The sequence below is a fragment of the Chelmon rostratus genome, chromosome 18, assembly GCF_017976325.1.
Source record: "Chelmon rostratus isolate fCheRos1 chromosome 18, fCheRos1.pri, whole genome shotgun sequence".
NCBI classification, from domain to species: domain Eukaryota; kingdom Metazoa; phylum Chordata; class Actinopteri; order Chaetodontiformes; family Chaetodontidae; genus Chelmon; species Chelmon rostratus.
Window position 1 is genome coordinate 17,094,961 of NC_055675.1, and position 142,902 is coordinate 17,237,862.

The 142,902-nt window shown below is 42.8% G+C and overlaps 7 protein-coding genes across 8 annotated transcripts; 3 read left to right on the plus strand and 4 right to left on the minus strand.

The window, feature by feature from the left end:
• Nucleotides 1-5,958: 5,958 nt before the first annotated feature.
• slc24a4b (solute carrier family 24 member 4b) lies at nt 5,959-37,620 on the minus strand. Its single transcript, XM_041958821.1, has 17 exons — nt 37,458-37,620; nt 31,615-31,722; nt 20,794-20,870; nt 17,873-17,947; nt 17,685-17,769; nt 17,470-17,573; nt 17,052-17,126; nt 16,923-16,948; nt 16,469-16,522; nt 14,093-14,184; nt 9,781-9,950; nt 9,427-9,568; nt 8,728-8,894; nt 7,832-7,946; nt 7,031-7,143; nt 6,805-6,870; nt 5,959-6,108 (listed from the first exon to the last, which is right to left on the minus strand). Exons 1-17 carry the CDS (start codon nt 37,618-37,620, stop codon nt 5,959-5,961), a joined length of 1,782 nt encoding a protein of 593 aa, XP_041814755.1.
• Nucleotides 37,621-52,662: 15,042 nt separating this feature from the next.
• Nucleotides 52,663-61,234, minus strand: cpsf2 (cleavage and polyadenylation specific factor 2). Of its 2 annotated transcripts, none has more exons than XM_041958794.1 (15): nt 61,200-61,234; nt 60,474-60,640; nt 60,229-60,388; nt 60,006-60,111; nt 59,789-59,918; nt 59,542-59,657; nt 58,816-59,003; nt 58,291-58,581; nt 58,007-58,107; nt 57,480-57,683; nt 57,225-57,377; nt 56,724-56,946; nt 56,175-56,492; nt 54,876-55,010; nt 52,663-53,322 (listed from the first exon to the last, which is right to left on the minus strand). In XM_041958794.1, the coding sequence occupies exons 2-15, from the start codon at nt 60,620-60,622 to the stop codon at nt 53,230-53,232; spliced, it is 2,367 nt and encodes a 788-aa protein (XP_041814728.1). In that variant the 5' UTR covers nt 60,623-60,640; nt 61,200-61,234; the 3' UTR covers nt 52,663-53,229. The 2 variants fall into 2 exon arrangements, with proteins under 2 accessions (XP_041814728.1, XP_041814726.1); XM_041958792.1 differs by having other exon boundaries at nt 61,089-61,227.
• Nucleotides 61,235-61,455: 221 nt separating this feature from the next.
• On the plus strand, nt 61,456-63,310 carry LOC121621994 (NADH dehydrogenase [ubiquinone] 1 beta subcomplex subunit 1-like). The gene is made up of 3 exons (XM_041958757.1): nt 61,456-61,520; nt 62,517-62,661; nt 63,109-63,310. The coding sequence occupies exons 2-3, from the start codon at nt 62,522-62,524 to the stop codon at nt 63,143-63,145; spliced, it is 177 nt and encodes a 58-aa protein (XP_041814691.1). The 5' UTR covers nt 61,456-61,520; nt 62,517-62,521; the 3' UTR covers nt 63,146-63,310.
• riox1 (ribosomal oxygenase 1) lies at nt 62,674-69,314 on the minus strand. Its single transcript, XM_041958755.1, has 15 exons — nt 69,198-69,314; nt 68,840-68,992; nt 68,533-68,678; nt 68,240-68,339; nt 67,604-67,717; nt 66,684-66,790; nt 66,484-66,591; nt 66,286-66,320; nt 65,861-66,039; nt 64,637-64,741; nt 64,387-64,528; nt 64,154-64,274; nt 63,917-64,016; nt 63,747-63,833; nt 62,674-63,589 (listed from the first exon to the last, which is right to left on the minus strand). The coding sequence occupies exons 1-15, from the start codon at nt 69,282-69,284 to the stop codon at nt 63,530-63,532; spliced, it is 1,644 nt and encodes a 547-aa protein (XP_041814689.1). The 5' UTR covers nt 69,285-69,314; the 3' UTR covers nt 62,674-63,529.
• Nucleotides 69,315-70,566: 1,252 nt separating this feature from the next.
• On the plus strand, nt 70,567-100,573 carry extl3 (exostosin-like glycosyltransferase 3). Its single transcript, XM_041959450.1, has 6 exons — nt 70,567-70,749; nt 92,609-95,243; nt 96,393-96,520; nt 97,844-97,988; nt 98,115-98,243; nt 99,762-100,573. The coding sequence occupies exons 2-6, from the start codon at nt 93,108-93,110 to the stop codon at nt 99,969-99,971; spliced, it is 2,748 nt and encodes a 915-aa protein (XP_041815384.1). The 5' UTR covers nt 70,567-70,749; nt 92,609-93,107; the 3' UTR covers nt 99,972-100,573.
• A 4,935-nt stretch (nt 100,574-105,508) lies between these two features.
• Nucleotides 105,509-117,120, minus strand: syt14b (synaptotagmin XIVb). Its single transcript, XM_041959392.1, has 8 exons — nt 117,003-117,120; nt 112,795-112,941; nt 110,369-110,506; nt 109,147-109,406; nt 107,703-108,140; nt 106,946-107,126; nt 106,533-106,589; nt 105,509-105,825 (listed from the first exon to the last, which is right to left on the minus strand). Exons 1-8 carry the CDS (start codon nt 117,118-117,120, stop codon nt 105,509-105,511), a joined length of 1,656 nt encoding a protein of 551 aa, XP_041815326.1.
• A 5,260-nt stretch (nt 117,121-122,380) lies between these two features.
• Nucleotides 122,381-128,690, plus strand: LOC121621888 (cytosolic 5'-nucleotidase 1A-like). The gene is made up of 6 exons (XM_041958591.1): nt 122,381-122,570; nt 122,731-122,898; nt 124,748-124,877; nt 125,078-125,200; nt 126,315-126,499; nt 127,129-128,690. Exons 1-6 carry the CDS (start codon nt 122,457-122,459, stop codon nt 127,492-127,494), a joined length of 1,086 nt encoding a protein of 361 aa, XP_041814525.1. The 5' UTR covers nt 122,381-122,456; the 3' UTR covers nt 127,495-128,690.
• Nucleotides 128,691-142,902: the final 14,212 nt, after the last annotated feature.

The following is a 142,902-nucleotide window of genomic DNA, read 5'->3' on the forward strand; positions in this document are numbered from 1 at the left end:
ACTAGCTGACATTGTGATGTCACACACCGTTACACACAGCAACAGCAAGCATGGACAAAAGTGAAAGTAACACTGCTGCAGGCTCCACGGTGGAGCAGGTCGTTCAGTGTCGGGGAGCGACATCGGTAGCATGGAAGTGGCTTGGTTATAAAAGATCAAGAGGTGCAAGAAGATGCTGACAAACGAAAGGCGCAATGCAACAAACTTATTTCAACATCTAAAGCAGAAGCACCAAGTGTATTTTGTTTTTTGTCTCATCATCAAGAATACCATTATTGCTGAAATACCCTGAAATATCATTTAAGGGCCACCCCTATACTAGAGGCAAGTTGGAAAATCCTTTTGTTTTTGAACGTTTTAAACACATATGCACAGTCAAAGTTCACCAGCTTATGTCAGAATGCTGCAGAGGAAGCCAAACCGAACCAGTAGTTAAGGACTCCGGGGCGACCCGCAACACCTTGTGTTCAGCAGCGCAGGGTGCCCTTCTGAGGGACTGCAGCAAGCAGCAGCAACCCAGTTTGCTCACCATCCATCACTGCGGCACCTAAAACAGCAGAGCGGAGTCAAAAGTACTGGCAAGGCACAAACAAGGAAAGAAAATGTCCCAAACTGTAACTGTGGGGGCGGCAGGGTGAGCAGATAAACAACTTTTCAAAGCAGGATTACGGTGCTGTATATGTCAAGGCCAGGATGCGTGGGCCCTGTCTCTAAATGTGGCACAACAAATAGCGGGGGGGAAGCTAAGCCGGCGTTCACGGGAGACACGCAGTAGCTGCCCAAATGGGCTTGTTAGGGGGCAGGGAAGGAACTCATCAGTGCACAAGATCACGGCTGACAGAGAAGCTTGTTAACTGCTGCGCGGTAGCCAAGAGGGTGGCTCATTAGGGAGAAGCACCAGTAGCCTGCACGGGCCGTGCTGGTCTCACCAGATGGCTCGCTGTCTGCTGGCTGATGAAGGATATGGGCATCCATCATTAGCAGATAATGTGCAGTGTGTTTTTTTTGTGTGTGTGTGCAGGAAATCATATAGGAAGCATTAATTCCACTCATGGTTTGAATATGTCACAGTTTGATATTTGAAACTTCACATCATAGACCGCCAGAGTCTTATTCACTTGGGGGAAAGAGCTCCATTTTCATTTCATCTTAGCTGTAACAAAGTTTGTCCATGACACTGGGATGTGAATCCTTTTGCAACATTGCCCCCTACTGGCGCTAATGGCTACAAATCCAGATTTATGGAGGCAGGACGCAATCAAAACATGAATTTTCCAATCACTCGCCCCTCAATGGACTCTTCACATGTTGCCAGCTGTCACTATAAATAACATATTGTTTGCAATCACCCTGTCTGTCTAAGTGCAGCGCTCTTCAGCCTGATTATCACACAAGACAAGCTTCCAGTAAGGACCAATAAATCATTATTCATCATTCACTCATGGGGAAACACACGCAGTTGCAGCAACATCTCAATCATAAGTGAGACTCGTTCGTTCAGATATTCTTTTCAACCAAATAGCAATGATTTATTTTCATGTGTGATCTAATCTCACACATATCCCAAAAATTAAAAGTATTGTTGCATGGTATTACTTTGAGCGCTGGCTGGGTGTGAATTAATCCACGGCTGATGTGATCGGAAGATGCTGGAACTTTAATTAAAAAATCTGTGAATTTTGTGCTGGAGAAGAGCACGGCCGGCAGAACGAAGAAAGAAAGGATGCAATCAAGCCGGGGTGATATGGCAAGAATATATTAAAGAGTTTTTGAGGGGACATAAACTGCTTTTCTTAAAAAGTGATTTAATCACTTCTGGTGCAGCAGAGTAGCCATAAGGAGTACATCAAACTCATTAACTTTACCTTACGGGTCATTTCGCCAAGAAAGATTTCTTACATATCTTAAACTGCTCAAATCAAAAGTGTGAAAGCTGCACTGTGTCGTTTGGCTTCTGTTTTAAAGAAGAAAAAAAGTCCAGTCAGCAAGTTTTAAGTTGTCCTCCAGTGTTGTCACCTTCTGTTAATTAGATCTTACAGTAAAGAATTACAAGAAATTACAGAAAGGCCCATTTTTAGGACAATATATAGTTGAAAGATATTGCTTTAAATGAACATTTAAAGCAATAATTTAAACAAATAACAGAAAATGCTCAATTTCAAGAAGCCCTGCAACTCAGAAGGGACCCGCTACGAATTGTACACCTGAATTTCAGGTTATCCGTTACGTGGATTGTACACTGTCCACATTACTGTTTGGTGTCTTCTGTGGCTCTGGATGGAAACGTTGCAACGTGGGAGACGTAGGATCAAGTATTTGTGGAGCTTCCCTTGTACTTGGGGCTAAAAATTTGGGTATTGCAGCCACTGCTGCTTCAATTTTGACTATATTTATAATGCATTTCCCTTAAGCCCCACAATTTTGAGGTGCAATGTTAAATTATTAGTATTATCTGGAGAATGTACTTTAAGTATCAAAAGTAGTCAGTCATCCTGCAGATAAATCAAACATTTTTTGATGCAAATTCTGCAAAAAGCACATTATTGTCCCCTGAAATGTACTGCATCAGAATGGAAATACATGGAAATTGTACATTAGAGTACTTCTACCATTGATTTTATCCAAAATATGGAGTAAAAAGAGTCAAAGTGCCTTCAAATCATTTGAGAATATCACTACATGCTGTGAAAAACAAAACAGCACAACAGATACATGTACAAATGGCTTCATTTAATTTATGTTTTTCACAAACAATCCAAGAACTTATGAGACAAATGTACAGGAATTATTTTGCCATTTTATTTTTTTTTTTCTTCACATTATTGCTTTACAGTAAAATGCATTGGTTGGATATGTCCAGTATAGCAAGACAATACATTCATATAAGTTATACAGATGTCCTCAGTAATGTTTTATAGTAACTAACTTTACATTAAATATATTTTTTAATCATTTATTATTCTTGACAAACAACTCCCACGTCACATTGAGCTCACAGTGCATCAGGTCGCATTCAGTCAAACACATACCGGTCTTCTCTTGTGTTCAATCGTCATTTTTAACGTGTGTTTTCTAACGTGTGTGCGCTTAGTTTGTACACAGGATTTCCATACAATCTGGATTTACGCGGAGCTACAACAAATATGGCATCTGAATTCTACTTTTCTCTCTCTCTCTCTCTCTCTCCTCTTCCAAAAAAAGTGACTTGGTAACAAAGATGCGAGTCGGACAACCGGTGAGAACGTACGCTGTGTGTCGAGGTGAGGACAAAACGAGGAGCAGTGTTCTTTCCCCTGCTGCGGTGCAACCACTCAAACCTGGCAACCCGGGACATGACCACACAGAGCAGCGACAAAACATACACACACACACACACACATAAATGAAAAAACCTTAACACTGCACATTCTGAATCAACTCAAGTACAGTACAGACGTGCCTTCCCCACAAATAGCATCAAAAAATTAGGTCCTGTATGTACAGAAGACCCACTGAGAAGGTTGACGGGGAGGGGGTGGAGGTGTACAAGGATATCAGTGGGTGTGTGGAGGAGTCTGTAGGCCCTGTGTGGTCACCTCCGTCCAGTAAACACAGCTGTTTGAACCCCAATAGAGTAGCAGCTTAAGGGGGTCCAGCTTTTTTTTTTTTTTTTTAATTCCTTAAACTGCTCACATCCAGGACCTTTGAAAAGTCCCGAGGGCGGTGGAGGAAAGCCATCCATCCATACGTTCCCGCTGCCCCTCTCCTCCTTCAGCTAGGGTCGGTTGAGAGTTAATGCCCTTGTGCAAGAGGGGACAAGAGTGGAGAAAGAGGGAGGGAAAGGAGTGGGCGTAAGAGGGCGGGGGACTAGACTTTCCCCTCAAAGCCGCTGATCCAGAAAGGTTCAGTCGTTCGGGTTCAGTTCCTCAGCTGTCACACACACCTGTGAGCTCACACATCAAGTACTACTAGACAAACTGACGTCACATCTCCACGGGAACCCCCGTCTTTTTATGGCAATCTTGCGGGGGCCTTCAGTCACATAGAATTCTTTAAATTGAGATTGCATATACAAGTGCCTGCTGCCGACAGCATGGCAGAGGATTATTTTCAACACTTAAAACACTCCCCACACAGTTTTTAGTCTCTGCGCCTCGCTTGTGGACTCCTCACAGGCATTTTTGCATGATGTCAAATGTCTGGATTGCAGTGTAGCTCGTAGCTGCCGATTTTTGTAAAGTGGGTCGGGCTGTTTCCATGGAGATGCCCGGAAGCCCTCAGCCTTTTGCTGTGCTGTGGCGGAGCTGCGGTTTAATGTCCCAGCATGCACTGCAGACAGAGGTGGGTGTGCTCATGGTGTTAACAAGGTCCCGGTCTGTTCAAGAGTCGAGAGCCCGGTGTGAGAAAGGTGGCGTGGGCCCATACTGAGCACACACACATACACAATGTTCTCTCTCTCACGCACATACACACACACACACATACACTGAAAATACACACGCACAGAAGGAAGCACTAGTTGATTCAGAATGAGAGGACGGCTGTTAAAGTGCAATATCTACATGTAACTCAAAATCAAGAGACCATCACCATCGACACCTCCTGGAGTTGTCCTTCTCCGAGTTTCCCTGATAACCAACGGCTGTGGTTGGCACCCTGTCCTGGGTAGAGGGGCTGCAGTACCCCCTACTGGTCAGAGGGTGTTATAGCAGACAGTCAGTGTTGAGAACCGTCTGGATTCTTTGCATTTTTTGAAAACAACGACCTCCATCCTGCTGCCGTCTCGTCACCTGATGATGACAAAAATCAGATGCATCCCACAGATCTGGAGCCAGTTCTTGTTTCTGAAGTTGTGCAGAGGGAAAAGTGGACTGACCCATCACTGAATGAAAATAACGCCGCCACCACCAGCCGGACGCCCCTCTGAGTGGTCAAATCTCCTTACAGCACAAAGCAAGAAAAGCATTTCCATGTGCAATTTGTTTCAGTGAAAAACAGGCAATGTCCTATATTTGCAACAAGCTCTCCTCCATACTTCATACTAGACAAAACCTTGTTTTGAAAAAATAATAATACAAAAAAAAAAAAAAACAACCAAAAAAAGTGTTTACAAGTTTACATTGTGCCGTGCTGCATATGCATAACACCCTCACAGTCAACTGACCTGGGCTGTGATACATCTTGACACCGAGTGTCTTGACAAAATGTCTTTTTTTCCTTTTTTTTTTTTTTTTTTGAAAGAAAAAGCAGATTTGATCAAGCAGATGAGGGTGGAGAAGAGTTGCGGTGCGGAGGGCGAGTGAAGCGCTAACAGTATCTGCTCCCTGATGCCAGAGGCCATGCCAGGGCAGTTGGGTCCAGGCCGGAGGAGGGGAGCTGCCAAGGACAAAGCCCTCCTCCAGGGGGGGCGAGAGGGGAAAAGGGAGTGTACTTTTTCTTTGGATGCGAGGGCAATTCTGTTATTCTTTTAGGAATGACTTCAAGGAGAGTTATCTCTTGGAGACCTAGGATTCTTTTTTCTTCTTCATAGACTAGTTTGGTTTGTGGAAAAGCTTTGGAAACGTGGAAATCTACAATGTGAAAACGGTGAAAACACATACCAACAATCAACAGGGGCACTTATGATTCTGGAGGTCCCCGACATCTAAAGGCATGCTAGATGGGTAGAAAGTTAACAGGCGCACAGAGAAACTAAAGACTTTACTGCAATAACAGGCAATGCCCGAAATAATGGGCATTAAGGACTGGCACTGTGTGACAAGAGGACAAATTAGAGACATAGATTGGAGTCCACTCTTACAGCGTGTGCTGCCTCTTGAGGAAATGAGACTCATATTTGGGGTTGAAAGTATCACAAGGGAGAGAGCGCAAGGAAGGAGAACGAGTCTGCAGATAGGTCCAGTATTATTGAAAAAAAAAAAAATTGGGGGTTGCTATGGGAACGTTGAGGTTTTGGTATCCGAGGCATGCTGCTGTGCTCTACTCCTCCATGCACATGGGCAGGTTGACAAAGGTGAAGACGTTGTACTCGATCATGACGGAGAAGCAGAGGAAGATGGCGTACAAGACCAGGACGTACAGGCCCAGCTTCACGTCCAGCCTCCATTTGTTCAGGTGGATCCCCAGCACCTGCGCATGCACAAATACATCAGGATGGCTTGTGCTGTGTGTTTGAGCTCAAGGCTGCTCCCGCTGAGTTATTCACTGCAAAATACACTACATCACTTTCCTGGACTGAATATCCCTTAACTTAGCACATAACTGCGCAGCCAACACACATATGATTAGTGGTTACTGTGCCGCAGAGTCCGTGTTTTCTGCTGATGAAGTTTCTGTAGCTGACACACTACTGATGTGTGTTTCAGACACGGAGGTCAGAGAAACACGTGCAGTGCTTGTTTAGCTGCTAAGCTCCAGAAACCCAACTGAATGCATTTAACAAACTGAAAATACTGCAGCGATTGATTTAAAAACACCCCATCTTAAAAAAAATAAAATCTATTATAAGATAATTGCAATATTTGATCATTTATTTTCTCCAGTAAGAGTTTCACTTACAATTTACTATTGAATTCAGTATAACTACCAAAATCTGTTCTGTTTATCCCAAAAAGAAAAATGCATCACTTCCTCAGCACTCCGAGTGTTCTTAATACTGAATTTGAACATTAGGAGCCAATTACACAACATGGTTCAGTCTCGATTGCATAACAGTGTATCAGTCATGAGAGTAGCCAAGCAGTGATTAAAGTACTAGGTTGTCTTCCTGGAAGTGGTCTACATGTGGCACCAGTGTGGCATAAAACAACATTAAGTATTGCTCACCGTGAGGGCCACAGAGCCCAGCAGAAGCACCACAGAGTACACCAGACCCCGACTGTTAATCATCACCTGCAGCAAACGAGACGGAGAGAAGAGTTCATCTGCAGCTCTTCAATCTTAACGTTCAGTATCAGAGACGAGGAGCGTCTGGATTTTGGTTGTTTCTCACTCACACAGTCATACAGAACTGACGAGGTCTGAGTTCTTGTAAAGTAAATAAGCTCCTTACCACTGATCCATAGCTGACACACATGGTCTGTATCGCCCAGGGGACCCCCAGTCCCACCAGAATGTCAAACACATTGCTCCCAATAGTGTTGGATACCGCCATGTCTCCCAAACCTGCACAGAACCAAGTTATGCGTCTGTCACCAGTTATTTAAGTTATATAAGTGCAACTTTAAGCAATGATATGAAGCTTTTCATCTTGACTCTCCGGTCAAATAAAGCACTTTATTTCAGACTACTACTTTCTGATATTCACAAGGGCTCCAACCTTCTTCAGCTGGGGAGGCAGTGACACAGGGCTGCACTGTGATGTCTATAAACAGCCCAGCGCTATTTCTTCTTGTTCCTGTTCTCTGTCATGCTCTTCACTTTCCTACATGTCCAATTATTTTCTATGCACGTAGGAGACAACACATTTCTGGACACTATTATCTAAGTACCAGCCTTGAAAACGCTAACAAACTGCATCTCTTCGTATATCTGGATATCTGTAAGTTTATAGCTAAAATGCACACATGCATGTTAAAACGCCATCGCCATGTGCATTGCTTACGCCTTGGAAGAACAAGGATAGAGAAATTAGATATTATGATATCGGCCTCTGCGCTCAACAAAAGGAGAAAATGCTTTCACCACAAACAAGACTTGTATTGTTTGTGTATTTCAATCACCAAAGAAAATGAGGATGTCCTGGTGGACGAGTGGTATCGAAATGTGTGCTACGTAAACACAGCATCCATTTGGCTCTCCACTGTGTAATAATAAAGTCCAATCTAAACATGCTGCAGAGGGAAAGGTATACCTTGCCGGGCCACAATGAGACTGGCTATGCAGTCTGGGACGCTGGTGCCTGCCGCCAGGAAAGTGATGCCCATGATGACATCAGGGATTCCCAGAGTGTAGCCAATTATAGTCACCTGAGAGAAATATACACAGTGTGAGAGCTCAGCAGTTAATATTAATAATAGTAATTCCAGCATTCTCAAACTTGGGCTCTGTTTTTGTATATTTTGGTGTCTAAGTGACTAATAGGTACAAAAAGTATTGGAAGTGCTCCAGTAGAACACTTCAGCCGGCAGCTGGGATACAGGCTGCAGTGTAATCTGTGGGGGAAAATGCACCGTCAAAGTGCATCCGCTAAAAGTGCTTGTTTTCGTCACTGACAGACTCAAACTGTTGTTCTAAGTGTCTGACAACATTTTGGAAAGAATCCCTGCAGAGGCAGAGCTTTTCGTTCGGAGTAAGATCTTTTTGTTTAATCACAAACAGCTGTTACATCGCTCTGCTCAAAGCCACCAGACTCCACTGACAAAGACAGTAATTTTACCTTGCAGAACATGGGAGCTACTGATCTACTGCTGCTGCTTGTTTCTGTTGTCCAGATGTCTGTCCTTCCCTGTAAGGATCCTTTCCACAATGTTAATGGCTCACAATAAGCCTGATAGTGGCAAAAACAAGCACTTTTAGTGGCCATACTTTGACAGGCACATTTGCCCTTGAGGATTAAGTTGCAGCCATTGCAGCCTGATTCGCAGCTGCTCTGATGATCAGATTGATTTTCCAGGCCTCTCCTGGTTTTGGATCGTTTTAGAATGAACCTGATGGATAAAACCACGGATTCATAGGAGTATGTTAGGAACACCAGGCGCTACATTATAGTCTAGAAGTTCACGCTTCCCACACAAGCCATACACTCACCATCCAGACCATGACGTAGGAGAAGACAGCGATCCAGACAGTGGACAGGATGAAGGAGAGCATGAAGTATCTCTCCCAGCGAGGCTTGGCGCAGTTGGGGATGGTAAAGAACAGCAACAGGAGCAGAGGCCATGAGAGCAGCCACTTCACCTTGCTGCCAATGCCCTCTGCAGCAGAAATGCACATTACACAAGAGATCAGACCTTTTTTTCAGGTTTTTGATCCAACGTTTAATTACAGTAAACAAATATTACCATGATCAAAATGCCCTGTACCCTCCTCCTGTCAGTGGCACTGCTCAGACCACACTTTCCACAAATCTTTTCACCTTAAAGCTATTGTCAAATCTAATTTCCCCCTCATTGATTAATCTATTCTTTCCAGCAGCTGGACAGCTAATGTCACCCTCGAGCAGACATATTGTGTTATCTCTGTCTATTACAAGTGCCAACAATACTTTTCTTACATTTTATTTTATAAGAAGCCGTTGACTAATTTTAGGAAGGACGTCACTAGAAGCAGAAGGTTGAATATTATTTATTTCAAGTTCTTAAAATCAGCTACACAGGATGACTTAAAATAGACGAAGACAGATGAATATGTCTGAAATGTCAAAGACGTTTCAGAATTATATCATTCTTGTATAATTTTTACCCCCTAAAGTAGGCTATCAATCAAGTAAATACATGAATCACATACTTGGAATATGAAACGGCGAGATGGTGTCATTTTCCTCCGCTTCGGTCGGCTTGTCCTCTGGCACGTTTCCATTCTCGATTTCTACCTTCCCGTCAATCACTTGTGTCTCCACTCCATTGGCAGCTTGGACCAACTTCTGGCGCTTTCAGGAAAAAGAAACTAAGTCAAAGAGCACATGAGCAGACACGCTGCGACTCTGACTGCCGCCATATTTCTAATGTTTCTGCAGTGGTAAATGAAAAACGCAGATGTATACTGTGCGGGTGAGATAAGGAGGAAAAAATGAAAACGGTATCCACTCAATACATCAGGAGCAGCTAATCCTTTTATTGGAGCAACCACGCGCAGCTGTACCTCTGTAATGATGAGGCGACTCGCCATGCGCAGACGGGTCTTGGGTCCAAAATGGCTGGTGACCATGACACGGAGGCCAGCTTCTGGAAACCTGAACTTCGAGGGGCTGGCGTGCATGATCTCGTCCACCATCACCACCGATCCACGGCTGTAAGCCTTACTGGGCTTGACTGAGGGGGTTGGAGGGATATGATACAAATATAAAAGACAAATCGAATGAATGAACCAACTGTGCACCAATATACCACATCAGTCAAGCACAGAACTGTATTTTAATTCATGTCCAACCTTTCAAGTGCATGTATTTATAGTTGCAGCCCACGGTCCTAAAGTGCAAATTAAAACTAAACAAGACTACAAAGAGTAAGCTCTTAAAGATGGGGTCAGCGATTCTAATCCAGTACACTTTGTCAAATTCAGCCAATATCTCTTCACAGTCCGCTAGCTGTTCCTTCCAGTGTTTGTACCCTGGATCTGCAAATTGGAAACCGAGCCACGCAAAACTATTCCAGCCAATCAGCAGCAGGGGAACCACTTGCACTCCATCTTCTGATTCTGCTTGCTGTTCTCGAACCCTGTTTACACCTAATTAACACGGGTGATCCAATCATAAGTGGACAGCTGAGGCATATCATCATTCACACCTGCGTCTGTCATGCGTCAAGCTGACCACTTGTGTTCAGATTTCATTACGGTCTACGTCACTTTTGCTAGAAGGTCAAAGGTCCCCGCGGACAGGTGTTACATGTCGGCAGATTTTTTGGCTAACAGCTAGCAAAGAAATCAGAAATGTTACTATGACTAACATACATGTACGGACTTACTCTAGCTGTTAAGACTGGCAGGACTAAGTTATCTGTGACTTGCAGATGAGTGCAGGACAAGATGGAAAAAAAGGAACTCCACCCACATCAATGCTCCTCTCCATTTTTTCAAGCATTGGCGCAAAACAACCACCATGTCCATCTAGATGAGGTGTGTTCCTGCTATTAGTGGCTATTAGTACTAGTTAAAATAATCTTTCTGCAGAATCGCTTACTCCACCTTTAAAGACGGGGATCGCCATCAAGCGTTTGTAGTGTAATTTTCTAGTCTGCGGCACTACAGTGTCCCGGGCCAAGTTACTAAGGAATATTAATGGACGCTGTGCCAGAGTCATTTTGTCACCATGTCAGAGTTAAAGCTGCACCAGGCAGGATTTTTATGTCAGCGCACACAATTCGCATTACCCCAAATCACACGGTGGGCTCGGTGTGGACAGTTCAGTGCCTACACAAATCAAAATATCCCCTGAACAACAGCGTCTAGACGAGGCGAGGTGTTTTCCAAAGCTCTGAGAATCATTCCTCCTTTCACGCCACTCCATCACTTCCTACGTGACCTGGAAATTGATGTTGGTGGATTAATTCTGCTTATTGTCTAAACAGACATGAGGGAAGTGATTCTTGGCAGTATTGTCGTGATGGAGGACACACAATTGTTGTATTTCCAGGAAACAAGCTGTAAGGCGTCATTGTAAACAATACAGGTTCGGACCATTTTAATTCTGGTATTTAATAAAATAGCGTGTTCAGTCAAATGTGCTCCAAATTTGCCAACTAAGAGCATTTAAAATCAATGCATCTCCAAAACAGCAGCTTTTCATGAGTGAAGATGTAATTTTCAGATTGTCAAATTGGCTTTTAAATAGTTTAGTTAATGAAGGTGAGGAATAATTTTTTTCAACCCATAAACAGACAATTAATCATTCGAATAATCTAAAAAAAACCCCAACAAATTCGGAGATACGTGGTTTCCGTTGGACAGTGACAATGTAGGAAAAGACAAGCCAGTGAACAGCCCAGGTACATATAGAAACTATGAATGAAAGGGTGTAAAATCTTAAAGGGGATTTACAGGGATGAGCCCACACCCTCATCCCTCTGGTATATAAAACATACACACCGTCTAGGTGAACGCAAGTATGTTGTGTGCTGTTACATCACATTGATTTCTGGGTACTGAACTTCAAATAGCTTCTCCAAATTGCCTGGTGCAGCTTTGATGTTTGCCTACCAGTTGTGAATATTTATGGGTGGACCAAGATTGATTTCAAAAATCTGTGACATGAAAGATGTAACCTCTGGCATCTTTGAACCGACAGTCTCAAACTGTTATGCAGGTGGCTGAGACATTAAACATATGGTGAAATCAAATCACGAAAATTTGTGCTCTGACAATAACACACACCTTAAAATGTTTTATTGGCATCCTATAACTCTTCATTTGCTCCATGCTTACAATATAAGATGCAGCGTACGGGGAATATAAAAGTTCTACAGTGCGCTTATTAGTTTAACTCAGCCTTAATTTGACTTATTATGCATGCAAGAATGCACATAAATTAACTGTGTAAACAGAGCAGGCATAAACATTTCCCCTTGTGAAATTCATTACCACTTCAGGAGTGAGTGGGTCTACGCCCCAGAGACCAGCAGGAGAAAAGTAGTATGCAAGCAGAAAGAATTGGCACACAGCAGCACAACACTGTTGACAATAAGCAAGAGTAGATTTAGTAAGGCTAAACAGACAGGCGTGTTAAAACTAATGCAGCCAAAGTGGGAAGGGTTAAATCTCTCAGAGGGGTTAAACGTCACTTATTAGACTTTTTTTTTTTTTTTTGATAGGTCAAAGGCAGGAAAGGAAGAAGCAGAGAACTGTGGCTACGAGGAAATCTAGCCCAAACACGACATTGAAGATTTTACTTAGAAAAGGCATATTTTTTTAAGTTTTACAGCATTTGAAACCCATGACAACAAAGTGCCCCGACATTAAACTGCATTACCGAAGGAAGATTAAAGAATATCTTCATTATGCTGTTCCCCTTTTAAACAAGAGCCTTTCATTTCGTGCCCCCATATGCTCAGATAAGCTTCTGTTGCTTATCGCCCAGAAAGGGACTTAACAGGTAGACAAAATGAATGGAGGAATATACATATTTAATGTTTAAAAACACAAAGAAAAAGGGAGAAATCTGACAAACCGTCTCTTCAGGTAGTGCAGTTCAGTTTTCCTGATCTTTGGAAAATTTAGCAAAATGTGGTTCTGTAGAATCATATTAAAATGGATTGTTAAACATTTTAGGAAATGTCATTATTTGCTTTCTTGCTCAGATTTGAGAAAAATCATACCTCATGTATACCTAGTATAGTAAAACTACAGCTAGCAACCAGTTAGCTTAGCATTAGGGAGAAACAGCTAGCCTGGCTCAATCCGAAAGTGGGAAAATCCTTCTACAAAAACCTCTAAAACCCACTAATTAGCAAGTTGTCCCATGTTTATTAAATGCATACAAAATCTGATACCGCTCTCATGTTTGTGCAGTGAATATGAAGCTACAGCCAGCAACCAGTTAGCTCAACATAGCATTAAAACTGGAAACAGTGAGAAAAAGCTAGCATAAATCTGTCGAAGGTAACAAAAGCCATCTACCAGCACCTTTAAAGTTCACTCATTAACAAGTTATCTCAAGTTTGTAAAATGAATACAAAAACTCATACCACTCATGTCTGTACACTGAACATGAAGCTACAGCCAGCAACCAGTTTGCTTAACATAGCACTAAAGCAGCGCAGAAAAGCCAGCATAAATCTGTCCAAAGGTAGCAAAAGTTAACAATCTACCAGCATCTCTAAACTTCACTAATTAACACTTTTGTTTGTTAAATTCATACAAAAACTGATATCACTCATGTCTATAATTTGCAATGCAAATTTCATTGACACGTCATGCCCAATGACAATAAAGAATCTTGAATCTATACACTGAATAAAGCCACAGCCAGCATCCAGTTAGCTTAGCATAGCATCAAGACTGAAAAAACTGCGAAAAAACTAGTGCAAGCCTGCCCCCTGTTTTCAGTGCATTTGCTAGTCCAGCTGCTAGCTTAATTTTTAGTGGGCAGATATGCAAGAGGTATCGACCTTCTCATCTAACTGTCAGCAAGAAAGCAAATTAGCGCTTTTACTGTTTTAATGTTGAACCGTTGCGTTCAGAAAAAGTTAGCAGATTGCAGTGTAAGGTGAAGAAATTAGAGTTAGTTCATCAGAAAAGAGCAAAGCCACAGACTCTCTAACCGAAGGGAAACGACCACAGCCTTCCGGACAATCAAAGTCAAATAATTTAATACATTTAAATTTCATATCCACATACATCTGATTAACTTCCTGGCAGAAAATACGCTTGGGTACCCAGCCTGTCTGATTAACCTTACCTGCTGAGAGTAAAGGCGATGACGGGTCGTCATCCCAAACATAGTCATAACTAGTATTACCGTCCTCCATCTCACTGCTGGCCGCAGCGTTACCATTGGCCACGTTCTTCTTTGACTTGCCCATGAAAAACTTCTGCATGCTGGAGTTGAATCTGGTAAACAGATGGAACATAATCCCTAAATTAGAGACACTGAAGTAGTTGAGCCCAGAGCCCAAAAGGGAAAGAAATAAACAAGATAGGATGTTCAGTGTCAAGTGGATTTATGAGCTTTAGATGAAAGGCTCACCCGTTGTTTGAAATATAGATATTAGTATGCATTAATTAGCCAAAATAACCAATTACTCTCCACACTTCTATAGAATGAATTTAAAGTTAAGGTGGCCTACTTTCTAAAAACATCTTCAGCATTACACTATGCCAAAAATGGCTGAATTATGCTGCTCTGCATCAGAAGAGAGAAGAAAGTAAAAAAGTGTTCCCAGACGCCAATCACAGGCTTTCATCAGCCACACAGGCCTTCAAATACGACCATTGAGTGCCATTACATAAAAATGGATCACGAATGCTGAACACCCTGCTGCCGCCTTTGAACAAAATGTGCGGAGATCTAACACTGGCTCAATCCCTTTCAGAGGTTATACGCCTTCACATTAACACTAAAAATGTCTCTCTCTTTTTTCCAGTGCTAAAATAATTCACTTCCATCAGGTCAGTTCCACATCTTGCTTTACTTTGTGTTAAGTTTTTCCCTATCTGAATTGAGGGATTTAAGGATGCAGATTGTTTCATTTTGTCAGGCCCAAAACTGTCACAAGGCTGTAAAAGATTATCACAAGTCAAAAATATAACAGTAGGATAAATAATGTTAGTTAAATAAGTTAAATTGAGTGTGAAAACAAGTACATAGCTTTATATTTTTCCTTCAACCTCCAATTAGGTGAAAAAGCCAGCTAGCTGGACTGAAAACACTGGTAGCTAAGCACATTAGCCATGTTAGCTACCTAGCTGAAGCTATAACTTTCATTACAAAACTACATCATCCAGAACATATAATGTTAATCCTTATTAACAGCAGTATAAAATGCAAGCTATAGCATTTTAGCTGTCAAGCAAATACTAACATAATTAGCTAGCTAATGCTTAGAAGCTTTTAGTTTAGTTTGACATTAGAGAAACATCTACAAAATGTCACTTTATAGATGATATACAGATAGAAACAAGGTGTCTAATTACATTTTGAACACTACTTTTGGTCAGTTTTCAGTATCAAAAACAAATTCATATGATTTAACATTCCAGAGTGATTGAGTGCATTTTTCCCTATGCGGTTATTAGTTTTACAATTGGCAGCATGCAAGCTATTTGAGAAGGGAAAAACAAAACCGCAGCCGAGCCCTGGAAGGTCACCTCAGAGCACTGATTGCACTATATAAAACCCACTCTACTCCATTTTGGCTGGAACAGCCCAAAAATGGTCAGTGGATATTTTTGGGAGAGGGGAGACATATGACAGCATATCCTACAGTAAGCACTTCTTTCCTCCAAATGAGAAAGGAGAGGAGTGATCCGGTTAAGCCTGTGCTCTTAGCCATTGCAGAGGGAGAAAGATTAAACTCTTATGGCAGGGAGAGAGCAGGCTGCTGCTGAGTGAAACACAGATTACCAGCTGGACAGAGACAGCGGCACAGGACGACGTGGTTGGCATTATGCAGCTTGGACTATAAAGACACAAAATATGGCGTAATAGATGGGGGCTGTATTTTCTGCATCAGGACAAGAAGTTATCAGGGCAGACTGTACACCAGAATAGTGATCAGATGATGCATAGCCCAGACAGTTAACTAAAAAGACAGATCCGATCCGCTGAAAAGAAAGCCTAAAATATGACGTTGATGATCTCATAAGACAACAGTTTTATGACCTTGTCAAAGACTCACAATTGAGAAACTGTGTCCCAACTGTGTGAAACTGCATCATAAAAAAACTGCACTTGATTCATTAGAGGAGCGGTCTTTTCCACCAGAAGGCTCCTGAGCTGAATCTTCAGCTGACATCTGTGTAGGCGACATGAATGAGACACTCCCCTCCAGCTGGAGGCCCGCTCCTCTCTTTTGAAACTACTGAGTGCACAGTTGGTCATACTCGTCAGCACACAGGTATTAGTGAGTTTAAGCATCTGTCCCCATACGCACACACTCAGGTTGTCGTGGTGGAAATGTGTACTTGTACCTGAATATACAAATTTCATGCTAAGTGTGTGTGAAGTAGCTAAATCTATCTCCACTTTGAGCAGCTGCAACAATAAAACGCTGCTTACACACCACTGCATCAGCATCAACAATCTAATGCTGACATATATAATAACATATCAGTCATCTTTTTATGTTATAAGTACTTTTACTTTAAGTGCATTTAGATGATGTGCAGAACTCACTTCATGACCAGTATGTATCCAGCATACATGACCACCAAAAACAAACTCTCCCACCTGATAAAAGAGAAAAAAATGCAGGATGAGGTTTAGAAATCACAACAAATTCAGGTTTCAACACATGTCAAAAAATAAAAAGTACAGGATCTTTTAGGTTGAATGAATATTTCTAGGTCTTCCATCTGCCTGCTACTGCAAATCTAATTTTCCCCTCACATGAACTCTAAAAACTTAAATATGAGTGTTTGTAAGCCGAGACCACTTGTCTGTCTAAGGTTTGCTAACATTAGCCACCACAAGCTAATGCTCCCATCAGACCAAGTGAGGCTGTGGCAGCAACATTTTACCGCTTAATTTAGCTTTTCAATCATAGCAAAAGGTGTTATTTCCTCTTTCAAAAGCTACGTAGTCTCTAAAATATGGACACGTGTACAGCTCAAGTGAACGATCAACTTACCAAACTATCTTCTCATCGTAGATGAACTGAAAAATGAAGGGAGACATTTCTGTTAGATTTGAATAAATAACGATCAGGTCAGGTCTGACGCTCATTAATAAATACATGTGGCGAATTTGTCCAACTTACTGCAATCAAAGCCACGACAGACAGGATGTAGTAGAAGGAGTCCCTGAAAACTGCCCACCAGGTCAATATCACCACCTGAGATTTCACAGGGAAACATGCAAATCATTTTTTTTTTAACTGCATCTATTTGTGATAGAGTTCTGTGGAGTGCATCATCAAACGCACTTCATATGTAAATTGTACTTGACAGAAAGAGCTTAAAGAGGAAACACAGATTTATGATGCGTTTACGCCTCCAGAGTTTCCTCCATTTCCACTTAAACCAGTTGTGAGGAAGCTAACTGAAGCAGATGGTTTTGTTTCCCCTCAGCAAAAAACTTATGCCACACATGTGCTGCTCTGCAGTCTATAAATAAACAGAGTGACGCAGCTGCAGCAGGAAGTCCCGCCCTCTAACTTGAACGTGTATAAAACACACCTGTCCAGCAAAGATCCCGCAGACGCCAATGATACAAAGGATGTTGAAGACAGCTGAGCCGACGATGGTCCCCACCCCCACATCACCGTGGGTGATGAAGACGCCTGCACACAGGGAGGCAGCCAATCACAATCAGCAGTGACTCCAACCATCTGGGAATGTTTGAGTGTATGCACATACTGTGTGTGTGTGTGTGTGTGTGTGTGTGTGTGTACCGATGACAGATGCAAAAAGCTCTGGTGCAGAGCTGCCAGCTGCCATGAAGGTGGCTCCTGCAACATCTTCACTCAGATCTAATTTCTGCAAAAATAAAGCAAAGATTAGCGGTTTGTACAGTTTACGGAGGCACACCATTACTGTGTGACTGCAACACTAACGGTAAAAGACAAAAACTCCCAAGTACCTCACAGATCTTCTCCAGCGATGTCACAAAGTATTCATCGCAGGTGATGGCGAGGGCTAGAAACATGTAGAGCGCCTGCGGACAGAACCAGCAGAGTTAAGTTTGAACTGCGTGTGTGACAGGGACAAGATATCCCTGAGTGAGAATACAAGTGTGTGTCCATGTATAGATACGTCCTTTATCAGCAGAAATTAGCAGAGTTAATAGAGCCTGGACGGAGTGAGATATTCTCCCGCTAAAGGACGGGTGAAGGGGAATCCTTAAGCACAGCACCCAATTAAAATAAGACCTGCATTAAATTCAAACATCAATTTCGAGACAAGCTGCTTTCCATTAAAATTTGAGAAATGGAGCTTATTTCAGTAGCTGAGGAGAGATCTATAAATTATAGATCAGCTGTGACATCACCATGGCCCAGACAGCTCCGGCAGCCATGCTCTCTTCTATCCACAGGGGGCAGTGCAGGACTGCAGGAAGATCAGACCCCCCACACACATCCTTATCTGTCTCTCAGCAGTGAGGCCAACACAATATCAAGTCATCTTATGGCTTTGTAATATTTAATGAAGTGCAAGCGTAATACACTGGATTGCAGCTCACTATGTGTCACTAACAGTCATCTTGATGTTTAGTGGTGGAATGCACCTAAACTCATCTGTTCAAGGAGCATATTTAAATACAAAGTTGAGGAACTTATTTCAGAGAGCAATATTGTACTGTGTACTCTATGTTTTATCTCATAGTTTTACAAATTAAGATTTTTTTTTGCATATATAAGATGCATTTTGTCATAAATTCAACGATCCAACAGAACATACATAAGTAGAGCTGAGAGTAGCTGATTCATCGATGGGTTGACTTTAATATTTCATGGTTCCAGCTTCATAAACTTGAGGACTGGCTGCTGTTCATTTTTCTATTTTCTTCAAAACCACACTTTGGTTTCACAAACCAAAGAATTCATTGATCAACAGGGAATCACATTAATCAATAATTAATATGATCAGTAGTTGCAGTGCTATACAAAACCTTTTTAGCTAATTAGCTGCATCTCATCCAGCTACAGCAGGACAATACTGCTTACACATGAATGCATGAGTGATAATAATCCAATACTTTATATGGTAATAAATTAGTCACAGCAGCCCTTTACATTTAAGGCTTGAAGTATATTTTACTGATTATACATAAACACTTGTAAGATTTTTAATGCAAAGTACTACAGCTCCTACACCTCTTCTCACACTGCCTCCCATTTATCATACCTGTAAACATGTCATGTCTATAAACAAAGTCAGAAGACACAGGGTGTGTTCATGCCACTGATGAGTGGAGGATTTTCAGGTGCCCATATGAACATTGGGACAGTTTCAGCTTGCTGTAATCATTCCTCCTGTTCATACTGGCTATTAAGAGATCCACTCCTAATGAGCTTCCAGTGTAAAAGATGGAGAACAAAATCCTCAGAAAGCCCTCGCTCTGTGCAAAAATATATTCAAAATTTCATGTTAAGCCAATTTGAGGCCTCAGCAGTCTGAATAAGACAAATCAAGTGGGTATCCCCCAAAGTTCAGTCTTTTAGTGTAAAATTCCCTGTGTTCCCTTGCTGAGCTGCAGTGGAGGCATATAGTAACGAAAAAGAGTGAATTTTTTACTAACTTACAGACAGACTTGAAAAATTGTGAACCTATTTTAGAATCCAACAAAATAATATATTAAGAGACTTTTTTTTCTGTTAATATAATATCCTGGCTACAGCCCTGGGTTGCCCCAGACAAAAAGAAACCTCGGAAAGTCGGTTTAATCTAGCATGAAGAGCAATACTTGCTGAACAATGCTGAATAACTCCACAGGTGCCTCGCGTTTTTATGTCCAGTCAGTGGAGCTTAGCGTGACTGAACGTCGACAATCACGGTTCTTCGTGTGGGGAAGCAGCTCATACAATATAAATAAAGGGCATTTGCCCGTCTTTACTTTCTGCCATGGGCATGTATTTATCAAGCCTCTCAGTACTGTTCTAATGAATCATGCTTAACTTTGAACTGTGACTAAAAGTACTCTCATATTAATGAAGATTTCTACGCACACGTCTGAGATAAAGCTCCCCTTTGAGGGACGTCATCACTTTCTGACACAGAGATACAGAAAATGAATTTATTGGCGTCTTGTGGTTCCCAGACATGAAGATGTGCATTCATTACATTCAAAAGACTGTAAGGCTGATCTTTAGACAACTATCAATATAATCCGAATGACGTTATGTTTACAGGTCTCTGTCAGCTGGTTTCTAGGGCTGCATCTTGTGCTGATTTGTTTGTAGGCCTTTGTGAAGAAGGAGAGGAAGCAGACAGAAGAGAAGAAGCAGCGGAGGAGGCAGAAGCAGAAGACGAAGCCGAAGAATCATCATCATCATCCTCAGCTATTCTCAGCGCTTTCGGCCATCTCTCACAGCCTTCCTCGGCAACGACACGTGTTACCGAGGACGAGAATTATCCTCCGTGCTCAAATTTAGAAGCTGCTTTTGCACAACTCATGGCCTCCAGTCTCAAGTGTAACTGCAGATATTTTACCACTGACCTTATCCACCCCCGTGCATCTTCCTGAGTGAATGCATGTTGATCAGTGTGTGAGTGTACGTCTATATAGAGTTGGCTGCATGCTGATTTTAATATGATCATAAGTGTATAATCATTAGAGCATTAAAAACCTCTTTACGATATGGCTATGCAAAAACTGCCTCCTTAACCCCACTTTGCTTGTTTTTGGCTTTTAAAGCCTGGCAGGTAGGGAGGCTGCTGCGTGAAAAGCCTCTAAATGCACCAGGTGAGCTCCACGCACACTGTTGACTGGGGACAGATGTGATGGGAGATGCAGGTGCGGCGTCTTAAAAAAAAAAACAAAACAAAAGCAAGGCCTCTTACCGCCACGATGTGCAGCAGAACGGCCCCACTCTTTCGTTCTTGGATGGTGAAGAGGTCTTCGGGGAACTCGTGTATTGCTGAGGAGAGATGAAATGTCACAGTCACCACACGTCAGCGGCATGACAGCAAGAAAACATGCCCCCCCCCCCCCCCCCCCCCCGGAGGAGCCTGGGATGCCCTGTTGGTTCAGAAGGCTTACACTGAATTCATCTGGTTACGGCACCTATGGGAGTGTTGTTCCTTCTCTTCTTGTTCCGTCTCTTTTCACTGGATTATCTAATAGAGCAAAAATGTGTTGTATACCTAAAATTCAGGGCACCGCAGCCAGAAGGGGTCAAACGCAAGTGAAATAACAGCCTGTGATCATCAGCCAAAAACAGCTGGAAACTCAGAGAACATCAAGGGCTTTGAATTTTCAAAGCGCTGAAATGGCTCTAAACACTTTTTGAAAATCATCACCAGCCTGCAGTATGTCACACCACTCGGCAACCAATGACTTCATAACTATTCATGGAAGAAGTGGGAAAAAAAAGAAGAAGAACGAGAACAGTCAACCATGACATCTCCTCAAAAACTGATGTAAAAGCCTGGGCTATATTAAGAGCCTGAAGTCATACAGAATTAAAGCAAGCAGGCAGAAAAACCTCCCATGCTGAGGACTCGTCATCCATCATCCAGAGCTCCAGCTGGAACACGGCGTGGTCATGGTACCGCCATACGGCTCGGATCTCTGGGAGCACAACCGCACCACAGTGCACCTAGCTGGAGGCAGAAGCGGGCCGCCGACCTGAAGGGACCCGGCATCTGTGGCGGGCGGCCTCTGTCCGACCTGTCCCTGTCACACAAGCTAGGGCTATCTCTAAGCTACAGCTAGCCTTATTATACAGCATGATGATGATGACGAATGATGATTTCAGCAATGGAGAGTTTATATAGTTGTTTTTACAGTATATAAACATGTATACATACATATTACACATTTTGTCACTGTGAATCATATTGCTTGATTTTTTTGCTGCTCACCATCTTACTGCAGTCGCATGCTAACATTTTCTAATTAACACTAAACACAAACTAAAGCTGAGGAGCTGAGGCTGATCGTCATTAGTTTTGCAGGTACCAGACAAATTAAAATTTTGACCTGATGATGGTCTTATTTTGGTCTTATTGATGCGGCAGGATTTTAATGAGCATTTTTTGTTGTTTTAATGAACGTCCAAAGAAGACGAGCGACCACTTTATGGAAGCTACTGGGGATCCGCTAAAGAATAAAGAATGATGATGCTAGATTAAAAGTCAGGAGATCGCCAAAGTTAATACAATTCATCCTGAGGGGGAAGTGACTACAAATGTCATGACAATCAGTAGTTGTTGAGACATTTCAACCAGATTCCAGATGAAATGTCAACCTCTTGGTGGCACTAGATGGGAAGTTAAAGGATCACTAAAGTCAGTAGGATTCATCCTCTGGGAGCCATGAATGTCCTTTCCTTCCCTTTGAGCTATGCTGCTAGCATAGCTACAAAATAATAATCATCCAGATGGGAATTGCAGTGGTGCTATTTATGAAGAGCACTCTAAAACATTCAACTACACAGATGATATGAGAACAAAATGTTATGGTCTGAGCCAGCAGAACAATGCTGTTTACAACAGAAAATACGGACGAGATATGAGCTCTTGTCACATATGGACTCGTGAAGTGGAACAGCGCTCACCTGAGACTTCTCACTGCATCTGTCCCAACCTCACCACTGCCTGTTTTTATGATATTCGACGGTGTGCACACATGACTGCATCAGCGCAGCGTTTGGAACACTGCACAGGCAAATCGCTCCACAGTGTACGTGGTCCAGGCCCACTTAATCAGCTGCATGCATCCTGGGTTTCACTCAATTACATCACATATATGAAAACGTGGTACATTTTGTATCTCCACATGTCATCTAACACGTTATCTTTGCAACAGAACAAAGAGCCACGACACAACAGAAACTGCAATGCTATTTCTGGCAGCGGGGCATGAATTAATCCGACCTTGATTTGTAGGAGTTTCTCATGGCTCATGTGCAACTCTGCAGCACACAGTGAATGCAACTGATTAGAAGACAGGATAATACAGTTGAATGCATGAATAATGTGGGTTACGACCTTAAAATATAATGAGAAACTGTGGAACATCTTGCGCAACCCCTCCTGCGTAGCTGCCCTGCCTGTTCTCCTCCACTGTCAGGAAGAAGCCAGGCAGAGAGGAGGTTCACCTGGCCTGGGGAGCCTTCAAAGCTGGCCTGGTCAGTCTCTCGCTCTCAGCTCCTGCATGGTCCCCGTTGTTTATCTGGCTTGTTTTCAGAATGCATCCATCACTAGTCTGTGCGCACACCTACGTCACTGAATTCCCCATATTATTGCTTTAGTTGGGTCAAACCTCTCATGCATTCTTCCTCCTTTTTCTCCTGAACTATGAGCCAGTTCATGACAAAATGGCTCATCCCCGACAAACCCCACTTGTCACAAACATGCTCAATGCATGTGACAAAGAGGAGAGACAAGTCAGGGTAAAGCGCCTATTGAGTATTTTTATTGGAAATAACTATTGACAGAAAAGCATAGGGCGTGGAGATGCATCAGTACTGAGTAGTGTGTATGTAAGAGTGTCGAATTCGTTTGTTAAAGGCAGCAAAATATAATGAGATGCAGAGCCTAGAGTCACATCTAGAGACATAATATCCTGATTTTTGCCTTAAAATAGACAAATATTCCCACTAAGCTGTTTACATGACTAATGAGAATGAATAGTCCACTCATATTCCCGTTTAGATGCAGCCGTGCATGCCTTGATGAATGAAAACTCCCCCTTTCATTCATTCAATCATCATCTTGAAAGGGTTGGCGTTGCGACAACCTGTTGATATCCAAGCGTTTCTTAATGTTTAAAACCGGAAATGTGGGCTTTCAGCCTCGCAAACTGTTGCAAACTCTGAATGTGCTGTATACATGTCCGAAGTATGCTCCCAGAACCTGAATAATATCTGCATATCCCACATTTGTTCATCAGAAAATGCGCCTTTCGGAATAAGGCCTTATTCGGAAAATGACCCGTATAACATTTGGAATATTGTCATATCCTGAATATTAGTATGCCTATAACCTTAACCTCCTCCAACAGCCTTGGTTGAGGCTTACACAGGTGCCAGCACATTACCCTAACAACCCTCCCTGATTGCAAGCTCCTGCAGGAAGAGGCCAGCTAAAGCGCCGCAGGCAGAAAGGGAGGGGTCGTAACAACCTGGGTGACATTGGAATCTCACAGCAGCATTGACTGTGGCAAGCCGCTTTAGCTCATTTAATTTCTGACAGGTTTATGTGCTGAATGAAACGTGTTGGAAAGCCGACGGCCACAAGCAAAGGTGCAATCAATTACGGGATTTGTCGGCTGTGCCGTCAGAGGTGACTGAAAACAAACCGATGCCAATACAGAAAGCTAAACTCCTACTGATACCTCATGCACAAACAGCTCCACAACCGTGCATTTATTCTAGCTGCTGAAGGTCGGAAAAACATGAAAACTGAAATCTATGTGAAAAGTATGGGGTTTGAATTTCCTGCTGTCTGAGCCTTTTCATGCCCTGCGCCCATGTTCGGCTACCAAACCTGCAGGTCTGCCATTAATCAATAATTAAATGCCTTTGCCATCATGTCCTTTGGCTACGTGTTCATCCCTTTGCCGCTGCATACAATCAGGGCGGGCTGGGAGTGTGTTAAAAATAGGTGATGGCAAAAGGTGTTTAAAAGGCGCCAGCACTGGGACAGCAGAGGGATGACGGGCAGGCAGGGGTCACCTCCCCCGTCCCTGTAAACATCCAACCAGACAGCGTCTACAGGGTTTGTCCTTGTCTCCTCGCTGCAGAGGTCAAACAGGACATGTACACGGCTCCCACAGCCGTTTCCCACACAAGGGCAGGACAGGATGTCTACGGAGGAGCCGGAAAAACAGACAGATTGCTTAAGTGATGCATCTCAAATGATGCCCATAAATAGAATCATAAATAATATGTAGTAGCTCAGTTGAATTTTTCATTTGATAGTGTCCTTTTTACAGAAATTGTATAAATTGTAGAAGGCGCTCTGAGGATGTACTGCAGAAAATGACTTCTAGTATTAACATTGGTTAACCAAACATTTGTAGGTTACAGCATTTCATTGTTTTTAATGAGCGGATTAAATAAAAAATTCCTTGTTTTGCCTGACCAATAGTGCAAAACCAAAATATGATCAGCTTACTATCATATAAGATGAAGAATGGCAGCAAATCTTCACAAGTGAGAAGCTAGAATTAGGAAATGGTTGTGTTTTCCTGGAAGAATTCGAGATTAATGAATCGGTCAACTGTTTCAGCTCTTAAAAGGCTTTGCCTGCTTTTAAACATTATACATCAATCACATCTTGAATGACACGTTCCAGCTTGTCATTAATTACAGCAGAAATTCAAAATCTCCAGGTTGATATGTTGAAGTGGCGCCGAGCAAGCTGCTCCTGTTCTGATGAACAAAGGTTTTGTGATCGTACAAATCTGGAAAAAACAACCACAACTTTTATGTATCCTGCTGCTCTCGTGTTTGAATGTGACTGTTGGCACGGCGGCCAGGAGGCAAGAAACAACTCCTCTTCAGAAGCTAAGCTACAAATCTATAAATAAACCCCGGATTCTCTGTTTGGACACCTGACTGTGGTGCTTATGCAAGAAATTACTGGCAACACTTTTGTTCATCTGTCTCCCAAACCCCCCTCCTCCTCCTCTTCGTCTCCTCAACCTCAGAAGTCCACGCAGGCAGTGTTGGGAGGATTTTATGAGATGCGGCGCTGCCATCGCTGCTGAAACTGCGGTCAGTTAGGGACAGTATGAAAACTGGGGGGAAAGGAGGGTCTGGCTGTTTTTGGGCAACCAGACGAGGTCACTTCCTTTTGTTTTCTCACTACAGATTTAGATGTAATTTCTGCCTTCCCTCGCAAGATGGTAAAATAGGTCACATAGTTAATAGAGGATCATGAAGCTTTGGCACATGCACAGACAGCAATTTGTCACAAAAAAAGAAAAAAAAGTTAAACATGTCACATGTTGGTGCCAGTCCACTCAGCCAGTGGCAGAAATAACTGCTTAACAGCTAAATATTATAATATTGAGTACAATAGTCACTGTTTTCTAATGTTTGGCATAAATTTGGCTATTGCTTATTCAATTTTTTAAATCTGATCATTGGCTGTATGAAAAATATTCCATTAAAACATTTAAAAACATAAATTCAATACCATGTTGATGTTTTGAGATATTTGAGTCAGGGTGTTGCAGGTTTCTTTCTAAGTCAGAAAGGGGGTTTTGAAGTGAAACATAATGTTCAACCCTCCTCTCCAACCTAATCATTTTGCACAGTCCCTAAAACTCAGTTTCACCAGATTCCTGCTTTTATTCCCGATACTATAAACAAGCATATACTCCTACTCAACTTGGATTTGTTGTGACGCTGCTCCACACTGAGTAAAATAAAAATCTAATTCTAAGTTTTATGATTCAAAGCACTGAATTTAAAAGAAATCCTCCTCTTTCCACAGTTTCAACATTTAAAAAATACCCTCAGATAACCTAATTTATTGACGTATTAAAGCCAGAGCGTGCCACCCATTCTTTACATTTGTGCAATTATTATGCCATAATCTGATAATATTCCAGATATTATGGTGCCGTTACATAATGGAGCTCAGTATCGAGTGCCGTCTGTCGTCCCAACAGATAGTACAGTTATGGCCAGAGCAGGCCAGTCTTCTCCCAGCACTTCTACTATGGTGGCCTGAGCAAAAAACCCATTTATTATTAGGTACACAGACAAAGATGGAGCCACGCTATGAACACATTTATACTAGCCAATGTCGACTAAATCTTAAAACAGCTTGTCCCAACGGAGGAAAACATAATGCCACCATATATTGAATAATATTATGGCAAGCAAGATGTTCTGGCAGAGAGCCTGGCGCTACCTTCTGTCACGACCCGCTCTCCGCCCCGCAGACCAGCCAGGTCATTAACAGAAGACAGTTGACACTCCAGTACAGTAGTCAAGAGGCTCTTCAGAGGAGAATGATTCCTCTGGGTCATTATTAGTCCATTAGATAATTAGCTTGCTCCAGCAGACATCGATGAGCAGCATGACTCGACATCAGCTTCTTGTAAACACGACAACAGCATCACGAATCGCCCTATTGGAAAAGCTCTGGGTCGCGCAAAGTTCATCAAAAGAGCCATGGCTCGGTTTACCCCAAACACGCGATTATCCTCTTGTTAGGTCAATACTTTCACATGCTCATACGTCACATGTACAAATGCTCTCACACGCTCCTGTAAGCGCTTCAACACATGCGATTTCACCTGCATGAGCACACTCATGCCTACTACACGTCTGTTTTTAGCATGAATTCCCTTCTGCCTCGATGTGATTTTACGTGTATGACGGAGAGCATTGAGAGAGGCCAAGCTGGTGGACCAGAAGACTCCTGGTTCAATAACCTAAAGGGGACACCGCTGTGAAGCGTATGCATTCAGCTGTGCGCAGAAGAAATAGGTAAACAACTCCCTCAGGGCGAGGTATGGATCTGCAACAACAAAGCCAGAACAGAGCTACCTTGATGCTGTGACTGTACCTGTGCGTCTTTAAACCCGCCGACATGTCCTTTCTAGCCTCAGATTTAATAAAAGCGACTCCTGCTCGCCAAAGGCAGGACACAATGAGTTTACGAGTAACAAAAAAAAAGGGCTGCAAATCTGAAACAGAACAGAATGTGAATGAATAAATACATAAAGAGGTCAGGCGTGTTTGAACTGCGCAGCGCGCAGAGTGCTCTGTGCAGGTGCTCGTGCTTCCCCTCGCTGCTGCATTGTTCCACCGTTGGCATGCAAGCGGGAAGCAAAGCGAGGTCAGTTTCCATTATGCACAGCAGCATAATCCCTGCTTGTGTAATTCCCTTTTAAAAAGCCTCCTTCTGGTGTTTCCCTGGAGTTGACGAACCCGCATTCCAGCGTGGACTGGCTGCTACTCGCTGGCATATTTCCCCCTCGTGTTGCCGCCAAATTTGTCTCCCGGTTTGTCTCCAATCCCGCCTTTTGTTTCCACCAACAGCAGAAGTCACACTCGACAAACAAATATTTACACCAAATGAAAAATGCTGCATTTGTGGGTCGATGGCGCTTTCGCTTTGGGCCCGGGTTACCAACGGTTCCTCCTCACCCAGGCCACTTCTCATGCCGAACAGGCAACATGTGCAGCCCCTGCCCAGGAGCAGATTACCGCCATATCTAAAACCACTATAATCAAATCCCGTCGGATTAATTCATAGTACAAACCAAGCCACACTGAAACCTTTCCTTTGTTGTTCACTTCTGCTTTCCACGCTGTCGTCTGCTTCTACCGGGCCAATTACGCCACTCAAGAGGGAGTTTTCAATATACGGAATTAGCAGCATCTTTATTAAAAGCAAATTATTCCTCCTACACAACATTAGCCACGGTGCTCTGCCCCCTCTCCAGTTTTACTGTGCACCACAGTTGGCACCACTAAATTCCACATTGGGGGGGTGGGGGTGTATATGAGTATAATCTAAGCAAGCAAACCTCAAGTCTCGGATCAGACCCCTCACACAGTCTGACAGAGCCCATAAATAGTCTGAATTCTGAAATAAAACAGCCATTGCTTTTGTTCCAGAGTTATAGCGACGTTACAGATTTAGGTGAAACAGTAAGTATGTTTGTTCCATTCGTCATGAGATTGCTACGCGGCATCTCAGGGGGTGGCATTACTCAAGGTCTGCATGTGACTCGGGTATTCAGAGGTTGTATCAGCCCCATGCAGTGTGATTTAGTACTTTGTGGATCACAAGCACGCGCAGTAATCAAGCAGGGGCATAAAAAACAGTCCGGACAGCACCTTGTGCTTTCCAGGAGTTATAATGGCCAATAAAAGAGGCACTTATGATGAATGGCTGCCTTAGCGGCACAAGGCTCAGGACAAGCAACACATTAACACCCCGTGAACCCAGGAAAGGGCTCCCTCGCCGATCACAGAAATAATGACGAGGAACAGGCAGAGAGACCGAAGACAGCCGAGCATGATCTACGCAGCCCACAAACAGGTTTATTAAAACACAGCTTCAGACGTTGCACACACTCAGCATAAAGCCCCAAAAAATAATTCTCATCGGGCGCTGCTCCGTCCGGGGTGCACACCCGCTGCCATCACCAATCCACTGCTGGATTCATAGTTCATAGCACAGAGCTTCATGAGCCCTGTGGTGGATTCATGGGAGAGATTAGACCGTTCGCCATGAACCAGTCCTCGGGAAACGTATCAGTAGTAAACAAGTTTGTCATCCTCGAAAGATTTGACTTTTCCACAGACCATCAGCAGCCATTCTGATTCAAGCCTCCTTGTGTCCCTGATTGGATTTTGTTTCATTAGTAAAAATTCCCCTAATTCCTTTAACATGATTACAGTTCCGCCCAACAAACACCACAACTTTTTTGTTCACCAAGGCACATTTGCTTGCTTTGATTGTAAGGTCTGAAGTCATTTTAAGTTTTTCTGGATGTTAGATAGGGATGTTGACAAGTGATCCCTGTGGCGTTAGCAACAACAGCTAATCCAAGTGGGTATTTCTGTGTTTGTCAGTCACACTCAGAGACAAGGATTTCAAATTATTTATGCAAGATCACATTTTTTTTCTTATAACGTTTATACTTGACCAGCGATTTGACTTATTCTGTCTCTTTTCAACATACTGAGCCTCATTTCTACATCACATTTCTCCACTGAGAACAAGTCTGTCTTTACCCATTGGCTGATTTTTTTTCCCCATTTTAGGAGAATTTGTCCTTTAAGTGACTTGTTGAAGAGCCATTTTTGCAGTATTACATGTTATAAAGGCAAACAAAAATACTTTACATCCATATACCGATGCTGCACAGGTACAATCAGAGCCACTCACACCGCCCACAACTGGCCGAAACAGAGCAACCTGTCAGCTGAGGTGCCTGAGATCTGCAACTATGACAGGATTATTCACGAGACCAAGAACAAAGAGTCATATGATCAGCTCACTGTGACGAGGCTGAACACCGGTGGGATAAGAGGGCGGAGGACCAGAGCCGGTGAGAAATGTGTGGAATCTGAAGTACAGTCTGGTGCCTCCGGTGTGTGGAAGACATGTGAATGGAAAAAAAAAAAAAGGTAATCCGGGAGGATTAGCAGGAAAACTTGCAGCACATAATCTTGTCATTTCAATGGGTCCCCACTGTGAAAAAGTCCACAATGAAACAGTCACAATACTGAATAGTTCAAAGTCAGTGGCGTAAAAGTGTTTGTTTTACTTGTTTATATATGAAATAGCAGGTTACAGCACCAGACTCACTAATCCCCTGAGGGATTCTGCCTGCTGTGACCAGTAATGAAGTAATAGCCAGTTAGCCTTTACTGGGTCACTTGTGATGCTGCAAAAAAAAAAAAAAAAAAAAAAGGTACATTTTGAAAATTACTTCCTAAATTGTCTGCGCTCTGGTGTCATCCCCTGTGTGCTCGTCAAATACAAACAGAAATAGTCCCTGTATTGAGTTTCACCCCATTTGAGCTAAATAATTATTCCCTGGTCTTAAAATCCTCCTTCAACAGGTCTCCTTTCTTTCTACATTTCCACTTTATGACTTTAGATTTAGAGGTTTGTCTAATAGTTTTCCACCCTAGCTTTTTCTATTCTAATAATTTATCTATTGTTAATTTTATTTAGCGCCTTGTTATCATCTATTTGTTCTACTTGTTCTGTTTTTCTACCTCTTCTTTTTACTCTGAAGTTGTAACAAGTGAATTTACCTGGTGTCGGATCAGTTAAGTCTTATCTTAATGGTAAAAGCAGGTCATCCAGAAGTACATACAGTATAATTATTATGAAATGGCCTGAAGGGACTAAACCTCTAACCCTGGCAGCTTTAACGCCATCATGGTCACAGGAAGCTCAAGTGAACCAGGGGTGGCGAAACAAAAGTCAGGACTGAGGCAATTCAAATGACACGCAAACGACAAAGACAAACCCATGACACGTCCCACGCGAACCACTTCAATCAATCGCTGCATGCAAAACGTAGCTTTAATGTCTTCAGCCTGACGCAGACATCAGCAGAGTCCCTGGAACTGTCAGCACGCAGTACGACTAATTATAGAGAATGCTGCTTCCTTTAAGGGTACCAGATGCTGTAACATAATCAATATCTGACCATTTTAATGGTCCTTTCAGGGCTTATTACAGCATGAAAGTGAAACAGAATAGACAAGGAGGTGGAATAAAGCATCAACTCATATCATATCAACTCAAAAAGTCCACAACTATTTGGTGTTACTTGGAGTTTTTGCTACAGTTTTATTGATTTAAAGCAGTTTTGGTAGATTTTGTGCCAACCTGGAGCTTTTTAACCTCATAAAGTTAGCAAACATTTCCTTTTTTATACATCCAGCATTAGCATTTATCCGCAGTCATGTTTCTGTCCACCTGAGGAATGGGAACACTCTGCTGTTTGCTTGTTTTGCTCTCTAAAACAGAGCTCCTGGAGGAAATATCTGCATCTTTAGCCTCTAAAAATCCACTGTGTTCACCCGCTATATGGTGATTGACAGGAAGTGCACGCTGTTTTTTTGGTCCATCACTATGAGGGACCACTTTCACATTACGGTCATTTAAACCCCTGTTAATAATAAACCAAAGGACGTGTTTCTCTCTCGTAGAACAGCATACCTGGTTCTGAACAGTTCTTCTGCTCCGTTTCGTTGTCTGGTGCTGAAGCCATTAGCCGCCGTCCCCAGTGGTCAGCGTTCGGATGCGCCTCCACCACCATCCCATGGCCTGCAACGGAAAACAAAACAGCTTCACTCATCATGCATTCAACATAAATAAAATATCCAAACTTGTCACCAAGAAAGATCGCAGAGCACAGCACGTTGGAAGTTCACGCTAAAAGAGCGATTCTGGAGGCCTTGTCTTTGGCTGCAGAGGGACCTCGGCGCTCCATTTTGCACGTCTTTATAACCAGCAATCAGAACTAACATGGCCGCTTTTGTGCGAGTATGTCTCATGAGCCAAAACATCCATGACCACGGCCATTAATCCAAACAAGGTTGCCTTTCTTTAATCCCTTAAAAGTTTTCGCTTATGTAGATATGACATTTTCATCTGGCGGCAGCAATAACGCATCAACATGCAGCTGCTGCGCCATTATGTTTTGGGGGGGGTGAGAGAGTGGGAGGAGGAGCATACACGTTTCATTTTTCATTAAACTGCTTTTAAGCCTCTGTAATGAGGACATAGAAAGACTGCAGTCCAAAATCTATTATGTAAAATCATGCAGACGAGCTGAGCAGCGCCTTCAATGTGAGATTTTTTTTTTTTTAATTTCACCACATAAACAAAGCTAAAGACGTAGCTTCTGCGGTTAACAGCAGATCCGCTGGGGGACACCCTGAGGACTGATAAGTTGAACAGACTGCCTCTTTCCGGCTTTTGGTTGTCGGCTACAGGCTGGCTGTGAAAGACTCTCTGTGCAGTGGAGGACTCACATGATCTCAGTGCGTGTAAGTGTCTCCCTGACCATGTGAACGTCTCCGTATGATCAGCCTCAGGAGACTAATTCCTCTTCTGGAAATCATTTTGAGGAAGTAATGATTGTGACAAACTAGATTAAGGGTAACAAACTGATGAATACTGACCTAATTTTAAGTCTAACATATATGTGAAGACATTGGGGAACATTGTACTGCTTAAAACACACATTTGATGTAGAATATAGTAGAGCTGGACCAATAAATAGATAATTTCAAGTCGGGCTACGACTAACTTGCTGATTGTTTTCTTGATTCACTGATTAATCCTGGGGTCTATAAAAATCACTAAATACTGTCAGAAAATATTTTAAAGTGCTCAATTTACAAAGGCAACATCATCAAACTGTTTGTTTTGGCAGACCAACAGTCCAAAATCCGAGATATTCGGTTTAATATCACAGAAAACAACGACAGAAAACCTTCACATTTTAGAAGTGAAAGCTAGGGAATGAGTGGCATCCAAAAAAAACTAGATTTACATAAGTGTGGATGGATTTTCTGTCAACTGACACAATCAGTTAATCGGCAATTGTTTCAGCCCTGGTTCGAAGTAAATTAAAACTGCATATTGTGCCCCGCAGTGCATATTTTGTCCAAATTCAGGCAGTAATAGATTTTTTGGGTTGCTTGAGGGCAGCAAACAAGCTGCGTAACCACTGATTTAACATGTTATCTTTAAAAGTTGTTTTGGTGAATCTTTTATCAAGCAGCTGCCTATTCTGCCCACTCATCACACATAACTCAGTCTCTGTTCTTTTAGCTCGGTTTTGCTCTCCACCACCTCCAGAGGAAACAAATCTGTTTCTTTACAGTCTAAATCCGCCATTATGGTGCTAGTTGCCAACTCTGTCTGCCGTCTGGTGGTGATCAGGTAGTGTACAACGGGTCTGTCAGAGGATTTTTCTCAGATGACGGCTGCATGGTGAGGAAGTCAATCAAAACAGTAAATTCAGGAACCAAAAATTAGCTTAAAGATGCTAAAACACTTCGTAGAGGTGAAAAACGGCAGAGTATGTTCATGAAAAGCAATAAACAATCATTGGATTGGTTGCTAATATGAAAATATTGGTTGCTGCAGCTTTAAGGGATTCTTTTCAAAAATGCTTTGTCTAAAAAAATAATATAAAAGTCAGCAATCTGGTATCGATCTGGTAAATAAAAAGAACCCCAGGGCTTTTCCACATCAGAGATCTTGAAATCTTAATTTTTTTTTTTGCCACTGTTACTCATTTTCTACTCTCCCACCTTACAGTCTGTGTTTTTCTGTGGTAATCTACCAAGGTCTAAGGGTAATTTTATTGCACTGACACAGGAAAGTCTTCATTAAACGGCTTTCAATCCAGTATAGTTAGACAGCCTGACGATCAGCAGGCACTGGACAAACAGACTGTACACAAGGCGACCGCAGCTGCTTCCCACAGCTCTCCAATCCAAAAGACCAAACCCTCCAGACATCGCGCCAACCTGTTCCTCCTCACTAACCAGCTCACTTTCACTCCTCCACTGCCTCCGGTCTCCCCCCTTTTTTCTCTCTCTTCTACAAGAAAACACTGTCCAATTTAATGCCAGTGGGAAAGACACGGACGCCAATTTGCAAACGCAACAAGCATGTGGAGCACCGTGCCAAGAGATAATCACCAAAATAAAAAAAAGAGTCATGTGTGGAGCACATGAGCCGATCTTTCACATTTACACCACAAATTGGCTTGCACGTAGTGTATTATTTCAAACTTTTGGGGGAAAATTATGCGTGACCATTCGTCCAAATGCGATTTCTCCACGCGGTCAAGTGATTATGTGTAGAATCACTTGACTGCAACTGTGAAATCTTCTTTTTTTAAAACACAATCTAGGACGTTTCCTGGAAGATTAAACAAGGCAGTGCAAGAGAGAGAAAGAGTGAGAGAGAGAACATGGGCTGTTCGGTGTGCTGTGTTCTCCTGCCAAGCATCTGAAAGGAGAAACAATGAAGACGCGATTCTGGCAGTACTTGCAGGCGAGCTCGGGGTAAAAGAAGGCCGGTCTGCTGGTCTTCTTCATGTTCAGTGACCAGTGTTTCAGCATTGTGAGGAACTTGGAGGTTTTGCTTTATTCTCGTTAGTTTGTCAGCAGGAAACCTCAAAAACCTGAACCATTTCAATTTGTTGGCCAGGGAAGTTGAGATAAGTATCACTTGATTTGCCTTTGGGATTTGGATCTGGACCTTTTAAGATGCCCCCCTCCTCCATTTCAGCCAGTGTACTTTGGGGTGCAACAGTAGAGCAGCAAGAAATCAGCAGAAAATTCATCAACTATTTTGTTAGCTGATTGTTTTTCAGCCATTTTTACAAGCAAAAACGGCAAATATCGCCTTGTTCTAGCCTCTTTAAGGTGAATATTTATTTTTCTTAGTCTTCCCTAATCAACCACCTTTTACTGTTTTGATGTTTTATGGACCAAACAATAAAGCTAGCACATTAATCAATCATTAAAATAATCATTGGTGCAGCCCTATGTTAGATAAGCACATCTCATGTGTGTTGCACTGTTTCTAGATACATTGCACTATAGTGCAAAGAGACACTGGGATTAAAAACGGCCCTGACTACACCTCTGAGACTATACTGAGTAACAGAGGGAGACAAGAGTGTGCAAGCAACAGTAGCACAGTGGTAATGTCATCTTCCAGGGCTGTTCAGTCAGCTCAGCAGCAGGGAGATGAACCACAACCATCCATCAATCTGTGTGCGGTGAGCATGCCCTCCCTACATTCACTTCCTGTTACCAAAAACATCTCCAGCACGTCGCCGCCAGACTTCTGCAGCTACCTGTCAGAGCCGAGTCCTGCCCTGCTCCTCCAAAAACACCTGTTCCAGTCCCCCCCCCCCCACCCCCGTGCGGCGCTCCGTCGCACACGCGCAGCCCTGATCAGCATGCACGACAGCATGTTGCGCCCCACCCCTCTTTATGGAGATGTAGCCCAGGAGTGGTACATCAAATCCCATCCATCTGGACCGTTCAGCACATCAACACTCCTGCACGCTGCCATCAATCAAGTGGGTGGCAAGCACAGGGCACAGGTTTTTACAGTGACATGACAAAGAGACGAGAAGGCCGCAGCTATTCAATTAGATCTGATTATGGTGGGCTCTGGTTCTCGTGGGTTCAGAGGGGATTTCTGGTCCTCTCACATCTCGTGCATGTCACCTTGAAATCCCACCACCGGCGCCGCCACAGCTGCTGCTGCTGCTGCTGGTCAAACGGGCTGAACGTTCACGAGAAACGCCTTCTGTCAAGTGCTCCCACATGACAATCACTGTGTAGGTCAGGCAAACTTGATTAAATGAAAAAAAAAAAAAAAGAGGCAAGCCATTAGTGACCAAGGGGGGCTTTACTTTGGCTCCCAGTGCCTGCCTTTGGATATAAGAGATTTGCACTCGTCTGTATGATATCATTCCAGAATAATCTTTTAAGCCTCTTGTTGTTTTTAATGTAATTAATAAAACTCCCGATACATCCGAGATCTACAGCGAGGCAGTAGTTGTGGGGAATTCACAACCGCTTTCAGTCCCGGGGCCTAAGTGGTTGCAGATGGACAGATCCCAGGGCAGGGTCTGGGGCTGAGGCTTAGGGTTAGAAGCACTTTGAGGGAGGGGGGGCAGAGGGGAAACAGATCTCATGCAAAAAAAAAAAAAAATGATTTAAATGCATGCAGCAGTTAAGTCTCCCCCACACTGTTCGCAAATGTTTGCAAAATTCATGTTGGCACTGAGCACGCTCTCACTGCCCCCCCACTCATATGAACAGCATTGTCCTGGGGGTGTGTTTTGTCTCGTTAACCTCTGATCCCGGCGGTGTGTCAGATATCATTCTTCACCAGCAAAATGTCAAGGTTGCTCGTTAGATTACATAACTGTGTGCGAGGCTGTGTGGGATGCTCTGCGTGGCAGTGTTCGCACGGGCCTGAGGTAAGAGTTTTGACATGTGCGCATGGGAGGCTGTTTGGAGTGTGTGCGTGCGCGCGCGCGCATGTGGGCATCACACGCATCACGCATGATCAGCCATCTGAGTCGTCGGCTAAGCGCACACTTCGGGCACCAGCTATGAATATTGCAACATGCAAGCGAAAGCAACCCCAGTGTTTAACACCCCCACCACCGCCACCACCAAAATGATGGTCGCTGGCCTCTGCGTAAAATCAGCCTCCCTCGATGGCCATGCGGAACCTGGAAGCGCGATGCTGATGCTCGAGAGTGATCCAGTGTGTGCAGTGGTGTGTGAAGCCCCGGGCCACACGCGATGATGCCAGCATTAACCACGACCCTGAGCTCCGGTGTAGTGTGACCGACGATGCGTCTGGCGCCGGAAAAAAAGGCAGATTCGGGGAGAAAAGGGCAACGCGCAAACAAACCAGAACCTAATTGCGTTCCGTCTGGGTTCGGCGGCTTGATCGCTGCGTGCATGTGGAGCGCGAAGTGTGCGTGCGCCGTGATTATGAGCCTGAAAATTAAAAAACGTGCCGCTGCCACGGCGCGCACACTGCGGCATATACGGACAAACAGACGCATGTATACTCCAACATTGAGATTAAAAAAAAAAAACACGCTGCGACCTGACAATAACATGTGCAGCTGACTTTTGCTGCTGAGTGTGATGGGCCAGAAACACCGAACGCATCCGCGCATTTGCTGCATTTCAAATGCAAACTACACACTTCATCTACATGGAGATGAAAACCACAATCAGCGGCGACGCATACGCATTTTGGACAGGAAGACGGACCTGCTCCTGTTAGAAACCCCAAACGAATATAACGCTTTGATCCCATGCCCTTGACATTAAAGCTTATTGGTTTGTCTCTGATCGATGAGAGGTGCCTCTATGATCACAATGAACTGGTGTGCGTGTGGGTGCGTGATTTCACTGCAGATTTCCGAGCGTTTCTGCTCCGTCCCCGGCTCCCCGTGCCCCGGTGCATCTCGGCGGTCTCTCCCCACTCACCTGTCTTGGTCAGCAGCGCCGACATGCTCCACGCCACGAAGAGGACGCTGCAGATGAAGCACACCTGGACGAAAAGCATCTCCCTCCTCTTGCGAACTTTAAATATCTTCGCGATTATTGTCTTTTTGGACGCGCTCGCGGTGTCGGTGTCGTCCCGCTCCATGCCTCGCAGCTCGGCCGGCGGCCACTTTTTTTTTCTTGCGTCCTTGAGAGCCGAAGAAACTGCCGCCCCGCTTACCTCTTCACACGCAACACAGCCGGGATGTGGTCCTCATTTCAAGCCGTCCAGGGCGCAGATGAAGAGTAGTGAAGCGGACAGCTTTCCCCCCTCCTCTTCTCGTCTACTGCCGCTAAGAAGCTGCTGGGACTGGCGGACTGGGCAATGACACGGCGGTCAAATTCCGATATAGGTCTCCAAATCAATTCTGCGATGCTCCTAAATTCGGATTCTGCAAGAGGATGAGTATCGGACCGGCTTCCATTGCAACACGCATCCTGTCCCGTGGAAAAAAAAATAAAACATCCGCTGCAATATCCTCTATCCGTGTAGTTTCTGTGTTTGGCATAAAATGCGTCAGTGTCCGGTCACAAACACGGATTTGCTCCGCTCCGCGCACCTGCGCCTGTTCGTTGAAACCAATCTGTGCTCATCAAGGTTAATTGTTAAATTCGGGGCAGCAGTCGGCTCGCGCGGGCGCCTCCCCCTTCACGCGAAGCCCTCTCAGTGCGGAGAAAGCCGAGCTTCATGAGAGAGGACCATCAGATGCCCTCCTACCGCGCGCTCTGCGTCCACCCCAACGAGACCGGGCCCCTTTAACTTTCCCGAGGGCTGCATGTGCAAACAGCCAGCAAGGAGAAAATCACGCCTCTCCTTCCTCTGCCTCTGCTCCATGCACCTTGAAACCTCCGGGCAGCTGCTCATTCAATCATCATCATCATCAAACGTGCAGGGTTGGATTTGTGCGACGAGGCAAGCCCTATCATGCCGCTCAAAACAAGCCCAACACACCAAACACCGGCGCGTTATGGCACCAAATCCAATATCTTTCTGGATCCCGAGCACAGCCCCTTTAACAACTGGCCTACAAGTCACCTGCCATCCTCATTTGATATCACGCTGAATAATTGAGGTTATAGATCTTCGGGCACAAATCTTCTGCCATAAAATAATTCTCATTGCCTGAAGGTTGTTTTTTTTTTTTTTCTTGGTCAAGATTGTAATGGTTTATGCATCAAGCCCTTCAGAAAATTGCTTCACGCAAACAGACCTGTACATACCAGAGCTGAGTAATGTAATGGGGACCTTTATGTCACTGTGGCTGTGGTAAATTAAATGTGGGTGATATAAGTCCTGCCGTCAGTGCATCCAGAGCCAAACAATTACCATTAAGATGAAAAAAAAATCAATCGTTCTGTATATTCAGAAAAGCATTAATGTGAAAGAGCCTCTCGTCACTACTTTCATGTGTCAAATGAATTTTCCACAAGTGAATACGTCAGCTTATAATGCTGAGACGAGCTGGATTTAGCCTCCGCTACCCCCCTAATTATTGTTTGATAGTTGGCAGTCCTGCAAATGTGTCGCCCACGCAGGCCGACCGCGGCTCCGAAGAGTTCCTGAGGCTCCATAACACGTGAGGCCTGAAGGTCAGGTGTCATTGCTCACCTATTATTTGGTGTTAGCTGTTGTCACCTGGAGGTGTCGCTTTTTTAATGATTGTGGCTGTGTCACAGGGTTTCATTCCTCGGACTCTCAGGCGTACCTTGTGTGGAAAGATCAATATGTGAATGGATGCAACACTTTGATACAAGAAGCCACTTTTTATGATAGCCGATTTAAGTGTAATTTAATGTTGTGGTTTGGAAACAGGCTGGATATTTCCAAGACATTATCCCTCTCATCTATTTTTCTTGAACTGCTTCCTCCCACAACACAGAGAGAGATTCAGAGCTGTTTGTTTGATAGCTCTCGCTAATAGATGATACTTTACAGCAGTGTTGGTAAGAAAGGCCCTGCAACCCTGCTGTTTTCTCTAATGCCTCTAATGCAGATTTCCTCTATTATTACCCAGCTGTATTTATAGACTCCAAGAATCATTAAGTCACCTCCCATTGTTGAGCTTTTAATACAGTAGTTTGGCCCATTCAGTTGAGAGAACGCGATAAATCCACTTACAAAAACTTTAACTTTATCTTCTTCGCTTTCTTAGAGAGTTCCCGAGAGTGAGATGAGAGGATTAATACCACTCTCATGTCTGTCACCTTAAATACAAAGCTGCAGTCAGGAGTCAGTTAGCTTAGCTTAGCATAAAGACTGGAAACAGGGGGAAGCAGCTAGCCTGGCTCGCAAAATCTGCCTACCAGCACCTCGAAAGCTTATTTGTTTAATCCGCGCAAAATCCTGATTGTAAAAACAATTTGCCATATTACAGGAGTTAATGTGCTGGATTATTTCTTGGCCAGGTGTGCTCACATCTTGTCCGCAACAAATGTTATATAATATGCTAATTAGTGAGCTTTAGAGCTGCTGGCAGGATTTTATTACGTTCTGACAGAGCCAAGATAGCTGTCTCCCCATTTCTGGTCTTTGCGCTAAGCTAACAAACAAACTCCTGTAGCTTCTTATTTAGTAGACAGGCTTGAGAGTGAGATCGATCTTTTCATCCAATGCTCTGCAAGAACAAGAACAAGCATCTTCCACAAAATGTCAAACTATTCTTTTCACACTTGGACGCTATCCTGAAATTACAGACAACACGGCCAACTGTTGGGGGACTGGCGAGGCTGCAGAGCAGAGGCTGCTCTTGCTGCCTCCAGGTCCGCTGCAGGTCACCTTAGCTGCCAACGTAACAGACAGCAAAGCTGCCTTGACCTCGTAGTCATCTACACACACACAGGTTGACAAGGCTGAAGCAGCATGTCAACTTTTACGGCCGCCGCTGCTGCCCACTTAAGCAAAAACCGAGCAGCATGTAAAGGTCAAAGGCCTCACACTCCGACACAATCTCCTGCAGGCCAAGGTTATGTAAGACCAGGACTGTCCCTGTCGGTACAGTGCGGGGCAGACCTCCAAAAACGCTACCCGTCATCTCTAAGGAACAGCCAAGATTCTGGGTGAAGGCTGCTAGTTAAGCATGAAAGGCGTTGCAGGTTATTAGTCAGGGCTTTCGGACTCTGTCGCCAGGTCTTGTCTTTATCCTGCAACTCGGGTCTTCTGCATGAACACGCACACACACGTCAACATGTGTGACCCGCGCCCATGCCAAGGGATTAGTCCCCTCCAGGCCCCTGCCCACACAGCAGGCAGGCAATTGGGGAGCAATGCCAGGGCCTGCTTACAGAGATTTAGCCACTGCTTTACACTCCGTGGCTTGGTCAAACATACACACATGGCCTCCTTTGGCGTCTGCAGGACCCAGAGGACGGCCGCTGATCTGCAGCAGAGATAACAACGTGTGCGAACTGTGGTTTCAGCTGCAGGGAGACGGTGAGAGATTTGCTTTGTAGGAGGTTTTTTTTAATGTGGGCAGATGTCAAAAGGAGCAGTCGTTGCAAAGTAGATGTGTTGTTTGAGACAAATGCCAAGCATGTGTCATGTCCTTGCACTGCAGATCACTAATGAGCTGATGTCAAACGTGTTAACGACGATCTGTGTGAGCGTTGCACAACAATTGCCGTTTGACTCAGCGCTGCTCATTTCGGCTTCCAACTCCATTATTGCTGCGATGATTCATGTGGTTTATTCATTTCATAAAGTGCTTAAGATCCAGTCTTTAAGGGCCATACAAGTTGACATTGTGTTTTTGTAATTGTGGAGATATTTGACTGTAAGCTTTTGAATGTACTGACAGTACATGCCAGTTAAACAAAGCACTGTATATTCTTCATGCTGTCAGAGGCTTGTATGAAATGGTTATGTACAGAATCAAGCTGAATAACTGCTCTTTGTATCTCAATTGTGAATGATTATCAGCTGCTTCTGTTTTCCATGATAACACATAACTACAGCATGGCGAGGTATAAAATCTGAAACAGTGAAGGACTGAAAGTACCCAAACAGCCACATTAAGTTAGTCCTGCATGCTTGCAGGAACAGTCTTATTTTTTTAGGTACATTGTTCATTCTTGACAGTCTTGGCACATGGTCGATTTTGTTGCGGTTCTGGAAATTTTGTTCATATGACTTAATCATCCATCAGCAAGTGGATTCTGCCCAGTTGTCATGAAATTGTTCATGTTTAGGTTTCATCTTTTTCCCCAGCAGACAATCTTCCTATCGCTGTCCTATCCTGCCTGGTATGACCAGTAGCTGCTGGTTGCTAATGCTAGCTGATGCTAGCGAACTACAAACATTACTGTCATCACAACTGACACCACTTCTCCATCTGTGTTACTGTTACACTGTGTTATTTGTTCATCCTTTTTGACGTACACTCAATTGGTAACAGTACAAAGACAGTATATTAATGTTTTACCTCATCAACATCATTAATTTTTGTGATTATGCGCTCGCTATGCATGCTTCAAACAAGTTGGGACAGGAGCAGCAAAAGACTGGGACAGTTGTGGAACGCTCCAAAAACACCTGTTTGGAACATTCCACAGGTAAACAGGTTGATTGGTAACAGGTGACAGTATCATTATTGGGTATGAAAGGGGCATCCTGGAAAGGCTCAGTCGTTCACAAGCGAGAATGGCATTCTGTTTTTATTTACGTTCCACACAGCGTCCAAACTCTTTTGGAATCAGTGTTGTGCAGTACACCGCCACTTGTGGCCACAAGGGGTTCTGTTCTGCAAAAGTTACAAAGTGCTTTAAGGATTAAAATGGAAATTTTGAACATCTGCAATTCCATGACAGCTGAGCAAACTCCATCTGTTCTCTGTTCTCCCAAGAGAAACTGCAGCATCGGTCGCAGCAGTGGTGACATAAGTTTATGATCAAGCGACAGAGCCCTCTGACAAGGATGGGAGCACAGGAGGAAGTCACTTGATGTTATCATAGGGTGTCTAAAGCCTTGTACAATGGACGGACGGGTCAATACATTGTCTGACTTTAACACAGGAGACTACTTTTTCATTTCCTGTTTTCCTACGTGTTCAAAACTCTGATATAACTCTGAGTATAGCTTTAAATTCTCTGTGTTTAGGTGATTCAGAGGGAGAAAAGGGCAGTGGGAATACAGTATGTCCTTTTGGAGTGTTTGCATAATAGCTACACAGTGCTGGGATATCCCATGTACAGTATAAGTAGGGCTGATTCTGCTGAGGTATGTTTGTGGTGGACAGAGACGACAAGGTGACACTGAGCCAAAGACAGAAGCACGGCACTGTCTTTTAATCACTGCTGGCATTGTAACTAATACAGTATTTTACTAATTATCTGAAGCAAGTAAACAGATGGAGGAGAAATATCTCCAGCTCTGCACCCTTTTTTTTTTCTTAACCTGCCAACTATTGCCGAGCCCACTTTCGCCAACGGCTGTTACTGACAGTACAGTACAAGCTCGGTCTACATGCACGCACACAGGAAACGTCTCTGGAGACCTGCTGATTTTGCTCCTTGCATAAGCTCCTCGGTGAGCTGCAGGAAAAATAAAATATTAATCATGAGTGTTGAGCATTCTGTGGAAGCACTGCAGGTTTATTTGTATGCCTGCTCAGGTGTGAAGAGTAAACAGGGCAGAGAGGAGCAACAGAGAGTCTAATCTGTGTGTTCTGGAGGCAGAAATCACCTCCTGCACTGCTGTCTTCATCTTCCAGGACATAAAAATGCCCATACACCCATACAGCTGTCAACAACATAAGTCAACTCACTCAACCCCAGACAGTACCGAACATTAGGATTCATACAGCGTTTGTATACTGTAACAGCATGAAATGTTGGTTTTTATGCTCCAGAAAACAGTATATTTCTGTGTCCACTCCTGCTGGCTCTGATTTATTTCTTTATCTCTCAAAAACCTCAGTTTCATAACACATAATGAGTGCCAGGGTGGTGCACAGTAGGCGGCTTCTGACTGCCTTTACTTACATGTTGGGCGTATTAATTCAGTAGCTACATGGGGCGGACAAAATGTGATGCACGTGTATGCAGTATATTACGCAATCCAATACAGCAGAACTACGCTACATTTGTTTAGCTTATGATGTCAGAAATTGGTCATCTCTGTGGTAACATTTGAGGAAGCTGAAGAAGACCGTGATTTTGCCACAAACTCCAGCACAACTTGATGCTGGAGTTTGTGGCGTTCCATTGGAGTGCTTTATATTGCGAGGTGTTCATACTATTTTGTCCACCTCTTGGCATGACAAATGTTAACGTGGGCCTGCTTACAGGTAAATATGCGTGTGGCACTATAGAATAAACACTTGTGATGAAACATCTCATCATGCCATTTATTACTTTACTTCTATGTTAACTGCTTCCAAACCTTCTTTATTATTCTGGTGATTAACTCAGTGAACAGGTCTACTAGATCTTTTTATTTGTCACTTTTCTTACTTCCCTCCTCCAAGCTGCAGCTCACCTATCAAATCATCCCCCACATCCCCTGGGCCCAACTCACCAATTAGACTTTTTGGAATGGTTTTAGCCATTTGAACATCAGGACGGTGTGAAATTGGATGAAGGTCTCGTCGTCTTGGGTGCTCTGCTGCCTCACGACGGACAGTCGCTGGAGGAAAGAGACTGAGGGAGACTTAGCCTTTTGTAATGAGCTGCGCATAAATAACTTCATTATTCTTTTGTCTGCAGAGATGAAAAGGAAGGGTAGCCGGGCAAAGAGCAACCTTTTTCCCCTCGCAAAGAACAGTGGAGAGTCCCATTCAGACTGACCACAGAGGTTATGCCAGCAGAAACATGCAGCCATTCATTCTGGGAAGATAGCATCAGAGTTGCAGAGACAGGCTACAAAGTCTATATTACCACAGCCCGCAGCACCCTGAAGCAGAGGGCAAGCGAGGGTGAGTTCTTTCACTTCATTCACTTGGAGCATTGGGGGTGGAGGGGTGTGCAATAAAGTCAATGAGCCACTAGATTTCCCTGCTGTGTGATTTCATCACCCCGCACACCTCCATATTGGACACAAAAGTTATAGGCACTGTGCAGTGGGAGGATGAGTAGGAGTTGTTAATGTCATAGTGTTGTTTTTCATAAGCAGGCACGAGGACTGGAACGTGCTTTTTGATGGAAAAGTTATCAGAAACGTTTTGAAAGCAGCACTCCACCAATTTAACACACAAAGATGAGTTAACTTGTCATGACCATCACTGCTCAGCCTGTGAAAACAGTTGTATAATTTCTTCTGTGGTTCTGGAGGGAGCTTTTTGAGTCTGTAAAAATAACCCCGATGCTTAAGACATCAAAATTTTAAGAGAAAGCCTCAGTTATAAACGCGGGGGTAGAATCAGGAAAATGTGGGTATTTAGAGGGTAAACGAAAGATGTTATCGCATTGTGGGAAATGTAGAATCAAGTGATTTTGAACACTGCTGCATCAATTTTGATCATTCATTTCTAATCTGTCTCTTGTAAGCCCCCCAACTCAATGAAAGTGCAAATCAATGGGGTGTCCTTTTAAGACTCAATCAAGGTCACAAGTCTTCATGAGATAAGTACAGGGTAAATTTATTTAGCATTTTTCAACACAGGGTTGTATAACAAAATGCCAGTTGCACTCCCTTAATGCTACACAGAAAACAAAAATTATATAAACAGATGAATAAATAATAAGTCATATTTAGTTTTTATGCCGGAGGATGGGGGATGAGTTGAGGAGTCTCACAGCCTGAGGAAAGAAGCTGCTCTGCAGTCTGGTGGTGCAGCAGTGGATACTTCTGTATCGCTTGCCAGAAGACAGCAGGGTGAAGATGCCATGGCTGGGGTTGCCTCCTTTCTTCTAAAAATCAATAACAGCTCCTTGGTTCTGTTGACATTGAGCAGCAGGTTGTTCTCTGTGCACTATGTGCTCTGCCACATTGTTTTTTCCTAATTTCTTAGCGGTATGATCTCTCAGAGTTGCTTGAAATCCTGCTGATGATGATGGTGCTGTCTGCAGACTTCACAGCAGGGTTCTCTCCATGTGTGGGATTGCAATCATGGGCGTACAGCAGGAACAGGAGGCGGCTGTGTGCACAGTCCTGGGGGGCTCTGGTATTAAGCACTAGAGTGGAGGACTGAGTGGACTGAGAGGAGACCAGTGGAGATGCCATCTTCTGTGGATGTGTTGGTTTTCGATTGGAAACTGGTGAGGGTCCAGCCTGGCTGAGATGTCACAAATGATGGGGGCTCTCCTGCTTTTGTTGTCTGGTCTTGACGGTGCTGTATGCTCCCCTGTCACTTGACCAAAAGGTAGCCTTTTTGGCTCTGGATAGAGCCCTCAATTCTACATTCATGCAGGCTTTCTAGTTGGGGAATAGTTTTATCGTCTTTGTGATCATCAGCACATTTGCTGGTGTGTGATATGGTCTGATACACCAAAGTGAGACCTGGGTAGGGCTTTGTAGCTTCCAGGAATGTTTGTGTGAACCTGGCCCAGGGTATTGCTTTCCCTGGTGGGGATGTGTACGTGCTGGTGGAATTTAGGTAAAACAGCTCTAAGATCTGTTTGATTTAAATCATCAGCTACAATAACAATACCATCTGGCTGTTTTCTCATGTGACAGCTGATGACCTCATACAGCTCCTGTCGTGCATCTTTTGAATTTCCATCTGGAGAAATGTAAACAGCAGCGACAAACACTCTGGTGAATTCTCTGGGCGGATAATATGGTCGACAACTGAAAATTGAAAGGCAGTCACAAGTCTTTCAGGTCACTGAATAATTACCACTGATATGATACAGCATTTGAACTTTCCTTCAGGGCTTAGCGTGTGTGACAAGGTCATCTCAACTCAAAGGTCCACTTACTTCCCTTTTCTTCATATTTCTTCATAATCTTATGGCCTTGAAAGGTGAATGGGGCTGGCTCAGGTTTCATTTAGAGACGTCAGGGAGAAGAAAGGCTGAATTACAAACCAGGCCAAGTGGGCAACTGCCCTGGGGCCGAAAAAACTCAGGGGTCTGAAGGATCCAGGATCACCACGTGGTGTTCGTGGTAGTTTGCTAATTGCAAATTTGTTTGGTTATAATGTGTGCACCGCTACAAGCACATAACAAGCTGTAGACGCATGGGTTTAAAGGTGACATCTGCATATTACATAATCTAGAGGTCAGTCTTGTAGAGGGGGTAGTAAATTAAAATCTACTTTTAAATACATTAATTCAGATGGTCTCACATGACGTATATTCATTACACATGTCTAAGTGAGAAAAATAGAGGTCAGCAGCTAATTGCCCTGGGGCACCCTCGATGGAACCCTGAGTATGACCTTGGTCATGTGACAACAAGTGGTCCTTTTCCTGATGAAGACTGTGACATGTGGTTCTAAAGGAAGTTAACAGATGGACCATTAAGTTGATATTATTTTATCACGCATGCTGTTCATGTTTTTACAGTGTTTGTTTTGTTTGTTTGCTTTTAACATATTTGAGTTCTTTCAATGCAGAAGTCTGTATCTCTTTTATAGCATCAGGTCTTACCAGGTAAAAACTTGATGCTATAAAGCCCCCCTCCTCTCAAAAGTATGTTTCTGTTCTTGTTCCTACTGACAAATGTTTGAGCTTTACTGTGCAGAATGGTGTATGTGCAGTTTGACACTAGAAGGCTATTTTCACATTCATTTGCCGAGGGGGGGGGGCTACGAGTAAGATTTGTATCATCCCAGTGTGATGTGGAAACTTGAAGCCTCCAATGCACCAACACTAAGAATAGGCTTTTCAGGAGACATCTCCTGTGAAGTAGTCAAACTTTGTATGAATGGCTGCCTGATCAGTGAGATGTGGGACATTAGTTCAAACTGTTTGATGAGCATTTTTGAATGTGCATTGCTTTCTTTTCAATTTAGTCTGCTTTTTGAGCTACACTTTACTTTTGAGGACTTGAATAAAGTGTGGAAGTTTGATATTATATTCATAGGGTGTCGCTCAAGATACTGTAATATTAGTAATTCACACAGATATGAGATATGGTAAATTAATGCTAGTCCATTGCCATTGTCCCACCCCAGTCAAAACAGTCTGGACACGCCACTGCCATCAAGTTTAAAGTCACCATTTTTGTGACTTTAATCTGGCTCAAGTCTGCAGCTCTGGAATCATGCTTATCATTTGGCAGGAGATGAATGTTGAATGTGAATAACAGAAAGCATTAGGGCACCCGGGAAATGTAGCATTCCGTCCTGACACTATCTAAATTTGTCTGATGCAGCAAAACCTCATTTATGTTGTGCTACAAGTTAAAGCAAGCAGGCTGATTTGGACATCCGAGGCCACCACTCAGAGTGCTGGCATCTAAACTGAACTGCACGAAGAGAAACAGTTGTAGTGCTGAGTCACTTCGCTGGATTCACACTCCTCGGTCTGGCCTCTGCTCGTTTTCACATCAACATTGTTCACTGCGGATGATTCAGCCTTATTACACGGCCCTGTGTCATGCCAGAGAGGCATCCTGAGTTTAGGAGAGACGTCTGCAGGGGTAAACACAGAGAGCTAATCCTCATCATGTTTTCCGAGCTTGAATTAATCATCGGCAGGGCCTCCTCACAGCTCTCAAGGCGGTGTCAGCCGTGTCACATCAGATAGGGCCGGTTACCTCTGATGTGCTGAGCAGAAAGAGCAGGCCAGCCAGGTTGCATTCTGCTGACTGGCTGGAACCACATGTCAGCCAGAATGCAGTTTGCTAAGAGGCTGATACTGCCCTCATCCAAGAGCGTGTTTCCTGATCCTATTCCTTGCATCGCCTCAAGTTACGGACAACCAACTGGTCAGGTTTGTTTTGCTCTGTGAGGAGAAGAATGTGCTGTTTGTACACAAGCCAAGCAAAACAATCTCATGTGATCTGGCCTAAATATCCAGTCACATACGAATGATCGCTAAGTCATCCGCATGTGTCTGCCAGAGAGCCAGCCAGGATCAGTCACAGCCGCGAAATGTGTCCGACAAAACGCATTGTTTCATCAAAAAGGAAAAATGGCAGCTGCAGTATTGTGGACTGCGGATAATCTGGCAGCGAGCGCCTTCGTGGATTTGTGCTCGTGAGCATTCCCGCTTTGTGGACGGGTGTGAAGAGCAGGTTGCATAAGAGGATCACCTCCGTAATGTTGTAATTCAGGATCCCTGCTCAACACTGCCTTTCAATGTATATCTTAAAGAGCGGGTGGGCAAAAGTGGTTGCTTTACTGAAGGACCATTACCAAAGGAAGATGCTGGCACATAGGGATTACCCACAGGGACAGGAATTAGGGAAGAGATGGAGGAAAAAGCAAGCAAAGGCCTAGAGGGGAATTAAGATGTGTCGAGTGGAAAAGCCTGAGGGAGAAAACCAAAAGACTAAAAACAGGAAGTGGAGCAAACATTTTCAACTTACTTCCAAAAAACGACTTTTAGATTCTAAATATTGTTTAAAAGACAACTTCACAAAAACAGATTATTAAACAGTAGAGCTCACAGACATTTTTGTGAAAATACACAATTACCTTTGTGGGTTTTAGATTTAGATGAAAGCTCCGTATCATTCTCATGTGTGCTAACTATCACGGAGCTACAGTCAGGAGCTTAGCTTAGCATTAAAACTGGAAGCAGGGGGAGACAGCTAACCTGGCTCACTAATTAACATGTTGTATTATAATGCTTTACAGTCCAAAAAATGATAAATTATAGTTTTATGGACAGCTACGTGCTATAATTATTTATTAGCAACTAGCAGCTGGGAGCTGCAACTTCTTAAGGTGTGTTCAGACAGCAGTTTAAGTCAATTTATTGGCGTGAACTGGACCATTTGTGTTCATACAGCCAACATACCAAGTGTGCAGATGCTGTAAGCTAGCAAGCAACGGACACACAAATTGTGTGTGTGTGGGAGAGTGGCTATGTTTTAACAGCTCAACTAAAACTGATCTCTGAACTCACCGGAAACTCCAGCTCTTTCTGTTGTTTCCCTCCAGCTGCTCTCCTTTCTCCTCTTGTCCCAACTGGCGCCGACGTGTCATCACATCTTCCAAAATCCACTTGTTTTACGTCTTTACACACAGTTATACATCCACTCACAACACGACCTGTGAAACCATAATTCGACATATTGTCGGTAGATTTAACAAATGAGATACAGCAATGTTGGTAGCAATTTTTTTTTTTAACTTTGGGCAGAGTTAGGCTAGCTGGCCCTGATTTTTGATGCTAAGCTAAGCTAATAAACTCTAGTTTTATTTCAACTTGGGAGTGTTCACACATTAATTCAAGATGCTTACTTCAACCGCTAACATTGTTGTCGCACCAATAAATAGGCTAAATTAGCTATTTTTGCCGTGTTATTTGGAGTGATTCACTCTTCAATCAGTATTAATGTTAATGGATTTTACTTCAATGTAGGTGAAGGTGTGAATGAGAAGACGTGAACGAAAGATAGAGGAAGGAAAGCGGCATTGTTCTTCTGTTAGCAAGAAAGCTAATGTTTTACTACTTCGCTGTTAATTTGAGTGTTAAAATGTTGAATAGTCTCATGATTTCATTATTTTCACATTTTGAGAAGAAATTGTTAACGTTCAGGAAATGTATGGAGGCATGATGATACACATTTTAAGTATCTAGCAACTGACTTTCTATTTATTACCAACCTGTGCTTAAGCTTGTAAAACAACAGTAATAAAGCTCCACAAATTTCAACGTGATGTCCATTTGGGCAGACTGACAAGACCAAGTTCCATTTTTAGAGCTCGGTATCATGGGATTTTTCTGCCTTATGTTATGTTTGAATATTGTGAGGTTTCATAGAAATCCATCCCCTTTTCACATTATTACATTGATGTCATTGGCATTAAGTGGTCTGCTTAGTGAGTAGACCGGGAATTCAAAAGGGATTAAGCTCATTCATCCTCCAATCCACACAGATGAATGGCTACACACGAGCAAGATGCTCCGATTTGAGTACAGCTTCCTGCCAATGAGTACAGTGTGAAAGGCAGAGGGGTGGTCAGCCTGGAGCCAGGTGATGGATTAATGATTTGATTTTCTGTTCTGACAGATTGGCGGGGCACTTGTTGAGTAGAGAGCAGATCTCTCGCCGGCCTCCAGGGGGCAGAGCGGCCTCAGTGCCCCAGGGCGACTCTGTCCTGTGCTCCGGGCTTAGCTGCTCGTTACATTAAAACAGGGGCTTCTGTGACAGAGTCAGCATTATGAAAGCTAAGAGGATTAGCTGATGGACATTTCTGGCGTTCCCGGTCAATTATCAAAATGAAAAGCAGTGACTGGGCAGGGTTGGCATGCTCTGTGGCACAGAAGAGCTCCTCTCTCTCCTCCTCATCTCCACTCTCACTCTCCATCTCTCACTCAGCTTCTGTCTGCCACAGGTTACTGAGGGGGGAAAAAAGAAATAAATAAAGGCATCATTGATGTGTTTCTGGACATGAAAGTTTGTGTGTGTGTGTCTGTGTGTGAGCCACGGATTAAAAAAGAGCATTTAAAATTTAATGTTTCTAAAGTGCACAACTGTATGTTATGCAACTGTATAAAAACAGGCCTGCACGTCAGCCAGCCATCCGTGCTCAAGTCTAACTCCTCCAACCATGTGCATGATCACCCCCGACTCCACACACACACACTCTCTCTCTCTGTAACACTGCTTGCTTTCACTGTCCTGCATGACATAAATCTGCTTACAGGGACTTGCCATCCTTATGGGGACAAAACAGAAGTCCCCATAAGGTATATCATTACATTTTAGGATGTAGCAATGGATTAAGGTTAGGCTTAAGCAAGTCGTGGTTATGGTTATGGTTAGGGAAGTGGTGGAAAGGTGGCTGTGCGTGTGCGTGTGTGTGTGTGTACCCCCTGTGGTTGCTTAACAGGCTATCAGTGTAGGAGGAGTCTCCACCACTATGATGCACATGTGATGTTGAGAGTTGGGGATGCTGAAGAGGAATTGCGGGGAGGCAGGGAGGTGTGTGTGTGTGTGTGTGTGTGGAGGGAGGGGCGGTTGTTTTGGTATATCCATAAAAGTGGCATTCCGCAGCTGCCTGTGTTAAGGATCTCCCCCAGGGATTCACACAACGCTGCAAACGTAATCAGCCGAGTCAATGTGCCACCACGGCTGCAGCGGACACATCTCTCCGGCTATGACACCCTGCCTCCCCTCCATCCTCAACATTCCCTCTTATCACCCAACTTTCTAATACACCGGTTAGACCTCACTGGAGCACAGCAGAGGTGAGGCTGTATATCCATGTGTGCCTGAAAAAGATAAGAAAACAAACTGCTGAACCATTTCATTATTTTTTTAGCCTGTCAAACAGCCAGGGAGGTAAACAGAATTTTTTTTTTTGCTGCGGGAGACAGTTGTCTAAAATATAAAGTGAAGAACGGTAATTCTAGCTCACTACATAGCAGGCTGAATTATACTCAATCCCAGTTATCGCTTCAGGGACAATGTCATCTCAACCCCTGTATTCCAGATGGTCCTGCTGCATGGGCAGATTTGATATGGGTATTCAGAGGCCAGGTGGATGCGGCTGAAAAATGTCTCCATTACTGCAGTAACTAGTTGACCTAGTGGGCAGTAAATCTTGTGTGGTGATAAACAAACAGCACATGCAAACAACAAAAACATCACATTGAATATGGTTAGGTATCATTTGAAATGTTTTGGTTCAGAGTTAATGTGCTTTCGTTGGAGGAATATTAACTCTGTCATTTAACAAAAAACACCAAACTCAATGCATCAGCATTTAAGAGGACTAGGAAATACATAATACAGCTTTTTTTTTTTTTTCTTTTCTCAAACTTGGCCTCCAGTAGGAGTTTAAACTCTGGAAACCTTGACCTCTTACACAGCTCCTAACATTATAAAAGTGTGATAATAAATCACTGCACTACCTCTTTGATGCTATCTTGGCACAAGAAGTCATACACGAACTAAGGTTTCACTATAGAGGGCAACATATCTATCCTTTGCCACCAGATTTGAGTGTGCAAATTGTCTAATAATGTGAAACATATCCATGAGATATCTAAAAAATTCCAACAATGGAACAAAAAAGTAGGGTCCATGGCATGTACACTACTTTACAGATCGATGGGATAATTGCATTTGTCCTATATGTCAATTTACAGCTCAGTATAGGGTAAACCAAGGTGTCTATTATACAGGGAGTATTGAATGAGTGAATTTGGACAGAGCTTAAGAATTGGGCCGAGAATGTGAAGCCAGCTTTTGATGCTTCGATCACATTTTGGTCAGGACTCGTAAAATGCTGAGATTCAATATGTCTGAGACAAACCTTCAACAGTGATGCGTATTAGAAAAAGACTGGTTTTAATGACAGAATCGGAGGGGAAATGCATCCTTTAGTCCATCCAGTGCATTAGGATGTTATTGTACAGTAGGAGGAGTTGTAGGAGTCTGTCCACACAGAGAGGTCAGTCCAGGGGAAAGCACCTGCCTCTCGCTTTGTGGAGGTAAACTAACAATAAAAAAAAAGTTATCTGGAAAAAAAATATAAAAGGGAAAATGTACAACAAGGTTTGCAGTGAAACAGCTGGAGCCGCCCCTGAGGCAGAGGTAGCCCGAGTGTGGTACACTCTGCTCCTCTGGGTAAAGTCCTCGTAAAGGATTGTCTCTGTATTGCCGTGGTATGCTCTTCTGCAGCACGTCCTCCTCCTCCTCCTCCTCCTGCTGCTGCTATACCACAGCGTACTGCTGATACAGCAGCTCCCGGATCTTGTAGTAGTCGTCACACAGGCAGCCTTCCAGGCCAATGCGTCCGGCCTCCGTCTGGACAAAGAGCACAAAGATGCACAGGTCATGTGGGTCCACGCGTAGAATTCATTAACACTTTGTACAACACGGTTTCACTTTTAAACACTGATGTACAAGCTCTGCGCAGCACACTGCCGACCTCTAAAAATAAACGTGTTTCCAGTTCGTTCCCACAGACGTTCACAGACTTGGGATTTAAATGTCTAATGAAGCAATTCACTTCCAGTTTTCCCATTTAAATAGCGTGCACACACACGCACACAAGCAAACACACTCCTTTAACAGTCTCAGTTCTCTTTGATTTCAGTTTCTGGGTTGCGTCTATTTTAAGTTCTTGTCAATTATGCATTTTGTTGTTGGTATCTTGGCTCGCTCCTACTTTTCCTTTTACTTTAGTTGTTAAGTTCTGCCTGTGATTCTTTTTTGTGTGTGTTTGTTCTGAGGTGAGATGTTTTCAGATGTTTTCATGCCGCTGGGTTTTTTTTTTTATCCTACTTAGCCAGGCTGTATTTGTTTCTCTTTGTGTTTAATGTTCCAGTTTGTGTTAAGCACTTGTATTTTATAGTGTGTAAATAAATAAAGCTTAACCCCTGAACCATCGAGAACCTCACTTGTTTTTTTTGTCATTTTCAGCTTAACATACAAAAAAGTCTTTTACACTTAAAGTCTTTGTGAATTTCTGAACAATTAGATTTCTAGACTAAATTTAATAATTAGGTTATATTATCTGAGCTGTGCCTGTAAATACTTCTCAACAATACTTTTAATCCAGTCAAACCACAGCAACTACACTATATCACATTGTAAATGACACCACCTAACTACAATGCAAACAATTATATTTTGGTTCACTGCCAGCACCAAGTTAACATAGGCTTTTTTCACATAGGAAGACATTCATATACAGTATCTACAGCCTACTGCCTCTGTGCTTCTCTAGACTGCACTTGTATTTCTTACGGCCTCTGAAACAACTTGCCCAGTGCTCTGAAAAGCGCTGATTGCTCGGGATGCACGATCCATCATCAAACAAAAGGAGAAGCTGAATGTGTCATACTGCTTCATGATGGTATTAGTATGTCTTATGGGGACAGTTTTCAGCTGTGCATCGCCACTTCTGATGACTCAGACAACAGAATCTAAGGCAATAAATACTCATGCCATTGGAAATGTATTCACTCTGTGTCTATTTGTTGCAGTGATAAATTATTCTCTGCCAATTGTTTCAAAGGCTTTCAAGGGTACAGCAGAAGTTTCTGGAAGCGGCAGACAGGAGATGTGAAATAATGTTTTTTTTGTCAAATGCCAAACGCATTCATACAGATCCTTTAATTCTACATTGTTAAAACACTAGCTATACATATGTCAAGTGAACAACTCCTTTGCACATAGACCTAAATGTGATTAATCAATATGGAATCAAACCAGAAGCTCAGCATTTTGACTGCGTGGTTTTGGTTCCATATGTCTCCTGCGCTGGCTGCTTTCCCTGTCGAGGGCTATTGGTGACTAGTGCTGCAGGGAGCTGAAGATCGCTCGCCCGCTGAGCCAGCAGGAAGGACGCTTACCCTGCGGACGGCCACCATGTTGTTGCATACCAGCACTCCTCCCACAAACTCGGCCTGGATGCCCTCTCTCAGCAGGACCTGCTTGAAGTCAGACAGGCGGGGCTCGTTGATGAACACCGACTGATGCCCTGGAATCTGGAGGGAGAAATGAAGAGAGCGCTGGTTAGACTCAGGGATGTCTGAGTTGCTTACACGCCCTTGTGGACACTTACTGGCAGAAAAATCCCATTTCAATGCCTTCTCAATCAGAGTCCCATGGCTATCTGTTCTGCGATAAACTCTTCTCTGGGACTCACCTTTGGTAAACTTATTTTCTGACAACATGGAGTCCTAGGACATGGGAATAAGAGTTTGTGTCCATGGGGTGCAGCAGCTGCTGGGACCTAAATGTCATCCGTTGCTTGCACTACTTCATTAGCCGTTAGTAATTTGCATGACTGCAAAGGCTCTTGAAATGAGGTTACCTGCCAAAATGGAAGAGGCAGAGGGGACAAACCTTCCAGATGTAGACAAAGATCTCTCTTAAGAGGAATTAAAGCAAGGTACCTCAATTAGGCTTTCCACTTTTGATGATGCAGTCAGTCAAAGGTGGGACACTTCACTGTTGTGACACTAGTACTATTGATAATTTGGTACAGTTTTTAGCACTTTGAAAAACATATTTCACACATCATGTTTGATATTCTTTTAAGGAAAACCTGGCAGTTGAATAACACAATGTAAAGCTTGTTTAAGTATCTAAAAGTTCTTCTCGAGTCACAAGTTTATTGTTGCTTCATTTGGATGTTTGAGCTTCGCTCTGCAGGATGATGTATGTGCAGAGTTTGACACGAAAAGGCTGTTTTCACATCTGCTGACCTCAAATCTGAGTTTAAGGCGTGTTCTTACAAGCATTAATTTGGGACATCTCTACTAATTTGGAAGCCAATCACGGCCCAATGTGAAACTTATACAAGTGTGATGGAGGAACCCTAACCCTACAGTGTGCGAATGCTAATGCATGCACACGCTGCGAATGTGCTTCTTGGTGAAGTGGGAGACATCTTGTGACCAGCACTTAAACTCTTGAAATGAGAATCTTTGCATATTCATAGATCCTTTTTTTCAAGGGAGAAGAAGTTGATGTACATTTTTAACGAGGTAACTGCATTTTTCAGTGGAAGAAAAAACATATCGGACACAGTTATTATTCCAAGCAGGGTGAAGCTGATCTTTTAACTCCCTAGCAACAAATAGTCATATTCAGAAATAATGATACGTCACTGCAACGACTTGGCTATAAAGTGTTCTCCGCCTAACCTCATGTGGAGGCAGTGGCTCCAGCGTGGGAATGACATCGCTCTCTTCAGACAGCTCCTTCTCATCCTCCCCAAACAGATTCTTCATGGCACGCTGTGTCGCCACCGCCGTGGCGTTGTGGTCGACGCCAAGATCGGGGGCGACGTCCATGGCCAGCTCCTGGCCGTCCTCAGCCTCCTCTTTCACGCCCTCCTCCAGCATCACACCGGTGTCCACCTTCACCACGCGCATGTCCAGCACGCCATCGATCCAGGCCAGCTCCGTGTCTTTGGCCTTGCAGAACTGCAGAGAGCTCACCAAGGAGTCTTTCAACCGCACCTTTACCGCGAAAAGAGGAGACACAATGAAGACATTAGCCGTCATGTAAGGCTGCTTTTATGCTTTAGTTAATTTAAAGCTGTAATCATTGCTAAAGAAATCAACCTTGTCGCAGTTAACCTCTTGGCTCCAATCCCATTATGGGATAAACTTGATAGAATGATAATACATTTGCGTAGAACAATTCTATCTAATGAAAAATAAGCCAAGCAGGCCTTTATCGAAGATGACCTGGTAGATGTGCGTTTCGCTGGTGGCGTCTATAGTCTCTTGCAGTTTGGGTGTGTAGACTTTGATGTCCTTGCTGAAAGCCTTGCAGAACTCAGCCAGGTCGAGGCTGGCTTCTGGCGGCCCGTGAACAATCACCAGCTGTCTCGGCTTCATCTGAGTAATAATTTTCTTGATGGAGTCGCCATCTGAGCGACCTTCGTAATCTATGTACGTCACCCTCGCTCTGCAGAAGGAGGAAGGCGGGATAAAGCTTTTTAATACTGCTGATTTGTCAAACATTGTTTAACACCACCACAGACAAGATTTCTTGATAAGACTTGTAATTCATGCAGAAGAGATTTACTGAGCAGACATTCAAACGGTTACACTCATTCACACCTGAAGGCCATCCAACGCACCACAGCACTGTACTGATGGCCTCTGATCAGCTCTAGTGGCAACTTATGAGGGAACTTAAACCTGCGGTGCTCTTGTCACAGACAGATTTAAAGGATCACTGACCTAATCTCAAGATTTTCTACACTGCAGATGCATTTGGTGGGAACAACAGAGAGATCCTGGTCCATGGGCTCATCGCCGTTGGTCAACCCAGATTCCAATTTGCTTTTCTCCTCCTCAGTGGCTTGCAGTTCAGGAACCAGAAACTCTTCTAGCCTGTGAAAGGACAACGATGGCTTATAGGTGTTGGCAGAAAACACAGATGAGTGTACTATCTCTGTATCCACCTGATGTTCACATGTTTTAATATTGTAGCACCTGATGATTTCCCCGTACTCGTCCCATTTGATTCTCTCTTCGTGTGTGGGGAACATTGGATACGATTTTTTGGCTTGTTTGAAGAAACTGCCTTTGCGGCTGCCCTCGGCCTTCATCATCAGGTCGTGGTGTTTCGTTTTCACTGCAGCTGGCTGGTCCAGATCATCATCCATATCGCTCTCGTCACTGGAGTCAACATCCACCCTGCAAGTGCACGAAATTAACATTCAATGTTTCAAAGGACAGGCAACAGATTTTTGCTCAGCTGCAGAGTGTAAATGTAAATGATGTCTTTAAGTATCATGACTCATCTCCCATTTGCAGATTTCTATTTAAAAAGCCTGTTTTAGATTTGCAATCTAGACCACCATTTGCATTTCTGATGGCTTTTTATGTAATTTTCTGTTTTTAGCTGTGAACAGACAAATCATATGAATCAAATGTTTTGTAACACCAACAGGCATAAAGCATCATCAGAAAGAGACAGCTAACCCAGTCGACCCGTGTCTATTTCTACTGAGACTTACTCTTTTGCTTGTTCAAGCTTCTTAGCCGCTTCTTTCTTTATTTTATCCTTTTCGAGGTATTCTTCCAGCTCCTTGCCTTCGAGCTTCACTCTTTTCCTCACCTGTCAAAATGAGAAGAGTGAAAGATGGATTATGGTGCAAATGATAGAGTGACACATTTTGTTGTTTCCTCAGCTGGGTCTGAATGTGAGAGACAGGAGCTCCCCGAGGGGCAAATGCTGCATGAAGAGATAAATCGAAACCCTCCGTCATGGGAAAATGGGCATTGTGACTGCTGGTCTCACCTCCAGATCCAGCATCCTCTCTCCAGGGTTGTCGATGAGGTAGCGGGCCAGGGTTCCAGGTGTAGTGCGGTAGGTCAGGATGACAGAGTTTTTGGCGTCTTGGCACCACTGGATGAAGAGTTCTCTGGAAAAGCCTGATTCGAGGTCTGGCTGGCTGCAAAGGACCACCTTGGGGCTGGGCACCCTGGCCAGGTCAGCCAGACTGTGGCACAGGGTCAAGTGACGGAACTGGAAGGGGTTGTTTCTCTTGTCTTCAAAACACCTCATTAGCTTATCACTCATCCACTCCACCTACAGAAAGACAACAGATTAACAATTATGACTGATGAAAAGCTATTTTACAAACAAAGTAAGATTAGAATTTGTTGCTATGTCTCTGCACCAATATTACCACGATAAGTTCATGTTATTGTGTAAACTTATTCTATTTGGTAAATAAAGGGATTGTGATTTTAAAATTTGAATGACTACCATTGTAAGGAATAGTACAAAGTCTTCTCAAGTATGAAAATTTGTGACTGATACCTGGGACTTTGAGAACTCCACCACATTATAGCTGACATTGTTAAGTAGAGCGAGTGGGTAAACTCCCAGTCCAGCATCCTTTGTCCTCCAAATCTGGTCCAGGAGCTGGGCCAGCTCCAAAACACGCCCAGCTGTATCCACAGCAATTAGGACATTACCATCACCACGAAGGGTCTCCATGACATTAGCTGTGAGTAAAAAGAATATTATTGAAAATAAACAGCGTTTTCACCCATTGTGTTTTTACTTTTAAAATAATCAGTTAAACAGAAATAGAGGAAGGGATGAGAAGACCAAAAAATGTAAGGCTCATGAAAGGAAAAATGTCATGCTTGTGATCCTTGTTCCCTAGAAGTGCTAATAGTTTGAGATGCAAGGATCTGAAATGCCACATATTATCCTGTTATTTTTCACACAGGTTTAACAAAACAAACACACAATTTGCTTCTTTGAATTTCAATCTTGATAGGAAAAAGAAATCAGGATTACATGGTTCATTTGCTAGACCACCAGGACAAAGTGATTCCAATACATCTTAAATAATTATTAATGCTATCACAGCTCTGATTAGAAAAAAAAATGGGATGCTGTGTAAATCAAATTGTAAACTGTAACTGAAAACAGTACAAAGACAATATATTTAATGTTTTACGCCAGCAACCTGATAAAGACGCATATATATATATATATATATATATATATACATATGCACACACACACACTTACTGAGGAGCATCTCATCTCTTTGTTTGCGACGTGGTTGAACATATGCAGCATTGAAAGAGTCTGTGATAAGTAAGGAAGGACGACTAATGCTCTCCAACGTGCAGCCGTTGAGGTGGCTAGAACAGACAAACAGAGTAAAAAAAAAAAGGGGGGGGGGGTCATGAAACAGACAGCTAAACTAAACACGAAAATCAACCTAAACAAAAAATAAAAATCTGTTTCATATTGATGTTTTGTCCATGCTCACATCTCTCTCTTGTGGTTGAAGTCCACAGCATAAACAACCTCCTCCTCCCCATCCTTCACAATTTTCCAAATAGTGCCTCCAATCATGTGACCAGCTGGAAGAGGAGTGATGGAGAGACCATGCCCTTTCCCTGTAAGGTAAAAAGAAAGATAAGAAACACTTGTGATATTCACACAGGGGATGACTGCTGACCTATAAGGGTCTGTAACTAACTCACCTTTCAGGTTGACAATCTGAGAGTATTTCAACTGCTGGATTTTATCAAAAGCACAGTCCACATCATCAAGGGTGAACAGTGTGAAATCTTCACTGTTGTTTCGGGACTGTAAAGAATGGAGTGGAAATAAGAACATGATAAAGAAAGCAACTGTTATCATGCAATCAAGCTGTATTAGTAAACAACTTAACATGTGTCACACCTTCCCACATCCCCTTCTTACCTGATACAGATCATACATGAACATCTGACCCATCTTGTAGACAGGAATTGTGGCATAGATAGTACAGTTCAGACCCAGTTTGCCCACAGCATATGGCAGGGCTCCCAGGTGTATGGGGTCAGGATGGGAAAGGAGCACAGCATCGACCTGATGAACATACCTGTAGGACGAAAATAGACATGACACACTTGTTTTAACTCATAGAACAGGCAGGAAACTGATCAGAACATGGATACCATAATTACCGTTTCATGGCATCAATGATGTCCATTGAGAAGTTCTCATCCCAACCACAGTCCAGGAGGAAGCGGAATTCATCCACCTGCAGCAGGTAACAGAGGGCCGACTCCTCCTGAACCCCCGACACGGCTGTCAGCTTGATAATGGACGTCATTTTTCCTTAGTTGTAATGCTGAAAATAGTAAAAAAATTAGCATTAGGTCACGCTTACCATAACGCAACTATCCTCAAAAACAGCACAATATTTCCTAGCTAACGTTACGGTATGACGTGTGGTCCCTTTCGGCTTTTTTTACTACGATCACAAATGAAAACAAAAGTCACTCAATTCAATCAACAAAGCAAACAAAAACACTTCTCGGTTGTAAACTGAAATTGTACGATGTAACAGTACAATACAGCATTAGTTCGGCCTGTGGAATACGTGTCTAGCTTGCCGGGTAGTAAGAGAATTAAAAGTAAACACAGTTTGGTTGCTAGCCACAGCTAATTTTCACGTTAGTTCGCAGTAGCATGAACGTTAACAAATTACCCGGCAAAGTCTGTCTATTTAGCATGCTAGCCACATTTTAGCTTCTGGGTTTAAGTGATTTGTATCAACAAAGGAACGTGCAGCATACCATTAAATAGGAGATAATATAAATAGTCACCCGTTGGAATAGAAACACAACAAGTGGATATTCTATAATTCCAACATTAAGACATTTTGGTTAGCGTTCATAAATACACACTTTGCTAGCAAACACGTTAGCCGCACCATCATCATGTGAAAGGGCGAAGGAGCGTACCAAGGTTGGGGGTGTTAATACAAACTGATTTAATGACAAAACACCGAATGCTCACTTAATCGTATTATATTTGAAAATATTCGTTATATTTTGTAGTTAATGGTTGTATTAAGTGATATGATAACTTATCACCTTGGCCATTGATAGAAAAAGGGGTGTTTTTACTTTTCAAGTAACACTGTCGTGTTTTTACAGTTGGTAGAGTCCAATGTCCTCTACCTACTGAATGGAGAGCTGAAGGCCACGGCTTGCTGTAAACATACGGTAATATTTTAGACATTTTAACGTCATATCTCTTTTTTGTTTATGCAATTGTTGCCAACGCGTTAACTATGCTAAACTCAACCAATTCAACTAACTAACAACTAACTGAGAAACCATTCTCAACGAAAACCTGAAACCTATTGCTAATTCTAGCTAGCTAACTGATTAGCCAGTAGCTTCTGCCAGTGCTACAAATATCTTACGATAGTTGGGGTTAAAAGTGTGTAAGGTACCTGTATTTTATAGTATTTTAGGACCATATTGTGAGTAGCTATAATGTACTACATAGGCCAGCTGTGTATATAGCTACCGCACATATGGTTTTATGTTTTGTTTTATAACACTCGCTGGTGTTTTATAAAAGTAAGCTTTGCCAAAAGGTGTCCGTACAAATAAGTTTGCCCAAAGAAAAAAAGCAAGAATGTATTAGCCGTTGGGTCACACGAGTTTTGTGGAGGTCCTGTATATAAAGATGGACTGTCCTTAAGTAATTGGTAGCCCTGTGTCGGTCCGCAGATGTGTTGGGGAAAATGTCATTTTTTTTATGGGGTTCCCTATCAATCGTTTCAGGCAAATCCGGTATGATACCATCTAGTGCTTCCCATTCATTTTAGTGTCTCTGGATCAAGTCCTTTTAAAAGACGCCGATTTTCATTTAGTGGCTGACAGAGCAACCTGCAAGATATGGCAAATGTTATCCTGGCACTTCTGTGTATTCTGTGTTCCACACTGTGCAAAAGTTGCATTGGTTTGTTTCAGTGGTTCACAGTGCAGATTCACCAAATCTGCACTGCAGCAGTTGCCATGATCTTGACTAGCAACGTGATGGTTTTTGGATTAACTTCAATCCTTGTCAATGTTAAGCATGTGGGAAATTGATATTTGGCAGCCTCAGTTTCTCTAATTGTAAATGTAAGCATAACTGTTTTAAATCAAAGTATAAAAGTGGTGCCACAGAATTTACAATACACTGTGTCTGTGTCCTTATTTCTGTAGGAACTATGGTTAACTTTGTAGCACTTGCCCGTGAGCACTGGACCAACATCTTGGTGCCCTTGGGCTTTGTGATTGGATGGTACCTTGACAAACAACAGGACCAGAAGCTGACAGCTTTCAGGAACAAAAGTCTTTTGTTCGGCAGGTAAGAACAAAAAGCCGTTTTCCAGGGTCCCCTGAGATTATCAGTGAATTAAGCATCAGGTGCCATTTATTTCAAACTTTCATGATGATGATTTTTGCTGCTACATACCTGTCGTTTGAAATAATTGTGTACTAGTCAGCAGAACACTCAGTGATAAATAAACAAAAGTAATTTCAAATGCAACACTTAACTATCCAATATACAGTCATTCCACTTTCATAAACCCACCCACCCAAACATTTCTGGCATGGACACCTTTTCAGTGTGGTATGAAAAAGCTCATTATATCCTCTTGTTATATGCATTTTACCTTGTGCTGTATATAAAAGTACTATTTGCAAGGTTGGAATTGGATTGGGATAGCAAGCATGTCAAAAACTTGTCTCACATAAAGGTCAACTAATGCCGACAAAGCTTATGCAGCTTTTTAACTTCTTTCCTCTTTAGGGAGCTGAAACCTGGTGAGGAGGTGACCTGGAAGTAGACTGCCCCTACCTGCAATGTGTCCTGTCATCTGTGGTGTGAATAACTGATGGGTGGCCCTCAAATCAGAATATTTAAGACTTCTATATGTCTGTTTTTGAGTTGGATCAAACAATCTGTAATAATTTAAGTTGTATCAACCGATAATAAACATGTTCTTTCATCAAAATCATTTGCTTTTCGATGATCTTGGTTGCATAACACACATTATTTCATCTAAAAAAATGAAAACACTGGTTTATTTGATGCTGAACAGCGTTACTATTCCAGTAAAGATAATGAAAACTACATGGGATGAGACACGTTTTGCATTTAAGATCTTATTTTGTAAAAAGGCCATTTGAATCTATTCAAGCAGTCAGCATGACTGAAGAGTTGGTGGCCACTACAGAGGTTCTGCAGTGTGGATAATCCCCCTCTCAAAAAGCAGCTCAGCCAAAGCAATCTGGGGGGAAAAAAAAAAATGCCACATGAAGAATAAGTCAAACCACTAATTTCACAATCACGCAGGCTCAAATATTTATCATTTACAATATCTATGTAAAATGGGATGTCTTTTACTAAGTCCATGGACATAAGAGAGACTGAGAGAATATGCATACCGTGTCCTCTGCAGAATCACAGGGCAAACTGCCCACTGTCACAAATTTGGGATATGAATGGATCAGAAACTCCACAGCATCTGTGTGCTGAAAGAAAAACAATATGTGGTGACACCATCCTTCAGACACAATGTTCAGGACATTTGATTTACTCAGATCTTCCAATCTACCTCAGCTTTTATTTCGAAACTCTTGAGCTCCTCTTTGTGGTAAACTCTGGAGTTGTCTGTTGTGTAGTAAAGGTGAACAGCTTCTCCGTCACTGCATAACCTGGGAATACAGAAAACTTGGCTATATCACATGATAAACTTATGTCTTACATTGCCATTTTTTCACATTTCCATTTTAATGAATCACTAAATCAGGTGTTGTATGCTGTGAAATGCAATAAAAAAAAGTTGTATTACCTCGCACATCCAGCACGCAGAACTCTAACTCGGGTCTGGGTAGTGAATTGTGCACCTACATCCATAACTTGCCCACATTCCCACCGAGCTGGCGCTCCTTTCACACTGCTGGCCAATTCCTCTACGGAGAGGGCACGGAATAATTAGATCAGAAGCATTATGGTTCTCTTTTTCTGAATTTAGCGAAATAACAATGAGCTTATTCCTCCAAAACAGATGTATCCATCCTATACCTGGGGTGAGCATGGGAGGAAGGCAGTCATGGAGGAAGTCTCTGGCTTTCTGATCCACGGCAGCATCGACCGGGGCGTAATTTGTCAGCTTCTTCATCAGACTCTCAATTTGTGAGAAGAATTTCGTCCTGCGCGGGTCATCCTGAACACATGAGGGGGACTTTAGTCGGTCATTTAGTCGGCCCTTGATAAAAAGTCAAGGATGGATGACAGGAAATAGCAAGTAAACACAAAATGACTGATTAATTACCTTGTCAGAGTTCTGTACTCCCATGTATGTCAGGTAGTCAGGAGGTAAGCCCTGTCTGAACTCCACATCCTCCTCCATTGCTATTTCCAGTGCTGCTGGAACCACCTGAAGGGTAGTTAAAAGGTGAAAAGACCTTAAAATATAAAAATGGAGCATAAAAACCTGGTTCACTGTTATAAAGAGAGTCTGTTAAACTTCCTCTTAGCAGGTCCTGAGGCTCAGAGTGGTATTGTTTATCTATTGCAGAATTTTTATCCGTCTTTCTCATATTTTCCATCAGTTCCAAAGTATGTAATGAGTGTACATATTGTGTTTTACATTTGTGTGACCATCCGACATATGAAAACAGACTGGTCATCACTGTAAACTGGTGATAATTCACACACTTCTTGTGCTTTTGGTTTTGTCCTCTCCTTTGGCGCAGTGCTCATTGCTATGCCGTTTTTGCAATCAAACTGTCGGGTGGTACTGGAACATTTTTTTCCTTGGATTATCTCCGGATTAAAATTTGGGTGTCTTTTCTGCGTGTTAAACCACGTGGGCCATCAATCCTCAGACTAACTTCCTCAGTTATTCTTCTGTTTATTCCAAAACAAACATCTGTTGCTGCAGCTGCAAATATAAAAAGCATAATTTCCTGTACAAATGTGCTTTCATAATGTGGCTGTAGATTAATAATGTTCCCAATGTAAATCAAAAACAAAATCAAAAATGGAAAATGTTCTTTAACCTCATGCTGCCCTTTGTTAAGCACCCAGGTTTCTGACCGGAGCCTTTGCCTTCATCTGTAGTTAAAAAAAGTTTATTATTTCTAAACTGAAATTTAAATGATAATCCACAGGGCTCTTATATTTAGGATTTGGTCTTTGCTACAGTGCACTTAATGCTGCGGTGTTTTTGCATTGCACAATCTGCAGATTACCAAACAAAACTTGGTTCTTCTTCTGTATTCATAAAAACCTGCTGTTGCCGCAGCTGCAAACGAAAAAGCATCATTTTCTGTGTACCCAAGTGCTTTTTCCAAGAAGGACTGAACGTGTTTAGATCAGCAAATGGAAAAGCTTTCGTAAAGTGGCTGCAGGTTCAATCATATAGGTGTCATATAGGGTAAATGCCATTGGTTATTACACTACACCTGCAATGCTTCGTCAATAAATGTTTGATGTTTGTGAGAAATAACTTGCAGCCCTGATGTGGCCTTTTGTTAACTATGTAGGTGTGTACCCTGTGCAGCAGATCCCCCCAGCTGTTCTTCTGGTAAGAGGAGATGGTGATGTGGAGGGAGTGTGCATCTGGGAGGCAGTCACCCTGGTGGATGAATCCTCGGGGGAAGTAGAGGAGATCTCCGGCTTCTAGCACCACCTCCAGGATCGGCTTCCCGATGTCTGCCTGATTGAAGTTCGCTGGAGAGGAGACGCAAAGCGGTCACGTCTGGGAAATGACAGCTGTGTGCTATACGGTTTATCAGCTCCAAACAGATCACAGGTAGACAGACGGGACAATGCAATGAGACGCCTTTCTCTGTGGAGATGTGTGTGAAGCCAATAACAAATAGGAAATAGTTTTAATTCAATTCTGTTTTAAACCAAATTGAGAAATGGCTTTCACTGCAAAAAAAAGGTTGAAAAATTAATTTTTCTTTTACTTACGACTTGACAGCACAGGCAAGACCTCATCTTCTGTCCTAAAAAAAGTCAGAAATACAGCTTCACTGTATGTTCCTGGTAAAATTTATATTAAACTACAAAGATTGATTATTGTAGGATGAGTCACATGTGGTAAATGCAGCACACTGGTACATCTGTGACATGGTGTTAATGTTTTCAAGGCTCCTCGCTGTTTCTCACCTCGGGTTGTACACTCTCCAATGTTTCTTCCCCTCCAGCTGGACCACAAACGCCTCAATGTCGTCATAATGTGGAGCAAAGCCTTGCGTTCCAGGTGGTGTCAGGTATCTGGTTAAAGGAAAACAGACATTTAATAGCAGTTGATAGTATCCAAAAAAAAAAAAAAGGTTTTTGGGACAATAGCTGTCCCAGATACTCACATGTTTGCTCCTGCCATGCTGCCAAACTGTTCTTGGAGGATGGACAGCACGCTCCAAACGGTGGAGGAGAAAGCCTGGGGGTTCAGCATGCGGAGGGAGCAGCCCCTCTGGGAAATGGAGTCATGATGATGATTACTTTTTTTTGTGATCAGACTTTTTTCTTTTATGGACGGTTGCTTTATATAATGTCACAATGGAAAAAAAAACATTCTCAAGATGAATGAAAACAATGCACACAATCGGCCTCCCAAAGAAAAAAATTGTAACAAGAAGGACGGAAATAACAAACAAAACAAAAACAGCCACACTTCAGGAAAAACAGCAGCCTTTATAGAACACACAGTGCAAATAGGGTCGGCAATCAATTTCATTAAACAAAGCTTCCTTTGCGTCACAAACACTCGACGTATGAAATTATAGTGAATTTGCTGGTGATGAGGATTTCTGGAGGCTTGCAGTGTGTTGGACCAGATTTGTTTCAATCAAAAGCTGGGTCCAGGTCCAGGATATCAGCCTTCCATACAGCATCCACTGCCAGGAGTCTTTATAAGAGTGCTGTGAGGACTTATGATGATGATGATTGCTGATTTGCAAGCAGTGCAGATGGTGCTCTGATACGGTTAGTGCACTTAACACGAAATGACTTCCTGCTTGCAGCACAGAAAATATTAAAATTAATATATTCCTGAATACATAAACAGAAAAATCTGTTTTTTAATGAAGTCGGTCCTGGAAAATTTTAAAGTTAGAAGAAACTTTAATGACCCCCACTGAGGAAGCTGGTGCGGCTAACTCGCTGCAAAGGGCCCAATTATGAGGAATGCAATCCAACCATAAAGACATGCAGAATCACAGTAATGTTGCATTAGAAGTAATCACAAACTGTCCACAAATCTGCCGCCTGCATCGGTTGGCCTTACCTCATAGAAGTCCCACACAGTAAAGGGCAGGGCTCTCCCTGGAGGATTGTGCGTCTCCCTCATGCCATTAGTGTAGCTTGTGACATCCAGGTTCACTCCATACTGAACATCCTCCTAAAAATAAACACCATCATTCAGTCAATTTTTAATCAACTATCAAAGAACACAATGCAATACAACACAAAAATTTTACAGTTAATCAAATGGGAAAAATCTGCACACATAGATAGCTATTAGCAACACAATATACAGCAACAATAGCATCTGCAGCACACAGACTCCATAGAAAACAGGACAGTTTTGTTCCTATTCAGTTTCTTCCTTTATATCATTCTTAAAAATGAGAGCAAACTTCATAGAAATTCCCTTGATTAATAGTCCATGTAATTACAGGTTCTAGAAGAGGCAATGTCTGTAGGTAATGTGAACCATTCAGCAAAATCAGTGATGAAGAACAAGCCCTGACGTGGCAGCAAAGCCTGCCAATGGAAGTCAAAAATAATACTTCCAATACTTTTGATGAAGAAAAAAAAAATTACTACATTTCATGAAAGCACCCAGGTGCAAGTACACAGGTGGGAAATTATACATAAATTAAGGATGGCTGAGTGTCTGTTAAACGTTTCCGATACTAACTTCTCTTAATATGCGATTGAACTCCTCTGTGGAGAAAAGTCCCTTGTAGTAATGTGGATTTTTTCGTTGAACAAGAATGGGCTTCTTTTCCCATGTTTCCCTGAGGAAAGAGGACAAATATTAGCCAATGAATGCTCAAAGAAAAAGATGACGCCTTATCATTTATCCGCTGTGTGACTCCAGCGTTTGCTGTGCTGTACTTCTTCCCTTTGAATGTTTACATGCATCTGGGATCGATATGAAGATCAATGCACATTTACAGGCAGAAATACAGCCATCACGCTCATCTGTACCTGAAGAAGGACTTGGCAGGGATGGGGTTGATGAGCCACTGGAACAGCTTGCTCGCTCTCTCCCTGCTGTTGCTGACTTTCGCCAGGTCTGCCAGAAAAGCATCTAGCATCTCACCGTCTCCATTCACACTCTCCTCCTCTTGCATCTGCAGCACACAGACCCAATGAACCATAACTGAGTAGCACAATTGTTTTACGTTCAACCAATGTTCACATTCAGATTAACGGACAACATTTCATAGATGTGGGCATGAACATACAGTAGGATCTGTCTGTGTTTGTGCCTTTGCAGCAGGTGCACACTTACCTGTGGCGTTCCCTTTAGCTCCTCCTCTCGTTGTGCAGACTTTAGGAGGCGGGGCTTTTTTCGCATTTTCTTCCTTTCAGGCTTTGGTTGAGCTTTACCTGTGTTGACCTTACTGGCTCCATTCTCCTTTTTCTTCCTCTTCTTGTCTGCCACCTAGAACGCCACACAAATTAGCATGAGGCTAAATAGGTTCATGCTGCACAAGCAGTCTGGAGAAAGGGAGATGACATATGTAGCATGGTTTGATCACTGACTCGCTATCAGGAGGACTGTGCTGGTTTGGGCACCGTTCCTCCCGCAGCTGTGACAGACATGAACGCTGAACCAGCATCTACCGCATTATTTTAATAAAGTCTACCTGCACGGAAGCCTTCGTAGCGGGAGCGGGCAAGTCTGTGGAAAGCGTCTGATACAAAGCAAAAGCCGACATGTGTTTTCTCTCCATTTTCCAGTATGTACGTCATCACCCTGCGACTGCTGGGGGACTCTCTTCTTCGAGGGCTGATTTGGGAACATTTGCTGTCGGATGGGCTCAATATTGCCTCCTATAGACTTTATACTTAAAGTTACAGCCTTGAACAAGCTGAAGGGACCCTAAAAGACCCTCTGACCACCTCTTTCTTTTTTATACAGTTAAACAAATAGACGTTTAAGCGAACAGATGCAAATAAAATGAGCGCTAGAACACTCCAAGACAGAGGGGGCGTAAAAAGAAAGAAAATATTAAGCAAACAAGTAAAAATATAGAATTCTTCAGCAGATATATTAGCGTACCCCCCTTCATTTGTCATAAATGTTTTCCAACAGCAAAACAGTTCAATGGTCCAATGAGCCAGAATTTCCATTTAGATTAACTGATCATAGCTCAGGCGATGGTATGTTTATTTCATGTTAATAAGCATTTTCTCATTTGTTTCTGTACATTTTGAAATTTGAACATGAGAAATTACTAGTCGGTCCCTTATTTTACTTGGACAGTTAATTCATAATTCTATTCTCGGTCTGACTAACAAACCTGGCTGCTTTTTTAAATAAAAGGTCAATATGTTTCATGTTGTGTGACTTATGTCCACCTAAAGTATATTACTTTAATACTATATTACATAGGCTGTATCCAAGCTCCTTGGATGTTATTTCCCACATCCCATAATGGTAAAATCAATCCAATCGATTTGTTCATGGTCTTTGCTGTAATGTTTTGCTCCTTGTTTATCATTTTTTATGAACAATTTCCTAAATACAAACACCGAGGCAAGTAAATCTTTTGGAAGACATTACTGAGCATATAACAAAAGCAAGCAAATAAAACAAATAAGCATCTATCATGAAGAGGTGCTGCAGTCCTTGCCATCTGTAATATCCATATTAAAATTAGCAAACATATATAAAATAAATGTAAAAAATGAATAAAATACAAATACACAATACAATGCTTATCGCTGAATGATGATGAAGTTTGGGGCTCCTGATTAAAAGTTCAACATTCTTATCACGTGCAGTATTAACACATATAATTTCAAATGAATGTGATATTATATCCTAAAAATGTTATTATATATTATATATTATCACCAGCTATTTCTCATTTTATGTATCACTACATAGTACCCACTTTGACCACTAGGTGGAGGGTTTACCCAATTTTTCAAGCGTTTGATTGACACTGAAGCAACACCGTTTCCCACAATGCTTTGCGGCGTGCTGTCGGTGCTGTTTGTCCAGCCGTAGCTCCAACAATGCAGCTTTTAATGGTGCTGTGAGAGGTGCGAACTGAAAACGCAGCAGCGCCGCAGGCTCGTCCGGAGACTGTAGAGTCGTTCAAATTCAACACAACGAGATTTTTACGGTTTGACAAACCTGGCGGGCGGCTGTGACTCAGTTTTTAGGACATCCTGGACTCTTCTGCTGCGGTGAGTAGCTAATGAAGCTAACGTTGGTTTGCAAGTGTAGTAGAGAGCAGATGCATTTTGTTGTGACCATTGCTGGCTAGCAGGCTAGCTAATTGGCCAGATGAGACATATGGCCCCTTGTGTCTTTTCCTTGCAATCCCCCTGTCCGTCTTTACTACTTAAGCCCTCTCGCTCTCATTGTCTCAGATGCGGATTTAACTGGTGTAAATGTAAAGGGTCGCTAGGTTTCATGAAGACTTTGAGGCAGTTGAGTCGTTCTCCGTAGTCGCTGCAAGTCGTGAGTCTGTTTTGCTTTGATCTCGGTTGAGGCACACGTCAACCAAGCCGGTGTAGTCGGTGCTTTGCCGTGATGGAACTTGTCTGTATATACGACTGCCAGGGCTGCTTTAGAAAATGTTGGGCAGCGAGTCACATTTTAGTATTTGGGCCCCCTTTTGATGATCGAAACCCATAACCTCCAAACGTGCCGCTCTTTTAGTACGAGTAAAATGTCACACCAAACTTCATTTAAAAAATAGGCAATTTATTGTCGACCCTCACTGGCAGGCTTGCATACTCGTGAAAGCAATAATGAGCTTCTGGTTAAGTTAATATGCTTCAACACAACGACGAACGTTTCTGCGACGCACTGGCCATCACGGTGTGTATTAATGCATGACAGCTGTTATTGCTGATATTATATTTGTGCGTCCATTTATAAAACCAAAAAATCCAAATGGAAATTCTGTTTGCTGTTTTTAGGTAATGGTTAGGGCTTGTGTCTCACAAAAGCGGATAACAATTTGGTCTGTCAGTTGTGTTTTACCTTTGCCACCGAGGATGGTTGCATTAACTGTAGTAGTTTTCATTTATTTTCTATTTAGAGGAGATCATCAGGCACAGCTGCGATAATGTGTTGCTCTATTGTACAGCGTTGGTTCCCTATAACATAGTGTACAATGTCAGAAGAATAAGTTGCTCAGTTTTTTTTATACTAAAATCACCATGATCAGTTGCCATCTCATCAATATCAATGAGTATAGACTACATATTATAATCACCTCTCACTATAATGCAGTACAATTCACCAGAACCAGAAACTACAGCCTCTGATATTACAAGAAAATTAAATCAGTACCTCTCTTAAACACAAAATCTGACCATTACAACCTACATGATGTTAGGAGTTATCACGGGGCTGTTGCATCAGACTGCATTAGTTTTAGACGTACCTAACAAACTGGACGGGGAGTGAAGAAACAGATGTCAAATTTGCAATTTGTGGTGATGAATTAATGACTGATGGGACAGAGGAGCTTATCACAGCCCGCTGTAATAAGTTGTACGAGGGGAGCCAGACACTTGTAGTTTGGCACCCCAGTAACTGCTGTTAGGGCTTAGCATGTTTATGGGAACACTGAAGTTGCTGCCAGGGACAATTCTTTTATAACATGTTTCAGTAACCAGTGAATCCATTTTCACTCACATTTCTAAGCCCGAAGTTGAGTACTTAATAGCAGCCTTAGCAGAGTTGTTGGCCCAAAGCTTTGTGGTCAGTTCATTTGTGGCTGTAAAGGATTGCTTGGATCATCAGAGCGTGCCATTGTGCATTTTTACATGACGGGAGGATGCTTTTGTCAAATCACTTAATACATCACAGATAATGAGTTGAACACGTGAGCCAAACTTCATTGTTTGATTATATTATACCTCTCGAGGTCTGAAACGTGGTGGGAAAAAGAAAGTCGCTGAGCACGAGCAAATGCAGGGTCCTGAATCTGATGACGGAGAGAAAACTAAAAAGGGACTGCAGGGATTTGGCTGTGTGAAACACAAAATATTCACCTAATGTATGGAGGCAGCAATGGTTAGACGGTTCACACGGCTGTCTGGATTGCATGTTCTTTCCTCACTTCTTAGTTATATAACCAGTTATATTTGTCATGTATTATTAGATTAATGAGCGTCTGTGTGAGATGTGGAGGACTGGGCAGCAGTAACCCCAGACAGGGGTGTCGATTGTAGCGCTTGTAGGTCACTTGCTTCTCACCCAGTCAGGGCTGCAGTCTGTCAGTGTATCACAGCAGATGCTAGTGTTGGGTATAGATTGGTGTTTTTATTTGGATGCATTCTTCTCTCTTTGCTATTAATTTTCTGCGCTGAGACATAAACAGCAACAGTATGTTATTTCACTGCTTGTAAACGGTGAACTAAACAAAAGAAGCTTGTTTTTTAGTTGTGATTGAACAAATGTCATTATAGGTCTGTCCAAAACGCAGATTGTCGTATGGATTTTAACTCTGACAATCTAGTCAACACATAAGGACAAATCTAGGAGCCAGTGTTAGGATTTGAACTTCTCCTTTGTCATGGTTACATTGGACCACAGCATGCATTAATATGGACTGTATAGGGCGCTGTGTATCCCGTTGTGGACAAGAATATTGATCTTTTTCTCATAGGGGTGTGATTGCTACGCCGTTGTTGAATGATTTTTTTTTTCCTCCTGTGGTCACATTGTAATGAACAAATGCCACAATGCTGAATAATGGCAAAATCAGCATTTCATTATGTGACAAGGTGCTTGTAGATGTGCTGCCCTCGTTAAACGCTTGGACACGTGCCTGATGCTACAGTGTTTCTCAATTTTCATCCGTGTAGAGGCCATTCTATTAACATAATTAGTCGTGTTTGATCGCGGTTGAGTACTTTGGCCTGTACAGAGTCTGATAATTGGAAATTTAGAAAAAAGTAAATCCCATTGAGTTACTGGATAGCATTTGCAGCTTTTTAAAAGGCAATTTCTTGCAAATTAAACCTCAAATTTGGGTGGTGGTGATGAAATAATAGTGGCAGTTTCACATTCATTTCACCGCATCTATTTTCATAACAACAAAGAATTAAATGACAATTTGAAAGGACTGGTTCTTAGTGATGAACCTACAGAGAATTATCTGCAGCTTCCCTGGATGGTTCATTCTCACCGCCCACATGGGGTCATTTTCAGTCACCTCACGGAGCTTTTACACTACACTTGTACACTACCAGCTCAGTGCCAGGCAGCAGGCAGACACAGTTAGCGACGAGCTGCTGAACATAGTGGAACATTTAGCAGCCAAAGAGCCAAATGTTTTCCTCCGGAGTTGGTATAGACCAAAAACAGAGCTAAAAGAAAGCATTCATTGGACTGACATTTGACAGGTAGACAGAAATATGACTCCAAATGAATTATAATGTGGCTCCATAGCTGCTGGATGTGTGAATAAGTAATTTGTCCATTTTGTGTTCTCAGCTTGTTTCCGCTGCCCCCAAGTGGCCAGAAAATCAGTCAAGGTGGGCTAAATTGAAGCACAGCTGTTATTAATGTTACCAGCTACACCCGTACTAAATTCTGTAGATACAGTATAATCTGACAAAAGGACGTAAAGGGTTTGCTTGGCCTCTGGCTCATCAAAAGAGCAATCTTGCTAAGATAGACTTTTTTAATGGATGACATTTTTATATCAGAAAAATCACAAATGTAACTGATAGCACACTGATGCTGTCCTCCATTGAACTGGCCCAGCAACCCTTGCTCGTGAACCATCATGCACAATACCAATGCCTCGGGACTGTGACATCTTTTTACATCATAACATGTCTAAATGTCTGCTGGGAAAAGGGTTTATTGTGCAACTGGCAAAAGCACATGAGCTAAATATGATGTGAAGCCCTCTTCCATCTGTTGTCAATGGTAACGGACAGAAGGTGCCAGTGTTCCAAGTTAATATTGTGTCAATTAGATATGATCAGTTGACCTGACTCTCATTGTTGCTTGTAAAAAGTAATGTAGTACTCATGCTTTAATTGTTCACATGCAAGTGTCTGTATTACCGCGTCTCCCTGTCAGCGTTGACACAGTGACAGGTGGTTGTGATGCTTTTTTTGTGAGAGCTGTCCAGGAGTCTGTGGTCAGAGCTGGTCTGTCTGCCCCGGCTAGCTTGACTTAGCTCATCCAAGTGTTTTGCAATGCGTGTAGTCACAGCAGCTCTCATTGGCGTAATGTCCTTGGGCTCAAGGTATGGAACTAGTTCTTTGAATCCCTCACTCTCTACCACATTGATATGGCATCATATTGTGTCAATCATTAGGTACACCAACTGGGTGATGGCCTTGGACCGGCTTTTAAAGCGCAACTAGGTTCACCCAAAACTTCCTTTGTGATGGAGGTTAGTGCTCCTAAAGAAAATTCAGTGACCTTTATTTGAGCCTTTTGGCTGGCATGTGGTGCGGTCGGGATGTGGTTGGTGGTGCAGCATTCTGCTCTACCAGTATCAGGAATATAGGAGTGTACTTCTTTCTTGCAGCCCTGATTTGTGTTTCTAGTGTGATAAAAATTCACAGGCCAGAGCGAGAGAATGTGGCTGCTATGGTGTTGAACCTTGAGGCCTGGGCAATAATTGCCCTGTCCTTGTAATGAGGGTCTGGATGAATCACCGAATGGAGCCGCTGCCTCTTGACTTGCGCTCTGTCAAACTGTCTTGCTCCCGTCTGAGAAAGTGCCGAGGTTTAGCTCTACTTGAATAGCTGAGTGTTCCCGGTGTGGAGGAGCGAGCCCTTCTAGTCTAATGAACATCTGCTTTAAGAGGCAGGAAGAGTTAGGCTACATTAACCTAGGACAGCTCGTTCTGTATGTTTGTTGAATGACAGCGGGATTTTCTTTCATCGCGCTAGGTCAGGGAGAAATGAATGGCATGAATAGCTCGTAGCTGTGAGAGGAGAAAAATGTTGGGTATAGAGAGAGACGAGGTTTATTTTTGGCAGAGCAAATCAATGACTGCTCGTCAAGCAGTACGACTTCTTTAGTAATCCATTTTCCAAGCAGCGATTTCTCAGATCGGGGCACCTTTTACCTTCCTGAGGTGGACTTAATGTACGTCACCATCAAACTCATGATAAGTGAGTTAAAAATAAACACTTCATGGCGAGGCCAAAGTTTATATTGTCAGTTCTGTCATTTTTTTTCTGTCCTGTGAAAGGGCGTAGTCACTGTCACAATGAGGCCATTTTTATCTTCCTAATTGTATTTTTTACTCTAGAAAGTGATGAATTGCATCAGTACCCCCACACAATCCTGCCACTTGTTGTTACTGACATAGGTTTCAAGCCCAGTGCAGTTGTGAGGCTGAATGGGCATTAACAACATGACTTAAAGTAGTGTGAATGCCCTATGTTGACACTTAGGTGCAATCTCTTTTGGGGTGGTACACTCCAATAATTCTCCTATGTCAGGGGCTAATCACCCTGGCTCATCTCCCACAATCCATCAGTGTCTGGAGGACGAGGCTTGCAGGGTTCTGGCAGCTGTTGCCGGGCTGAGTCAATCTGTTCTGGTCTATGCCAGCCTGCACAGGAGGGGGAGAGGAAGAGCTCTCAAGAGGACATAGCAAGCGGGTCTGCTGCCACTGCTATGGCAAGATAACAAGAGGATTTATTTGTTGGGAGGGCAGGATTTCAGGGCTTGTGTGTTAATTTTGCTGTGTTACCCATTAACTGTTTTCTCTGTAAAATATTTGCAGGGGAAAGCTAGGTTAAAGGAGGAGGGATTACACAAATACAATATTGTAATAAAACTGATGATAGTGAATCTAAAACCGTTCGACGACGGGCAGAAGAAAAGTAATCACCAACAATTTTGTTATTGTTTAAATTAGAAAATCAAAACGGGGATGTCAGCAGTCCACCATTAAGTTTTTAACGACTCGAGAACATTTTTCGACCGGTTACGCATGCCGGTCCATAGATTAATTTACATACAGACACACACACACACACACACACTCTTTCTCTGCTTATGGTTTTGCTAGCAATAGCAGTACAGGGTAAAAAAAATTAAGCATGTTAAAAAAAAACCTCGGTGCAACGAGGCAACAAGTCAAATATTAATTATGTTGTGCTACCCTTCAGTTTATTAGTAGCACCAGCAATACGCTGAACCACATCAAGAACAATCACCCGGCTGCCATGTCCGAAGATCACGTGTTAGCTGCTACCTGGGAGGAAAAACAGTGATGCGCACCACTTCGAGGCCATGGACATTTTTTTTACTACTTTCATAGACTAAATGATGAAGCGATTAATTGGGAAAGTTCTAAGATAATTATAATAATTGCCAGCTCATAATGCTGTTGCCATGAGAGTTACAGGTCCAGTGTCTAGGATTTGATTTTTTTATTGGTAGAAATGTAATATCATTTTTTGTAAGAATCTGCTTTTTTACCTTAGAATGAGCTCTTTGTATTAACAGAGGGAGCGGGTCCTCTTCCATGGAGTCATGTTGCACCGCCAGGTTTCTACAGTAGCCCTGATTGGACAAACACTGATTTTAGAGAGCAACATTGGCATTTTTCACAGCCATCATAGGGGAGGGTGAAGCGAGGGGTGTTCATTTGGTTGCAATCTGCAGTCCTACACACTGAACATTTAACTGCGTTCATGGTCTGAAAGTGTCAGCTGGATGTTTTATGTTGTGCCAGTAATTTCTAGTTTTAAACTCAAAGCTTTTCATCAGCTAAACAGCTTCAAATCAACAAAGGAAATCCCACTAACTGTCATGATATTTATGCTAGCAGCATCAAAGTGATATATGTTTAAATATGTTAAAACTGGTTATTTAGAGAAGGAGGACAGCACTCTGTGGATTCAGATCACTTTTGAGTGTTAGCCAGTCAAAGGCTATTTTTCTATGTGATTATCATGGCTTACAAACTAGTCGTGTTTATGGATTTGGCCAAATTGCTGATAGTGCCGGGCTGGCACATAGCGGTTGTTGATGCTTGGAGATGGAATTGGCAGAGACCTCACAATTAGATTCAGCCGGGAAAGCAAATGTTTGGAGTCAAACTTCCATTTGCAGAATGTTCAGATTCATAGTGCACAGCTGTTCATAGCTTTTTTTTTTCTTCCTTTTTTTGAGGGCAGATGGAAGAGAGAGGCACAGTAACGTATTTTTTATGACATTTGTAGCTGTAATGCCACACTGAGAAAATGGTCAAAACTAAGCGAGGGAGTTGTTGCCTCCAAACCAGCAGGTGTACTTGAAGACATACTTGGGTTTCTGTTCCAAATGAACCCTTTTCATACAAGACTTTTGACTAATTAGAGCAGGACAAGCACAGGTGTAAGTAGCTAATAACATTAGTGATGGCTCTGTTCCATTTAGGTGTGTAGTAAGCCTTGTAAATGAGCCATTACGCACAACACCAGGGACACATTAATGCTTTTTCCACCTGTGTTTGACAAGTCTGCGGTGGAAAGATGACCTATAAACGTTTGTCTAATGTGCCATCGTTTTATTCATGAGAAATTCGAGATGGTGGGTGTACATAGTGTGTGACAACAGCTGTTGTCATCAAAGGTTTCAGTGTCTCTCTCATGTGCAGACAGTTGTTCACCACCACGTGGAGATCCCCCAGGATAAAGTGAGTTAAATTTGTCCCCGGTGGCCCAGTGTGCTCACAGTCGGGGGTACATGATATAAAAGCATTTGTGAAGCGCTGCTTTGAGCCGCCTCATGTGCGGGTGTGTTCATTTTTGATTGATTGTGTCAGTCAAGTTCTAGCTCTCCCTTCCTCCCTCTACATGTATTAGAGCTGTCAAAACTGGCCAAAAATGACGTTTTATTATTAGGGACACGGGGCAACGTCCCGAGTCACTTATTACTATCCCGCGCGTTTCTTCTTCTTCTTCTTCTTCTTCTTCTTCTTCTTCTTCTTCTTCTTCTTCTTCTTATTTTTCATCCTCCTCCAAGTTTTCGTCCCTTAACTCGTCCCGCAGCTTTGAGAAAACCCTCGCAAATTATATGTCAAAACGTGCGTATTGTTCGGGATCGGTGTGCTATTACTTTTCTCAAATTTATCGCAGTTTTTCGCGTCGTAAGACGCGAAAAACTGCGATAAATTTCCCATAAGAAATGAATGGGACGGGCGAAAAAAACAAGATTGAAATTGGAGTTTTTCAAACGTCTGTAGCTCAGGCATACATTCACCGAGAGACTTCATTTAAACTTTAAAATGTAGACCCAAGTCTGGTCTATTGGTGTGTTCATCCACATTTTGATTGGTCGTATAGTTTTTGATCAGTCACTGTTCAATGACAGTGATCATTTGGAGGGAAATTTTGAGATTATAATGGGTGTGTATTGCGCGGAATGTTCGTGCTAGAGTGGGGGACAGAGTGGCACAGAGTCTAAAAATGATCCGAAAATCTCCTCTTTTTCTCGTCGCTACGGCCACAAATTACACTCTACACGCATAATTTTGGGCTCATTTTGTAGACAAACTTGTCCTCTTTCATGTGATGTCTTCGAAAAAGCTGAGAGACTTACTGAATTTAAATAGTGAGACTTTTTGTGCAGCCAGCTCCCTCCTGCTCTCCCATTAAGTCCCATGTTAAAATTCAGAGCTGTTTTGTGAGCAAAGCAGAAATGCCTCCTGTCTTTAGATCGCCATAAAACGAAAAGTTGTTGTGTCAGGAATAAAACGAGGAGATGGTCGGACTCAGGAAGTTCTCGGGAGTCCGATGATCTATAGTACACTCTGATACGAGGTACGGTTCTCTCACCAGAGGATTTAGTTCAGGAGGTTCGCCGAACCCAAATCTCACTGCATACAATACAAACTCCTGTTCTCTGAGTCGCAGAGTCTTTTTAAGTCGACCATTTTGTCATTTTTCTAAAGAATATCTGGACATAACACACACGTACATCTGGCCCAGACTTGTCCGCATCTCACAGTGTAATCGTTTTTTTGATAGCAGCTACGGTTTTGACACAATCGCAAGTTGTTCGGAAGAAACCGACAGCGAAAAAGCCGCTTTTCAGTTAACAGGTGTAACTGTCATTAACTGTCATTTACACACACACCGGTCAATAACCCACGCACACACATCTGCAGGACAACAAGCCTGAGAATGATTATCTTAACGAGCTCAGTCAAAACAAGGGCATTGTTTGAAAACAATCTCCGTCCAACAAGCAGTTAAACTCAGCTTCAGAAAGCTCTTTGCCAAAGAGGTTGAGACAGTAGTCACACAAATGCAGAAGTTACACAGGCACACACGCACACACACACACACACACACACATTCAGACACATATATACTATACACATCTCCATGTAGGAGCAGGTTGGGCTGCTTGTGTAGTTCAAGCAGACACACACACACAAACAGACGAAGACACACACATACGCAGTCACACACAATGACAGATACATAAACACACACACACAGACAAATGCATAATGAAAACCCCATCCCCCCGCCCCCTTGTTAACGCCGTTAGCTCTATTAGCTCTGTTAGCACAGTTAGCTCTGTTAGTGTTAGCGCCGTTAGCTCTATTCGCACCGTTAGCTGTTAGCTCCGTTAGTGTTAGCTCTATTCGCGCCGTTAGCTGTTAGCTCCATTCATGTTTATTGATTCAGTTCATTAATTCATGTTAACAGAGACATGAAGCAGAGGAGAGAAGCAGACAGACAGCTGAGGTGATCAACAGAGACAGACAAGGAGAAAGCCACAGAAACACAGCTGAGAGCAATTCATTAATCAGGGACTGACTACCTCTGATATCTGCTGTTTTCTCACATTACAGCCTTTTTCAATTGTCCGCTGCTTCGCCATAGTTTCTCCTAGAGACTTCATTCAAACTTTAAAACGTAGATAATTTTGTCGGCTCGAACGCACCCCGTGTCCCTTTCAAAATTTCCCAGGGGGAATTTTCTAGTTCTTTCTAAAATAAGCACATTTGTTTGAAGAAATCGAACATCTATGTTTGGGGATTGTGTCCATATGAGGGCAAACAAACGCAACAAGAGACATTTTACTCATATATCAACATAAAAAAAACATCAAAATATCTGCATACCCATTACAGAATTAATAAAGTAATGTTCTGTACTGTGTTGTTGAAGTATTTGCTTGCATCAGCTTGACCGACATTTCATTTTGAATCAATGAAAGTGACGTGTGCAGCGTGTTTCCAATTGGTGCTGGTCCATGTGTCCTGGAAGATTTCAAAGCCACCAGACATTAACAGAAACAGTTTATCATCGTAAAACAGGCTTCATTTAAATGTGACAAAAAAGCATCACTAATATCTTATTTGGTCATCTTTCACTGTTCCGACAATCATCAACAACTCCGCTTTGGTTGAAGTAACGTCTTAATTCACCAAATCAGGAGAGGAGCGAGAGAGAGGGCAGATATTTTCATCGGACATTATGGTCGGGTAGTCTTAATATTAAATATGTTGGACATTTCCCAGTAAAAAACGGTAAAAAAAACGGTAATTACTAGACAATGGAAACTCCGGTTTTGTGATTCCTGTCCCATCAACAGTTTTTCAGTTGATTTTCCAGATAATTTAACCTAACAGTATCATAATATAGAATTACATTATGATAGAGGAGGTTATCCATCCATGCCTCCACTCTGCACCAATGAAAATTTGGGCCAATTCAAATACTCCCAAAACCATAAGTACAGAGTGACGCTGCAGTAGTGGTGTTATATATATTATTATAGTAGTGGTATATAGTACCAGGCCACACCGACTTTCTCATGCGGTGAATAATTAAGTAAATAAATGTGTATAAGCAGCAGTGAAATAGTGACAATAATAGTTTCCTCTTAATGTCCAACCAACAATGTTATTGCCGGTTTTGTGCTGGATCTTTCCCACGACCCTACATGCTTTGTGGTCGGCTTCAGGAAGTGATCAGCTCAGAATCAGGAGATGAGGAGGTCCAGTTGTTACATCTGTTTTTCCGTCCTCCATGTACTGTTTTTAATGCGTAGATGTAGAAAGACAGGATCTGGACACTGTGCTTTCACATTGTTCAGCTTTACGTTAGGTGTTGCCACATTGAAAGAAAGAAAGAGGTTTCTTTTGACACATGAGAGCCTCTGTTGCAGTGAACGTGACATGTGTTCCACTCGGGAATACAAAAGGACTCTTCATTTTCTCTCTGCCCTCATTCTTCTTCCTGTCTTAGACAAGCTGTTGTAACACTGAGCTGTTGAATTCTTGTAGTTGTGATGGCTGCAGTCACTTTGCCCCGGATAAAGCGTGATTATGGCCCAGGCCACCAATTAATGTTGGCCCTGCCCTTCAAACTGGTGACATTTGGACTCATGAAATGTGCCTGCTCTTGATTAATGAAAGCGATTTGCTTTAATCTGTTCGATATGCACCATGCTAGAAAAAGTCAGACAACCTGCCCTATTTTGGCTGAAATCAGAGTATAACAATGAAGCAATAATTGATGACCTAAAATCTATGCTTATAGTAAGTTATCCTCATGCAGGAGGGAAAGACTTGATCCACGAGGGAAACTGAAATATCATTACACAATAAAAACCACCTAAAAATGTAAAAAAAAAAAAGTAAAAATTGCCTTTTTTGTCAGATGTGATGAAAGTGAAAGATACAAAAGGCTTATAAATATAAAGACTATTATAATTACAGTGTAGTATTAAATTTAGCCAATAACATACAACTATGAATTGAACCACAGAGCCACACGCAGCCATGTCTGTCCTGAAACTAGTTTTCATTTCCGTTTTAGGTGATGCTTTACTTGTTTCTGCCATGTGGACATACAGGCCTGTTTATAGCCTCAGACTCTTCTGTCCCTTTTCATCCCTGCCTTTAGTAATTACGTAGATGCGAATGGTTAAATGAGTACCATACGGCAGCCTGTAATTAGATTTTTGGTAATGAATGGGTCAAATAGCAGTCGCAGGAATTCAGGCACAGAAATACCCCCCGAAGACGAGGCTTGACAGCACAGTTGGTGCATCACAAGCGGAAACGGAGACGGATGAGAAGCTTGTTTGAACTTTGGTTTGACAAAAATTTCTTGTTAGTGTTCCACATTCAAGAGACCTACAGTACCGTTCAAAAGTTTGGAATCGGCTGCCACAAATGCTTGATTCAGTGCTGTCAGATGGCTGAGACGGCTACTCTGTATTTTTGAATGGTCTTTCATGCTTTTGGGTTGCAGAAAGTCCTCTTTACAAATGGATGTTATTTTGTACGAGTTTGCAAAAAAAAAAAAAAGCAGTGTTTTGTACATGGGGAACAAAATGTTGTGCAGTGGTTCTACCAGACTGACAACTGAAAGGACAGAAAGAGGCAAAGATACATCTGAGCAACAGCTAGAGAAGGAGATAAGAAATTGCCGGTCACTGGTAAAAGAAATTGGATGTTTAACATTAAAGTCTGTGCAGATTTAAACAGGAACAGGTTCCTGTTTGCGTGTTAGGTGCACATTAATGCCTACAACAGGCTGGAACCAACATGCATATTGTTTTAGCAAAGCTTATTTTACAACTTCAAAATAGAAATAGAAGGTTAGACAAGGCGTAGCACTATTGGAACTGAATCATATTAAGGACCGACACAGTTTAAACTAGAGGTTAATTGATTGGTTTGACCGATTAAATGGCAGCAATAGGACATTTTAGTTTTGATCATTTAATTGTTCTGCCTTTAGGGCTAAAACTATTGTAAAAGTAAAGCAAAAATACATTTTGTGCCTGAAAAATACTGTTTTTATCAATGTTTTAATATCCTTTAATGAAGGGAAGAAGAAAAACATCAATATAACAGGCAGTTCCACCTTAGACCGGTAATATATGTATGAGATTCTCAGATTATTGGAACTGTTAACACAGTAAATATTGGCCTGTCAGTGCTGCTCAGAAGTGAAGAATCTGATTTTACACGGCCACCTTTTAAATGTCAGTCTGAAAAAGCTGTAAATTAAGCTCCACCCTGTGCAAATGAGCTGTTAAGCCAAGTGTTATTTCAAAGGGAAGAAGGCGAGTCAAGTCTCGTTTAGCCGGGCCACAGTTTAGACCTGTGGGAAACAAACTCAAACATTTGACCTTGCCCTGCGTGTCCATAAACCGCCGCTGTAGCGTTCAAAGATAATTCCTCCCTACTGAAAGTGAAATGCTGATAAATATATCCTCACCGACTGTCGACTGACATCGTCTGTAACTACACGTTCATGTAGTTTCTTCCCCCGATCAGCTCCAACATCACTGATTAATTCAGGAAGCTCGTCAGTACCGACTCTGTAGACTGATCGAGGAAGCTGGGTCAGTAATTTATTTATGGGATCAGAAAGCTCACTGTCACACATAAACAACACATGCACTCACAGATATTAAAGACGTTTGCTGTGTGTTGCCACATATTCAAGCCCTGTCAAACACTTTCTGCACTGTTGGATAAAGTGAAAACAATTGGAAAACCAAGTCAATAGTGACTACCAGCGTGTATTTACTCTCCACAGTCAGCCCAAGCTTTAGTGCCACAGCAGTTCTCTTCACAGACAAGGATGATATAGAAAGGACATCCTCTCTACACAGGCACTTTAAGACATTTAATTCTTCAGGCACCCACTAAGTGACCCCAGAGACGTTGCAGATAACCTCATAAGCAATACAGCTCCTATGTAAATAACATTTGAAAAGTTAAATGTATGGGTAGGCTGTGCAGGAAGAGTTAAAGCCAGCAGGAAAGCCGAGAAAATGTTCTGCTTTTCACACCACATCAAGAACAATGTGTGTGCGTCTTGTCTGGAGTCCGCTTGCTGGACCTCCTGACCTTCTCTTAAAGGCTCAATTGTAGATTTGTTTTACATTAAAATTGACACATTTTGACTGCAGTTTGGTTCTAAAAGAACAGTCCTCATTCTGGATACTGGACTTCAAAAAGTGACACCAGTGGAACCGTAATTAAAGGAAAGAGTGCAAACCAGCTGCACATCGCTAACTCTGTCTCTTTAGTATTTAGGGAGGAGCAAAGTAGCAATGCTAACTAACTGTTTTTGAGAAACCGAAGGCAACATAATTAAAATTTTGCCTACTGCGTGAGTTTCTGGCAACAAAAAGGCAACTAACAATTAAAAATGTCAGAGTGTCCCTTCAGAGATTTTCAGAAGTTGGAGCTCATTAGAAAAATGTGAGAGCTGTTTGTGGGCTGAAAAATGGGGGAGCCCTGTGAGTCTGCACGTCTGCTCCGACTCTAATTGGCTGTCACATTTTCAATTCTCACCAACACAGTGAGAGCCTCTCCTCGCCTCACCCCTGCGGGGCAGCTCGTGCCGCGGCAGTTTTACAGCAGAGGCTTTAGTGACAGATTAGAACTCGCTGCAAAGCCAGTGTGATGCATTTTGTTTGTGTCACTCTCCGAAGCCCTTAGAAACACAGAGCCTCGCCACCGTAACGTGCACAGATCGGTCAACGGATGCATTCAAGTTGCCTGAGCAATATCTCCGGATGCCGTGGGTGATCTTTCTTTGCATACGTTTTCTGTTTGTTTTACCTTGAAGACGAACATGTCTAACCCCGCAAGGACACGGGCACCTTCTTTTAATTGCTCTCCCGTGTAATCGTTGTCATATTGCGGGAGCTTTGGAGGTTGGAAGGCGCCCAGGCCCATCTGTCATTATGAACTCATTCCTTCTCTCCCTCTCTTTCTGCGGTTATCTCTCTCTCTCACTCTCTGTCTCTTTCTGTTTCATCTACATCTGCCTGTGCGAAATGGCGTTCAGCAAAATTATGAATATGCATCAAGTCATGTGTGATGCTTGTCTCTGAATAGCAGGGCAGTGAAGGGTGGGTTTTCTGTCTACCTCTGGTTTGTCTCTACCTCTTTAATGCACACACTGAGAGATAAAGGTCAGCACACTCATATATTTTGCACTGAGTAGGAGGTGGTCCACATGGAGGGCGATCTTAATTGTCCTGCGCTGGGTCATCACTACGGCAATACTCCTGATGATCATTACAGCCTCATTGTCATCTCTTCAGCGTTATTAGATAATAATAACGCCCACCAGCATTTCTGGAAAGTTTTCAGTGCTGATAAAAGGTGTGGTGCTTTACATTTAATACTTGTAAAGCTTTAATTAACAAAGCATTTAATCTGGCCTACGTGGCAAAATATTTCAATTTCCTTAAACCGCATTAGGCTTGGACTGTATGACGATATAATGTGAGACACTATATAATACGTTTTGCAACCTGGAAGACAGCAGTATGACGTTATCCCGTTGATCACAGCATTCCTTCCCTGAGCATGACGTTTGAGGAAAATGGCCACCATGTGAATATGGTCTGTTGTCTGCATCATTGTGACCTGCCCACATTCAGTCTCTCTTCATCCTGTCTGCACCGACTCCACCGGATGAGTTTGTTTTCTGTCTCTTTGACTCTGTTGGATTTAATGATCTGCTGCATTTGGCTTTTCCTTCTCATCACCACTAAAGGAAAATGAGAGCAATGACGTAGTTTATTTTCTGTTGCAGTTTTTACATCCATTAAAACATGTTTTTCTAGCAATACATCACATTTTTTTTTCCTTTTACTCACTGATTAATACACGAATGTGTTGCTGATGCACCTGCGTACATTTGCAGGCAGGGATCAGAAACCTGGATATGGTGTTTACGTGTCAGTGTGTCCCAGTTTCAGTCAGAGTGCGCCATCCATATTCGGGTCTCTCAAAACCAGAAACCTTATCCAGCCTTCTGACACTTGCAGAGTTCGTGCAAACAACATCAGCTCTAAAATGCAGGGAAACAGTTAAAAATGCAGTTTACAGTGTCCCATAATGCCAGATGACATCTTGAAATTAGTTGTCTTAACAACCCAATGATTCTGCTTAACAAAGTACGCAAGTAAATGAAAATTTGACTTCTTAGATATAAAAAACAGTCTAGCATTTTCTCACTGTTTGAGCACCACTCTACAGCCCTACAGTCACCTCTGTAATTTACCAGTGAAAAGGCTCCTTGAGATGGCTCAGTCAGCCGTCAGCAGATGAGCTGTGATCCATGGCTGCAACAGCTGCTCCCCTCACACAGCCCTATGACTGTGCTCCCCCCTGCAGCTGCCTCCATCTTTTTTTTTTTTCTTCTTTCGAGCATCTCCGCAGGGAATGCCCTACCTCGATCCTCTCCATGAAATCACAATTAATTATGGGAAGGGTTGTCTGCAAGCACAATGAGCCAGAGCCCCTTAAAGGGAGAAGTGCATCAGGGCAACCTGGAGTCCCAGCAGGCATGATGATTTTCTGAAGTGCAGCAGCATCACCTCCAGAGGCCTGTGCTCACTGCTGCAGTGAGCTGGAGTTGTTTATATTTGTATCTACAAGACCTGTGCTTCAGTGTTCACTGGTATAAAATATGTTTTATTATAAATTAATCTTCTGATTATTTTCAGATTAATTAGAAAATAGAGGAAAATGGCTGTCAAAATTATCTTAAGGAGAATTTTTTGAATGTGTTGTTTTTTCTAATCAACTGTCCAAAACCAAAAGATAATCGGTTTAAAATTATATAAAACAGAGACAAGCAGCAAATCCACACATTAGAGAAGCTGGAGGAAGGAAGCGTTTGGCATTTTGCTGGAAGAAAATGACCCGATGACAAAAGTGTTGGAGATTAATTTTCTGTCAGTGGACTGATCAATGAATTGTTGCAGTGCCAGTACAGCTTGTTCGAGACAGAATGGAGTGATTAGAAATACAATTTCTGACTATACGAATGCTGATTCACACCCCAGAACAGCAAAGAAAATCCATACAAAAAAAGGTTTAAAAGAAAAGACAAACACTCTCAGTGCCCACAGCACCTATTGCAATGTTATACGTGTGCAGAACATTTATTTATGGAGAGAGAAAAAAGCTAAAAGTTATTTTCTTATTGATCTCACTGCATTTACGACAAGTGGTCCCAGCCCCGCAGTACATATATAACCTCCCTGCTGCTGCAGTGGCAGTGCTAAGTGACTGGCTTTAGATAAATACTCAGATATTAATGTGTAGACTGCAGAAAAAGTCCTTCTTTTCTCTCCTTCTCTTCACTTTGGTCCAGAGTGAAACATCTCCACAACTATTGGAGAAATTGCTGTGAAATTAAGCAGAGACATTCGAGGAAGATGAATCCTGCTGACTTTGGTGACCCCCTGACCTTTCCTCTAGCGCCAACATGAGGTCAAAGTTTTAGTTTTTCCTCTGAAATATCTCAGAAATGAGCGTCCAGTCCAAACATTGTGTGGGGATTTATGCTTCACAAAGACTTGCAACACCGTACAATGACCTCGATAAAAATTCTGATTCCTCTGAAGCTGATGAAGAGCCAGTTTGGTTTCAAAACATTGTTCTGTTTCTAGATGTAACCAAGTAAAACATGTTGGGAGAATCTATAGTGTCTGGCCAGTTTTAGGATTGATCTCCATGAAATTCGGTAGGTGTTCATGTGACTTTGATCTGCTGACTTTTCATCCAGTGCCATCATCATGTTCAATACTTTAATGTTGAAGTACTGAGGTACCTGCACCTGTTTTGCTGGTACCTCAGCTGTCATTTGTGTTAAGTAGTAATCAGCAAATGTTAGCATGCTAACACACGAAATTAAGATGGTCATGATCATCAACATCAGCATTGTCATTCTGAGCATGTTAGCATGAGGATGAGAACATTTAGCTAAAAGCACCACTGTGCCTGAGTAGCCTCGAGACCAGAAGCCCAACCAGACTAATTGCATATGAAGGAGGCTGTCTGACAAATTACAGATCGCTTTATTAGAGTATGTCTTTGTATATTATTTATTTTCAGATTGATTTAGCGGTGACTCATAGATAACGCAGGGGAGGAGAGTGTTTGAAGTAGTGTGGAAAGTCTCCGACAGCCTTATCATTAGAAGTTAGCAATTTTTTCTCGAGACGTTAAAAGGAAAATCAAAGATCCATCTTCTTAATATTTCAGTCGTTGCACTAGCTACCTCTTTCAGACTTGCTGCCTGAGGCCTTCTTAAAAATACAAGCTGTGTGATCTCTCTGTCGGCCCTCAAATCCCTCAATTCGTCTCACGAACTGTCAAAGCTCCGTCAGATGCCTCATAGGCAGGCGCAAAAACGCCAAACTCCCTCACTCTCAACTTTGTTGCAGGATATGCCGGAAACTTCAGCTTTCACTCATTCACAAGCTGCTCCTGCTGCCTTTCACCGTCTCCCGCACATTGAGATGTGACCCTTGAGTTGAGTTGATTGTGGTCAAGTAAAAACCTGTTCTACTTGGATGTCGGTTCTGTCCGTGCTCCGTGTTCCTTCATAGAGGATTTTCAGGACAGCCTCAGAAAGCACAGTCAGCGTGCAGAGACTGTTCAAACATTTATACAAGCGCTCGCCCTCAAATGTCTGAACTTGGAAGCTGCGTCCCACTTCTTCATTCAGACTCGGAGCTCAGCACCTGCTGCTGTTATTCTTTTGACTTCAGATGAAGATATTTTGCCCAGACGTGCTCGGTATTAATCGCAACGTGATGCGTCTCTGGAGTGCCTGCGAACATTGCATTCTTTCACACTCTCTCGCTTGGCACGAGCCAAGAACTCGATCCTGATTGATGTTAAAGCCTGTGTTAAATGCATCTCGTCAGGGTTTTTCCTCTAAATCAAATTAACAGAATGCCAGACTAATGCACTCCGCGATATTCATAGGCCTGACCAGTAATTTGCTGACTAAGTCAATGCTTGCTCAGTGCTCACCATGTGGAGCAAAAGGTTTTCTATCTGGGTCATCAGCGAGGCGGCTGTGCTTGAGCTCCTCCTTTCCCTTTAGAAACTACAGACCTCTTGATTTGAAAGTGTCTGAAAAAGGGGCTGGATTATATATCGAATCTGGATTGATTTTCAGTACAAGTAATGCAATATTTATACCATAATATGCAGAGATGAGTCGTCATCTGCAAGGAAGTAGTTCACCGTGGTAAAGCCTATCAAAATTACTTATTGCTTACTCGGTCACAGCAGCCAAACAGTAACTGTTACCCAGTGGCTTCATGTAATTTTGTAACTGCAGACTGAGGACAGGCATCATGTTATTATCTCTCTGTGAGGGCAAGTATCTTTCACAGCTCACTCGTACACCTGTGCTGCCTTGTATGCCTAAAGCCGACAAGTGGAAAAAAGGGCTACAACAGCAGCCCTTTAGGTGCTTAACACCAAACGGCCTCGCAGCTCAGTGCTAGGTAATGATGGCATTATCATTGATCCCACCCCAAACTAAGTCCAGAGCGATCAATGCGTCCCTGTGTTTTTTTTTCCCGTGCAGACAGCAGTCAAATTAAGCCGACAGTGGTGAGGAGGAGACGTTCTGCAGATTAGAAAGCCACAACTGAAGAGATTGAGATTTAGTTTCTGCCTGCGTGTGTTGCTGTGTTTCCCCCAGAAGCAGCCACAGGCAGAGCTTTAAACCAGCATGTTTTTGGCTCCAGATTAGGCTCAGCAACAGCGTTTGCCAACATCTGTCTGCCATTACCCCTGTGACACTGGCAGTCATGCAGCAATTAATCAGACTGTTGTGATAGTTGCCTCTCGGTCACTCTGCACCTCAGGCACATCACCAAGCAGCAGGATGAGGGTCAGCGTTCAAATGGTCACATGTCCTGGGGGTTTTTACCGTACACATTGCTTCCTAACTACACCAAAAACAGCTGGCCTGGAGTTACTTTTCAGAGCCTCTAACGTTAACCTGGATTGTTCTGTCTCCTCGTTTGACTGCAGCAGCACTTTTTGTAGCTACTAACAGCACATTTACTTCTCTATCTCACCCATGCTGGTGCTCTGTAATTACTACATAAACTGGCATTTGGAAAATGCAAATCAGCCACTGGTGAGTAGTTTGATAATGTTTCTCTTAATTTTCAATATGAAGATTTGCTGCGTTTTTTTCTGTGTGCAGTATAATTATGAATTGAATATCTTTTGGTTTGAGGCATTTGAAGATGTCACATTTGGCTTTTGGACATTGTGATGAGCATTTTTCACAGTTTTTCACTGTAAATGACGCAGCCATAGTATGTAAGGCTTATTGTGCATTCAGACGAGACAAGTAGCAGCAGGAAGTCCATCATTTTAGGCGAGATGAAATCACATGCCTGTCATGTGATTGGCCGGTACCTTTCCTCGTTCCTCCACTTGACAGGCACGCACACATGTGTGCCAGCTGTGTTGCAAGATGCTGTTTTTCAGGAGAGTCGTGGGAGCAGTAATCTCTAAACATCAGAAATGCCAGTCCCATGGAGGCAGCAGGGAGAAGTGATTACTCGACTTAGACAGAATGAAAGACAGCTTTTCCCTGTGTTTGTTTTTAAGATGGTATCTGTCTGTGTTGTGGTCTAACCCGGGCAGTAATGAAAGCATTACAACCACATAGGTTTGACTTCACCAGTAGCTCAGGGAATAATATCCTTATCAAGAGGAGCTGTTTCGTCAGCAAAAGGTAAACACCTACTGCATTCCTGTTTGCTTCTGGTGTCTGTGACTGTCATTCTCATCTGCGCTGCTCAATCAAGGTTCACTCTCAGCGCTGTGGGTTTAGTAGTATATTTTGATAAGGACTGTTCTGCACTTTGGCCTATTGGTTGACATCTGCAGGGCTTGTGCTGTGGTGTGATATAGCTTGAGTTCAGAACGAAGACAGGATGAAATTGAGCATAAGAGGAAGAAGTATTTTAGGTTATTCTTGCAGTGATATGAAGATAAAGCAAAAGCTAGGGCCCATGTGCTCCACGGAACGGAATCAACAGTTCCTCCATCAGACCCACTGATCTGGTGTGTTTAAGCTGCATATGTAGGCTGTCTTGCAGAAAATCCTTTTTATAAATAAAATGTATATACTGTATATATATCTATATATCTATATCTATATAGATAGATACACAGTGCAAAGTTATGTTGCATGAAATTCATAGGTTTTCACTAAATATCTCATTCATTCACCATGACTAGACACAATTTCTAATGACAAAATGTGCTCGAATCATAAAACACAGAATTCAGAAAAATTAAAATTGAATACACAGAATTTGGTGAAAAAGTAAAAAAGGATCTGAAAAAAGATTATACAAGGGATTTCATAGAGCTCTATATCATATCCTGAACGCTCACCTCCAGGGGCTTCAGGAATCTTGAAAACTTGGAAATGAAACTGGCGTGCAGTAGCCTGCATCAGAAAGTGCTCCTGGTTTTCCTTTGTGAAAGCCTTTTTCTCTTCTGGGCGAATGAAGATAATTCCACATCACTTTCTGAGATGGACTGTTATCAGGGATGCTCAGTAATTTGAGTCAGCGATGAGGTCGGGATGCAGGGGGAGACCTTTAATGAGATTTGCTGGAGGTGTTGGCTCGATTACTGTGGCGAGTTTACCAGTGATGGCTCTCACCTGTTTTGTGCTCTTTCTGTGTGACTTGGAAAGGTAGGAAATTGAAAGAAACAGATACCCCCTGGCATCCTGCAGCACACTGATGATTTTTTTCCTGGACTAGGTATTCATGCACAGATTGCAGTGAAAAACAGAATGAGTTGCAGAGTCTTGCTTTATAAAGAAACATTTACAGTGGCTATTTATGGAAAGCTATATTATAAATACATGTTACTTTGGACTCTAGGGCCCTGCAGCCATTCACCTCTTGTGTCAGTAATGACAAACAAGACCGTCCTTTATATATGCAAAAAGAGAAAAGTGACCAACACCTAGATCGTGTCTAATGAGTTTGCTCTATGAAATGGTGCTTCATTTCATGAAAAGATATTTTAATTTAACTAAAACTGAATTTTACATTCTATCCTTAGTCATAAGTTTTTGAGAGATGCATGAAAGGGAGATTTAACCATATAACACTAAGACTATTACACCACCTCACATAGTCCATTAAACTCGGCTCATTTTTTCTTTTATTTAAACAGTAGTCACTTTGATCTTGCTGCAGATAATTATTGAATTGAATTCAATGTGGCTATTTTTTTTTTTTTTTTTTCTCTTCCAGGTCCTTGTTTTGAGAAGGAAGAGAAGATTTCAGAGGCCTCATCTCGAGAGGAATTCCTAACAAAAGGCCGGAAAATGAGCATATCCAAGACAGAAACAAGTGGCCCACCCAGCTATCTCACTGACCTGTGAGCAGCCATGCCTTTCCTACATCACACATCGAGGGGAACCCCTCTTCGGATGCAGGATTGTTTTCTGACATAGATCTGGAAGCATAGCTGAACCTCACAATAGAAATGGCATTAGTTTGTGTGGGCTATAATACATCCGAGGACATACTAGAATACAGGTGAGGCCAAACCTCCAGCCAATATCTACAGGACTCTTAAGAGGAGGTAAACAGCCTCAGATGACCTTTACAGAAGGACAGAGCTACAGCCCAGCTTTGATGATTTAGTATCCATCCCACTACCTTGCTGACAAGGTCACACAATGGCTGCTGCTGATCCCCATAGCAACGGTTCCTTGGTGGGGCGAGGAGCAGACTGAGAGAGTCAACAATGCAGCGTAACGGTGGTGGGGTAGGTGCCGGTGGCCAGCCATGGGTGTTGCGGCGTGTGCGTCTCACCTGGCTCAGTTTCATGCTCTTCTTCATCCTGGTCTTCTTTCCACTCATTGCCCACTACTACCTCACTACCATAGACGAAGCTGGAGGTCCTGATAAGCGCATCTTTGGGCCACGGCCTGGTGGTGAACTGTGCGAGGCCAAACATGTGCAGGATCTGTGCCGAATCCGCGAGTCTGTCAGCGAGGAACTGCTGCAGCTGGAGGCCAAGAGGCAAGAGCTCAACGGGGAGATCGCCCGACTCAACCTACGCATTGAGGCCTGCAAGCGCAGCATTGACAGCGCCAAGCAGGATCTGCTACAGCTGAAGAATGTGATCAGCCAGACAGAACATTCCTATAAAGAACTAATGGCCCAGAACCAGCCGAAGCTATCATTGCCAGTCAGGCTGCTGCCAGACAAGGAGGACCCAGGACTGCCTCCACCCAAGTCTGCACGCTCCTGTCGCTTACGCTCCTGCTTCGACTATGCGCGCTGCCCTCTTACCTCTGGGTTTCCTGTGTATGTCTATGACACAGGCTCCTACCCATGGGCGGACTATCTTGACCCACTGGTGAAGCAGGCTTTTGCAGCCTCAGTTAAGAGCAACATTTATGTAACTGATAACCCCAGCATTGCCTGTCTGTATTTGGTGCTGGTAGGGGAGCTACAGGAGTCCTCCTCCCCACTGCCATCTCCTTCAGAGCTGGAAAAACAATTAAAAGCGCTTCCTTATTGGAGATCTGATGGACACAATCATGTACTGGTGCATCTCACTAGAAAGTCCATGACACAGAACTTCCTCTATAATGTGAGCACAGGACGGGCGGCAGTCGCTCAGTCCACCTTCCTGGAGCAGCAGTATCGTGAGGGCTTTGATTTGGTTGTGTCCCCACTGGTTCATGCTCTCTCAGAACCAAACTTTTTGGAAGTACCCCCTCAAGTTCCTGTAAAGAGGAAATACCTGTTCACTTTCCAGGGAGAGAGGGTGGAGTCACTGAGGAGCAGCTTACAGGAGGCACCCCCTCAGTCTTTCGAGGAGGAAATGGAAGGAGACCCACCAGCTGACTATGATGATCGCATTATCGGTACCTTAAAGGCAGTGCAGGACAGCCACTTGGATCAGGTACTGGTAGAGTTCACCTGCAAGAACCCGCGGCCAAGTTTGCCAACTGAGTGGGCTCTTTGTGGAGAGAGGGAGGACAGGCTGGAGGTGCTCAAGGCTTCAACTTTTGCCTTGGTGATTGCTCCAGGGGATGGACAGCTGGTGGCCTCAGCAGGCTGTGGGATGAGGCTCTTTGAGGCCCTTGAGGTAGGGACCATCCCAGTTGTGTTGGGGGACCACTCCAGACTACCATATCACCAGTTTATTCGATGGAGTGAAGCTGCCATTATAGTCCCCAAACCTCGCGTCACAGAGCTACACTTCCTGCTGCGCAGCCTATCAGACAATGATATGTTAACTATGAGGCGGCAGGGCCGCTTTCTGTGGGAAACCTACTTCTCCACCTCAGAGAATGTTCTTAACACCCTCCTGGCCAGCATCAGAACCAACATCCAGGTTCCTGCTGCACCCATTAAAGAAGAGCCTGCGCATGAGATTCCTCACAAAGCAGGGAAGCTGGCAGGAACTGATGCCAACCTGGCTGACAATGGCGACCTGGATTTGGGTCCTGTCGAGACAGAGCCCCCATATGCCTCTCCACGCTTTCTCCGCAACTTCACATACACAGCTGCAGACACCTATAGAGCATGGAACCGGGCCCCGGGGCCTTTCCATCTGTTTCCTCACACTCCTCTGGATCCTGTGCTGCCCTCTGAGGCCAAATTCCTTGGCTCTGGCACTGGTTTTAGGCCTATCGGTGGAGGTACAGGGGGTTCTGGGAAGGAGTTTCAGGCGGCCCTGGGGGGAAACGTGCCCAGAGAACAATTCACCGTGGTCATGCTGACATATGAGAGGGAGGAGGTGCTGATGAACTCTCTGGAAAGGTTGAATGGACTGCCATACCTCAATAAGGTAGTGGTGGTGTGGAACTCGCCCAAGCCTCCTTCAGATGACCTCCTGTGGCCAGACATTGGCCTGCCAATTGTGGTAAGTACTCCTTCAGAAGAATCGTCTAATTCGTCAAATGTACACATTTTCATCTAAATGCTGATGGTTTGTTTCATAAGGAAGACATCTCCTCCTTGTCCTTTCTCTCTGAATTGCAAAAACGGAACGTGTAGCATTTGTGTTGTGTCAGTGGTGGTGAAAAAACACATTACGTTGAGCTGTTTGGATCAGTGCCTTTTTGAAACTCTGCAGGAGTCCATAAAAATTACCACCAGCTTTCTGTGAAGAAGTTTCACATCCATGAATAATAAAATTAGTGCTTTTGAATCAAGCCTGAAAATGAAATATTCATGTAGTTCATATTCACACCATTAGTTGGTGACAGAGACTTTGTGGACAAGTGGTGAGCTATAGGAGAGGAACTAATGAATTGGAGTCTGTATTCATCAGTGCTAGAAGGGTCTTTGGTGCTACCTGGCATAAAGTTTTGATAAGCTTATGTTTGCTGTTTATATACAGCACATGTATACCTATGATAATACAACCTAAAGAGCAAATAAACCCATGTAAGAACGTTTCTACTAAGCTCATAAAATGAAAATTAATAATACAATAGCAACAACGGATCAAACGACTATGTGCATGTGAAAGGGGTTGCTTGTAGTGATAAACCCACAGGGACTTATCACTCACCTACTTAATGTGTTAATGTAATGCTGATTCACTCTCACTACTCTCATGAGGGACACTTTCAGCCACAGAAGGCAGAAATTCTCTATATGCTATAGTAGTGGAGCACTTAGCAACTAAAGACCAGTGTTTCCCTGGGGAGCTGGTGGAGAGCAAAACAGAGCTAAAAAGAGAGTGAATATTGGATTCATATGGTGTCGAGAAACACAACTTAAGATGAATACTAATGTTGTTTTTGCACGTTCTGGATGTGTAATTAATCAACTGGTTACTAAGTTCACCCTATCAACTAAAAAGGTTATGTAATATGTCAATAATGTGTTTACAGCAAGTTTCCACTGCCACCTAGTGGCCAAAAATGTGTGTGTACCTTTACACAAAAAGTACTCAACTATATATAACTGTCAGTATAGTATGCTGCGAGTAGTGGCATGTGAAGTGCCTGACATGCCTGACGGAAATATTGTTGCTAAGCAGAATCTTGTCTTGTACCTGCAGGTTGTCCGCACAGAAAAGAACAGCCTGAACAACCGCTTCCTTCCGTGGGACGCCGTGGAAACCGAGGCCATCCTGTCGATTGATGATGATGCTCATCTCCGCCATGATGAGATCATGTTCGGGTTCAGGTCAGAGATGGTTGCAGAATGCATGTAGACGAAATTTGGGCATTTGTCATTACTTTTGCAATTTCACAGTGCCTATAAAGGTATCCAGCCACTGGAAATTGTCATGTTTTATCTTACAACATCAAATGAAAATGAACTTAATGTGGATTTCTTTTACGCAGATCAACAGAAAAACACTTTTATGTGTTTAAGTGAAAACAGAGCTCTACTGAATTCATTACAAATCTAAAATATGAAATAATGGTTTGAGTACATAAGTTCTGACCTTTTTAAAATATATCTGTTGGCCAGGCACTTAACAATTAATTGAAAGATTTAATCATAGTACGTCAGATATAGGAGGGAGAAATGCTGTGAAGACATTTGAACACCAAAAAAAAGAAGAGAAACCTCCCTCGAGAAGTGAAAATGTCCAAAGAATGCAGAAGCATCGCATTCCTGAGAACAGTGAATTAAAGAGAAACTGAACCAACCCAAGAGACTGAAGCAGAGAAAATAAAAGGGAAACATGCTCTCAGTGCCATATATTTATGATTCATTTGCTAATACCAGACTCAGAAGAGCTGAAAGTGAAGGCCATGTTTAAACCTATTAAAATGATCAAGTACACCGCTAATGTTATTTTTTTTTGCACCGCCCCTCCCTCTCTCAGCCCTGTCTGCGGCTTGTTCGGGCAGGCGTAAATTGGGGTCATTTCTCATGAATTATCTCAGCTCCCCCAGAATTACCCAGGAATGCTTCCTCACCTCCACCCTCGCCAAAAGAGGGAGAAATTACGCCGCAGCTGACTGTGTCAGACATTTGAGTGGTCTCACATGAGCTCATTTGACACATTAGACGTTGAACAACTCATTAGACATTGGCTCTTAGAGATTTCTTGCATCTTGCTTGTCTGTAGAGGGAATTCCAAGTGCCTAATCAGAAAAACTGAAACACTTTTTTTTTTTCCCCCCTCCAAGACTTTTTAGCAGTGACTGGGCAACAGATCGTGTGAATACGAGCCAAGAGTGACATTTTGGTTTTAAATATCTTAAAAATCTGTTACATACTAATATAAGACAACAGAATGGTTACTTAATTACTCACAAGAGGCAAATAGTTGCCGCATAGCTTATTTAGATGACAAGTTGAAGCAGATGGATGTGAAAGCGCGGCATATGCACGGCCAGACACTTGGAAACCAAACTGATGACCATAATTAAGTAACATAACTACAGAACGTTTAATTCTGCACAGTCAGTCTTGATTCATTGACCTTCAGTCTTGATTCATTTGCTGAAAATGAGGAATCCGGTTGGCTTTGTGTTGGGCGGTGTCTCACAGAGTGTGGCGTGAAGCCAGAGACCGCATCGTGGGTTTCCCTGGGAGGTATCACGCGTGGGACGTCAACCATCAGTCCTGGCTCTACAATTCCAACTACTCCTGTGAGCTCTCCATGGTTCTGACAGGAGCCGCTTTCTTCCACAAGGTCGGAACCCTTACCCCCACCCCCCCCAACCCCAAACAAAAAACCCTACGACGTTCAGCCGAATTGATCTTTTTGCTATCACGTAGCCACATCATCAAGCTCCCCTGTGTGCTTGTGTTTTTGTAGTACTACGCCTATCTGTACTCCTACGTGATGCCCCAGGCCATCAGGGACATGGTGGACGAATACATAAACTGCGAGGACATCGCCATGAACTTCCTGGTCTCTCACATCACCCGCAAACCACCCATCAAGGTCAGTGGCAGAGCGTGCAGTCTAGCTGTGTTCAACTCGGCATCGACAAACTTTGTATCTCCCTCAGGCCCCGGCGTATTTATATTTTTGCCCACTTAGCCTTGCCATTACTCAAACTGACATATCCAATGTTCCACACAAATGATAAATCAAAAACACGAGATCGAATTGGTGTGCTATGTCTGATTTTCACCCCGGATTTCTATTGGAAGGACATTTATTACCAGAGTGTATATTTATGGCTAGACAAATAATTATAGCAATCAAGCGAAGGAAGCTGTTGGAACAGAAATGTCAGTGCAGCCCTCAGTTTAAGTTCTTTTTGATTTAGTGGGGTGTTAATATTCAGGGTGTTTCGGAGGGGAATTAAGGACGGCTTTGATGGAGTGTGTTGCATGACAGCAGTTCACTGTTAGGAATAAGCCTTGTGAATAATGAATTTGGGACAAGTTTGAATGTGGAGTCCTAAATGGTGAGGGACTATATTTCCTTTTTAAGTCCAAATAAGACAAAACAGAAAATAAATGGCTTTGTATGCATCGGTGGTGCTAAATTTACAACATTCGAACTCAGCTTTAGGCATGTTCCTTTTCTTAATAGGCCATTTTTTAATCCCTGTCACCTTTTGCATGGCACACATGCAGTTTACAATTAATATCAGTGATAAATCTGACCTTAAATCTTCCATTGTAGGCAGTGGTAGACAAAGGCATCTTGTCAGCTGAAATGACAACTGTCGCTAGCACATTTGATTAGCCATAGCTGGCGAGCTAATTAAGCTAACAAGCTGACTCATTTAAAATGAGAATCTTAATTACACACTGGCTACATACATTATATCGTGCTACGCGCCTAATGGGGTTAAAGCTGCATGTCCCAGGCAAAGAGTTAGCATCGTCGCCAGATGAGGATCCATGTAGTTAGACAACATGGAAACAAAGAAACTGCATTGTCCCTGTGTTACAGTGTGGAGTCCCATTATTATCAGTAAAATTATGCCCTTTGGCTGCTTACCTTACGTACTTGTTTCTATTTTCAAACGCTATGTTCTCAATTTCAGTCAGAAGAGAACAGGCTTTTAGCATGAGGACTTGATGTGTTTGGCAAACATGATGCTACCTGGGACAAGAAGTCTGAATTTTAATTTAAAAACCCCACAAGCTAATGCAAGCTAAAACGGAACACTCCTTCGCCTTGGAAGGGACGATTGGTTGCTGCTGTAGGGATGTAAGCTAGTTAGCTGGACATGCTAATGATTGCAGCAAACAAATGCTGTTTAATTTGTTTTGGAACGGCTAAAATAAGGACACCACCCACCAAACCTTTGACTATCGCTCGTATTACAGCTGCACCCAAATTGCTTCAGCAAGTGGAGAAATTCAAATGTCGCCTAGTTACAATTGCTAAGATATTAGCGGACATTATTTCACGTACCATATGTACAAGTGACATACAGACACAGTATGTGTCAAAGTAAATATGACCAGTTAACAGACCGACTCTCTCTCTTTGTGTTAGGTGACGTCTCGTTGGACTTTCCGCTGTCCCGGCTGCCCTCAGGCCCTCTCGCACGACGACTCGCATTTCCACGAACGCCACAAGTGCATCAACTTCTTCGTCAAGGTGTACGGCTACATGCCACTGCTGTACACGCAGTTCCGCGTGGACTCCGTGCTGTTCAAGACCCGTCTACCCCACGACAAGACCAAGTGCTTCAAGTTCATCTAGCGTCGGGGTTGAGCGGCCCGGCAAGGAGCCAATAGCAGAGCGGACTGAAGGACTGCGAGCGTTTCAAAGGACAGCCCCGCGAGCAGAGATGAAGACGGGCCGATGGACTGCCAGATAAAAGCACAGAAGGAAAGTTTGGGGTTAGGATTTTGCCCGGGGGGGATAGACAAGTTAACCTTAAAAGCTGTTGGCTCGTGGTCTAATCCACAACTCTACTGAAAATTTGAAGAGTGGAAAGCTGAAAGGGACGACTGCCAACAAAACGAGCCTTTTCAGCGGATGCCACTCCTCCTTTTTCATGCTCTTCAATCACGCTCAATCATCGACCACTACAGATGTCATTTGCACCTCTCAACGGCCTGCTGAGGAAAGAGGGTGGTTGTACACAGTGTACAGAAACTCCCCCACAATAAACCCCACCTGACAATGGAGCTATCAGTTACTGATTCGCTGACAGACTGATGTCAGGCTGCAAAAAGTGGCAACGGCACACGGCTGCCACGGCGCTCCCCCCTCCCCTTTGTTTCCCATTTTACAGTTACAAACTGTACTTCTTGTACATGTACATGAGAGAAGCACTGATGGTCAGAAGTATTTTATTGAACAGTCTTTTTTTTTTTTTTTTTTAATAATGTCGTTTAAATGTGTAAATCTCTATGTCGAACGAACATTTTCCAGAACCTCTGCCTGTGAGAGATCAGACACAGACCTAGCTAGTCTGAGAACGAGACCGGAACAGGCTGGCCCAATCATCTTTAGTAGTGTTCAAGAAGGAATTCACTTCAGCGGTCACCATAATGCCTCGAATTTGTCATGGAAACCAGCCGCCATTTCGTCATTTTGTTACGCCTCCAGGGTCTGCACTCCTCGACGAGAGTTCAAAATGGCCCGTTTTTTATGCTAAAAGGTGTTTACAGATGTTTGTAAAAGTGGTCTGAGGTTGACGTAGTCATGTCTAAATGTAATATTATTAACCAATCAGCGGTTACTATGTCCCTTACTGAAGTGCATCAGTCAAGACTCAGCTGCCAAAATCAACAGAAAATAGGTTTGGATGTCTAATTAAGGTCGTAATTATACACAAAGCCTTCAGTGAAGTTCAATGTACTGTTATGATTATGGTAAAATCTTGGGTTTAATGGGAATAGTGTGACACTTTGGGAAAGATGTTCTTTTGCAGTCTGGCAGAGACTTTGATGAGAAGATTAGTACCTCTGTTAAATCTGGCTGTTCAATAATAAGCTGCAGCCAGCAGACAGTTACTTTAGCTTAGCATAAAACCGGGAGAAAGAGCTGCCCTGGCACTGTAGAGGCTAACAATATCTGCCCACCAGCACCCCGAGAACGGTTTCATCAACACAATATCTCGTTTAATCTGTACAAAAAAAAAAACAAGGTGTAAAAACAACAAGCAGTTTCTCCATTCCCAGTGTTTGTGCGAAGCTAAACCAGCTGGCTGCAGGTCGCAATGTTCAGCCTTATATTTAATGATCAGTTTTGAGAACGGTCGAGATCTTGTCATCCGACTCTCTACTAGAGAGCACATCAGCGTATTTCCCAAGATTCTGGACTATTCTCTGTAATATATTGCCAGTTCTGGCTTTGCAACATAAATATTGGCTGTGTCCTGCCATGTTCATGTCGCCCTCCTGTATAGAAGTTTCCCAGCTCAGACAGAAACGTCACTTTACAGTGTCGCCATATTGGTTTCACTTTGTTTAGTTTAGTTTTTTTTTTTTTTTTTTTACCATTGCTTGATGAATGTTTTCTTTGCCAAATAGGTACGATGTCTGCTGCTTTACAGTATAATTTCCAGGGTGCACAGTGTGAACAATTGCTAAAGGGATGCAGTCTGGTACACCCATATCCACTCTGCATGGTACTTTACCAGGAGTCGATCCATTGGAGCCCCTCCCATCATGTATTATAAATCCAAAGTCCTTTATTTGACCTTGTCAGATTTAATTCCTGTAATCTGAACAAAAGATTAACCTGAAAAGATCACATTAAAAAGGATATTGAGATCATTTTAGGACTTTTTTCCCAAAAACTCTCATAAGTCCGCGGTTCCTGTATATTTATTGAATATATTATTAAAAAGATTTTTTAAACCGATAATGACACATCCAATAAAATGACGAGACACGGTAGTTTATTATTCCTAATCGCACAGAGGTCCCAACCTGATTGAGCCGTCAGCTCGTTTCATTGCCAAGGAAAACCAGCTTGTGCCACTGAATGCTTGAAGGGGGAACTTAACTGACCTGAGAGCAGCACTCAGGCAAGGAAATGTGTTTTATAGACCACAAGATGACCTGGTTCTGAGAAAGGTCGACCCGTAACAGAATGTCATAAACTGAGCCTCTGCAGCAGTCAGTGGACATGCAGTGAAGTGTCTTTGAAATCCCGACCTATTCCAGAGGGCAGCTGCTGCTCTTTGGCTCCTCCAGTGAAATATTAAAGTATGTGATTGATCAGGTTTAGCTGAAATGAGGAGCCAGATTCCCAATCACCTGTAAATTAACTGTTTATCATGAAACAGCAGTACAGCTACAACAAATCCAAATTTGCATCTGTGCTGCACCAGACTTGAAAAACCAGCCCGGCTCCTAACACGTCTCAACACTTTTATTGGAGCTCCAGGGGCCTTATAATTACCTGGCTGACTCTCACCTGTCCTCGGGGCATAGACGGGATCGGCTGGTATTTTGGAACCTCACATTCCTCCAGCTCCCGGTTTTCCCCCTCAAGGATGCGTGGCACAGCTGGTTTTCCAGGGCCCAGAGCTGGCTAAACTTCCCTGGAAGGCCGCAGTCACTCTGCTGGGCGTAAGGAGCAGTGAAGCTATGTGCTCCTGGGTCCGATCCACAACCGTGGGCGAGGCTCCAGCCACCTGCAGCGCTGCTCGAGCCCTACCAGACCGATGACTGATGACAGCGTCAAGCATACCATTGAAGGCCAGATAAATGGAAATAAAAACTCAACATTGTTAAAACATTATCTGACTCGTGGCCTCGTTCTTTATAAAACACATTAGTGCACTTTGAGTATGAGATAATGCCTTAAAATAAGAGGTGTGAGTCAGAGCTTTAAAACATAGTCGACCTTTTGGATAATGGGTTTATTTGCTTTGTTGTCGGGAGTGAGCTTGTGATGAAAAGATTGATACCACTCGCACATCTATATGGTAAAAATGAATCTGCAGCTAACTAGCTAGCTATGGAGAGTTGAAACAAGGGGAAATGAGATGTAGCTCTGTCCAAAGGAAACAAAACCACCAGCACCTGTAGAGCTGCCTCATCAACATACTATGTCTTGTTTAATTTATAAAAACGTTTTACTCGGGGTTATGGGCCGGGCTGCTTATTGGACGGGGATGGACTACATCCTGAACGGAGTTTGTTCTCGGCCAGTTAGTAGGCAGCCAATCGGAAACTCCAGGAAGTTTACTCATCCCAACAAAGAAATAGTCACTACGACATAACATAAATTGTCCGTAAAAACACAGAAAAACAACAAACGAAGAGTATGAGTTAATCTGTGATCTTTAAAGTTGTTGCTATGCAAATCCTCACACCTGTTTTTAGTCTTCATGCTGTGCTAAACTGTGGCGCGCACCAATGTTACTCCCCAGCGGAAGAAGTCTAAAAGACACCAGACTTTGACAGTCACTAAACTTTTAAGACACAAGAGGCATCACTTGGGTTTATTTTCGTTGAAACCGACTATTTTTGTTTGCTTCCTGGGACCTTGAAGATGAGTTTTTGGTTGAAGGACTCATTCACTGGTTGTTGAACTGACTGACTGCCTCCTTGGTGGATGTCTGAGACCATTTTCTAGTTCCACAATGTGGATTTTCTGTCTCTTCACTCTGACTCATAAAAATAACTGTTCTACCTAAATGCTGGTTATGCACAAATTGTGCCTGGACCATAACACAAACAGAACTTGTGATTAAAAACAAAAACCCCAAAACCTCCAGTGGCTGTTAATTCCCCTTTCTGCAACCAAAAGCCAACAATTTATCTGGCAGGAATGTTACACATGTGGTTTTCATTCATCTCGCAATGAAGAAAATTTGACTTTGTAGCATTTGGCCCTGCAGCAAAAATGAAGGTGTGGATGAAGCACCCCAAACCCAGGGGAGGGGTTCAGCTCTGACATCAGTGGGACAAGGAGGGAGAAAAATGTGTCCCACACCCCAACAGCTTCAGCCAGCGGACAGAGGAGAGAGGGTTTCACTGAAACACGGGTGTGGCTGTGCAGTCTTTGTCGCCTTTTTGGGGATTTTCCGACTCACAGCTTTTCTCTTCTGACGAGGGTTGAAGATTGGCTTTGCTTCAGATTAGGACAGGGCAGGTATATTCTGAATTCCCACAGCTCTGGACAGTGTTTTCATTTATTTTAGCTTTATTAAATAATACATCTTCCATTCACTTGTAATGAGAAAATATGATTTACCTTTTTCCCGTAATTTCATTTTGCCACTCCAGCTCACTTCGCGGCCGACGCAGCCGCAGCTGTCGTCGGCGCTGCCTCGCCGAAGCAGCCAAGGTTTATTGGACTGCGCAGGCTTTTGCATATTCCTCCTCAGCGGGAAGCACCGAGTTTCTACATGAATGAACATGGCTGAGTTGTCAGAAGGCTGAATGGTGAGAGAGGCTCAATCTGTATTACACAGGAAAGGAAGCTGCTCTTTGATACCGGTGGCATGCAGAGCTGCATCCAATTCTGTAAGAGACTCAGCGAGCAAGACAGAATTTCATTCCTCTCGTTTAAAGTGGCGTCAGATGCATAGTGTACTGAGTTATGCAAGACCACAATGAAAAAGAAAAATCTGTCTTTGTGTAGCACATACCCCAGAGAGAGAGCCGTAAAACTGGTAAACCATTTGACTGATAATCCAAAAACATAAAAGGGGAAAAAAATGGATCTTGCATAATGTCGTGTGCATGTAAACAAACTGTACAAAGCATAGCTTGTAAGCATAGTTGCAGCATGTTGCAGGCCCTTTGTAACAGTCTTTTCATTGCCTTCTCTTTTGTCGATGGCTGATAGAGAAATGTCTGGTATGCTGGTGGCAGCTGAAGTCCAGAGAAGCCCAGAAGAAACAGGGAGGAGTCTGCTAGTCCTGGACCGAGCTCTTTGGTCCAAGATTCGGAGACAGAGAATGTTTGGAAGTGTCTTCACATTGTCCTGTAAACAGTAAGTGCACATGCAGATTTTGCTGTAGGCAGAATTGCTGGGAAACAAAGCGTTTCCTTGTGGTCTCGGTTAGTTCAGTGATCAAAATGTCATTAATTTTCAGTCTGTCGGCGCCTTTTTCTGTCGATAAAAAGGCCGGAGCTGGAGCTTCCACCTCTACCAATTAAGTCTGTCTGCCTCAGAGAAAAGTGGCAGATTAAAGGGTAGTCATGCAGTCTCTGGCAGTGAAGACTGGGAACCCAAGCCTGTCCTCACACCTGTATGCAGCACACACACGCACATCACACTCCGACTGTCAATGCTGTTAAGTTCAGCCTTCGTAAACCTTCCTCCTATGTGTCGGTAAGCGTGTGCCAGTGGCAGACCTGCTGTCCCTCCGCCTCTTTCATCTCTGTCCAGTGGGCCTGCTGCTCCTCGCTGGAGCTGTTGAGGCCCAGGGAGACCCAGCCCAGCCTCTCCCTGGGCCTCATGCTGCTCCGGCGGCAGAACACCGACAGCACCAGCGACACCTCGGACAGCTGGAAGAGCGCCACCTGGAACACAAACGTCTCCTTGTAGGTGGGGTTGGGCTGACCGCGGCACACGGCCGTCTTGCACTTGGACATCTCTTTCCCCTTGGAGTCCAGCATGGTCAGCTTCACGTAGGTGTCTGAAAGGAGGTGTGGGAGAGCGGTGAGACAGTGCCATCAAGTGGTGGGATATCAGTACTGCAACAAATATTAGAGAGTGGAGCACAAGTTTGAAATAAGTGCTTGATGCTGTTCTTGTGCTTAAATCAAAGAGCATCTTGGAAGCAGAGACAACATATGGAAGTAAAGAAGAACCAGGACTGAAGTCCAGTGCTGTGCATTAGAATATGTGGGGTTTTTTCTCAGTCAACTCTTCTGATGTCTAGCCATGTTCTGTTGTCTGTGAGATTTTCTGATTCGTTGCTGGTGTTTACAGCATTAAAAATTACATTTTTAAACAGTCAATCAGAAGAAACTTGTCTTTCCAGAATTAGATTCCTTGTTATCTGGATAATCCAGAGACATCCAAGTGGACAGCTTTCAGTGGAACTCCTTTCAACCAAGAAAAAGTAAACTTCAGAGATGGTGGTAAGGATTCTTTTAAACTTTGCACCCTCTTTTATTTTTTCTTTGTACTAAGCTAAGATAAGCTAAGATGAGTTTCCAGCCTCTGTCTCCATATTTACTGAACTGGATATCTGCTGACTGGCTTCCATCTTCTTGTCATCTTATTTCCAAAAATTTCAAACTATTTCTTTAAAAAATTAGAGGCAAAACAGGTAAAACAAATCAAAACATTTTGCATGGCTATGCTGCAAAGATGAGAAGAAACTTACTGCTGACTTACCTCTCATGATATAAAGCTGCCCCCCCACAAAGTGCTTTATACAGCAGAACAGACCATCTGAGGCACACACACCACAGCACACAAGGTTGGAAAGAAGAAGGAGGGGAAGCAGTCAGAGTTAAAGTGAAGGACTGAGAAACACAGCAGAAGGTCAGCTCTTATCGAAACTCTGTTAAGCAGCTATTGCTTCAGCATTATGGCTCTAATCGTTTAGGTTATTTAAAAAGCTGGTGCTGTTGCCAGGAAACATTTAAATCTAATGGTGCACAATTTGTTTTTGTTGCATGCTACTTGGGAGTCTGGTTTACCTAAACAACTGCCTTGAGCACATATGGAGGGTGAATTCGACTGAAAAGTAACATCGACATCGTCAAAACCCAAGAGCTGAAACGATTCAAGCGTTTTGTACGTACTGACGGGTTTTTCGGACGCTGTGGTTTTGAAGTGGCTTCCCTGGATGACCTCAGCAGACAGCTGTCCCGTGGCAGAGTTGTAAATGAGACCTAGGAGGATCTCTGGCAAGGAGGAGTCTTCAGTAGAGCGATAGGACAGAGCTCCTGCACTGCGAGACACGCTCACCAGAGAGCCGCAACCCTGGCAAGACAACACACAAACACACAGGGAGATACTCAAAGAAGAAAGACAGCAATGCAATGATTTTCATACAATTATATATCAAATATTGAAAGCTGAAGATTCTGAGGATTGTGTGGTCAAAGTGGTTTCAAAGTCTCTTCAATCCTTCATCTACTAATCAATATCCCTGACATTGTGCCTGAAGGAATCATTGAAATGGTGCACTGAATGATGCAGCGAAAACGAACCGGAAACTATTTTGATAATTCATTAATTGTCATTTATCAGGCAAAAATTACATAAGTTTGGTCTCGAATGTGCATTTCTTTGTCTTACATGAGTATTTTTCACTGTTGAAGAGTTTTATAGACCAAAAAAAAAAAACTATTAATTATTGAGAAAATAAGAGGAAGATTAATCAATTAATAATGCCGATATTAATCAGTAATGAAAACAGTGCTTAGTTGAAGCCCTAGACTAATTTGCAATTGAATGAAGCAGCTCTACAGTTGGTCTCTTTATTGTATGCAATATCCCAAAGCCTCAGAGAGAACAGTGCACGGTGCAGGATATAAATGCACAAAGTGTTCTCACTGTGAGTTCAGAGCCTGGCTCCAGGGTGACAGGTAGAGCGATCTTGCCCTGCAGGTTGAGCTTAGTCAGGTAGAACACCTTCTCTCCCAGGACCTTCTCCTTTTTCATCCGTCTGATGCTGTACAGGCGGAAGCGAACCGCGTAGTCCCCCAGGGCCTCCTGTTCCACCCTGGAGAACTTGAACGTTTCTGTGAACACGGGACACGGACCCTTCTGCACGCCGGTCTTGGCCCGTTGTTTCTTGGTGGGCAGCAGGACCAGGTGGACCTGCCAGGCGATGTTGCCCGTCTGTTTGAGAGCGGGAATGTCTGTTGCGGCGGTGACCGTGACGGCCAAGTACTGCTCACTGGAATCGTACTCGAAGGCGACGTCCAGCGTGCCGTATTTGGCGAGCGGCTCTGGCTCATAGGCTGTAGGGAGCTGAGGACCAGAGCCATCCTGAATGGAAGAAAGAATCAGAGGTGTGGTGAAGGGGAGTCTGAGGTGGTAGAGCCATTGTAACTTAAAAACCTTCATCAACCCCCTCCTGAGGTGATAAGTCACATAAAAAATGTAATTCTCAACACTGTGTTTGTATTCGCTTTCTGGCACTGATTGACTGTTTAAAGCTTGTAGGTTTTTACTGATTATCTCACAAAGGAAAAAAATATCATTTTAAAATCATTGCCACCCACATTTTATGTCCTCACACATTCAAACATTTGCTTCCTGCTGCAAGAACACTTTGTTCACCACTTGTTGTGGCGAGGACAGGTCAGAAAATGTGTCCAGCAACACAAAGACAAGTGAAAAAATTAGGAGAAATGTAAGTGAGCTTCTGAATAGCCCTGAAGTTAACTGATAAAACATATAATTATTGAGTGATGTGCTGAAAATTGTATAGTCCAACTGTTTTTTAATAAATAATCACTAATAAATTTAAGGAATATAATGATCCTTCTGCTTCTATAATGATCTCCTCAGTGAAAATCTATCTGGTGTGACTCAAGCAGAGATCATGTTCACGGATGAGGTAGTGTTTATTGCGTTTAGTCACTACCAGTCACGACGACTCTGACGTATCATCTGGTGTTGCCTGCGTTTCCCTGACAGTTATTGCGCCAGGTGACAAAACGAAACGTTACCTCGAAATGAAATTACAGGTTTTTCTGGGTTTGGAGATTGTTGGAAATATCTGTGATAATATAAAAAGACAACTCCACAAAATATATAACATAGGTCTCGTTGTTTTTTTATTATCCCTCTAAACAACTACCCAGTCACCCTTCTGCCTCTGTATGTTAACATGACCTGTATAGGTAACTGACACTGTCACAGACGTAGCATGTGTACAGTGAACAGGTTATCTGGTTACAGTGGTGGTCTTACTGGTAATAAGGATGACTTTTTACTGTGTTTACAGTGAACTGCAGAACTGTGTTGCTTAAGGACGCAGTGATCCCACCTCTGGTCCCAGCACAGCTGTACTGTCGCTGGGTATGTCCTCCTCACAGCCTTTGTTGAGGTAGCTCTCAGTGTCCTGGTCCACGCTGGCCTCGCTGGAGCAGCGGGGGCTGTCGTAGCGCTGCGGGGACGACCCCCTCCTGACCCCTCTCTCCGGGCGGGAGCGGGAGGACGTTCGCGGCGCCGAGCCCTCGTCCTGGTACGGGGGAGGCTTGTGCTCGCTGAGGGAGGAATCTTTCTTTATTCTCTGGATGCTGTTGGCTGCTTTCGCGACAGAAGCAGAGAGGGACACAGAAGCAGTAATGTGATATGAAAGGCGTGTTACTGGAGACGTACTGTGCTCTGCCCTCATTATGTATGCAACATACAGTCTACCACAGAGTCAAGTTAATGTGTTCAGCTGTGCCGGGCCCACAGGTGAGGCTATCCTTCCAAACTAAAACGGCCTTGAGTTGCTCATTATGTTTTCAAAGTTTCAAGCGGTAAATGTTATTTCATGTTATGATGCAGCCAACAAACATTTGAATATTTTACTCAGTGTAATCATCATGTAGGTTCAATTAAGTGCTGTAATAAACAGCCCAGAGGCCAGAGAAAAGCTGTTTCATATGTATCATGTCAACACTTCTACAACAGGCATCGAGGAGAGGTAGCTCAGATTAGCTGAGTTTCTCGTGTTGAGGAGGAGGGGATGGTGGTGGCGTGACAGCAAGGCGAGATGATTGCCAAGCAGCAGCAGCAGCAGACCATAGTTTGGGTATTTTATGCCAAAACACGATCTCTAACCAAGTGGTTTTTGTGCCTAAACCTAAGCAGACCTCAACCACAGCTTCTCACAACATAAAATCGATAATTGAAATGTAATAAATGTCAGGTCTGGAAAAATAAAGTTTCAACACATCGTTGGTTTGCAGAAACGTACGACGCCGACATTTATCCTGCCGACTGGGTTTGAGAAAGCACATAGAGAATAAGTTACTGTATGTTGTTGTACAATGTAGTGGCGTCATTAAATAATCATCAGAGGAACCGTTCAACATTTGAGATGAGAGGATCAGTCTGTCAGCACCTCCTGGCCAAGAAACAGCGCGGAACAGAAGCCCTTTTAAACCACATATTGTTGTTTTTACACTTGAGGTTTGTGCAGATTAAACAAAGAAGATTTAAACGTGTTAATCAGTGAACATTCGAGGTAGATCGGAGGTACAGGTGCACACTCTCACCCCGTTCGCTGGAGGCTTCGCTGCTGTAGCCTCCCTGCTCAGTGGACTGTTTGCGTTTGCTGCTCCACACAGAGGTGGTGTTCTGCTGGGCCACGGCCTCGGGGTCTTTTTCCTCCTCGCTGTCTGATACAACTCCCTCTGGACAGAACAGATAGAGACTGCAGGTGAAACATTACATTTATTTCATAAAACATAATATGCGCAGCCTAAAGTAATGCAGGACGAGGGCAAAGATGCAAAAGCTTGAAAAGTGGCACGCAGCACTCTGAAGAGGCTCAGTTTGAGAGTTTGAAAGCAAGAGAAGAAGAGACCCAGGTGGTGAACAAGAAGGAGCACACCATCTAACCTTGGTTGCCTTTCTTTTTCTTCTTGCTTTTCTTCCCTTTCTCCTTCTTTTTCTCCACATGCGGTGCTTCTTCCGATTTTTTTGAACCCCTCTTCGCCCCTTTCCCCTTCTTCTTGTCCGACTTTTTCTTTTTAACTGTGGAAGAAGCCCGAGAAACCTCGTCCTCTCCCTCATCGTCTCCCTCTCTCTCCAGGCCGTCCTCCATCGCCTCCTCTTCTTCGCCCTCTTCTGTTTGCTTTGTCTGTTCTGATAAGCTGCCCTCGGTCTCTGGACCAGTTGACTGAGGAGGTTCATCGCAGTCATCGGCTCTTTGCTGAGCAGCGGATTGGTCTCCACTGTCACTCGCCTTCCTTTCTTGCCCACTGTTCTCCGTTTCCCCCTCTGGCTCTCCATCTTTGGATTCCTCTTTGCTTTTCTGCTTGGCCTCTTTCTCCAGCTGCTTCTCTCTCCTTTCTTTTCTCCTCTGCTCTTTTTTCTCCTGCAGCTCCTTCTCCTCTTTCTTCCTCCTCTCTTCCTCTGCTATCTCAGCTTCTGTCTTCTTAACTCGCCAGCATCCGTCCCTCCATTCCCACTCCAGCTGGCTCTGAGTGGACTCTGCCTCTGTAGTGTCACTGCCTTGGTTAGTCTTTGAGGCTGTGTTGCCTGTTTCTGAGTCTCTCGACATTTGCCACATGCTTTTATTACTGGCTTTGCCTTCCTGTGCTGTGGAACTCTGACCCGGCTCCTGGTTGCTGGCGTTCTCCCCATCTTCCTCGTCTTGCACCTTGTTGATGATGGTGGTGACCTGCTCGGTCAGCTGGTCGCTGACGGCGTAAGTGACGTCGCTCACGGCGTTGGCCAGGTCGTCCACGCGACTGGTGACCGAGTCCAAGATGGAGGAAATGTTGACAGATGGTAGGTTGTGCTGGAAGCTCTTGAAGAAGGCCATCTCTCAGCCGGGGATCCCGTCACCACGCTGACCACTAGATTAGCTCATCAGAGGCGCTGACACGGACATGTGGTTGTTAGCAGGGTGCGGTGTCCGCATCACAGCGTGTGCTGAGACCAACACGTGCAAATACACACTAAACATGATGGCGACTGTAGCGGTTATGAGCTCCCTCACTCTAAAGTTAAACGTTATCATATGATTTTTAGATAGTAACCACAATCAAATGCAGATTCGTTAATGAACTGGGAGAGCAGCAACCCCAAAACACAAGAAAATATCAAAACTGTGGCCTCAGTTTTAACACATTTTATTCTCATCCTCCATGTTTTTTTCCCCACTACAAACTGTGTCCTGTTCTCTGGGTGTTTTTCATACTGATAATTATGCTTCCTTCCATCCTCCTCTGGCCCGTGACCTGGAAACTGATTGAAGTCTGCCATCATTGAGGATGTCATTTAACAGATGAGCGTGGAGATCCTCAAGTTTTTTTTAACTCATATTCAGAATATAAAACATATGAATTTATAGAACAAATCCTGTATGCAAAGCTATGCTCCCTTCTGTTTGTAGGCCTTCAGTGAAGACATATTAAGATATATTATTGTTCATTGTTCTATTCTCTATGAAATGAGGGGAATACAACATTTGTGGTGCTTTGGTTGCATGTTTGCAGAAACACACCAGGATAAAAAATAAAATGGTAAACTGAGGCCATATAATGAGTTTTTTTTTTTTTTTTACTTTAGTTCATCAGCTGTTATCCTTATAGCAGCACATAAATTTCACTCAAAAGAAGTACACGTTTTGCTCTGAATATGCATATTAATATCATAATGCAGTGCTGAAGATGTACTATTAAAATGTGGATCATAAAAGCCTTAGTTTTTTGTCAGTGGATGCGGATTGTTGTTACTTAAAGAGGCGTGCATTACAGTGATGCAAGGGGGTATTATCAAAGGATTGTTTGGATGTATCCAGTGTCTATTTAAGCCTGCAAGCCTGGTGTATGTGCTGCAAGCTGTGTTTTTGTTTTCATATGGGACACATGTCTGAGGATGAAAAACAACAAGGTGAACTTCAAGGTCTTCATATAAAACCAGAACAAAGCCAATAATCCTCCGAATGTGTGTGTGCGTGTGAGCTGAGTACCTGGCTGGTTGTTCTTATAGCCGCTGAGATGTGACAGGTCGTTAGGACTCTCCACTGACAGCTTGTTGCTGAGGTAAAGAAAAAACAGAGCCATCAACGCCATGAAGGCTGCAATGGAAGACAGGACACCCAGAAGCTCAGGAGAGACTGAGGAGAAGAAGAACAGAGACAAAGAGGGAGGGAAGAGGGGAGACGGGGGAGGAAAAGGAGAGAGAGACAGAAAAGGAGAAATCCAAAATTAGATATCGACAAACATAAGTAATACTGCTTATGGAGGTATGTAACTTTCCCAAGCAAAGTCTTTAATTTTTAAGAAAAAAAATGTCCCAATGGCTATAAATACAAAGAAACACAGATGGCTGCAAGCTGAAAAAAAAAGCTAGTTTGAAGGCTTTTAAGGCTGTAAACAAAGCCACTTTAATTCCATAAATAACTCTATTTGATGATAGGCATCTTATTTTGGAATCAAACTCTTCAAATGCTGCTTTGTCAGGGGAGCATTAGCTATTGTACTTTTAAACAGTCAGTGCTTTTTCCACTTCAAAGGCATACCAGCTGCAATCTACAGCAGTGTATGTAGGCCAACCATACTTCATGTAACCATGCAGCCCTGTGCTGCTGATGTGCTATTTTTATGAGAGCCTCAAAGGGACTGTATCTTACTGAAACGTAGACTCAGTAAACCAGCCAAACCGCACCGGGCCTGCACTTGATAGGCTACAACACAGACACACTGCAGTGCAATAACGGAGGGAAAAGGAGAAGACGGCGGACAATGAAGCATGAACGGCATTTCTAAAGACCAAATGCCTCGGTGGAAAGGGCAGCTTGTACAATGAAGCGCGCTGCAAGCGAGGCTTTGTGATGCGAGGTGTCTGAATTTCAAGTTGAAGCACTTGAGGCACATAATACCCTTTTTTGATCCCAAAATTATAGGGTCGTATTCAACAGTGAATCCCTCAACATTATATTAGAGACACCAACCTTAAAGGCTTTGCACACCCACACAGGTGTTTTCAATTGACCGTTCACTAAACCTCCCCTGAACAACGGCTGTCAAATTGTAGCTTAGCAACTGTGGGCAGGCCTGTCAAGCTTTAGATTTCTGCACATGTTGAGGCGGTGAACATGACGCTTTAGAGCAACACTCTGCATTTCAAGAGTTGGGAGGGAGGTGTTTTTTTAAACCATGACACAGGAGCAAAACTGTCAGGAATGTGGGTTTTATTTTGCTCCCATATAGGCTTAGCTGCAAAAGTTAGCATGTCTGGCTAACTAGCTTACTACCCCCAGTGGGTAATGTACCACCGCTCCCACGGCCAAGAGCTGGTACATCATTTACTAACTACATCAGTTTGTGCTGCTACATTAGAAAAAGGTCCGTTAAGGACTAGCACTCCAGTTTGTAGTATTTTCTCACTGTGTGGGAGCTGATCCTGGATCCTGTTTGAATATATGTACAAGCAATAACCCAAAACTCTGACTTCTGTGTTGCAAGATTCATTTGGAGTCATGTTTCTGGCCAGCTGATGGCTGTTGGTCCAATACTCTTATCTGATCCTTCAGCTCTAAACGATCACCTGCTAATCGCTAACATTGTCTGTCATTTGGTGCTGAGCGGGTCGTACAGAGGGATTATCAGAGGTCTCCTCTCTGAAAAAATCTGCCTGCTGTGTCTGGAAGCGACACTGAGCAATAACATTAAATCAAAAACCAAAACAATGAGCTGAAAGATGCTAAAATGCTTTGTGGCGCTCAGGAACGGAAGAATTGGATCATTTTCTGTGTTCATCACTATGTGGAACATTACTCGTAGTCATTTTAAATATTGTCATGACAAAAATATTTATTAACGCTGCTTTAAGGTGCTACTTTAGCTCGTTTTTATATGACTCTTACTGCCGATTCTTGATAATGGTATTTTTGCTTGTGTCTGATTTTGTGGCATATTTTGTGTCTGTTTCATGTTACTGTTACATTCAATATGCCATTTGTGATAAAATAAAGTTTAAAAGAATGAACAGCTAGGGCTGAATTAATAGGGCAGTTCATTTTTTGAATGACAGGAAATTAATGTGAACTATGTGACTGATTCATAATTTGAATTATTTTTTTCAAGCCAATATCCAAAACATTCTCAAGTCCTTGCTTCTCAGTTGTGAAGATTTGTTGTTTTTCTGTGTCCCACATACGTGATAAAAAATTGATAACTGTGTTTTAGACTTTGAACAACCTATTTGAAGACATCAACTTCAGTCTCGGAAGTCGTGAAGGGGCTTTTTTTCCCCATTTTCTGACATTTTATAGAACATATTTGTTCGTTGCAGCCTTATGAACAAAGACAAAGAAATAAAACGGCAGTGCATTTAAGGCCAATGCGTCTGGTGAAGCAGACACAGTCCAAATGTTGCGGCATGTGCTCTGTAGCAGGTGCTCATTTCAGAAACAACCATCATCACCAGCCACGGATTAAACCGGCCAGCAGTGTAAATCCTGGTATCTCCCCGAGAGCACGAATGAGGGAGGAGGAGAGAAAAACAGAGGCATAGTTTCTCAAACCTCCTGACTACAGACCGAACTTATGGACGGACTTGTTTCACCATGGCAACAGGCAGAGACCGCTGCAGCCTGACAACTAGTGCTGCTGCCTGCTGCAGCCTGCCAGAATGATGAATGCTAAATCCCCCCCAAGAATGGCAAGAGAAGTAGGAGAGAGATAAGGGAGCGTTGTGGCAGCGGAGGCTTACCTTCTCTAAGTGAATATCCTCTTTAAAGCCAGCTGTTCCCAAAAAGCACTATCAGTACTTCTGTTGCTATACATAGTAAATGATCTAAGAAGAGGGGAAAACAAAGTTATCCTGCTCTGAAGTAATCCGACATGTAATAAATCCCTTACACTTAGTCCGGTCCAGCACTTGGCAGGCTTACGTATCAACTCTCACTGCTGACAGTTGTGTCGATTGAGCCAAAATGACCTCTGCAGCGGCGGGTACAGCAGCCGCCTGTCGAGATGAACAGCTTATGGCCCCGTGCCCCGAGGTGTGATGACACCTCATACACGGCCCTGTTCTGTAAATGTCAACGACAGCTGAATAATTTAGGCACCTGAGGAAACCCGATCCCTCCGTCAATGTACACTGGAAAGTGGAACGGGAGCAAGCTGGCCTTTGAAACAGCTCACCCCGCTATCAGTTATTTTTAATATAATACCCGTCATTCTCAGGAAAGTCTGATATTTCTCTTAAAAGCAAAGCAGATTAAAGTGTTTTTTTTCCTTCTCAGCCACTTTCTCTTCCACCCTATCCCATCCTCTCTGAGTGTGCGCATGTACAGTTCATGTGCCTGTGCAGAATAAATGAAAAAACATAACCAAATAAATCTTTTTTTGTTTTCAGCATGTGAACTGAGGCTGAACTCAGGACTCCGAACTGAGCCTCAGGATTCAGTCTGCTTTCTTCTTTCCATTTTTTTTTTTTTTCAGGTACTGACTCCAGCAAGCTGACTAACAAACACGAGAACGCAGCCACTGAAGCATTCAATGTGAAAACATCAAATGAATAATAACCTCCAAGAAACATGAGCTCATTTAGCTGAAACGTTTTCACATAAAACAAAGGGATACAAATGATTCTGTCGTGTCTCGACATCTCTGGGACGCGAGACAGAAACAAATTATCTCCAATTTCCTCATGGTGAGCATAAACCTTCATTAATTTATTCATGTAATTACTTGTCCCACTTTTAGGCTTTTCCACAAGTGTATACGTAACTTGGCTGTAGTTTATAGGGCATGCTTGTTTAAAAAGTAGGTAGGCAATCTGGAAATGTTGCTTACACATGGACCTCTGATACGAAACAAAACCTGCACGCTGAATAAATCATGAACACACAGCTGCCTTCTTTTGCTGAAGTGAGCCAAAACTTGATATGCCATGCATAATTCACACACAGACATTATGCTTTCTGAAGTCTATATAGAGACACTTTCTGCACACCAAACTTCAGTTAAAATTCACAGGAATAAGGGAGGTTCAGAGTTTGGGCTAAATATTCAGATGTTGCAATCTTTCGTGCTTTTAAAGTGATGTGGTGGAGAACAGCCAAGCATGCACGTCATCAAACAAACAAAACAAACGCACAGAAATGTACTCTTGTGCTAACAGAGACACAGAAGCGCAGGGCCATGCTCGGCTGTAACGTGGCCTTACCTCGTCTGGCACAGATGAGCTCATGGACACCACAGTTCCTCCCCCCTCCTGGGAGAGAAAGAGATGAAAAGTTGAGGATCAGAGGTACAAATTGAGATTCCATGAGCTGGAGAGACATATGTTCAGCCTCAGGTTGTTCAGGCTGGCAGATGGTTATGCCAACGAATATAAAATTAGTAGCTGGTACCAGATGAGAAAATGCACAATCAAAGTTAACATAAATGCACCATGAGAAGGAAATATTTGAGAAAGGAGCAAGCGTATATGATATATATGTATATGAGTCTGGCTAAAGAGAACAGTTCAGCATTTTTAATTCACTTTTTTGCTGAAAGGTAGATGAGAAGATTGATGCTTTCATATTCTTCCATTAAATGTAAACCTGGACGATTAGCCAGTTAGCTTAGCTTAGCGATTGGAAGATTGGAAGCATGTAGTGACAGCTGGCTAAGTTAAGGTTTTGTTGGGGGTTACGTGCAGGACTATTTCTCAGCTGTGTTTATTATTGAGCTTCGGGGGGCCTGGTTAGTAAACTTTAACTCTAACTTTAGACAGAGCCAGGCTATCTGTTTCCTACTACTTCCACTCTTTATGCTAAGCTAAGATAACGTCTTGCCCTCAAACGAGCCTAGCAAATAAGCATCTTTCCCAAAATGCTGAGCTATTCCTTTAAGATATTGTATACATTCAGGGACAAAGTACTTAAAATAACTCTGTAAGTACAAACTATCATCTCTACAGCAGCAATACCTCCTGTTACAATGGATACATTTAAATATCTCTCCCTAAATGGGCCAAAACTGTGCTAAAGCCCATCAGTGTCATTAATTATTCATATTAAATGCAGTGATTAGTACTTCAATGCATCTTTCATTAGAGCTAAAGTAGTAATTTCTGTCATAGTCAGTGCTGTAGCCAGTTTTTTTTAGAGTCAAGACCCCCAGAATAAAAGACAATCATTGTTTCATTATTTGGATTTTATTTATTAACTTGACTGAAGTTTCTTAAAACTGTGATTCCTAACATGAAGGTCTGTGCTCTCTCCAAGAATTAAATTCTGATGAGAAAATACTGAATAACAATTTATATATCAAGGTTATATATATTTCACTTAATATAATATATACTTCACTTTTCACCCATAACAATAACATGATCATTTACATTATCTGGACATACCTTTAAGATTTTACTATTTTCTCAGTAAATGGAACATTTTTACTTCAGATTGCTGTTACATTACCTGGTAAATATGACATATCAGTTACTTTAATCCCCCTGGGGCTTAATAGGAAAGATACTGGCTCGCTTCTCCCTCACACTTATTCACCCACCCAGAGGATTATGCACTTACAGACAAGCATTCACATATGATCTGTCTTGGCTCAACACCTCAGTATTTGATAAATCAGGTAGCTACAGAGTTACAGAAGCAGATTTAGCTGGGGAACAGTTTAAATAGGAAGACTTTGGGTAGCGCCTTTGTTTTTTTCCTGTTTTGATCTTGACAAACAATTTTGCAGTCCCCTGATCTCCACTCATAAAATGTAAACAAGTCATCTGTGGACTTGTTTCAGTTCCCTCACATCAAGGACTGGATGCTGAAAAATGTTCTGAACTGACAACTCGATGTCAGAGCGAAGAGAAAAAGCTCTGAAGCAGACTTGTCTTCGCTCAGGCAGCAGACAGACCCTCTTGAGACCAATTCACTTAATGGTAGAGAAACTCTCTGTTGGCTATTCTTGCAGAGACAAACACTTGCCAAAATGTATTAATCAGTAATACACTGGCTAATGCTTTCCATAAAATCCCTGATGCTCTGACAAGAGAGCTTTAGACAGTCGTAGAGGAAGCAGAAGAAGTGGATCTTTTGGCTTCTAGGACAAGCTGCTTATTGCTGAGCCACTTGTTTATGTTGATTGTTATAAAGTAAAACTGAAAGTTTGAAACTGCAGCAAAGCCTCTGTCCACTGTTGGAGCAACTCCAAAATCAAACAAATCAAATTTGGGCAGAGGGAAATCTTTACTTCCACAGTGATTTCTGACTCTTAAGCTTACTTCATGATAAAAACATCAAATTTAGTCCAACTATGAAGTGCAACATCATTATGGCAGGCCCTTCTGACATCTGTCAACAGGATTCATATTTAAAGACATGTTTTGAAACATACAATACTGTTTTAATATTTTGAATAATAATTTGTGCCTGATGTGTTTTTTTCCCAGCAAAAAGTTAAATTACTTCAACCAAAATTCTTAAAATGACCACATATACCACATGTACACCTTATCCATCACAAAATCCAAAATGAATACCAACTACATTTTCCATTATATTTGAAAAAGTTTACGACTAGACATGACAAGTCTCCAATTTTACTGCAAAGTCCTTTCTCTTACGTGAACTGGAAGTTTCAAGTTACCACATCATAGTAAGTAAGTCGTTGGTATATTGGATCATAAATATTACACTCATACATCCACATATTAAACTCAGATTTAAGGTGAGCAAAAAGAAACGTTCCCTCTTTAATAAATGAATATGAATACAGCCTTCAGGTGTCAATCCTTGCACATGCATCATTCTGCATGATGAAGGTCAAACATCCACATAAGGCAACAATAAACAAAACACATTTTGGGAACTAAAATTAATCTGTAATGCAATTACAACTGCACTGATTCAAGATATCCCTAATTACATTTCTGACTAATCAAAATTCAATTTTAAAATAAAATCTGACAGGTAAAACTGAACCATTTAATCTAATTGAAGATACACTGTATGTACAATTCAGATGCGAGTATGTGATGTGAATTCCAGATATATTCATGTCGGTGCCCTGTACCACTGGTGCCCATGATGAGGCACTGCTAAAGTCATGAAGGCGTACCCTCTCTCTCAGGTGTCACGGTGTGTCAACAAACGCTGCTGCACGCTTGGCTGCACGTGACACAATGAGAACTGCGACCACAGCGGGACAACGGGCAAGGCACGCGCCTACTCCTCACTGACTCCATACTTGCGTCACCGCTCGGCGATGTGCTCCGGTCACTTTCATTAAAACCTTGAGGAGACACTTTTGTGTCTTCGTGTGGTCTTTTATATCGGTTGGACGAATTACCCATGAAGATTAGCGAGGGCACGGGTGATACGTGCACCCACAAATGTAACGGTTTGACAACAGCGGAGTTGTTTTCAAACTCAAGCGTTGTGCTTCATCGATATTATTACACCATATTCATCCGCCAAGTAGCCGAACAGTAGCCTAACAAAGTAGATGTTAAGTCGCCTGCCGTGATTTTCGGTTAAAGCCATATAAATGTATATATTTAAATAAATCATGCTGATCAAATATTTCACAAACGGTTAATCATAACACGGGGACTATCTGTGGCTCTGTCCACTTTAGCATCACTTCACAGGGCTGAGAGGGCACGCGCGCATCCCATGAAGGGATCACAACACTCCTGCATCGGTGCGGGTGTCCGCACTTCAGCATCAGCCCCGCGCTGCTAGCTGTCCCAGCTCCGGAGCACTGCGGTACTCGCGGCGAGGATTCAAAAAATAAACTGTGTAAAAAAGAAATGACAGACCCGCTGAGGGTAAAATGTGATTTTTTTACAGCGTTCTCGTTCTATCCAGAGCAAAGTTTCACACATGTCCCGCAGTACACCTGAGACCGAGTACTTACCGTCTATCGCCATGATGCTCCGTCCCGGACTCTACCAACTCTGGGGGGGTGTGATGGAGGAGGGAGGTCATTCATGTGCCAGCGGACGGTGTGTGTGTGTGAGTGTGTGAGACGGAGAGAGATTGTGTAAGCGTTTGCTGTATCAATAACTGTATAAGATAGTCACGTTAAACACACGATATATAAAGATGTAAACATAAGATAAGATAAGATAAGATAAGATAAGATGGGCCTTTATCAATAAATAAGAGGTATGTAAAAAAAATATAGAAACTATGGAACAGCAAAATTAAAAGGAAAAGTGACCTGCTGTGATTTGTAGCAGTAAACATCTAAGAATGAATTTAACTAACGAAGTAATTTAAATAAAAAAATAGGCCACACAATTGAACTGTATATAGTATGTATTACATAGTAGTAGTTGATGCAATGTAGCAAAGTGACCTTAATATAAAGACATACATCATAAATCATATTTATCTATTGTACAGAAACATTTGGTACATCGCCCAAAAGATTACAAGACATTGCTATATATCAGGCATCAGAAATATGAAGAAATATTTCAGCATTATTATTAGTAGTAGTATTATATTCATAACATTTTGCATACATGTCAGATATGTTCATGAACAACATTATTTAAAAAATTGCACCAGATAGCAGAATAAAGAAAAAAGTTCTACAGGACTAGAGGTCATGTTAGTTAAAATATTCCTTATAATGGGTTTTTCTTCATCTTGCAAGCCTTGACAAAATAAATGCTGACTAATGTTTCCAATGTGAATATTTCAGTTTTTATTTCAATGTTTGTAAGGCATTTTGGAGGTTTGGAGAAAGAGGACAAAACAAGGTATTTTTTCCTAAATGTTTTGTTTTCTTACAATGATGGAATAAGTATTTTTGATCAGGATGCAAGGACATAGGAGTTGAGTTCACATACAGTATTTAGCATTGTTGTCATGTGATCACAAGACATGAGATTCTTCTTAGTCATCTATAATCAGCAGATAGCAGATAACACAATCCATGTAATTTGGAGCCAGTGCTGTTACTGTTTATATTGTTTGTTTTCCTATGAGAACCATGTCTCTATAAAAAGCCAAATACAACCCTGTTTTCAGCCTTGTGACAATACATTCTCCCGCTAATCCAAGGTTTGTTCGTTTGTTTTATTAATATTTTATTTGTTTTAAGAAGTAGCAGAATTTTCTCAACTCATAAGAGAGCAATAATAAAAATTATAAACCACCAGATTTCATGGGCAAGAAAGGGTATGAAAAATTGTAACCTGAAAAGTAACCAGTAACTAAAGCTGTCAGACATATGTAGTGGAGTAAAAAGTACAACATTTGCCTCTGAGATCTAGAGGAGTAGAAGCATAAAGTTGTGTAAAGAATGTCAAATTTGTACTTAAGTACAGCACTTGAGTAAATGTACTCAGTTACATTCCACCACTGGAAACAGTATCATACAACTACAAACTGTTGCCACGACGTTGGAAGCACCCTATTGTGTAAAACATCACTGCACGACAGGGGTGTCCACATACTGCTGGCCCTGTACATTTCTCTCATCCACCCTGCCTGCATCACTGTTGGAGGACACGCCCACCACGCAACCCGCTGCGTCACTGCTAGAGGATACGCCCACCTAGCTTTCTTTAAGAGCATTTCCGGAAAGTTTACAAACTGCTGCAGCCGCTTCATCTTTCATTCGGGCTTTGTGAAGATCCGAGGACTCCGAAACGTTTGTAAAAATGAGTGAAATCAAGCCGAACGACTCAGCTCCGACCGAGGATAGCGGAGAAGAGACAGACTGGGCAGCGGCCAAAGCTTTTTTTGACAACCTCAAAACAAACAAACCGAGACCTGTAAGTGTTTTAGTCAAACGTTTATCACCATAGGCTTTGTTCGTTAGCTGCACAGATGATTTTCACACACTTTCTGCTTTTAAAATGCCAAACAAGCCTGAAATTGACTGTACTGTTGTGATTTCTTTGATGTTCCCATTATCTTTCCATCCTCTGACAGCCCAAACCCCGGTTTGCTGTCACCGTCGCAGTGTCCTCGCGCACCCTCTTCAACATGGTGGCAGAGAGGAAGATCTATGAGGATGAAGGGTTGGAGAAGTACGTGGCCTATCAGGTGGAGCATGAAAACGAGCCTCTGAAGCCAGGACCTGCTTTCCCCTTCGTCCAGGTAGGCCTGAGCCCCGGGACAGCGCGCATGCAGCGAGCCTCCGCTGGGTGTGGCGCCTTGAAGTGCATAAAAGCACGTTGTTGCCACAGTCCAAACCAGGAAAAACTTGCTTTCAGAAATGTACAGTGAGCTCTAATGATGGACTGCGTGGTTCATACTTTCAAGCCTTGCATATAGAGTCTAGTGGTGCGATTTTAAGCCATTTCACACTTTTGGCCACACCTCAAAAAGTCATGTTGAAGCAGGTATTTGGCTTTTGGCACAGATCCACTACAGTCATAACGCTGCGATACAGTCATTTAGAAGTGAAAGTTGGGGTCTAATTATCAAAGACAGAATTATTAATTAATATCCATGTTACTTAACTGTCCGTTCATTCATTCTTCAAATCAGGAAGTCGTGCCACCGCTTTTGACATGATTTCCTCTGCTCCCAAATATGCACAGTGTCAGGCCAAACAAAGGGGAATCCTTATCACAAAGGTGTTGTTCAGAACCCACTTTGCCTTCATAACTGCATCACTCCATTCTGAAATGCTGCCATACAAGTTGTGAAGTCACACCAGTCTTCAGCAAGAAAATTCACATTTTCTGAAGGATGAAACTGCTCTGCAGGTTAGTTAATGTGCACAGCGGGTGATTATGCAGAGCTGGTGACCTCACTCTTGAATGTGTTTAGCAACTTGTTCATGGGCATTATCACCCTGGAGTGATTGCACCCTGTGGCTGTAAAATGATTGCGTATTCCTTGGCTGTTCTGCAGCTACTCAATAAGAAGGGATACAGACCTGCTAGCACAGCTGGAAACAGACACTGCAGGTTTAAGGCTTTGTTTGGCCTTCTCAAAATGTAAACCTGCCTCGATGTCAAGGTTAACATGATCAATGACTCACTGGAGCATGTTGATGCAAAATCACTCCTTGTCTTCTGTACAATCAGTTTCTTAAATTAAGTTATCAAGGTTAATTTATTGTCATTTTGTAACACAAGGGTGCACAGTGAAATGAGGAGTGTAGCCCTTTCATGCTACTTACAGATCATATGTTCAGTATTTGAATTAGAAGCATTTAGCAGCTCATTTGTGCCTGGAGGAATATATAAACAGCAGCAACAAAAGCACAGTTTCAGCTCTGTGAAGCCCACAATGAAACATGACGTTTGCTGAAACCGAGTCACAGAGGTATTGATATAACTCATGTGAATGACAACACTTTTGGAAATGTGCTCACTTACCAGTTGGAGGCTGCAGTTTGTGGTGGTGCTGAATTGTATTCGGATGTCATTAGAGGCGTCTCTAATGTCAAGCCCACCCTTGTTTAAGCACGGTGGACAAAACATTAGAAACATTTCATAGTTAAATGTTATGCAGCTCAACAGCACCACACACTACAGCCTCCAAAATGGCCAGAAAATTCACCCCTCTAAACATTATAAATTTTGTGGTGGTAGAATTTATTGCCGGACTGGTGTATTAGACTGGGTTGATGTTAGCTAGGTGTACCAAATAACCAACTTTGAAGATATTTGAGGTTCATCATGTACAGTATATTCTGCCAAATGCGTTCATAGCCAACATGCAAAATCCCTTATTTTTTAAAACAAGAATTATGACCCGGATACGTACTGAAAGGACATTTTACAGTGGAAAAATAACTTGTCACTGCTCTGCTCTCATTTGTGTTACTTATCAGCAGATGTATACACTAATGATACCTCTGGATTCCCTTTTAAGAACTGTGTGACTTAAGTAAAATAACCCTCTGTTCATGTGTTGTAATGTTTGTGTTGTAACCTCACGTTGAACGCTCTGACACAACGTCCTCTCTTTCGGCGTCCGTCCTCTCACACAGGCGCTGATGAATGTCAACTCGCGGCTGAGGGAGCTCTACCCAGACAGCGAGGAGCTGTTTGACATCGTCTTAATGACTAACAACCATGCCCAAGTTGGAGTGCGCCTCATAAACAGCATTAATCACTACGGTACGCTGTGTCCTAAAGCACACATCGTTGATTGTATTAGCACGGTGGCGGCGGCTCGCCCGCCACAGCAGCGGCAGACATAATCAAGACCAGCACTCAGCCTAGTAATTACACTCTAGAAATGAAGAAGAGCTGTTACAGTGTTAGTAGAATGTAATTTCTCTGTTCATACATCTTCAACCTGCTTTTATACTTTCCAGATTTGACCATAGAGAGATTCTGTATGACAGGAGGGAATAGTCCTACAGGCTACCTGAAGGCCTACATGACAAACCTGTATCTCTCCAAGGACTCGGAGAAAGTCACAGAAGCCATAGAAGAAGGTAGGTCAGATTATCATCCTGATTTCTATCTAACACACATAAACACACACACACACACACTTTTTTGTATTGCGAATAGATCTGTGCATCAGCAGCCTCGAGCTTTATTTACATTGCACTGATAGTTACACACTTGCATGTTGACTTTGTGTGTGACTCGCTCTCGGCCCCGTGCTGCACTGCAAGAAGGAGAATTCTGAATTTGATGCAGCAACGCATTTCAAACAAGTTGGGACAGGAGCAACGAAAGACTGGGGAAAGTTGTGGAATGCTAAATTTGCACGAATTCACTAACATTATCCCCCACATGCTCCAAGCGGAGCATCTGTCCGTCACATGAAAAACATAGACTCGTTTTGCCCAATGTCAGCATGTGTTACAAACATAAATCCACATATGCAGCTCATTTAGATCGACAGATGCTTTGTGGCTGGATGACAACCGTTTGCTACTCCTAACCTTCTCTGTCATCACTGATTTTAAATGTCAGTTTAGCCGTGATCAGCATCATTTGTTTGAGCATCTCAGCATAACAGATGTCCACACCCAAGCCCACATTTGTGCACATACATGGGATGCATGCTGAGGCTGCCTCTACCGTGCAGGGTTTTCCGGCCAGACTCGCCTGACCTGTACTGTACGTGGACAGACTCCAAATACAACTGAATAACAGCAACGTCCTCAGACCAGGCAATATATCACCTGCTTCACAAGAAGCATGTGTGAGAGTCTCTTTTCACACCAACAAATATTTGAATGTAAATTTGCATCTGTCCTTGCTTATGAACAACCATATGAATAGACAGACTGTGCTCTCATTCTGTTGCTCGCTTGCACTACTGTTTGATAGACAGGTTTCTGATGTGCACCTCAACCTAAAGGCTCCAGATTTTGTTTCCAATGAAGTGGATGATCAAAACGGGTTTGCTTTGATGGTCGTGCTCCCTCTTGCACTCGATAAATTTACATTCAGATCCAAACAGGTTCACAGTCATGAAATCTTTCAGAATGTGCTTTCAGACATAGATAAAAGTTGTTCGCTCTACATTTGAATCTCTTCATGAAAGGTAGCAGAGAAAAAGCTTCTGATCCGTGTTTTTCATCCTCCCCTCAGGCATTGCTGCAGCCACGATGTTTATGCCGGAAACGGAGACTCAGTTAAGCAAGACTCAGCTGAGAGTGGCGTTTGATGGCGACGCCGTCCTCTTCTCAGACGAGTCGGAGATCATTGTGAAGAAGCACGGCCTGGACACCTTCTTTGAGCACGAGAAGGAGTTTGAGAACAAACCTCTCGCTCAGGTAACTCATGGTTGTTTCTGTGTATTTGAAGCCAGAATGAGTTGGATTCATTGAATTTGAAGCAGCCACAAGTTGGGACAGGAGCAACTAAAGACTGGGAAAGTTGTGGAATGCTCCAAAAACACCTGTTTGGATCATTCCACAGGTAAACAGGTTGATTGGAAACAGGTGATAGCATCATGATTGGGTATGAAAGGAGCATCCTGGAAAGGCTCAGTGGTTCACAATCAAGGATGGAGCGAGGTTCACCACTTTGTGAACACATGATTGGATAAAGGAGAGTCTACATGGGCTCAGGAACACATGTTTTACACAGCGTCCCAACTTTTTTGAAATCAGGCTTTGTATCTTGCTCTGCCTGCTCGTTTTAAATCAACTCAGGCGTCACTGTTGTCTTCATGTCTACTTGTGTGTGCGTATTATCTATATCATCAATCCAAAAGTAACTGCATTAATGATTTCAAATGAATATATGCACATACAGAGTACTTGTGTGTTTTAACCCAGATGATTTAAATGTTTGATTCATATTAAAGGGCTGGTGACGGGTTCAGTCCTTCACTGATGACACCTTGATTTGTCCCTGTTTTCTTTATGTCAAAACTATAACAATTCTTTGGCTCTTTCAGGGTCCCCTAAAGTGTTTCCTGGAGGCTCTGGGGAAGCTCCAGAGAAAATTCTACGCCAAGAACGAGCGTATGAACTGTCCCATCCGAACCTTCCTGGTCACGGCCCGTAGTGCAGCCAGCTCCGGGGCTCGTGTCCTGAAGACTCTCCGCAGCTGGGGCCTGGAGATCGATGAGGCTCTCTTCCTGGCCGGGGCTCCTAAAGGGCCCCTGCTGCAGAAAATAAAACCCCACATCTTCTTCGACGACCAGATGTTCCACATTGAGGGGGCCAAGGAACTAGGAACCATATCAGCACACGTCCCCTATGGGATCGGACAGAAGTACCACAGGGGGAAACTAATCGAGCAGCCTGCGAAAAAGGAATAACGTAAAAATGGTTAAAATTTTGAATACACACTACGTTGATTTCCTTAAAAAATGAACTATTGTCAGGAAAAATTATTGATTAAAAAATGAACAGCAATTTTTAAAGGATTTAGGTAACAAATGGCAATGCAGTCAATAAGTGCAATACACTATTTGACTTAATTCTGCTTTGGATTCATTACCAGTCAGTGCCTTTCCACCAGCCTACCTGTGCACCTGTTGACCTGTTGGACCTCTTTTCTTTTTTCTCATTTACATTGCAGTCTATGCTATTTTCTTTCCACTTTTATATTTGTTTTATTTTTCTAGGTTTTTACTGTTGGTCCATGCTCAGTGTGACCAGGGCAGTAGAATGTATCTGCTGTAGTAGCTGTTTTTTCTGCATTGGTTCTTTCATAGACTTAGAATTACCAGCTGGGTAAAAAAAATTGCCAATTCCAGTCAAAAAAATTGAATGTTTTTGGTGACTTGATTAATTTAGCACATTTAATACAACATATTAACATGTTTTAATATCAGCCTTAAAGGGAAATCTATCAGGGTATAATGTCTATGGCTTACAAGGAACACTGAGGTTGTCTTTTTTGTTACTGTCTTTGCTGTTAATGTGCACAAACTACATCAAACTTTATATTCCTCAAACTTTTATACTAATGTTTTGCGAGTTGTTGGCACTTTTATATTGGATCTGAGTATCAGGCAGCTCACTGTAACTCTACTTTTCTATTGTTTTTTTTTATAGGACTGATTACATACAGTATATTGTATATTTTTGCAGATAACATTTTTTTGTGTTTCATATTGCAGAAATATGCAGATATATGCATAACTAAACATCGAGGCATTCAGCTACTCTCACTCATTTGTAAATGTTTACATCATGTCTCGTAACATTTCTGAGTGTCAGATAAGGTGATGCTTTGGATTGACTGTAATCATGTCTTGAAAACACAATAGAATTATTTTTTGCGCCATTTATTTTTCTATATTCTTATTTTTTTTTCTGCACCTAGTGTTTTTGTTCCACTCCATTTATATGACATTTACTTGTTTTTATGTGGGAAAAAAACAAAAAACAATACCCCAACATGATAATTTTATAAAATGCATTTATGTTAAAAGAAGTGGTTCCCAAACTTTATGGCTGCTTACAAAAAGCTGTGTCTCGTCCAAATAAAGATTTCCTCTTTTTTCTTTTTCCATCTCCCGTTATTTATTTCACAAACAAATTATCTTCTACCTCTAGCTTCGGAATCACTTCATTTAACTACCCAACTGCATATTAAGTAGTTAAAACAAACTCAACCTCGAACAGCTACAACAGTAAAATACTACATGCGTACTGATGCATCACTATTTCAATCTTAAAATGTAATAATATATCAGTCATGGGGCATTTTTTGCATTTATTTTATCTTTTGATAATTTAATGTCACTGGTAATACTAAGTACTTTTAATTAAATATAATTTTGGAATTCTTCTTCTTTATAATACATTGTTTTTACATTTAGGGATTGATACTTTTACTTAATAATAATAAAAAATAATAAGTACTTTTTCCCACCACTGGTCTTTGAACATCTCAGCAGCAGATGAGGCTGTTCAGCTGTAGTCATTCACCTTGATGCTTTAAGCACTGCTTGTGTGCCCTACAGCCTCGTGTTTGGCAACTAGGAGTCACTTCCTTGTGAAAGTAAATCAGCTGAGGTGAAACCTCAGCAGTGTTATCTTTGGGCAGATCTGTCCTGTCATTAAGATCAATGTCACTCAGTGTGTGTCCAAGCTCATCTGATGGACATCCACGCTCATCTTACATGTACAGGATGAAAGAAGCCACAAGAGGGAGCTCTTGTTCAACTAAACTGGGATTTTACAGAGAGGAGGAACATCTGAAGAAACCCTAATTTCTGTATTTACATTTTCTTAAGTATATTCTGATGAATGAAATGGAGAAAAATTTTACCAGAAAACAACATTTAGACCTAAAGGTAAGTGTAAAGAAAGTTTTTGTCAAAACTGAGCTCCCACTTGGCCCATTTTCCAGGTACTAAACTATAACTGCACAGCACAGCAAGAACGAAAAAAAAAAGCAAATTACTCGGCTTTAAGTGAACTAACATTAGCCCTAATTGGAAGATAATGAGCTATCCTGTGGTTCCAGATGAATTAAAAATATCTGAGGTTTTCCTTCCTGGACTAAAATAACACATCATACAGTGTATATATAGCAGTTAATAGCATTACTTGTAAAGGAAAAGACGTTTTTAGGTATTTCAATGTTTTAACAGACTGATAATGGTGGAGGACGTACTCAGATCCTCTAAAAGTAAAAGTAAGGATACCACATTGTACTCCATTACAGGATTTTATTCCAACCAAGTTAACATTGCCCACCTGTAACATTGTTGAACCCAAGGCGGACACCTCCACCCAAGAATCGTCTTTTTTATTTTACGCATTCTTCTTCCGTGTCAAAACCTCACGCATTACCCACAATGCAACTCGACAATCAACGGTTGGCTTAGAGATCTTGGTGTGTTAAGCTAGTTTTGGCTAATGTAGCATGAACTCGCTAGCCTGACGCAGAGATGAGCGGCGGGCTACAAAGGTCTGGTAAGCTCGTTTCTTTCTAACTCCACACTTACAGGCTTTCTTTTTTCAAAATGTTTAATTTGTGGTCTTCAGCCCTGACCAACGCTGACTCAAGTGACATCACTTGAGGCACTTTATCAAGTCTTGCAAGTCTCCCTCTGGAGCCATAAATAGCTGTATTCAACTTGTTTCATATGCGGCAGTGCTCCTCATGACCTGTTAGCATAAGCATAAATAGCCTGAAGTACACCAAAAGTACTCCAAAAATATTAAAACATTTAAAATATTACTATTGGATTATTACTACCATTGTGAGAATGTGTAAGTAGCCTTTACTGTCATAGTTAGTTTTCTACTGAAATCTTAACCTGCAAAGTAGCTATAGCTGTCATAAATGTAGTGGTATAAAAAGTGCATTTCAGTCTGAAATGTAGTGGAGTAGAAGTATGAAATTATAAAATTTACACACTTAATTTAAGTACCTCAAATCTGTATTTAAATGCAGTTCTTGTGTAAATCTACTGAATTCTAAATTCCATCACTACGAGCTGAGTGAACTTGTCAGGAATGGACAGATTATTAGCGATTGTCTTGATTTCTTGAGTCTGTTTTTACTTGGTGAAATGTTTGAATTTAGCAACAGGCATCTTTACCCATTTGGTCACTATTGTATTGGCAGTGGCTATTGTTTCCTGCCTAGGAGGAAAAGGTTGTTAGGCTTAAAGCTTAATGCTTTTGGGGGCAGGATTTATTGTAATTTTATTGTATATTTTTCCACAGTGGCGTTATTCATCTTGTCAGTAGAGCATCTTTGCAGTGAGCCACGGTTTTGTCAGGCAGCAGAGTGTGTGTGCATCCCTGAGAGCTGGGACCAACTGGCTGTTGCCATGGATACTCGGTGCTGACACCACAAGAACTGTGTAGGCTTGTTGAAGATATAATTAATAACAAAGGATTAGAGGCAAAGGTAGCATGGGGCTCAGTATGAGAAACCTCATCACACAGTTATTATAATTGGCAACCTTCCTGTGTGTATGTGTGTGCATGTCTGTGTGTGAGGACGCCACAGGAAAAGTTACCGAAAAATAACCGTGGAAACAGTGCTCTCTTACTCTGCTGCTGCATTTATCTTCTTGACAAGCAATTTGCTCTAAATATGTTTTCTTGGTTGGTTGCCAGAAACTTGTAGGTAGATTTTTTTTCTGAAAGTAATTTATTTGGACTGACATTACCTCGGTGGATGCCTTGATGCCTACATACTGCATATATTGGGAACATTTATGAAATATAATGAGATAACTGATATCTATTATATCTTTTAATACACTGTAGCTTCTCACATGGATGTACAGTTACAGAAGCTTGTCTGTTGTTTACATGGGGTCGGCTATGCGCTAGAATTAGGCTGTTTTTTTGTGGGGTGACTTTATAGTATATACAGTAATATTGGTCTGTCAATCCCACTGTTGGAAGGATCATCATTTAAATTTGTACACACATTCATGGTCCTCAGAGGGTTAAGATTAACAACTCTGGTAATCCTCTGAGTTTTTGGTGCCACTGTAAAGTTTTGGTTTAAAGTGAAATGTGGTACAGATCTTCATGGTGTGGTGATGATATTCATGTTTTTGAGTAAAATATGCTAGGAATCTTTGGGTTGCCATGAAATGCTGTGCAGACATACAGTACATGTTCCCCCCAGGATGAATTGTAACAACCAAAGTTGGAATTTCTCCAATACTTTGGTTCATGATGACAGTAAATACCTGCAAAACTAATGACATTCCCATTAGCCTCAGCTGTACTTGAGTTTAGTGCGAGTTTAGTGCGAATCCTCACATGTTGGCATGCTAACTTAGATGGTGAACATACCTGCCAAACATCAGCATGTTAAGATTGTCATTGTGAGTCTGTTGGCATGCTATTGTTAGGACTTCGCTGGTACAGCCTCAGCTGCTTACATGCAGCATACTCTTGTCTACTACAGACTATGGCTACTTTTAAAAATTAGCAATATGTGTTATTGGTCTGGTGCAATACTTGAAAAGAAAGAGAAGAAAGGCAACAACATTTTGCATGGCCTGGAATAATGGTTATGAATAGTTCTATGTGATAATAATATTAATAGAACAAGTACGTAGTCTAGCTCAATAATTAATGGCTTATGAAAGTAAAGTAGTCCCCAGGTAAACTAAAGCAAGAGTATTATGAGTGTACATCACTAATCAGTATTGAACATGGCAATCCATGAATATTTTCGTATATTGTCTGCAGTTTTTGGACTGCACTTCTCAGAAAACCACAGAGAAGCTACTACCAGTTTCTGTTGATGAAGTTGGGGGTTCTTCATGTGCAGCTCATTTCCTCATCTGTTCAACCACGAAATTTGTCAGCACTCGCGATAACAGCTCAGTTAATCTACTGCACAATGCTACAGTCACCATTTGCTGTGTGACTGGAGCACACACAGTGATATGACAGGCTCTGTTGACAGAAAACTGTGGTATGATAATGACATGTATTGAGGTCAGCTGGTCCCCCTCCCTAGCAGCACATCCTTATAGAAATATTATCCAGGGTACATCCCCACTGAACCCACAAGAATTAAAGCTATACATTAAGATGCTGTAACTCTACTGTATTCATATGAGGAGAGAATATTTTTATCCCTGAAGTCTTTGCTCCAGCACAAAGCCATTGGTGGATGCTTTGTAAAGATTTAACTATAAACTGGTTTTGTCTCTGCTGTCACGTTTCCTGTTTGAAACAGATGCTCATCACCCTTGTGTGGTATACATTATGTGCTTCTGTAATTGCTGTCTGACTGATGTTATTGCAGACCTCACTGTGTGTTCTGCAGGGATCTCTACACCTCCAGAGTGAGCCGGCCCTTATTCAATTGAGCCCATTCTCATTTGATTGCGCAGTGTGGTTCTCTGAAAGCGACCCCACAGGTCCGGAGGCATTGACAAGTGTCTCTGCATGAGATGGATTACTGATGCCACATCTGATGACACACTGTTTCCTCATCTTGGCTTTTCACAAGTGCACCTGTTCCTGTTAGCAATTATTGACAGGCTCGGCTAAGATACAAGACACAGTTAGTAAGCTCCATACTCGAGCATCCAATACGCAGACCTGAAGATGGGAACAGGTTAAGTGATTCTCTGAAAATGCTTCTAACAATTTGAAATCAATCTCTGCTTTGCTTTGAAAGACGAGCAGAAGAGGGAGGCAGTGATCTTGCTGATAGCACGTCGCTTCAAGTTTTAGGTCGGGCTTTCTGGTGCGCTCATACAAGCTATTAATTCACTGACACATTTTATCAGTTTGTAGAGTAAAAACGTTAAATGGTGCAGAGTGGAAAGAGAAGATTACTTTTTCTTCCGGCATTTTAGATTTATCTGCTTTGTGTGGAAGGAATTCACCCGCTCTTTGTCACTGCCGTCTCTAATATATGTTCCATGCAGTTTTTTACTGTAATTCAGCCACAAGATATACTGGATTTTGTCATTTTGAGAAGCATCAAACTGACCTCCTGTCTAACCAGCAGAACTCCAAGAGAAGGGCAGGCTGAGCAGAGACAAAACACACTGTCATAGTAACAGCTGAGCAGCACAAGGCCATACTTCCTCATGGCCAGAGCTGATCAGCTGTGGCATTTATTCTGCTGTGCAGGCTTAGTAAGGGACACAGACTGTGGCCCCTGCAGAGGCTCAGCCAAAGTAGCAGACAGGCAGCTATGCAGCTAGCTAGCGAGGGAAAGCAGAGTGCAACCACTGAGCAAGCAAGCATCACCAATTATCTCCACCTCTGCGCTTGTAGAAGGAATCCATTTCAGCACCATTACCTCTGGGTAGCCATAGGCTGACTGTCTCTCCCGTCAGGGCGATAGTTCTAAATTGGCTCCCCTCTCCTCCTCCTGAGATTGAAAAGAGATTATTAAAGACATTCATCATAGAAGAGGCCTGAGTCTGTCTTGAAAATGGTGAGAAAAGGGCTGCACAATGGAGAGGGCCTGGAGAAAGTGGAAAAGGGGATGGAGCGGAGAGAAAATGATATAGAGATGCAGAATGTCTGTGCGCTGAAGGCTTGGTGCTCCTCCTTGGTACCAGACAGGGTGGTCCCTTGGGTGTCCTGTGAGCCGGCTGGGCTGTGGCAGCCGGCAGGGTGTGGGGTTGAAGTCTGGATGAACGCAGGCACACAGCAGGCCACCCAGTCATGGCTAAAACCCTACATATCGGATGCGGCGCTAATGATACCCCTGGAGACCAAACCAGTCTGGCTCCTACATGACAGGATGCACTGTACAGTAAATCATCCCTGTCTGATCCAAATGAAAGAGTTGGGGAAAGACTGTATAGGTAGGACATGTTTAAGCTCTCCTCTGTGATCTTATGGACATCAAATTAGATCATAATGCCTTGGAGAATTAAAGACTTATGGTTGAGAAATCTTTGCAGCAAAAACACAAATGGGTTTTTTGTGGTGGGACTCAGTAAAAAAGCCCATGATTTGAAATGCTGGATGCTGCACTTTGCAGTTTCTCCTGTTGCGTATTCTAGAACTAACGAACCTCCATTTTCAGTTTAGATTAATTTTTAACTTTTGCTTTAGATTAGGTTCTTACATAAAGGAGACTCCAACTGGCCTGGCTTGGCATGCAGCATTTAATTCCTGTCAAACTGCTGCCACTCACTTGCAAATCCTGATCTCTTACACTCCTCCCATGCACAGACAAACAGAGGTGTTATCGATGCAGTTATGTAACCACCTGAATATTGATGACTATTCGAGCTACAGTATGCCCATATGAATACACGGTTCAGTGAAAGCCGCCTTCATGATACAGAATGCATGCATATCAGTAGACGATTAAATTAAGAGTAAAATAGATACAGAAACATTACAGAACGTGAAACTGTGAATTTAACAGCTGCCATGACCAAATAGGTTAAGTTAAAAAACTACATATTTTGCAGTCACTGATAGAGAGTAGAAGAAGGAAAGAGAAATATCACTTTAATACTATGTTAAAGCACATAATTTGAACTTGATTTTTGGATTTCTTTGCCTCCATATTCATTGTTGTTAGGTAATTTAAAGGCATAGTTTAAAATTTTAGTAAATATTATTCACCATCTCAATGAGAGATAGATTCAGAAGATCAATACCAGGTACAGAGCTACAGCAAGGAAGCAATTAGCTTAGGGTCTTTTTGAGTTACGGTGATCTTATAAACATCACTAACAGTGGAATTTTCGATAAGATCATGCATAAATATTAATTACTACAACTTGAACACTGTGAAACATGTGAAAATTGTTTTAGAACACAGTTAAACTATAATGTGATAAATACGTTAAAGGGAATACGTTTAAGGGAAAATGCCTATTTGTGTCACTTTTATGTGTGCAGCTTGTTCCAGGAGGCGTAGTTATCTTATCTTAGCATAAACACTTGAAGAGCTAGCATGGCTCTTTCCCTGCTGTTGTTCTTAAAGAAATAGTCGCACCTAACTCCCCATGAAATAAAAAAAAAATGGCGTATTTTGTACTGTATTATGTACTGAACATCATACACATACTCTAAGAATGGTGTTGATCTTATTTAAATTATTCCTTTGTGGACATTTGTCCCATTATAGAGATTAAATAGTGTAGAATGGTGTGAAACAATTTAGAGTAGAAAGTTTAATTAATTCAAATTTGTATCTATTCTTAGCCATTATTGCACAAGGGAAAGATTCTTTGTATTTCAAGCATGTAGTACGTCTTAGAGACCCCTCCTTTGTTAATGAGAGATATTGTTAAGATTACTGTAATCCATTACTCAACAAGCCCGTCCATTAGTCTGTGAGTCTGTGTGTCAGCTGCCTTGTGCTCTGTTGGATCAATGCTCTTCTACGACCACTGACCTGGAAAAAGCTGAAAAAAACTTTGCCTGCTCTGCTATCAATGGATGGTCTAATTAAGAACAGCACCCTAGCACTGCTCAACTAGCGGAGACACTTGCTAGGATTGTGCTAAAATTCCCTCTCATTAACAAGCAAAACCTGAAGCTTTTGCAGATTAACAGCAGGAGCTGTGAATTTCACTGTCTTTAACTTTGGCCCCAGAACATCGCAGCATAAAAAGATATTATGGTGGTTGTGGGCAAACATTAAAAAAATCTGTGATATTTTTGTTAGACTGACCTATCAGGATGTCTCCATATTCTCTGCATTAAATTTTAAGTCATGGATGCCCTTGCCTGAAATAGTAGGGGGTTATCCTGGCACTAAAGGAGGCCATCTGTTCAGCCTAGAGTGAAATGTATTGGATCTCCTCTAGGTCAGGCTTGCACAATAATGAGACAGGATTGGGGTAGAACTCTTTAAAATCAGAGCTGTCCACTGGACCGTGGATCATCTGCCAGTTGCAACAGTTAGAGAACACATCCATGCAGACAGGACTCAAGCCGATGGATGGGACGAGCAGCCCAGCCTGCTTCCTACCCTGGAGAGGCAGAGCAAAGCAGAGCCAGCCTTCCCAAAAATCTTGGGCCTCCTCTGCAGCTCCCGGCCCCATGTTTAATGGTGACCAGGTCTGGCTGGAGGAGCTGATAGGCCCCTCATCTTACCAGTCCACCCCCAGCCATACATCCAGCCCCAGTGTCCCCAGCAACAGCCCAGGAGGCAGCAGGAGCAGCAGCGAGGGCACTGACAGCCTGTACAGCTGGAGCTCAGGAGCAACCTGCGTCCTGCACAGCTCTATCAAGAAGCAAAGCCAGGAAGTGTTTCAGACTCGACTGAGAGAGGACAGAAGGTGGGGCAAGCTTTCTGGATGTCCTTCCAGAGCACCTCATGGTGGAGCTGATCCACAGGTGGAGCAGGGAGGAGGCAGCAACCACAACACTTTCCACGCATGGCCAGAGAAGGGTGGGCTGGGTCAGGGGAGGGGCTCTGCACAGACCCATGGCAGCACTAAAAGTGTAAAACTGCAGTGGCTGCTGGAGGAAAAGGTTGAAGCCAAACTGAAGTTTTCACAGTTCTTGGATGAGGTGACATCCAACGTACTTGACCCAAGCAGCCTGCAAGCATTTGGGACACTAGTCTCTCCCTCCAACTTCACCACTTCAACCCCAGCTCAGCCCGAGGACAAGACTGAGGAGGCGAAACAGTGGAGCCTGAGGCTGCCCTGCTCAATGGCCCAGCAGCCGGGCTCTGTACTCGAGCAGAAAACGACCCAAGACGAGCAGACTCCCCTTGACCCGCCACAGAAAACCTACCTGGAGACAGACATTGACACTGTGAGGAGGGATGGTGACTCACAGGACCTGGGGATGAAAACAGAGACACTGCCACCGCCAGAGATAGACGAGAAAAACGTGATTCCACCTCCTCCACAGTTCTGTCAAGGTTTTGAGATGAAAAGTCCCTTTCCGGAGTTTCATTGCGACTTCCCCAGATACCCCTACAGATCTGCCTCTCTGCCCAGGGGCATCAACATGGTGAGTGATGAAAGTCATCCCAGTCTTTAATCAGAGCCAGGCCTCGGAACATATGTTATGATTGGAGCGGAAATTGTTTCTCACAGAGTTTCAAGTGGCGTCTGAATAAATTACGTTTTTAGATGATTTGAGTGAGCTGATCTTGATTTTTCTAGGGCTTTTCTGCTCTATTATTCAGTGCTTAAAAAGGTGCGGGAAGAGATGGCAAGTCATAAAGTTACAAGTTAATGTGCTCTATAGGGTTTTATTTGAATGATTTTAACAACAGCAAACTTCAAATAATTCATGCAGCAGTAGTATAAATAAATCCAAAAATTATGAAACGAAGATGTTTAAATGTGTTAAAAAAATATTAAAGAAAACTTTATTCTACTTCGTTGTCCAAGGAGGAACATTTCTCACAATCCGCTCATGTTAATGTCTCCCAAGTAAAACATACAAATACATGAAATAAATACGGTAGAGATATCATCCTTATCCCCACATGTACTTGCATGCCTGTTTACATGTTTACATATATATGTATTCACACTGAAACAAAAGTGGTCATCATAGATTAAACATTGCCAACTTTATTCTAAAGGTATTCTTACTTTATAGCATATTTTAAACCTGCATTAACTAATTCTTGCCCACCTGGGGGCAGCAGAAACAGACCCTGAGCACAACATTGAGACATCATTAAGTTGGTAACTGGTGAGCTAACTATGTGTATAGTTGCAAACTCTGTGTCTACTGTTTGGTACAGAGCAGGCTGTGTACAGAGGGTTTATCATAGCTTTTCCACTAGAAATAGCTGACTGCTTCATCTGAAAACAAGACTGATGAGTGTGGTGGCAATGAACCAAAATATTAAAGCTGCGGGCCGCAAACCAAAACAAGCTAAAAGTTGGAAAAATGCGAGTCGACCGGAACTGCAGAATTGGGTGATAGTTATCTGTGGGTTTGTTAATAGGACCGACCTCTTTCACGTACACGTCATTTGATCTGTTGTTAGATGTGAACATACTGATTATAGCAGCTTTAAGATTTAAATTTAAATCAGACTTTTCTGTTTCGGTCTGTTCTCACTGCTCGTCAGTGTTGTTGTCAGGCGCAGCAGGCAGCTGTTTTTAGACAGGCAAGGTTAAAGATGAGCTGGTGAGCACAGCAGAGCATTCAGCAGCAAAAGAGCCCAAAAGAGCCAGAGCACCAAAACAAAGCTAAAAGGAGGGTCAGTATTTTACTTGCATTTTTCATTTGGCTGGAAAAACAGCTCCTAATGAAAGCTGAAGTTGCTCCGTGTCTACTGGATGTCTAAATAGGCAACTGTTCCCTATATCAACTTAAAAGGAGATGATTTGTCAGTGTTGCGGGTTGTTTCCGTTGCCCCTAAATGGCCAAAACATCAGTCATTGCGACTTTAAAGAAAAGTCTCAAAAAAATTTCAAGGGCTGAAAAGTTTGGAGTAACCTTTAAAAGACTAAAAGAAATTAGTGTGTGTGTTATTCCACTTATTCCAAACTACCACTCAGCTGATCCAGCTCAGCTCAGATAGATGCCGACGGTGGTGTGTAATGTGAGTGTGCACAGCAGCGGTGCTCGATGCTGACCAGTGAGCAGGCTTTTATGGGTGAGCTCATTAGCATTCTACCCATCAGCAGCTCCTCCACACAATCTCAACTGAACAATGCAGTCATTTACTGACTCAGCCCACTCACCAGCATTTATTGTGTGACATCCATCATTTACTCAGCTTGAGACATAACCTTGCTAAAATGGCTGTGGATGCAGAGAACCTGTTTAAACAACTGTTTTCTTCAGGAATAGCAACCAGTGGTTTCCCCAGACTTATAGCAGCAGCTTGTATGTCACAGGAAGGCAAGCCCGAATGCTCAATTAGCAATTACCGCATCAAAAGTGAGTGTATTTGCAGTATCAGCATGACATTAATCTCAGTTGTAGATGATAATCCATTTGATAGTCCTCTTATTTCAAAATGTGCTTTCATAGTTACTAAAATGCATAAAATCGTATTATTTATCTCAACCATCACTATGTTTTGCATTCCCTGGACAGTGTGAAGCTTCCCCAAGCGAGCGCTAGCACTGTTCACCAAGAGCCTTCGAACCCAAAACACACCTGACAGATCTCGGCAGCGCTGTCATTTAATAATAAAGGAGAAGATCACATTGCCTTAATTTATTGTCTGATTAAAATTCAGCCTTTGCCGTCACCTTAGCAACTGCTTGAAAAAAGGTGGGTGGTGTGGGGGCTGAGAGAGGCAGGCATGTGAGCCTGTTGGTGTTCATCTCAGTGCAGTGTGTGAGTGTCTGCGTGTGTCGCTGCCGAAGTTTTCTCTCCTCACACGAGTCCTTGTACTTGTGCGAGCGCAGTAACGAAACATTCTTCACAGGCACACGGCCTTCTGCTGTGATGCACGCTCAGTTCGTGAAGCATCGCTCCCCCGGCTTAGAAAATGGATTTTTTTTTGTTGGTCTTCTATCGGTTACGCTTTCCCACTGACCCTGGAGATCAAATAATCTCTCTGGTTGCTTCCTGCACCCTAAATCTGAATGAAGCATACTGGGGGAATATTCTCAAGATGATGCATAATTCATCGCCTCCAGAAAAAGGGCCAGCAGCAGACGTGTATGAAACGTATTCTCTCTAACAGCCAGGGACTTGAGATGTAAGATTCAACAGATTGAACCACCTGTTCCCCCTCACCTTCCCCCTTCTCTCCCTCCTTACTCTCTCTCTCTTTCCACACCCCCTCTCTGTCTCTCTCTCTCTCTCTCTCTCTCTCTCTCTCTCTCTCTCTCTCTCTGTCTTTGCTGCCTCTCTCTCCGATTCAGCATCTCAACAAGGATATTGAGTTGCTGCCAGTATCCCTCATGGGGGGGCTTGCAATGTATCTGCAGTCTGGCTGCAATGGAGGTTTCCACTCTCCCTCCCTCCCCTCCATCCCCCTCTTTCTCACTCTCGCCTCTAAATATTTTGGTATGATGCGATTGTTCTCTTCTCACCTCAAGCAAGTGCGGATGTAGACAGCCAGGTGCAGTCTGATGAGTGTTGCTCACGAGCAGGGATGGAGTGGAGGGAGAGGAGCGAATGAGGGAGCGGGGGACGAGGGAGTCGGGGAGACGAAACATAAACAAAAACAGTGGGAAATGGAGAGCGTGCCTGCTGAATATGTATGTTTCATTTCTTTTTCCTGATGAGTGTGCGTGCTGCAGCGATGCTCTACTTGGCAGCTCCCGGGCCAGTTTTATGGGTCCCCTCCACTAACACGCTGTCATTTCCTTTAGGTGCCTGATGAAGAGATGAACGGCATAGACACCATCAGGTAAGCTTCACTCTCTCTCTCTCTCTCTCTCTCCCTCTCTCTCTCTCTCCATCTCTGCACATATCTTTCAGCGCTCCATCATCACGCCCCCGCGTTCTCCCTGTCTTCTTCCTTTAAGCTCCTTCCCTCCCACTCTTCCTTTCTGTCTTTCCACTCTTGCACAGTCTCTCTCCCTCTGTCTTCCCTCCTGGCTCAGCTGCTGCTGCTGGAGTGGCGTGGTGGTTGTTGGAGGCGGCGGCACTGGTGGTGGTGGGGTGGTGTGCCCATGGTGGGGTTTCTCTGAGCTGGAAGGGAGAGCTGGGTAAGCCAATCCAGATAGCATATAGAGGGGGGTTTTCTCCATTCTCCCGGCGAGGCTCAGGCAGCAGGATTTTATCCCTCGGTCTCCAGGATGAAGCTCTGCGTGAGAGGAAGGTACTGCTTTAACGTTTGCATTTCTGATTTGGATCACTGGCTTGGTTGTGTCTGTGAATACGTGCGAATGTGTGTGCATATGTGCTCATCTGTATGTGATGTGGCTGCACTCAGTGTCAGTTCGTGCTCTCTGTGCATTGATGCAGTGCTGTTAGGAATGATCTGCTTTTCTGATAGTTTGTCAAAGATAAAAGGGTGTTTTTTTTTGCAGAACAAGGCTGACGGTTGAATGCAGGGAATCTCTTGGCTAGAAAATTCACTGCAGTGTATGTGGCGTTACTGTAAAAGCTAATTCTCAAAGGGATCAATCAAGAGGATAATTAGTCTTTAATGTATTGAGGTAGTAAAGATGCCCATCTGTGACTCTTACATATTTGCTTTTGCTTAATTTTAGACAGTCACCTGTCGGAATGCACCTATAACACTGATTAATTACTCTGCATGATAGCACTGCTTTACCAATATGAGCAACAAAGCAATAGTAGCTCTAATTAATGAGTATTATGTGTTTAAATGAGCTTGACCGTCTCAGATGTTCACACAAAGCCTAGGTGATAACTGAACTGATGCCTTCACATGCCTGCATAAACAGATTTTAATGAGCTCATTACAAAATTACAAGTGCTCACCCACTTTTCCGATTAAAGTTGCATTACACAGAAATTAAAGCAGCAAAGCAAATGTAAGGAGATGCAGGAAAGGATCTGCTTTTTTTGCGGTTTCTCCCTCCTCTCTTTGGTTTTTACCCCACTGTCCTACAGTAGATGCGTTATAATTGATAGTATTACTAATGAACCATTATTAATCCGGCACAGATGGAAATAGATCCCAAGCTTTCCCTTTTGTGTTCGATTACCGATGGTATTATTATGATTTCAGGCAGATTACAGTTTAAAAGCCGTTTAACCAGCCGATGAGCAGTAATTAATCTGATGGGGTGTTTTTCCAATATGAGGCATCAATTGTCCTCACCTCTGTGTCACAGCTTTAATTGAATTATAGTAGCTCTGCCGAGATAAGAGGAGGTAGTCCTGTGCCTTTTCTCCTCGCTCTTTGCTGAGTAGGAAACAAGGTCACCTGTGGCCTCTGAAGAAGCTGTGACAAGGTTTAACTGGAAGCTGGATCTACCTGAGAGTCTGACCCTGCCTCTACATCCCACCCACCCCCACCTTCACATCTCCAAGACGCCTTCGAGTCAAAGTGATGAAATGTCCTGAAATCTCTTCCCCTCTCTTGCTCTCTTTCTCTTTTGCAATTTCTGTCCCTCCCGTGGCCGGGCTTCCGCATCTGGGCCCTGTGGCGGAGACAGAGATGTAAATTTTACATGGAGACACGTTGGAGCACGGAGGCTCAGAGCGAGGAGACCTCTCGGTTGCACGAGCAGATGTAAAGTTTTAAAGAGTTTTTCAAGTGTTGTCGAAATATTCAAGCAAATGACAAACAGCTTCTGCTGAAAACGTTTTGAAGTGTTTTATTTTGACACCACTTGGAAAGAAAAAAGTGACAGCTGCTCTTCCAGGATGATTGACAGCCCCAAAATTGAGTGCTGCTTTCTGAAGGACTGATGATTAAATGGTGTCCC

What these genes read in the sequence shown, in the direction of transcription:
- cpsf2 (XM_041958794.1), bottom strand. Translation starts at nt 60,622, where the DNA reads ATGACGTCCATTATCAAGCTGACAGCCGTGTCGGGGGTTCAGGAGGAG. An exon ending in AGCCACTGCCTCCACATGAG is followed by an intron (nt 55,011 to 56,174) that starts GTTAGGCGGAGA and finishes TTCTCCCTCCAG; the next exon opens with ATTCCAGGGCATCAGTCGGT. An exon ending in ACATGGTGGCCGTCCGCAGG is followed by an intron (nt 53,323 to 54,875) that starts GTAAGCGTCCTT and finishes CTCTTTGTCCAG; the next exon opens with ACGGAGGCCGGACGCATTGG.
- extl3 (XM_041959450.1), top strand. Translation starts at nt 93,108, where the DNA reads ATGCAGCGTAACGGTGGTGGGGTAGGTGCCGGTGGCCAGCCATGGGTG. An exon ending in ACATTGGCCTGCCAATTGTG is followed by an intron (nt 95,244 to 96,392) that starts GTAAGTACTCCT and finishes TTGTACCTGCAG; the next exon opens with GTTGTCCGCACAGAAAAGAA. An exon ending in GAGATCATGTTCGGGTTCAG is followed by an intron (nt 96,521 to 97,843) that starts GTCAGAGATGGT and finishes GGTGTCTCACAG; the next exon opens with AGTGTGGCGTGAAGCCAGAG.
- riox1 (XM_041958755.1), bottom strand. Translation starts at nt 69,284, where the DNA reads ATGGAGAGAAAACACATGTCGGCTTTTGCTTTGTATCAGACGCTTTCC. An exon ending in AGCTAAAGGGAACGCCACAG is followed by an intron (nt 68,679 to 68,839) that starts GTAAGTGTGCAC and finishes TGTGTGCTGCAG; the next exon opens with ATGCAAGAGGAGGAGAGTGT. An exon ending in TCAATCGCATATTAAGAGAA is followed by an intron (nt 67,718 to 68,239) that starts GTTAGTATCGGA and finishes GTTTATTTTTAG; the next exon opens with GAGGATGTTCAGTATGGAGT.
- slc24a4b (XM_041958821.1), bottom strand. Translation starts at nt 37,620, where the DNA reads ATGGAGCGGGACGACACCGACACCGCGAGCGCGTCCAAAAAGACAATA. An exon ending in GGCGCTGCTGACCAAGACAG is followed by an intron (nt 31,723 to 37,457) that starts GTGAGTGGGGAG and finishes TTTCCGTTGCAG; the next exon opens with GCCATGGGATGGTGGTGGAG. An exon ending in CTGTCGTGGCTTTGATTGCA is followed by an intron (nt 16,949 to 17,051) that starts GTAAGTTGGACA and finishes TTCATTTTTCAG; the next exon opens with TTCATCTACGATGAGAAGAT.
- LOC121621994 (XM_041958757.1), top strand. Translation starts at nt 62,522, where the DNA reads ATGGTTAACTTTGTAGCACTTGCCCGTGAGCACTGGACCAACATCTTG. An exon ending in AAAAGTCTTTTGTTCGGCAG is followed by an intron (nt 62,662 to 63,108) that starts GTAAGAACAAAA and finishes TTTCCTCTTTAG; the next exon opens with GGAGCTGAAACCTGGTGAGG.
- syt14b (XM_041959392.1), bottom strand. Translation starts at nt 117,120, where the DNA reads ATGTCTCTCCAGCTCATGGAATCTCAATTTGTACCTCTGATCCTCAAC. An exon ending in CTATAAGAACAACCAGCCAG is followed by an intron (nt 110,507 to 112,794) that starts GTACTCAGCTCA and finishes TGTTCTGTCCAG; the next exon opens with AGGGAGTTGTATCAGACAGC. An exon ending in AGCGTCCGAAAAACCCGTCA is followed by an intron (nt 106,590 to 106,945) that starts GTACGTACAAAA and finishes TGTGTGCCTCAG; the next exon opens with ATGGTCTGTTCTGCTGTATA.
- LOC121621888 (XM_041958591.1), top strand. Translation starts at nt 122,457, where the DNA reads ATGAGTGAAATCAAGCCGAACGACTCAGCTCCGACCGAGGATAGCGGA. An exon ending in AAACAAACAAACCGAGACCT is followed by an intron (nt 122,571 to 122,730) that starts GTAAGTGTTTTA and finishes ATCCTCTGACAG; the next exon opens with CCCAAACCCCGGTTTGCTGT. An exon ending in AAACAGCATTAATCACTACG is followed by an intron (nt 124,878 to 125,077) that starts GTACGCTGTGTC and finishes TATACTTTCCAG; the next exon opens with ATTTGACCATAGAGAGATTC.